This window comes from Microtus oregoni, unplaced genomic scaffold, assembly GCF_018167655.1.
Source record: "Microtus oregoni isolate MIOR12 unplaced genomic scaffold, Mior012 000032F_ref0000030, whole genome shotgun sequence".
In the NCBI taxonomy this organism is placed as follows: Eukaryota; Metazoa; Chordata; class Mammalia; order Rodentia; family Cricetidae; genus Microtus; species Microtus oregoni.
The window spans coordinates 20,410,915-20,532,810 of record NW_024543091.1 but is presented as its reverse complement, the minus strand read 5'-3'; the positions used below and the strand labels follow the sequence as shown (position 1 = coordinate 20,532,810).

The window sequence follows — 121,896 nt, the reverse complement described above, 5'->3', positions numbered from 1 at the left end:
ACTCTTGACTTGCAGGCTGCATTACCTCCATCCCCAAATCCAATCACTGGCTTCCAGCACTTGCCATTAGCTGCCTTCTTTAAATGGGCCAAATTTCAATTTGGGTTAAATCCAAATAGTACTTCTACATATTTTTGCGAACAGTAATTTTTTTTTAAGCTACTGAATTCAAGAATAGAAGCTATTTCTTGTTCAGAGACAAAAATACTTTCACCTGGCTCTGCTCTCAGGCTAATGCTGACTCCACTTGTGTCTGGAAGGCGCCACAGCAGCACCTGACGGCAGGCGACTGTCCACTCTGGACGGCAACCTCACCTCTGCTGGGCAAACAGAACTGCTTCATGGAATGTACCTCTACCACGAAGCCGAGTCAGCGTTCTTAGCCAATCTGCTCAAAGAAAATACTAACAGAACAGAAACAAGAAATCAAGTGATTCTGGGACTTCATCATGGATGCAACAGAACGGACAGGTTTATTGAACGCTGAGAAACAGCAGCCCAGAGACACAGGCAGTAGCTACCGCCTACAGTCAGAAGGAATTCCTGAGCAGTCACTGTGAGACCGTGGCCACAGGTCCTGCACACACGATCCTGACTGCTATGAAAGGCAGCAAGTGGGGTGGCTCCCAGAATGTGAGGACAGAGCGCATGTGCCTTGGAGAGAACTGAAAACGTTAATATAAAAAGTCAAACAGAACTAAGTCCTGGAAACTACATAGAAAACTTGAGTTATTACAACTAAAGCAGCCAATCAAGATGCCTGCTGAGGTTTTCTGGTAGAACAACAACAAAAATTAGTTGGTGCCCATATTGAGTAAGTCACTACCACTGACCAAACTAAACCCCAAACTGGAAATTGAAAAAGTGCATAACGAAATTAACTCTTGGATCAAGTATTTATGGAAAATTGGAAATGTCTGTCCGGTACAATTGAACTGTGGTCAGAGGAAGTATTAAAGTTTGTCTGATCCAGCTCTGGCCTGACGCTCCACATAGAACAGAATGTAGGCCTTCGCCTTCCCAACGGTCTCCTCGTCAGTCATGGTCACAGTACTGTCATTGAAATGGAACCAGCGGCCTTCATGAGTTGCATATGCTGTGTAATGTCCAGAACCAACCCTGTAAAGAAAAGGCAACAGATAAAGGAAACTACACAGTGAGACCCAGTCTCAATAATGATAAGAGATTACAGAAATCACTAATGGATCTTTACAACCATGCAGTATTAGAGGTTAATAAGGGCAGTAATCAAGGAATGAATCCTGGAGAACCTCTGGTTTGACATGGTCAGGTGAGTTCTTGTGTTTACCTCCATCTAAGCCCACAGACAAGGAATACACTGACACTGAGAACCAAAGAGCACATCAAAACTGACCAAAAATGAGTTTCTAGACTGCACAGCAGATGGCACCGCGGCAGTGCGGAAACGAGAGCTGCGGACAGCCTCGTAAGTGTGCATTGAAGGCTCTGGAAAACATGCAGACCTGATGCCAGAGTTCTTGTCTGAAAACCGGGGAAGTCAGTGTGCCTTGTCGTCTCCGCTATGACACGGTCACAAAGGGCTCTGCCGGGTGAGGAGAGCACCTGAGGACTGACAGCTGCCACAGAGACCCCTGGCAGAGTCTGGCTTCCCCACATACGGGGAAAGACACAGCTCTAGAGATGAGAACAAAATGGGAAGCATGAGACACACCCGGGGACCCCTGCACAAGGCTAACAGTGTCAGGAAGACACTGCAACCATAAAACAAGGACAGGGCAAAAGCACAACTGCCAAACACACAGACATGTGACTGCAGACTGGCAGTGCAGGCCGTGGTAGAGAGGGTCCCAGAGGGATTCCAGGAACAAAAATAGTAAGGTTGAATATAAAAATACTTCCATTAGTAAAGACACTACAAGTGTCCCTGTTACCTACTAATTCAGAATCCACCTGATTTTCTTTTTTTTAATATTTATTTATTTATTATGTATACAATATTCTGTGTGTATGCCTGCAGGCCAGAAGAAGGCACCAGACCCCATTATAGATGGTTGTGAGCCACCATGTGGTTGCTGGGAATTGAACTCAGGACCTTTGGAAGAGCAGGCAATGCTCTTAACCACTGAGCTATCTCTCCAGCCCCCCACCTGATTTTCTTATGTCTAAGAGAGGCCTACCAACTTAGACGCAACATTATAGAATGCGGTGGGACTCAGGCTCCCCCAGACTCCCCGCTGACAGATCAGTGGGAGAGTGTCCACACATAGAGGGAAAGGGTTTGTGATATGGGTGATGGCTTGCCCAAATACACTGATCCAAGTTTGAAAGCAAAGTAACTATTCTTTATCAGATTAGAAATCAGAAGGGTAAACCAAGCTTCCAGCACAGAGAAAAGAAAAAAAAAAAACAAAAAACTTATGCTGGGTGGTTGTGGTGCATGTCTTTAATCCCAACACTTGGGAAGCAGAGGCAGGCGGATCTCTGTGAGTTTGAGACCAGCCTGGTCTACAAGAGCTAGTTCCAGGGCAGGCTCCAAAACCACAGAGAAACCCTGTCTAGAAAAAACAAAAAGAAAAGAAAAGAAAAAACCTTATTCTACAAAACTAAAAATGAATCTTTAAATTAGATGACATGATTACTTAAATTTGAACTAGCATAAGGAGCCACTTTTCTCCCAATTCTGCCTTCATGCCTCACGGCTTCTTCTCAGGAGTGCTCCACAGTGGACACTTCGTCCAGTTAGTGATTCCGCACCCACTTTTAGGGAGTGCAGGGACACTCAGTGAGGCCATCCTGCGTGGCTTCTAAAGACTCCCAACTCCACGGAGCTGACAACTTACCCAGAGCCATGGTGCACCACCACAGCAGCGAGGTCATACAGGCAACTCTCCGGGCCACTATTCTCTGGCTACAGAACAAAGCAGAGGACACCAGGAGCTGAGTTAGCAGCAGTTGTCAAGGACAGCCCAGTGCCTGCTGTGAAGAATTCTCTCCAGGCTGCCTTACCTCTAGTAGGTAACACTTCATGTCCAGGCCTCTCAGCGGGAATTCTACGTATGTATCAACTTTGTTTCTTAAATACGCTGTCCAGTGGAACCTTTTCAAGTGCAAGCACAGCACCTGGTGACAGATGAGGACAGAGACTGAGGACCCTGAGCTTGCCTTTCAGACTGCCCAACTGTCGGCTCAGTATATCAGATGCCCAGTTTTCCTTCTAACCCCGATACTGCTCTCTTCCAGTGCACCTTATAAATGACCAGGTTTCAGCTCTGACTGCAAACCTCACAGACCAGCCCAGAACTGCTGACAGCTAATAATCTAACTCTCCTCCCAGGTATCTTCTCCATAAATGCACCCTAAGTAAAATACATCACTGACCTTGGGAAGTTTCTGAATCCAAAACTTTTTTGTGGACTTTTGTTTCTTTTTGCACTTGTGGCACATATACAACTCTGTCTCGTCAAGTTCCTCTAGGTCGGTGAAGCTTCGTAGACAATCTACAATCAGTGTTTTTGACAGCGTATTAAAATGAGGTGACTTAAGAGCAGCAGTGCAGCGTGTGGAAAGACTAACTTGAAGCAAAAGGACCCAAGTTTCCAGCTCATGGTTTTCAGCTATATAACTAAAAATCAGCCATCCCTGGGAACAAACTCGAGACCAGAAACTTTTGCTGGGAAGAAAGACCATGTTCAAAATACCTAGCTTTACATTTTGCAGAATTCATCTGTAAATCCTAATAAAGATGGAGTCCTAGTGAAATCAACACTTCAACAGCTATTTCCTCTCAGTGTGTGTCCCAAGCACATAGAATCAGATTTAAATCAAATGTTCCGATCTTAAAGCTACTCTACATCCCTATCATTCTGAGCCCCTAGATAAGGCATTAAAAGGTTTTAATTGTTTAATCTGGGGTTGGTAAACTATGGTCCTAAGCTAGATCATTCCAGCCACCCTGGCTCTGTTTGCATGTGGTCTGGCTGTTTTTATGCTGCAAAAGCAGATGCAAGGCCTCTATGCTCACTGGGCCTGTGCAGGGAACTTTCTGGACTCCTGCTGCAGTTAGTAACTTAGAAATCTGCAGAAGATACATGTTACTTAGTGGAAAAATACAATGTCTGTATACCCAATTCTCAGGGCAAGAAATTGACTCTGTCTTGTAGGGAGAAGCCAGAGTCTGTGCGCACAGCATCTGGTAGAGCCATGGGGTAGACACCTGTGCAGCTGTGGGCCACCACCAGGCCAGATATTTCCTCAATCTGTCTGTGACCCCTGGCTGCGGTGTTAATTTCTTTGCTTGTCTCTGTATTATAGACTGTATTCTTCTTGTTGTTGGTTTTTGTTTTGTTTGTTTTTTTTGTTTTGTTTTTTTGTTTTTCAAGACAGGGTTTCTCTGTAGCTTTGGAGCCTGTCCTGGAAACTAGCTCTTGTAGACCAGGCTGATCTTGATCTCACAGAGATTCGCCTGCCTATGCCTCCTGAGTGCTGGAATTAAAGGTGTGTGCCACCACCACCCAGCTTAGACGGTATTCTTAAAATACTGGATTAGTTTGGTAAAATGGGTAGCAAGCAGAAATCTAGATGGGCAAGGGAAGGCAATGATGTCACTATTCTCAAAAGTTAAAGGTCAGAATCATCCTTGGTCTCTAATGCCAGTAAGAGCCTCTTTGGAAAAACTGGACAGGGCAAAGTCTAGAAGGAACCTAGGTGTGGCCTGTATTTGATGGGCCACTGAGTCGTGAGGCCCATGCATCCGTGACTATGCTTTTGTTCCAAGATCCCAATACCTTCTAGATATATCTAGGCTCCCTCTCAACTTCCTCCTTTAAACCTTCCTCAGCTTGATCCCCTCCTATTATCCCAGTGATCCTCAGGGAAGACATACTGTTTCAGCTTTACCCTTCCTAGAGCAAGCCTCCCAGAATTTATAAATAATATAGGGTGCTGTATCATCATGGGCCTCTTAAGCACCACGCTCTGTAGCTATAGAGATCAGTGGCTGCACTATGACTCCCTTTAGACTGATCTCTATGGTGCTCTTGAGTTTTGAAGCTAACCATGGATGTTTTTAATCAACCAGCGTGTGCTGCAGCATGTAAAAAGCTGGCTGTGGCAGGGTTCAGGGACATGGGAGAAAGGATGTGGAATGAGGAAAGAAAATAATTTCCCGTATTCAGAATCACTGTCTAACACTCAAGACTAGATGAGGCCTCGTGATAAAAGCCACATATGAACAACTTCAGGGTGAAATCCCACCCTAGTAAAAATAAACAAGACAAGGACCCCATGTTTGCCACATGTATTCAACATGACCCTTAAAGTTTCAGCCAGAGCAAAGAGGCAAGAAAAACAGAAAACAATCTAAAGTGGAGAGGAAAATTAAACCCTGCAAATACGATGATTTTATATGTAGAAAATCCTACAAGACTAATAGAGAAGTTAAAGTACAGCGGCAGAAGACATTGCCAGGCTGTTCCCTCCTTCCAAAACCGCAGTCAATGCAGTTCCAACAGATTCCAGCAGGGGTTTGTGAGTAAAGTGCTGATGCTCACAGCAGCAGAGAAGAGGGGACCCCACCTGACTGCCTAGGGAGACCAGGAACAGTCCCAGTGTTCACACCTGACAGAGAGCAAAGGCAGGAGGGACAGAGTTTGGGACAAGCAGTACTGCTACATGTAGACAGCCATTTAATACCCAAATCTTTAAGATAAAACGGGGTGATAGGCTAAAGAGTGTTTGTGTTCTTCTAGGGGGTTTTGTTGTTGTTTGGTCAGTTTTCCCCAAATTCTAGACTTAACGTGTGTCTTTAAAAAAAAAAAAAAAAAATGTCTCCAGGACAGGCTCCAAAACCACAGAGAAACCCTGTCTCGAAAAACCAAAAAAAAAAAAAAAAGTGTCCGTATCTGCCTGTGTATACATGCACTAGTGTATACAGAGGCAGGAGTACCACCTAAGATGTTCTTCTCAGGAATGTCATCCACTTCTTTTGAAAAAGGTTGACTCTTTGGCCTGGAGCTCACTAAATTGACTGGCACCAAGTTCTAAAGACCCCCTCTGTCTTCCTCCCCAGTGTTGAGATTGCAGGCATGCCTGGCATTTTTATATGGCTTCTGGGTGCTGCCTGTGAAGCAAACCTTTTAGAGCCTTGTACTTTGTCAGCTAAACTGCTGTGCCAGCTCAGAACATACTTTTCTATACTAAGGAAGGCCACACACACACAGACACTTTAAGAGACTGCATACCTAGAGACATCTCTGTCCAAAGAAGTGAGTGCTGTCCCTGCGTGGGCCTGAAATGCACTGGTGTGTTCTGTGAGAGCCTGTATGTGAATCAACTGCATGGCCAGTGAGCCACTGACCGGCAGCACCTGCATCTTGGTAGAGCTTCCTTGCTGTCTGCTCACCTCCAGTTAAGGATGGGGAAGGTGCTGACAGGGCTCTATTGCATTTCTTTTTTTTTTAATATTTATTTATTTATTATGTATACAATATTCTGTCTATGTGTATGTCTGCAGGCCAGAAAAGGGCACCAGACCTCATTCCAGATGGTTGTGAGCCACCATGTGGTTGCCGGGAATTGAACTCAGGACCTTTGGAAGAGCAGGCAGTGCTCTTAACCACTGAGCCATCTCTCTAGCCCCCTCTATTGCATTTCTAGAGGGAAAGCCACACCACTTTTTGAAACTCAGGATTCTCACATTTGAGGGCCTATGTTTCACAACTGGCAGTTTTCCATATGAAACTGTCAGACAGCATCTCCATGGAGAGAAGGAAATAACACTGGTTTGTTTTACTCATTAGATCACCTTTTATGTACTCTGCAAAGTTAATTTATCAAACTAGCAGTTGAAAAGTATACAGGGTACACATTTTATTGCCTTTAAAAATTATGTAATTATAAATATGTTTCAAGGGGGGAAATCACAGTTTTATCTCTTCTTGGATCACACTTCCTGTTAGAAATAATTTTAATACTCATGAACCATACCTAATGGTGCAGGCTTTAACCTGGCTGCTTAAGAGACTAAGTATGACAAGAGGGTAAGAAGTTCAAGGCCTACTTGGGTTCGGCACTGTGAGGGAGTCGGTAACTTAATATTCCAATATAAAACATAGTTCAGTGGTGTGCTTGCCTACCTATGTGCAAGTGTCTGGATTCAACCTCTAGTCCCACGCATGAAAAATGAAGGCACGAACACTTCTTTACTATACAAAAATCTCATCGTTCTACATATACACGCATATACATACTCTCATCAACAATTTTTATAATACTCTGTGACTGTTCCTTTGGTGCAACTATTGATGTTAGGCTCTGTATTCACCACATCAAAACAAATCGTTCAGCCCTAACCTCCTGGAGGTCACTGGGGTTAAATCTATGCCAAGTTTTGTTAACAATTTCGGGCAACAAGCAGTGATTTAACAAAAGAGCTCTGGCCGAGCATCCACCAAGACAAACTGGGCACATGTTCTCAAGAGTCACCTCCCACCTGCTGCCTGAAATTGAAACTTGCAACTTGTTGTGATGTGCCCTGTGTGAATCACAGCCCTGGATGTGAAGGAACTGCTCTAGCAAGTTCTAGAGCCAGGTGACTCCTAGGGCTGTGCCTCAGGATGCTGCTGCTTCTGGAAACTGCCTGTTGTCTAACTTGGTTCTGCATACAATTTTGTACTAACAAGTGCAGTTTTAGCACTTTTAGGACATTCTTACCCAATTTCTATCTTGCCTCCATTTGATTTATTTAGCTTCTTGTAAGGAATGTCTGCCTACAGAAAACTTCTGAACAAAATTAGGGTTTAATTTTGTGCTATTACCATGCTGGGTATTCACACACATAGCATGGTTGAGGCTTTTATTTCTTTTCTAGGTCATTTGTTCCTTTTATGTAACTCAGGCTACCCTCAAACTCAAAATTCTCTTGCTCTAGCTACAAGTCATGGGATTATCAGGATTCTCGGCCATGCCCAGTGGTCTTGCATATTTTTGCTTGTTGAATACTTATGATATAGGGAGTCTTTTGTTGTGTTCAAAATTGATTTTTTTTCCCTCTTTTTTTTTATTTTGTGTGTATAGGTGTTTGTCTTCATGTACGTGTATCATGAATTTGCAGTACCCCAAGAAGCCAGAAGAGGGTACTGGATGGCCCATAGTTGTGAGCTACCATGTGGGTTCTGGGGATTGAATCCAGGTCCTCTGGAAAAGCAGCCAGAGATCTTAACCACTGGGCCATCTTTCCAGACTCTTCCTCCATATCCTATGTGACCACCTCACTAAGCTTTTCGGTCTCTGTGTTTAGGATTTAGTTATCGGGCTGGAGATGCAGCTCATGGTAGAGATCTTGCCTAGCATGCCCAAGACCCTAGGTTCAATTCTGAGTACCGAAGGATGAGCTCAGTGGTCGAGTGCATATGTAACGTGTAAGACATCTGGTTCTGTATGTGGGACTGAGAGTGAGCAAGTGAGCGAGCAAAAATGCTCAGAATGTCTTAGGTCTATAATCACTTCATCTGCAAATGGTGACAGTCCACTCTTTCCTCTTCTGTGGTTTGTTCAGGTCTGCTGGGTGGCTTCATCCCCGAGAAGAGGCTGAAACTTTTAGCAGGTTTCCCAGGTTGTTATGGCTTAAATGTGAAACACTCCACCATGAAACAATGATTTGAACACCTGGTCCCTAACTGACCATGGCACTGTTTGGGCAGGCTGTGCAACCTGGCAGGAAGAGGTGGGCTACTAGGGAATTGGCCTTGCAGGACCTGTGTGAGCTCTGTCCACAAGCTATTAGGTTACATATTAAGTTTTGCCACAGAAAGAAGCTGCCACTGCTTCTGTGCCCTGCCCACCAGAATGGACTGTGACCTCCTACACCATGAGTCAAAATAAAGCCCTTCTCCTCTGTGCTGCTACCACAGCAGTGAGCAAAGTTAAGACAGAAAAAAGTGTTACCAAGAAATGTTGTCTTTGTTGTGATAAATATGATCTCTTGATTTGTGGGCCTTTAGAACTGGTTTGTAGAAAGAATATACGAGCATAAGGTAGAGAAGCGCTAGAATTATTCTGGCAGATCAGAACACCAACAGAAATGCAGACGGTACAGTTCAAGGGCTCTGCTGGAAATGGGCACACAGGCTACAAACTGCAACATCTGCTTTTGTCCTACTACCCTGAGTGAAGCTGAATTATGTTGTGGACTAGCTTATTTGGTGGAGCACATTTCAAAACAGTGTAGTATACAGGCTGTATGTAGCACAGAGCTATGGCTCACTGCTTTGGCCAGATCTACAGTGATGGAGAGAAAACATAAGAACATGTGCAATTTGGTGACGGGGTATGTGTGCAGATTTGAAACTCTGAAGTAGATTGAACAAAGAGACTGTGCTGTTAGGAAGATTAGTGCCATTAAGGATAAATCTTATGATCTAGAGCCAGTGAGATGGCTCAGTGGGTAAAGGTGCCTGCTGCCAAGGCTAACACCTGAGTATGAATGCTAGGGACCCCATGGCAGAAGGAGAGAACAAATTCCTCCAAGTTGTCCTCTGACCTCCACACATACATAAATGTAATACACATTTGTGTCAGGACAATAGGATTGGTAACTCGAGGGCAGGACTTCACTGACAGAAGACTCCCGGGCATAAAATACAAATTCATTTGAAAGGAGAGGACTTGAATAGAGTCCTCTAGTAATCTCTGTGTAATAAAATTCAACATGGCTCTAGTCATCTAGAAAGTGCATTTAACTGATGAAAGTGGTTTAAAAGGGGGAGGTGATCATTTTGAGTTGACAATTTTATTCAGTGAGAAGACTTTAGTTTCATTCTTCTGTTATCTTCTGTATATGGATACAATTTTGCCATTATCAAAAAGGCTGTCTTTTATATTCTAAATTTTTTGCATCTTTGTCAAAAAGTAGTTACTGTATCAACATGGACTAATTTCTTAAGTTCTTCCACTTGTCTTTATATGTCAGTCATATACCTTTTTATTACTATTCAGCCTTTGGTACTGTGACCATTTCTAACGTGTTGAGAATTTATCAAATGCTTTCTCTACATTTTTGTGATGACTGCAGGGATACTGTCCTTCATTTTGTTACTATTGTGTATCACATTTATTGGTTTGAGTATGCTGATCCGTCCTTGCATCCCTAGGATGACTCCCACTTGGTTATGGCGTGGCTTTTTTTTTTTTTTTTCGAGACAGGGTTTCTCCTTAGCTTTTGGTTCCTGTCCTGGAAGTAGCTCTTGTAGACCCCGCTGGCCTTGAACTCAAAGAGATCCGCCTGCCTCTGCCTGGGATTAAAGTGCTGGGATTAAAGGCGTGTGCCACCACCGCCCAGCTTATAGTCTCCTTTCTTAATTTACAGTTTCACTCTGTTGTGACTTCTTTGTTTTGTCTGAGACAGGGTCTCATCCACATAGCCCAGGCAGGCCTCAGTGAATGTGAAAATGTGAAAGTTTCCTGACTTTCCTTGCTGGGATTACAGGCATGGACCACCACACTGAGACTTGTATTTCTGGCCTAGTACCTGATCTTTCCTAGAGAATGCTGCATGAACATGAATGTGTACTCTGCACTGCAGCAAATATCCTGTAAATGCTCCTCTGCTTCAGAGTATGGCTCCACTCAGAGGTCCCGTCAGTCTGAGGTTCCAGGGATCATTATCCTGGAGTATATTCTCCCTTTAGAAATAATATCTGCCTTAAATATTTGGTGGTTTCATCTGAGGTATATGTAACTGTTAAATCTTCTGAGTTGATCTATTCCTTAGGATATAAGGACGCATGTCTTTTTTCAGCTCTTTCTTTAGATCTACATGCATCTTTACCAGTGAAGTGTATTACTTGTAGGCAACGAAGTTAGAACTTGAAAACTGCTACATTGCAAAGTCAGCAAAAGTTCATATTCATCATAAAGGAGGTTACAAAGCTGTCCCCATTTCAACCATGTTTTGTAGTTGTACTTTGTAGGGTTTTTGGTTCTGTTTCTTTCATAGTATACACATGAATTCACCTTCCTGGGTATGTAAGCATTAAGAACCATTTAGAAAAAGAGTAAGTTACATTGGCAGTGGCAGTTTAGACCTCTAAGTGAAGCACCATGGCTTCAGGAAAATTGGGACATTCTAACTAGAGAAATTTACTGAGGGGGATACATTGGAGAATGAGCAAGTGTTTGAATGGATTCTTAAAAACAGTGGTGTGATATGTTTGTGAGTTAATTAGATTTTTAGATCTACTTTGTATGTTGTCTCTGGACTAACTTGACCCATTTCCATTTAAAATTACTACTGATAGGTAAATTTCCTTCAGTCATTGGTGGTTTTCTGCTTGTTTTGTGTCTTTTTGTTTCATCTTTCTCTTTTTAATTTGGTAGTTGTCTGTCATGCAAATGTGAGTTCATGATGTGTTTTTCATGATTCAGCTAACACTGTTGTTGGAATACAATTCTGACTCCATTTTGGTCTATTAGCTTCTGCTGTGAGAACTACTGTAAAGCTGAAGTGTTCCCCTCGTGACTTTCTCCTGCTGTCTTCACAAGTATTTTGAACTTCTAACACGTTCACTAGAACACACCTTTGGTATGGTCTTTTTTTCTGCTGAACTTGGCTGTTCTAAGCTTCTAGTACGTGTGGGAGTCTAGTGTCTCTTTGGAGACTTGAAAAGTTCTGAGTGCCTTTCACCTTTCCTTTGCTCGCAGGAAGCCCTCTTTATGGAGATTTAACACTGTTCACTGCCGAGGGCCCTTTAAGTCTCACACACTTTCTTGTACAGTGTTCACCCACCGTGTATGCAGGTCGAGCATGGGTGCCAGAGTGTGTGGCTTTGTCTGCAGTTCTGGAACTCCAGGACATGGCTGACTACTGTTCTGATCTGAGGGACAACTGTGGGTTACACAGCTTTCTAGCTGAGGTCCTAAAACTAAGGTCAGAGCTTCTCTGGTTCCTACATGGTAAATCCAAGTGATACCAGGCTGTGTTCTGGGTCTCAGGCTGGAACTTCTTCTGTTTTCCTGGGAGACAGCAATAACAACACTGGGGTTTGGGCACTAGCAGGTGTAAGTGGGACTCAGAAGAGCTGCTGCCTACTCTCTGAGGTGGGATGGTGGCCTAGCAGTGGCTGCTGAGCAGCCTGGATTCTAGGGTGGCAGTGAGTTGCTCCTGTGGTCTGCTGCAGAGGGGCTGCTGGCACTTTCCTGCCCCTCTCCCTTGCAGTGGAGGGCCCTGCAAGGACTGCTGAAATGCTACAGTTTGCTTTGTCCTCGTCTGCTGCCTTTCTGACTCTTGATGACAATTTCTAGAGTTCTCCTGCCCCCTCACACATCATTCCTCAAAATACACTTTTTCTAATGACTGTGGGGACATGTGGCCTTGAATCTCAGCCCTTGTAAGAACAGCCAGGGCTGCACAGTTTCCTTATGTACCCAATTGCATACAAGGCGCTTCTATATAGCCATCTGGATCTTGTCGCCTTAATTTTCAACTAGGTGTTTTTGTTTGATTACTTGATACTCATTAAGAAAAAAATTAGTTCAAAAATCTCCCACAGTAGATGGTCTTGCCCATTAAAAGCCAGCTTTGGGACTTACCTAGATATTGTATCCGTTGTTTTTGAAACTATTGTTTTAACTGACTAAACTCCAGTTAGTATTCTTCCCTTTGTTTGTAGCTATGTGTGGGATAAGCTAAATTCTGTTTCATTTGACTATAAAAAGTCAACATTAAAAAGATAAAAAGAGGTGGCCAGGTGTGGTGGTGCACACCTTTAATCCAGCACTTGGAAGGCAGGTCAATCCCTGTGAGTTTGAGGCCAGCCTAGTGTACCGAGCAAGTTCCAGAACAGATGGGGCTACACAGAAAAACCTTGACTTACGGGGGGGGGGGGGGTGCACGCGCAATAACAAAGAAAGATAAAAATAAGAGAAACCTAAGTATTTTACCCTTCGCTGACATACCATGTGTTCTTACTATCGGATCTGTACTCTAAGTACAACACGGTGTGAACTGCATACAGATAAAAGGCTGCAGCAACTGTGAGCTCTAACAGGAAAGCAACATTAAAATGCCCTTACCTCGTAATGAGCAAACCGGCCCACTTTCCTGGTTCTTAGAGCGCTTGCTTCTGAATTGACTTGGAATATCTAAGGAGAGATCTTAAAAGAAGAGAACTCAAGCTGTAAAAGACATTTGACTTCACTACAGATTTACTTAAAAAAAAAAAAAATATCAAAACACCCACCAAACCACGGCACCACATACTCTGGCCAGTATCCCTTACCTAGGAATGGATCAAACTTCCTTGACTCTGTCCCACAGATGAGGCAGTTGACCTCATTCTGGAGAATTCCTCCAAATATTGCTGTGACAACAGTTGAGGCTCCATTTCTAAAGAAGCACCACATGGAAAACAGCTCATAAAATCATTTGAATTTTTAAAGCATTAACACTGGGCAAACAAATCTCATGTATATGGGATAAAATGATGACTTCACCATCAGAATACACCCATAAGTGCTGCCTTATGTTTTAATCTTTCACTTTACAAAGGCTTTGCTGAGGATACAGAATGCTTCAAACTACTTGATGGCACATCCTCAACCTTAGGAGTAAAGGCATTAGTACAGCTTGAGGGACACCATCAGCAAGAAAAGGTGCTGTGTATCAGTGCCCCCTTGTAAACAGCACAGCAACTTCATACAAGAGTGTAAGTAAAAACACATCACCTTACCAACAAGGAGAAACTAAGCAACCTAATGCTGTGATGGTTACACCTCACACACCAGAAGTGTGTGAGGACAGAGCAACAGGAGGATCATCTGACTCCACGACGTGCTGGACGTGAAATCCTCACGCCAAACTGCACATCTAGCGTTCACCATTATTTTATCAGCAAAACTTCAGGCAGCACCTACCCATGCTGGTATTTTTTCCCAGTTTCAGACCCACCATGGGCTCAGGTGGAAGAAAGGGCACCTGGAGTAGCAAGTGTCCTGTATGTGTGCTCCATTCTGAGCACCTGTTAGTGAAGTGAATGCTCAGAGCTGCGTGTTTAATGCTGTTCCTGCTTTGCAAACCAGGATACTGAGACAGGATCAGGACCCAGCTTAGGCCATGAAGTTATTCTCCACACTAAGCCCTTTATTTAACCAAGATGCCATCAATGGATATTGAGGTGGCTCAGTGTCTGTTCTTATTAATAGTACTATAACGGCCAAGGGTCAATCTTCACACCTTTAATTCCAGCACTCATGAGACAGGAGCTGGCAGATCTCCAAGTGTTCAAAACCAACCTGATCTACATAGCAAGTACAATGACTGTACAGAGACCGTGTGTAGTAATAATAATATTACAAATACTTGTTTCTGAGCCCAGAAAGTACCACTTTGCCCATAGCAACCAGTTTCTCTTACACTGAACAGAAACTTTCTGCACCACACCAAGTAAACCTCTGCCATGATGTAGACAAAAACCTACCCAAGCAACTTCTCTGCTACATGCAAAAGAAATGGATTTTAAAAGCCTGAAGGCACATTAGGAACTACAGGACATTAAACTGTTCCAGGATTTCCATTTATACTTGTGCCATAACCAAAGAACACACAAATTCTATGGAAAATGAAGGGCTACAACTGACCCTGGCACATCAATGCACATATGCAAGGTTGCCTTTACGTGAAATGGACACTGCTTCATTTAAAAGCAGCGCATTAAAACTCACTGCCCATAACCATTTCCTGGGAGAAATCCAGTTTCAGCCTTATGACCGGCATGTGTTAAGATTAATAATTCCCAGGATGCTTTCTGCTCTGTTGTATTAGCACTAACAACTGTCAGGGCATTTCTATCTCATCATCACCCACTCCCAGCTTTAAGAAGCGCTTTTAGCAAGTATCCCTAGGTCTTGAAACATCTCCTCCCATGGACTGAAGGAAAGAAAGGGAAAGCTTTAGTGGTTGATGATATATTTTTCTTCTAACTTGCAATTACTATTCTTTAAATAGACTAATACTAAAATTGGTTCTGAACTATACAATGCAATTCCACTAGAAGACCCAGAGTTTCTAAGCTACTGAGGATACATAACACTCTCATTTCATACAAATTATCTTTGATAGAGCCTATTTCATTATATATATATATATATGCTGCAATATACAATTTTTTATTTAACATTATTTTTAACTTGGTGCTAGAAGAACAAACAGCTTAACTGGATCTTAGAGCTTCCCTTTCTACAGTGTGCTGACTCGAACTTCAGGGTCCTGGAGGAACCTGGCAATTCATCCCAGTCTGTTTTCTTTGACGCTGCAGGATTTGAGGGTGAGCGCCAACCACCAGAAAGTACCAGTCACCCCCACTTCTTTCTTTATGTAGGAGAGGGATTTATAAGACATCTTCCCACAGAAAGAATCCTAAACAGAGTACAAACAACTGAAAAGGGCTGAGCACGGTGCAGGACTCAGAAAGCAGGTACACTCTGTAAGTTCCAGGCTAATCAGGGCTACACAGTAGACAGCCCTTTCTTTAAAAAAAAAAAATGCAAATGCCTAGAATCCAGACTGAAATACTACTTTCCTTCTCAGCAAAATAACTGTTCTGATACCTGAGTATGTTTCAGGCTGTTAATATAAAGGAAGCAAGACAAAAGGTTTTGTTAATAGTAAGGGACAAGAAAAAGTTCTGCAAATTTACAAATTTCTCAGTTTCACTAAAGAAAAAAATGCTTTTAGCTAACATTACTGTGTGTGCATGGGAAAGAATCTAACTACTAACTTAGCCTGGAATTGGACTCATAATGATTATCCTCTCTCATAATCCAGTGTTCTAGGATTACAGATCTGGGTCCCTGATCTCAAGAGTATTACACGTGCACATTATTCAGTTTATCTGCTTGAAAACCTTTTAAATACTAATTAAATCTCACCAAAAATAATGAGAACCACAGCAAGACCTAAGTATAAATGCTTATTTAAACAAAAATGTAAAAGCACATAGCACGCGCACACACACGCACACACACACACACACACACACACACTAGCAGGCATCTCTGAGGGTTCTGAGAGCAAAAGTAAACTAAGTCTTACATGCAGCATTTGTTATTTGCAGACAGAGCAGAATTCTCCTGTAGAATTGCTGATCGGGAAACACCATTGAAGCCACCCTGAAGTTCCAAGTGTAGGTGATCCAAAAGGTAGCGCATGAATTCGTGGGCATCTTGCTGCTGATAACCCCTTGAAGTAAACAAAAAGAGTGTGTGGGAGGCCCCCCCATCAAACATGAATGACTGCAGCCCCAGGCTCGCAAGCATGCCTCCGATCCCCACTTCTGCCTCACCACTTCCACAAGTGACACAGACGTCTCTGAATTTCAAACAGAGCTAAATGGAGCTGTAGTGATTTCCACTGACCTCTCCACTTCAGCATAAATTAAGGAACTAATTAGGGGAGGGATGGTATGAGACTCACCTCAAGTCCTACAAGAGACAACACACAAATTTTCACCTCTTAAATGGACCCACCCTCCACGGGTTCTCTCCAGGAAGGACCTAAATCTTTAACTTAATCTAAGCTGAAAGCCATGACTAAGTTTCACTAAAAGAAGTAAGAAATTTAGAATACTTATATATGTTTTAAAACTCTTCAATCCAAGAATTAAAGTTATCTGGGCCTGGTAGGGAGAAAGCTCCGCCAGTCTCTGCAAGCATGAGGACCTGAGTGCAGTCCCCAGAACCATGTGAGAAACAGCATCTCACAACATGGGGGGGGGAGGGGGGGGCACGGATAAGAACCCCCTAGGGCTCCCTGGCCAAGTCAACCAGTCTAGCTCAAGCAGGCTGTCTCATCTCAAATAGAAAAAGGAAGGAAGGAGGAAGTTAATTTTTAAAAAGTTTAAATTTTTAAACTAATTTTAAAAATTAATTAGTTTTAAAAAGAAATAACCAAGCTGGAAGATGGCGACACATGCCTTTAATCCCAGTATGCAGAAGGCAGAGGCAAGGTGAATTCTCGGTAAGTGTGAGGCCAGCCTGGACTACAGAGAGAGTTCCAGGACCGAAACCCTGTCTCAAAAAATGAAGAACAACAACAACAACAAAAAGATCAGATATCAACCCTGGTCTCCACAAGTGTGTACACACAAAATGAGTTCAAGATATGTAATATTCTGTAACTTCCATCTTTTGGGCTAGAAGAGTATGTTCTTTTAAAATACATTGACTCACTGAACACAAGTGAGAGGAGACTTCATGGAATTCTTACACTAATCCACTAATCCAGGTCAATGACTAGTGAACAACAACGAAGAGATCCAAAAACAAACAAAACAATGATATATAAAATGTATTCTAAAACTATGACAGAAAAGTCTCCTATACACCTTTCACAGTTAAGGTCCTCCTTAAATGGTACATCTGTTCTGGTGACGTTTAAGGAGTCACTGAGACCAATTCTCTTTCAGTCATAGTTTCCCTTAAGTTATACTGTTGCCCTTTCCTAGAAATTATAAACTAAGGGCGGTCTTCCTAATTAATGGAACTTCAAAATCAGAAGTCACTTTATCCACTGTAGCTTGCCTTAAACATAAAATATAAAATTAGCAACTATCAACATATGTTCAAATACTTCTGAAGTTAGTATAATTCAAACTGTCAGTTAGCTAGGAGGTGGAAGTGTTCGCTTTGATCCCAGCACTCAGAAGGCATAAGCAGGAGGGTCTCTGTAAATCCAAGGTTAGCGTGGTCTACAGTCCCAAGAAAACCAGGGCTATACAGAAACCCTGTTTCAAAAAACAAAAATCAAACCATCAAGTGTATATCCAAAGCCGGTAGTTCATCTACATAAAAAGGACGGGCTTTAAACTAGTTCAACACAACATCCACTTGTTTGTATGACTGTAAGGTAAGATCAGTATTATCTGCAAGTCTACAAAAATTTCACTCTTCCCAAAATAACTTAAATTACTTTTTTTCCTAAAATATACATTCCAAGTCAATACCTTACAATAATTTCTGTTTTCACCAGGTGAACACATATTCCTTTACAAAACATCTGCCTGGTGTATGTTAAGGAATTCCCAATTATACTATGATTCTCTAATACCCTAAACATTCTCCTCAACTTATATGAGCTCACAATCAACTGTTCCAAAAAGGTAAATTGAGACTTTTTGTTTAAAATTTTGAAATTTAGCAAAATCAAAATCATTGTTTTTCTTTCTGATCCTGAATTTTAAAATGCATTTACACTCCATCCCTTAAGAAATACATGGATAAACCCAGCACTGGGAGGTAGAGGCAGGGAGACCTCAAGCTCAAGGACAGCCTATTCTACATAGTGAATTCCAGGACAGTCATGGTCACATAGTGATACCCTGTCTTAAATAAATGAAAAAAAAAGGAAGTAAAAATTTAAAAAAAAGAAATATGGCTGGGTGGTAATGGTGTATACATTTAATCCAAGCACTCGGGAAGCAAAGGCAGATCTCTGAGTTTGAGGCCAGCCTGGTCTACAGAGCAAATTCCAGGACACCCAGGGCTACACAGAGAGACCCTGTCCCAGAAAAGTAAAAGTAAATAAAAAGATTTATTTTATTCCGTGTATATGAATGGTCACATGCATGTCTGGACACCAAGTGAAATGTCTGGTGCCCACTGAAGTCGGAAGTAGTTGATGAATCCCCTGGAACTGAATTTACCAGCTGTGTGAGCCACCATGTAGGTGCTGGGAATAAAAGCCAGATCCTCCGCAAGAACAAGTGTTCTTTTTTTTTTTAATGTTTTTTTTTAAGATTTATTTATTTATTATGTATACAGTATTCTTAGTGGACTGCATGGATGCCTCCAGGCCAGAAGAGGACACCAAATCTTATTACAGATGGTTGTGAGCCACCATGTGGTTGCTGGGAACTGAATTCAGGACCTTTGGAAGAGCAAGCAGTGCTCTTAACCACTGAGCCATCTCTCCAGCCCCAAGAACAAGTGTTCTTAACCAATGACCATTCTCAAGTACTCAATAATTAATTTTATTTTAAAGACTTTCAGATAAGTCAATGAGTCTGTTAAGTAGTATTATTTAGCATCTTATTTTCTCGGTTGTTTCCCAGTTATACAATCCAGGCTTCAAAATCCTCTTTAGCTAATTAGATTTCTCTTGCTTTGTAACTGGGTAAATGACATGCACATTGTATGTTTCAGAGGTGTCACCAGTAATTGCTTGTGAACTAAGGAAGAAACAGGTTATAAAGACCCACATTTAGTCTCTGTGACAGACCAGGATTAAAAGACCAAAGAAAGTAACAGAGGTTTCCATAGTAATGAGGTTCTTTACAATTGTTAGACCTAAGAGTATCCTCTTCCTTGATGCATTCCGAAAGATTAACAGAAAATCTGTCAAAATGATGTGAGAAGGGGCTGGAGAGATGGCTCAGAGGTTAAGAGCATTTCCTGCTCTTCCAAAGGTCCTGAGTTCAATTCCCAGCAACCACATGGTGGCTCACAACCATCTGTAATGGGGTCTGGTGCCCTCTTCTGGCCTTCAGGCATACACACAGACAGAATATTGTATACATAAAAATAAATAAATAAAAACAAAAATGATGTGAGAAATCATACTGCAAATACTGGAAACTCCTAAAGGACCTCTAAGTGTCCGGAGACACACTGATGGGAGCACATCACCAGGCACAAAGGAGCAACAACTTGTGACACATGAAGATACACATCTTAAAGACAAATCACTGTTCTGATAAAGAATGGGGTGCTAGTCAGGTATGAGCGTAAACATTCTAAATAATGTGTTACTATATATTGGCACTGCCTAAACAAAGAATAATCAGTCAGAGGATAAGAGCAGCCAGGTGTGGTGTGGTGGGCACTTATAATCCTGAGGCAGGTGGATCACTAAATCCAGACATGCTGAGAAAATTGAGTATGACCTCATCTCACAGGAAACTGAGGCAGGAGGTTCAGGGCAACCTAATGAGACCCTGTCTCAAACTAAAAGACTGAGGATAGAGCACTTGCTTATGTGCAGGGCCCTAGGTTCAATCCCCAATACCACACGTGCACACAGGAGTAAGATAGCTGTGTGTGGTGGTGCACACCTCTAATCCCAGCACTCAGGAAGCGGAGGCAGGAGAAGGATTTCTCTGAGCTCAAGGCTAGCATGGTCTACAAGTCTGTTCCAGGACAACCAGGGCTACATGGAGAAACCTTGTCCAGAAAAAAAAAAAAAAAAAAAAAGGAAAGCATTAAGGCATGCCTCCGCAAAGTTGATTAGTCTAGGATAAACAGCCTCTAAAATACCTAAAACATATTAAGAGTTTTCTTTCTCTCTGGGTATGGGGGATGGAACAAAGTCTTACTGTGTGTAGGCCACCTCAAACCTGCAATCCTGACTCAGTCCTGAGAGCAAGGATGCAGATGTGTGTCATCACTCCTGTCCCATTAGCAGCTCTTGACTGAGTGACTTATGCTGTTTGCATACCTGATAGAATTTTACGTTCTATTCATATTTAAAGTATTTCAACATTCATAAAAGAATTATAAGTTATTCTTTTGGCCAAAACACTTGCAAAACTGAAGTATATTAAGCTATCTTTTGCCCAGTGTTGGCATTGTCTTATAAAACATGAAAACAATAGAAATGAATGTTTACAACAAATGCAGACATATGTATGTAACAGCACACTTCCTATCAGAAGAACTAATGCTGCTTAAAAAAGAACAACACAGTACTTTAAAGTCTTCTTTCACAAATTTATCTCAAAAGATTAAAAATTATAAATGATCTTTTATACTGTCCAGAAACCTAAAAATCACTAACATATAAGGTAAAATCATTCTTCTGTGGTAATATTTGTTTGTGCTCTAACAAATAAAGCTCGCCTGAAGATCAGAGTGCAGAGTTAAGTCACACCAGTTAGCCATAGAGGCCAGGCAGTGGTGGCACACACCTTTCAACACAGCACTGGGGAGGCAGAGGCAAATGACTCTCTGTGAGCTCAAGGCTACACTGGGCTACACAAAATTGATCCAGTGTAAAAGAGAAACAGAGCCAAGTGGTGGTGATTCACACCTTTAATCCTAGTATTTGGAACTCACATGCCTTTAATCCCAACACTAGGGAGGTGGAGGCAAGATAGGATATAGTTGGGCAGAGAGAGAATATAAGGCGGGAGGATATAGGAGCTCAAGGCATTCAGTCTGAGAACTTGTGGAGACAGGATACCCCATTCAGTCCAAAAGTTTCATAAAAGTAAGAATTCTAGTGGTTAGCTGCTCTGCGTCTCTATCTTTCAGCTTTCACCCCTTCATATTTGACTCCGGGTTTTTATTATTAAGACCAATTAGAATTCACACTACATTTTCCCATTCCTTATGTAAGTTATAACAAGAACTAAATTTTTTCAAAAAAAAAAAAGTTATGTTTTAGGAAGTTGAGGCAATCAGGTTGTTCATGGAAGCAGAAATGGCAAATAAATATGAGATGCAAGTGAATACCACACGGCCTGATTTAATTTCTAAAAAGACTTCCATGGAGTAAATAAGCTAGATCCTAAAGAAAAGTTTGGACCAAAGGGCAAACAGACAGCAAGAGCACAAGGTAAACCCATGCTGATGGAAGCAGGAGTGACAGAGGTAAGTGAAAGGCCATCTGAATCATAAGGGTCCAAACTCTGACCCAGCAAGTCTGCAGTCAGACAGTTATACATACGTGTACACAGGCTGTTCATCTCAGCAAAGCTACAGGAAAGGCATTATTTATATAATCACTTATTTTTAAAGTTAAGTACACTTAAGCATGTACAGAGATTATCACTGAAAGCACACTTGGCGATAAGGTAACTGCCTACTTCCAGAAAACAGGATAGTGAGGGATTGGAGTGAAAGAGAACACTCAGTGCCTATTGTAATCTTAATCTTTTAAATTTAGAACCATACATATTTTGCCTACTAAAACCTGAATGTATCTGTCTTTTAAGAAAAAACCGAACAAGGCTGGGCATACTAGGAAGTCGTACATATAGTAAGCAGATATGCACACTGGACTATGAGAAAATTTCCCTGCTAGGTAACTGGCTTTTGGTTCCAGTGGGGAAAAGTAGCCTTGATGTATACACAAAAGTTCCTGGCTGCATTCATGACTTTTGCCCACGCTCACTTCGTAGATGAAAGATGCTCCTACTTCTCTCCAATGTCATTCCAGAAGCCAGTTTTCCCAGGCTTTGCAAACAGAACAATAGTGTGGGTTATAAATAAACACAGTGGCAGCATATTGGAAGACTAGCTGTGCTTCCACATGCCCATGGTTTAAGAATCACACCTAGCCTTAAAGAAAGCCCTACCCGCAGAGCTCAGCAGACCGCCATCAGCATCCTCCCAGAACTCGCAGGACAGTCCCACCTCCAGGCTTTTAACTCAGTAAGGTGATGATCTCAAGATCTGTACATCTCTATCTTTCAACAAAGGGAAGTTCTTTGAGTACACAAAAATGGGGAATGATCTCAATTATTGCAGAACCAGAAGAAAGCCCAGCTGTAACTGGGAAAACATCAGAATTCTTATGTATCAGAAATCACCCCAGAGATTGAGTAAATTTCTCAACCTGGCTTTCTCTTCTGAAGTTTTCATTTATCAGTAGAAATACTAAAATCAGTAAATTCAACAGTTAAATTAAACCATGCTCACAGTTGGGCTATAGAACCCAGAGAGGGCAGTGATGAGGTGATGTTTGAAGAAAAGCAGATTGCACTGTATCAGAAAAGGGGTGTCAAACAGTCAAGATGAAAAGATGAAGGAAACCGCACCACCCTTCACTCAAGTCACATCTGCTAAGAACCAGCTCCTACACACTTCTAATTTGGTCAGACTATCAGGTAGATATAGAAGACCGAGCAAGCTGCTTCTCTACTTTGACTTCTCTAAACTTAGGGGAAACATGTCCTGACTTGGCTAAAATGCTTTGTTGCTTGGTTTTTAATAAGGATAAAGTAATTAGGGTTTTCCACATAGTAGACATTCAATAAATGGGAACCACAATGATATGTAAAGTTCAAGCCTGATGAGTGGCATCTGAGCTGTCATTGCTGCTTTTCCTGCCTAGAGTCGAGAGGAGACTTAACACCAGGGTCAACAGCAGTTAAATCAGACACTCAGAGGCTCAGCTCATTTGGTAAGCAGTGAATTACAAGGCTTTGAGTTTTATACCTTTTACACATTTCTTTATATTAAAAGGTACAAGATATATTGTTAAATTTCACTACAATGAGTGGTTTGTTTTTTTTGTTTTTGTTTTTGTTTTTTTTTTTTTTTTTTGTGGTTTTTCGAGACAGGGTTTCTCTGTGGTTTTGGAGCCTGTCCTGTAACTAGCTCTTGTAGACCAGGCTGGTCTCGAACTCACAGAGATCCGCCTGTCTCTGCCTCCCAAGTGCTGGGATTAAAGGCGTGCGCCACCACCGCCCAGCAATGAGTGGTTTTTAAACAAAGGATATATGCAAAGTACCAAATCATGACTTCTAAGAGCTATAAATTGCTTCAAAGAAATAGCCAAGTGTGACAAACACTGGCATACCATACATCAGTAATGATCCAGATTCTCCCAGGGATGACTAACCAAGAGAGGCAGGACAGCTACCAGAGAGAATGAACAGGTGGCTAAGTAGGATTGGCCCTGCTGTCTCCCAAAGTGTGACTCACAGTCAACCTGGACAGCACGGTACCTGAGTGGTATCAGAGATTGAACCTGTAGCCTCACACATATCAGGCTAGTGTTCTACCAACCAAGCCCCAACCCTCACTTCATTCTTTAAGCTGGGATGATAAGATAGCATGTGATGACAATTATTTCTCTGTGAGACTTGAAACAATCAGGGCTGGAGATATGTATGGCTCAGAGCACTGGCTGGTCTTCTAGAGGACCCAGGTTCAATTCCCAGCACCCATGACAGCTTACTCCAGTTCCAGGGGATTCAACACCTCAGAGAGACATACATGCAGGCAAAACAATGAATATAGAAATAAAATTTTTTAAAAAAGAAAGACTTGAAAGAATCGAGGGATGTTTGTGGTCTGCTACATTTTCCTAGCACACATGGACTACTTATGGGACTTTAAATGAGTGTTTACTCTATGCCATACGCTCGTCTAATAAAAGCGCTGCTAGAAGCACCTGTAGTAGCACCAGTTTTATAAGAGGCTGAGGAACAGCAGAATGGACACAGATGTCTTACGCACCCTTCAATACCTACCTGAAGTTAGGCATGATCTTCCAGACAACATAAAACAAGGACTCAGGACTAAATGCAGTCTGGCTGCCTTGCCATAAAGCACACAGTGTCTTCCTAAACTCTTCTACTAGAGACCTGGAAAAGGGGGGGAGATGATAGCTTTAGCATCCATGAAAGGTCATTATTTCAACACATATGTCTCAACTGTATAAATACAGTAAAACATGAGAGCTTTTCAAGGACTTAGTCTTCTAAACTCAGCCTAATACCTATGTAAGGGCATTTTTAAAACCCCATATGAATAGTAGTATTGTTGACTAATTTTAACTATATCTCTGAGTATATAAATGTACTATCATTTTGTTCACTCAATTTAAAGGAAACATACAAAACAGTAAAGCAGTGGTTAACTTGCAAGCAAATTACTTAAACACGTTCGCGTAAAAACGTAAACAAGCAACAGAATGTCCCCATCTCCTGCATGTTTCCTTCTTCCTTGAAGGGGCCTTCCAGATTGGACTCATTCATCTCTGCCTCAGACAGTACACGTGGTCCTAAGACTTGAGGCTTTAACTCTACACACTGACCCTTAAACCCAAATCTAGAAGAGACTTTGACGATTTTTGGTGTATGTGTCAGGATCTCACTATGTACTCCTGGCTATCTTGGACTTGCTACGTAGTCAAGGCTGCCCTCAGACTCAAACACCTCTGCTTCTGATGGGATTAAAGGTGTGCCCACCATGCCCGGCCTTTATGACTTTTTATTCAGGTTTTCCCATTTCTGACAGGAACTTCTTACTGGGCATCTTTTGGTCACTTCACAGTGACTATGTGCAAAGCTGCTCCAGGTCCTACTACTCCGTGTTCTCCTAGCTCTCCCCCCATAGCCATTCTTCACTTCTTTTAATTAATCAGATGAACTCCAAGAATAAAAACCTGGGAGTGTGCCACTTCTGGGGGAGTTTCCTCAGGAAAAAGAGTAGTCCTTAGCAACCCCTCCTTTTCCCCATAGCTAGGATACGTTCGTTCGTAATAGGAGTTCCCCACTATCTGGGACTATGTGGACAAAAGCCACTCCCCTGAATAAGAAGGAGCCTAATGACTTTGCAAAATAGTTCTTGACAGATAATCTCCTAAATTTACATGAGAAATAAAAACCATAGATACAAAAGTTACAGCTAATTCTGATTCTTCTGTGCAAGTAGTTAAACTGATAAACTCTGAATTCAGCTACTAGATCTGGCAGTATAGTCAACCACTCCTGGGTACTTGACTGAAGGTTTCTCTGACAGCAAACCATATACACTGGCCTACCTCCCAAGAGACACTGGAACAGCCGGAAGGTGCCCTCTTAGCCCTCCTTGCAGCTGGAGCAAAGTACATGGCCTGGGTTCTGCACATTTGAAGCAGGAGTTAGGTGACACAAAAAAGAAGAGACAGCACCAAATCCTCTTTGGAGGTGGCAGAAGTAACAAGCACCACCCCAAATCCAGGGGCAGGAGCAAGAGCTGCAACGTTCTTAGAGGGCAGTTCTGTGCATGACTGTGGCTGTGGTGCTAGCTTTGACCTGATTTTCGAAACATCCAGTAATGCAGACTCACCAACAGGTCTTCAGTAAATTCTCTTTTTGACTTAATCAGCCAGACAAATTCTAAATAACACCAATACACCGGGTACTGTTAGTGCTTCTCTTAACTTCTGCATACATGTATTTCCCCTTTATTCCCCCTGCTGTTTCCTTTGACACAACGCAAGTCCCCTAAATGCAGGCACTTTCCTATTCCTCCTATATGTTGTCCCCAAAGGAAGCTCCCTTTACACACTATATGACCCCTTCTCTATGATGGGGCTCTAGCTGCATTACACAATATTCTAACATTATCTCTCTCTCTCTCCTTTTCCCTCCCTCTCTCTTTGAGGCAGGGCAGTGCCTCATAAATGGCCTTTCAAAATTAGTAGGAAAGAAGTGTGTGTGGGAGTGAAACAGGCTGGCAGGAAAAACACTACACGCATGGGTAAGGTATATCTTATTCAGTAATGGTATGGAAAAGATACACTATTCTACTAGTGTAACATAGCAGATCTTCTGAACCCCAGATGGGCAAAGCTGCAGTGAATCTACATATAAAATGGTCCTTGATAACCACTTCTGTTTTTAACTCCTCCAGATTAACTCAAACTGGCTATTAATTTTATCATCCCAAACAGGCTTAACTAACATATCAGTAACGGATCCAAAGATTAAGATGGACTTGCAATACTTATTGATGTCTGCAAAGGCTCGAGTGCAGCACTAGCTATGCTTCCCATTATAAGCAGAAATTTAAGGAAACAAGATTATGAGCTAGATTAACACAATATTAGAAGAGTTTTATAAAATCTACTCATTAGCTCAAATAATCTAAAAATCACCCGAGAAATTCATGTTTGCGGCTCAAAGCCAGAAAGGACATTTCTGATAACTCACACGTTGTTGTCCCCTTGGCTCCGGGTGTGGTATGTTCGCCTTCCTGCTGTTTTCCCATTCCGTAATTCCACAGCAGGCAGCTCTTTGAAATAACAGCAGAACTGCTCAATGTTACTATTTTAAAGGGAAGTGAAGAAAATTATTTTAAAAAAAATGTAAAGGATGGTTAAAAAAAGGTTCTACAAAATCTACACAAGAATTTTCAAAATCTAATCTTTCACGTGCCTCATTATACAGCACTCGGGGCAGTTCTAGTTCACCGAGTTTCACTGCTGCCCCTCGCTCTAAGAAATAGCAGATGTGCAACTCCAAGGGAATGAACAAATGACTCAAAAGTAAATTTCCCTTTAAAAATCCCTTGTCCCTTCTTCCTTCCCCTCTCCTCCCTCTTCATTCCTTCTTCTTCACTCTTTTCAGGCATGCACCAGCACACCTAATATGTTTGCTGGGGAACTGCCATGGCCTGGTGTCTGCTTGGGGTGCTCCCTATCAACTGAGCTACACCCCCCATCTTCCACTTCTCTCTTTCAGGGTGCTTGTTTCCAGGTATTCAATAAAATAATTCTGAAAGACTCTAAATGCATTTCTAAGCCCCTCAACCCTAAGACAATTTTCTAAAACCTTACACTCACTCTCTCTTGGAAACCGGACAGTCGCATGCACACACACACACACACACACACACACACACACACACACATATATGCTGGACTGCTCGTCCTCCTGTGTCCTTGTGAATAATCTTCAAACATAACTCCATTCTGGGAATTGAGGCAAAGACAACCCACAGATGTTGACTCAGTTCCTGATGTATTGATTTAGTCACTGGACCAAGGTCAGGATGGACCACAGATGCTCTCCCTTATCACCTGACCACGCAGCTATTCTCCTATTCTCCTGCCCTGGAATAGACCAATCACTACTAGCAATCCTATGAATACGCCAATCCAGTAAGTTGATAAACAACCTACAGGTTCCCCCCTTGTGTCTGTGGCTTTTTGCTTTAAAAGATGGGCTGTAACAGCTCTTGGGGGTCCTTCATATCCCGAACCTGAAGGGCCCTGTCATGACAGAATAAAAATCCTCTTGCTTTTGCATCAATTGAGGCTGTGTGAGTGATGTCTGGAGCAACTCCTCCCTGATGTTTGGACATCTAATCCAACAATTCCACCAGAGAAAACAAACCATGGAAACAATCTCATTATTTAGATGTGCTGTATAATCATAAGGAAACATTAGCAGTAACTAATTTCTCTGAGGAAAACAGGTGAGAGGGAAGACAAACCTCTAAGATTCAGTGTGGCTCTGCTCTGACTGGGAAGATAACTGACTTCCCCTTGTCGCCTCAATAAAGTCTAAAAGTGTAAAATTTTAAAGCAGTTTCTTCCACTGAGATCAACCCTATTGGCCACTTTCTGTGATGTTCTCATGAAGACTTAACTAGTGGCTGAAAGAAGCTCTGAACCAGGTTCCCTGCAGCCTAGGGTCTACAGATTACAAGCCTATTTATTGGCCAGATACATCCCTCAGCCAGGGAAGTTTTATATTTTCAACTAAGTTTTTTTTGTTTGTTTTAAACTTGTCTTTTCCTTCTCTGGAAAAGGAGTTTGACTGGAGTTTGACTATGTTATCCAGGCTTGAGCTGGCAATCTCCCTTGCCTTAGCTTCCTGAGTGGCTGAGATGGTATGTATCTACCATTAACATCTGCCTTGAGTTTTACATGTTTAAAACCTATTTTTAAAAAAAAGCTAGGAAATAGTTGAGGGGAATAAAATAGGAGAGAAACATGTACACATGGCCTAAAATAGTTTCTATCTCATCTTTCAAACAGACATGTCCTGATCCCTCCTGTAGTCATTCAAAAAACAAACAGAAATAAGAGCTAACCATGATTTTCTAACCAAAAAAAAATGCTTGAAGGCATTTAGACAGATAACATTATTTACTCTTCCCTCCTACTGTGTGAAGTAGGAAACATTTTCTCAATTTTACTGATGAGGGAAAAAAAGCACAGGAAGTAGTGTTTGAGGCAGAAGACAGTCTCTGAACACTTGATCTATAGTGTCAAATATGTAAACTTCTGACTGTAGCATTCATTACCTGAGTGACTGAAGGATAGCATTCATGAAACATGTGTTGCCCAAATTCCGGAGGCCTGTGGCACAGATGGCAGTTGCACTTCCCTGTAACATGGAAGAAGAAGCCATAAGCACTGCCGAGGATGGTTCACTGTTTCAAACACCAACACTAAGCCAAGGTCTCTGCTTGAAACTCTAGTGCCATGCCTATCTGGAAGCACTCCTTTCCCTCTTCTGCCCAGTGAGTACCTCCAGACAGCCTCTCTAGGTAATGTGAGGGCATGGGTATTTTAGTATCTGTTTCTCAGAAAATACGCATCAACAAGTACCACAGATGCAAGAAAACGGGGAAATACATCTTAAGTTGATACATTTATTTACAAGATCCTACTAAAAATATAAATTGAAAATCACAAACATGCAAACCCTAACTTTTAACTGAAAAGCATACTCAAGTGACAGATGTGTTCCTAGCAATGAGTATGAACCATAAAACACAACCTGAAATTCTTAAAGACAGAGGCTTGGTTCTCTGCAGTTCTACAGATGCCCCCAAGATATATAGATACCAGGAGGTAAATCCTCCAGTCCAACCCAAACATCTCTGCCTGTAATTCAGATGGCTAAGACAGCACCTTTGCCATTTAAAACTTTAGGCATAGGTCCATTGACAGCAAAGGGTTAAATGCAAGGCAAAAATACTGCTGGGTCATTAAATATATAGTGACTCTGTTAATCTGAGTGGTTTCTAAAATGAGGATGAATATTTCCATGGTGAAATTACATTAATGAAGCCCTGAGGCAAACAAACAAAAACCCTACCAAAAAAAAAGTTCAGACCAATAGAATCTAGGGAACTGTACTCAAAAGAGTTTCATGTCAACTTAACACAAGCTAGAGTCATCAGAGACTGTAGATAAGCCTATAGGGCATTTTCTTAATTGGTGATTGATGCGGAAGGCCAAGTAATGTGGTCCTGGTTTCTATAAGAAAACAGCTGAGCAAGCCAGTAAACAGCACCCTCCATGGCCTCTGCATCAGCTCCTGTCTCCAGGGTCCTGCCCTGACTTCCTTCCATGACGAACTGTGATGTGGAAGTGTAAGCAGAACAAACCCTTTCCTCCTGTGGTTGCTTTGGTCATAGTGTTTCATCAGGACAATAGGAACCCTAAAACGGGAACATTACCAGAAGGAAGCAGGCTTTCAGCATCACAGAAGGTGCCTGAATAAGGACTAAGAGTGAACTGCTTGGACAGGGTGTGCAGGGTGTGATGAGCCACGCCTTTAATCCCAGCACTCCGAGGCAAAGGCAAGCTGGTATTTTAGTTCAAGGCCAGCCTGGTCTAGAAAGTTCCAGGCTGGCCAGGACTATATAGTGAAACCCTATCTCAAACAAACAAAAAAAAACTTGAACTGCTTGCAGAGTGGTAAACACCTTTAATCCCAACACTGGGGAAGCAGAGACAGGCAAAGCTCTAAGTGAGGCCAGCCTTGCCTACATAGAGTTCTAGGACAGCCAGGACTACATAGATCACCTCCAAAGGAGGGGAGGGGTGTTTTATAAGTGGCAAACATTTTTGCAAAACACTTCAAGACACATTAATAAAAATCTATAACAGGTCAAAGCACAGTTGTTAGAGCTCTAACAGTGATTAGACCTTAATTCTTGCATAGGAACAATTTTTCAATACTTACATTTACTTTTAATAACTTGCTGTTTAGTGATGAGTTTTCCAATAATTTTCTTTTTCTATGCCTGTCAGCTGTAAAAGCTGAGCTATTAAGATAAAAACAAACAGTTAAAAAGACACTAATGAATACATGATATGCAGCAAGCTAAAGGATAAACCCGAATTGCCCTCAACATCTAAGGTAGAGTCCAGCCCAGCTGCTTTGTGAGGTCATCAAGTGACCGACCAGTCAGGCCCACTAGTATCTGAAGTGATCTGAGACTTTTCACTCCCTGGAAATCTCCACTGCTCCTCCACAGCACGGGGAGAGCCGATGCTACTCCCAACAATGGTTAGGAGTTGAGGTCTGTAAGATATGCGTTCCTTCCTGACAAGAGACTATGAAGCTTCAAAATTCAGAAGATCTGTTGCTCGTGACAAAAGGAAAACCCTGATCTTACACAATGGATAGGAAACTTAACAGCTATTCTCAAACAATATGCTGTTTCTTTCTTTCTTTTTTCTTTCTTTCTTGATCTGGAAAAGATGTTGAACTTCAGTTTGCCTCTGTGGACTGCCTTCTGTCCGCTGTGAGGCATGAAGCAGCACAAGGACACAGGCATGGATAACCTCACTCATCTGATTTAGTTATATGGCAAAGGACATTTCAAAATAAATCCTTATACTACACTAGGAAAGTCTTTGCTTAAAATTCAGAGTTACTCCCATCCTCACAGTATCGCCTTAAAGTTACCAAGAGAACTATCTGAAGGAATAAAAATTACCACTCAACAGTCCAGGCTTTAAGTCTGCCAATTCTTTTCTAAAATTTGAATTATCAAAGATACACTTGTTTTTCTTTCCATAACTTCATGAACTACAATGTCTTTGGAACATAGGTCTGGTATCAGTTGCTTCAAGCACTTGGTGACAAGATATTAAACTATTCTTTTACCTGTTCTGGAAATGACACAAAACATGCTACTTAGTAAACATGACTAATATCTTTCAGGCTTAAACTACCTGAATAAAGCATTTGGCTTTTGAAAATACATTTTAAGATATATTTTATACTGTTATTCTCAAATAGTAGAATCCTCTAGACTAGCGGTTCTTAACCTGTGGGTCATAATCCCTTTCAGGGTTCAACAACCCTTTCAGAGGGGTCATATATCAGATATTTACATTAAGATTCATAACAGTAGTAAAATTAGTTATGAAGTAGCAATTAAAATAATTTTATGGTGGGGTCCCCACAACATGAGGAAGTGTATTAAAGGGGCACAGCATGAGGCAGATGAGAACCACTGCGCTAGAACTAAACTCTCCAACACAGAATGATCACTCCTCGCTATACATAGCTATTTAAACTTAATTAAAATTGAAAATCATTTCTCAGTGACTTAGAGGCTTCTCGGGGCTTCTGTTTCTTGTCACACATAGCCCCATGCTGCTCACCTCCAATGAAAAGAATTAAACGCACTTTGAAAAAGTAAGTAGTCAAAAGATGACACAAGTACCTAGACCCAAAATATTAACTATTTTGATTCTTCCCTTTCATCTTTATGGCAGTGAAATATGTGTAACTTTAGTTAACAAAGACACTATATAGTGTTGAAACAGAAGATATTTTTTCCTTTATTATTCTGAAATATTCTACTAGTTTACACTTATGAAATAGAGACACTCAGCTGATATGTTTTCACAATACTTTTAGTACACCAACTGCCAAAATAAATCAGATGGACACGACAATATAGGTGACTGTGAGGAGCCACCCAGGTTTCATTTGAGTCGGCTGTCATATCCTGCAGCTTCAAAGGCATTGCTATGTGGATTTCTATTTATCATTTCAGTTCTGGGTCCTGGGAGTTTTATCTGAATAAGCAATTTGGCTACAGCAAGACAAGTTTTCAAATAAATTCTTATATTTCCTTAGGTCACAAAGCTCTTTGTAATTTCAAGTTCTATGTACTTTTCTACCAAGAAGAAGAAGAAATTGAGGTCCTATGTTGTGGTTTATTTGTGTAGTGCACACTCAAGACACTCGAACCTAACTTCTCTTTAAATACTGAAATCTGTTTTTCAAAACAGATCTTCAGTATATTAACCATAAACTTTTTAATGCCAAATATTTCTACAATTATCTTAATGTCCTTTCATGCATCTTCCTTGCAACCACCAAATTCTTTCTTGTGAGTGAACTGAATAGCTTGTAGCTTTGTGGGTAGTTATTTAAAGACAGGCTCTTGGACCTTGGATATGGTTTACGGAAAGTACTGAATGAAATATGGGCAGAGTTTCAGAAATATAAACCCAAGGCTTTGTTTATCAACATTTCAACTGCATTCATATATCAAGCTGGTAACCGAGTGGTCCCTCCCCTTTCCAGGACCCACTACTCACTTTTCCAAGTTCTGTAAGTGTTCTCTCACTTTCTGCACCAGGCCCAGCTTGGTGTCATTGACCACAAAATCGTCACAGCGATAACTGCAAAGAAAATACTAATCAATGTGTTTAAGAAGCTTGAGGGAAGCACACGAGCAAGCACTGAGATGCCTGACTGCTACTAGCAGTCACAGGCTCTGCAGGCCACTGTGCCGAGCTAAGCTTAACAAGGATTTGGATTCCACATGGAATGTTTTTAAGAGCCTTCGCTTAAAGTCACGTAGGCAATGAACACTAGCATATTTTTTACGTTTTATTTAAAAAGCTCTACAGTGCTTCTTTTGAAATAAGCTGCTTCGTGGGCTACATTTTTTGTTAGTGGAGCTAAAAAGAAAGGGAAACAAATAGTGTCCATTTTCCCCTGGTAGCATTAAACCTCACAGCTTACAATGATACCTCTCAACCCAAATTAATGAGAAATTTGGGGGAGGAAAAGCCAAACTGAAAAGTAGAGAAAAGGTAATCAACTTGTAGGGATATCTGCAGACAAAAACTTAAAAAATCATATTAAACACTTAACTACTAGAAAAAGAATTCTGATGAATTGGAAAGATCTTCCAGTCCTAACCTGAATCTTTCAGTACAGTGATAAGGATTCAAGAAAAATTGTTTACGGTATTTTTAAAAATGGATAGTTTATGTGGCCTCAAGTCAGAAAGTAAATAATACAAGGAATTACATAGAATAAACCTAGATTTAGCATTAGCATTTAGTTTTTTCCTGGAGGTCAGTTTTAACAAAAACTACTTGTAGACTAAGACTATGGTTTTTTTTTAATTTTTTGCTTTGTTTTTAATATGCAGCTTTGTATAAAACCACTTATTAAGCACCAGAAAGTAATGAAAATAGCATTCTGAACAAACAAAATTTTGAAAGCTTAACAATTAATAAAAAAGTAGGTCATCTATAACAGAATCCCAAAATATGTCTCATATATATGAAATTAATTGGTAAGAAAGGGAAGTGATGGGAAAATAATTTAAGAAAACAATTACACACAAGCATATGGCATGGCAGCTATTCAAAGCAGTGAAAACTTAAGTGCATGTGTGTAAAGATTACTGAGCACACACCCTCACAAACTGACCACCCACACTTGTCAATCAGGATTTCTCTAAGACAGCCTACAAGTTCTCAGGATCAATTCCTAACTTTCCCACACTCAGAGCAAACTTTCACACCCTGGGACTATCATTCTTTCTAGACTCAAGATGACTTACAAGAAGAAAAGGTTTAATTATTCCTCTTCTCAGAATATGTATTAAGGTGACCTTATCTTTGAAAATCTGTGCTTCAAGCACTTGGTACCTCAGTGAACATTAAGCTTCCCTGAAGAATGAATTACATTTGTATTTCATGTTTCCATAAATGAATGCTTATCTTTTAGATAAAACAGCACAAAAGTGTTCAAAACAAAAATCACTCCAATTGCCAACATTCACTAGGAGATTCGGTCTAAGAGCATCTTCAGATCACAAGATGCTACCATATGTAATTGAGAAGTAAGCCTCTAACTGCTTCCTGAAGGTTGTTGCTTTGTTCAAAGAAACAAATGGTTTCAAATTAAGTAACTGGTTTGCTTTTTAAAGTATGGTTTTTGTTATGACAAGGATTCAGCCTAGGATATAAAATGACATTGGTTAAAGTAATATTTTTACATATTGAAATATACAGTTTTATAATCTTGCCTTGTTCTTAGCCAGCCTGGTTCAAGTAGGTCAAGTTGCTTCCTCTCTCTGAATGAGACACTCTGCTAAATTGTAGACGGAGCTGTGCTAACGTGGCTAAACACCAACAGAACTGGAATCACTTTCACAAAGTTTCATTAGTGTGTTTAACTTAACAACTGATGCAGTGTCAGACCTTTCCCTATTAGCCACGGCTTCAGTCTGTTGAACAGTATTCTGATTTCATCCTTAGGATGGAGGAAATGACAATGTACAGGCCAAGTGCTTGCATCATTTCTAGCCTTACACAGAACATCACCATCATGCCAACAGAGTCTGACATTCCAAGGAAACAATGGAGAAATGTAGTATGTTTACATCAGCATGTTGTGCAGATAGCACCAGTTACAGGAATACCTAAGTAAATTATGATTGATAAGCAAACTGAAATATCAAATATAATCATTTCCAAGATTAAGAATAGAGGGGCTGTGGAAATTTGCTGTTCAAGTGTGAGACCCTGAGTTCATAGACAGCATCTGCATAAAAATAGCATGGTAGTCCAGGCGGTGGTGGCGCACGCCTTTAAACCCAGCACTCAGAAGGCAGAGGTAGGCGGATCTCTGTGAGTTCGAGGCCAGCCTAGTCTACAAGAGCTAGTTCCAGGACAGGCTCCAAAGCCACGGAGAAACCCTGTCTCAAAAAACAAAAAAAAATTGCATGGTAGCATGAGACTATGATCCCAATACTGTGGACTGAGAGGGGTGGGCAGAGATAAGAGAATATTGAGGGCTTCCCTAGGCCAGGTACAGCAAGCTCTAAGTTCAAAAAACTAAGATGAAGAGCAACAAAGGAAGACTCCTAATACTGATGCACACAGAGGCAAGCTCAATCATAGATATGTGTGCATTTATGCATACACTAAACACACAAAAAGAATGGGGAGAAATTTGTTTTTTCAAAACAGGGATTCTCTGTGTAGCCTTGGCTGTCCTAGTAACAGCTTTGTAGACAAAGCTGGCCTTGAACTCAAGAGCTCTACCTGCCTCTACCTCCCAAGTGCTGGATTAAAGGTGTATGTCACTATGCTAAGCCTACTTAAAAATTTTTTCAGAATGGGGGGAATTTTAATATTCAGATAAAGATATACTATTGAGACATAAATCAAGTAGAGATTAGAAGAAAAATAAATATATTAAAGGTGGCTTATCACAAAGTAAAGAACAGTAATTACAATAAAAAAAAAACATAAAATGTATAAAAAACTTCTTGAGCCAGGCAGTGGTGGCGCATGCCTTTAATCCCAGCATTTGGAAGGTAGAGATAGGTGGATCTCTGTGAGTTCAAGTCAGCCTGGTCTACAGAGCACATTCTAGGACAGCCAGGGATGTTACACAAAGAAACCCTGCCTCAAAAAAAAAAGGGAGGGGGGGCTGGAGAGATGGCTCAGTGGTTAAGAGCATTGCCTGCTCTTCCAAAGGTCATGAGTTCAATCCCCAGCAACCACATGATGGCTCACAACCATCTGTAATGAGGTCTGGTGCCCTCTTCTGGCCTGCAGACATACATACAGATAGACTATTGTATACAAAATAAATAAATAAATATTTTTTAAAAAACTTTGAAATAATAAATTACACAAATAATTTTTCAGAAAATGGATTTTAACATAAAAAGTTGCCCTTAGGTAAAAAATAAATAACTGAAGAAATTAGCCTCAACCAATGACTTCAGAAATTAAGATGATTTTCAGAGGATGTGGAGCACCAATTAGTTATCCAATACCAAGTGATAAGCCCTGAGATCATATACATACTTAGCAATCCATATTTATGTATTTAGGAATACACATACATATGCACATATGTATGTATGTAACAATTAAAGAAAAAGAGGCCATGAATTTGAGAGAAAACAGAGACTGCACGGGACAAGTTGGAGGGAGAAAAGGGAAATGCAGAAAATGATAGATAGGAGTATAATTTCAAAAAATAAAGTTATTATTAAAAACCAGAAAGAGGGACTGGAGAGATGGCTCAGAGGTTAAGAGTACTGGTAATTCTTACAGAGGTCCTGAGTTCAATTCCCAGCAACCACTTGGTGCCTCCCAGGTACCTCTAATGAGATCTGGTGCCTTTTTCTGACATGCAGGTATGCAGGCAAGCAGAACACTGTATACAGAATACATAAATCTTTATTTAAAAAAAAAACAGTAAGAGGTACTGAGGCTGGGCATTAGTGGTGTATATCTTTAATCCCAGCCCTCGGAGGCAGAAGCAGGCAGACTGGATCAGAATGAGACCAGCATGATCTACATACTGAGTTCCACATCAGCCCAGTCAGGGTTACATAGCCATGGATGGATGGATGGATGGATGGATGGATGGATGGATGGATGCAGGGTAAGAGGTACTACTCAGTTGATACTTGGGTGTGCTGTGTCTCATATTATGCACAATTTTACATAAAAATACCTTCACTCATCAGCAACCTTAACAAAAAAATGATCTCAGGTAAGAGCTCTTAGCCTAGCAGTGCAGTGCCTCTCTGTGGTCCCAGCATTTCAAAGTGAGACAAATCAAAATCATGCTATCAACATTTTAAGATTTGTTTGCACGATTGTCACTTTCAGATAGATAAGAAAACTTTCTTTTTTTTTTTTGTTTTGTTTTGTTTTTCGAGACAGGGTTTCTCTGTGGCTTTGGAGCCTGTCCTGGAACTAGCTCTGTAGACCAGGCTGGTCTCGAACTCACAGAGATCCGCCTGCCTCTGCCTCCCGAGTGCTGGGATTAAAGGCGTGTGCCACCATCGCCCGGCGATAAGAAAACTTTCTATCAAGACAATGTTCTATCAGAAATCTGGATTTCTTAATACTGTTTCCCTTTTTAATTTGTTCCACCATGATATACTTACCGCAAATATCTGTGATCTCCAATCACCTGTGTATCATGGCAGCAGTGATTAAAAGTGTTTAGGATAAATACACAAATGTGACTCATCACAGTTTATAGAATTATCAAAATAAATAGAAGATATTGAGTTAATGACCACATATTTTCTGCCAACATTGGCTGTTTGAGTTGTGGAAGAGTTTACCAAGGCTTATCCTGATGTCAGTCAGACAAGGAATGTTGACACCCACCCACATCAAGAGGCTAAAGCAGGAGAAACATGATTTGGAGGCCAGCCTAAGCTACACATCAAGACACAATACTAATAATAAAGCATAGGCTTTAACTGTATCAGCATTGTGTAAACTTGCAGAACTTGAGAAAAATGTGAAGGGTGACTATGTTCATGCAGATACACTGAGGTGAGTTTTAGTTTGCAGTATGCCATTTGAGATAATACAAGTTATTACGAGAGTTCATGAATTACTTGAACAGATGTATCTAATTTAGAACATTTCAAACCTAATAAAATCAACTGCTCTCATGAGTCAGTTTTCCCATCAATATAAATGCAATTAAGAGAAAAAACTTGGCACCCCCTTATTTTAATAATATATGAAATAGTATGACTCTACAAGTTAATTTTTTTTATTTGACTTTCACTTACTCATTTACTGTGTTTCTGTATGAATGTATGTGACACCCATATAGTACAACAACAAGCAAACAGACTCTCTCTTCCCACCATGTAAGTCCTTGGGATCAAACTCAGGTGCCAGCCTTGGTAGTAAGGACCCTTACCCATTGAGCCATCCTGCTGACTCTGACTCTACTTCCCCTTTAATTGAAAATAGATTTTCAGGCCGGGCGGTGGTGGCGCACGCCTTTAATCCCAGCACTTGGGAGGCAGAGGCAGGCGGATCTCTGTGAGTTCGAGTCCAGCCTGGTCTACAAGAGCTAGCTCCAGGGCAGGCTCCAAAACTACAGAAAAACCCTGTCTCAGAGGGGAAAAAATAAATAAATAAAATAGATTTTCTTCTCACATATTATGAATGTTTCCCCCCTCTATAGCTTCCAGTTCTTTTCCACCGCCCCTCCCATTAGATCCGCTTCCTTTCTCCCTTTCAGTAGAAAACAGATTTCTGAAGGATAATAATAAAATATAATAAAGCAAAAACTATCACATTGGAATCAACAGAACAAACAAAAGGAAAAGAGCTCAAAGGAGAGCACAGAACTCAGAGGCCACATTTGCACGCTCTGGAGTCACAGAAAACACTAAACTGGACGCCATTTCATTCATATGCCAAAGACGTGTAGGGGAAAAAAGGATGGAGATATATATACACACACGCATATATTAAGAAGTATTTTTTAGGCGCAGGGGAAAAAAAAGTATTTTTTAAAAAAACAAAAATGAAAAACTCCTACACAACACTGTGAGAAAAGGACCCTCCAAAGACGCTGTTGAGTGCTTTTTCTATTGGCATCTACTGCTGGGCATTAAGAGCAGTCTGCCCATTGGAGGAAACTAAATTTTCATTTACAAGCCCTCTCACCCCAGTATAGCCATAACTATCCTATTTCTTTTGCTTAGGAAGAGTGTAGTTGGCTTTTGTTTTGGTTTGTTTTTACTCTTTGGGTGCCTATCACCCAGCTCCCAAATTTACATACGGAGACTTATTCTTACTTATGAATGCCTGGCTTTAGCTTGGGTTGTTTCTAGTCAGCTTTTCTAACTAAGTATCCTGTTTCTCTTTAAGTTTTACCTCTGAGTTTTTGCCTTTTTTTATTTAAAGTTTTATTTATTATTTATTAATATACAGTACTCTGCCTCCATGTATGCTTGCAGACCAGAAGAGGACACCAGATTTCGGCTGCTGAGAATTGAACTCAGAACCTTTGGAAGAGCAGGCTGTGCTCTTAACCTCTGAGCCATCTCTCCAGCACCAGTTTTTTTATTCTATGTATCTTTCTTTCCTTCTTACTCTGTGGCTGGCTGTGTGGCTGGCCCCTTGCATTCTCCTCTCCTTCTCCTTTTCTCACTACTCCTTCTTTTGCCTAGATTTCTCCTCCTATTTCTTCTTTCTGCATTCCATATGCCTGTGAATTTCATAATTTAACAGATGACTAGTACTTCACTGTGTAGGAATACCACATTTTTTTTATCCATTCTGTTGAGGGACAGTGATTCCAATTTCTGGCTATTATGAATGAAGCTGCAGTAAACACGGCCAAACAAGTGTCCCTGTGTTAGGATAAAACAACCTTCAAGTATATTTGCCCAAGAGTGGTATAGCTGGATCTTGAGATAGATAGATTCCCATACTGATTTCCAAATTAACTGTGCAAGTTTGCACTCCTACCAGCAAAGGAGGAGTTTTCCCCATCCTCCATATCTTCACTGGCATGAGCTGTCACTTTTGATAGTGATTTTAGCTATTCTGATAGGTGTAAAATATATAATCTCACAGTAGTTTTGGTTCGCATTTCCCTGATGACTAAGAGTGTTGAACATTTTTTAAGTGTTTTCCAGCTGTTTTGAGTTTCCTCTTTTGAGAATTCTATTTAGATCTGTACCCTATTTTTAAATCAGATTATATTTTCTTGATATCTAGTATTTTGAGTTCTTAATATATTTTTGATTTTAGCCTTATCAGATGTGTAGCTGTTAAAAGTCTTTTCCCATTCTGTAGTTTGCTGCTTTGTCTGAATGACGGTATCCTGTTCCATGGAGAAAATTTCTCAGTTTCATGAGGTCCCATTTGTTAATTGTTGGTCTTAGTGCCTGTGCTAATAGGGTTCTATTCAGAAAGTCTTCCAATGAGCTCAAGGCTATTTCCCACTTTGTCCTCTTTCAGGCTCAGAGTATCTGGTTTTATGTTGAGGTCTTTGATCGACTTGGGATTGAGTTTTGTGCAGGGTGACAGGTATGATTCTATTTAAATTCTTCTACATGCAGCCATCCAGTTTGACCAGCATCATTTGTTAAAGATGCTTTGTTTCCCAGTTTTCATTTCGGGCTTCTTTATAAAAAAAAAAAAATCAGGTGCCCACAGGTATTTATGACTGGGTTTTCAATTAGAGTCCATTGATCAATACGTCTGTTTTTGTACCAATACCGTGCTGTTTTTATTAATATAGTTCAGTAGAACAACTTAAAATCAGGGATGGTGAGACCTCCAGCAGTTCTTATATTATTCAAAATTGTTTTAGTTATCTTGGGTTTTTTGTGTTTCCATATGAAGTTGAAGAGTGTCCTTTCAAAATGTGTGAAGAACTATGTTGGAATTTGATGGGGATTGTACTGAATATGTATATTGTTTTTTGTAGATGACCATTTTAACTATATTAAGTTTACTGATCAACAAGAATGGGAGAGCTTTCCATCTTCTGATATCTTCTCCAATTTCTTTCTTCTTATGTCTTAAGGTTTTTGTCATACAAGACTTTTACTTGCTTGGTTAGAGTTACCCCAAGATATCACATGCAATGTATAAACATACATGCAGGCAAAACACAAACACACACACACACACAGAGAGAGAGAGAGAGAGAGAGAGAGAGAGAGAGAGAATTTTTTTTTAAGTATTTACAACTGCCCTGCATCTCAACACTCTTAATGTCACTAGTAAGAAAACTTATTAGGGGGCTGGAGAGATGGCTCAGAGGTTAAGAGCATTGCCTGCTCTCCCAAAGGTCCTGAGTTCAATTCCCAGCAACCATATGGTGGCTCACAACCATCTGTAATGGGGTCTGGTGCCCTCTTCTGGCCTGCACGCATACATGGAAGGAATGCTGTATACATAATAAATAAATAAATATTTAAAAAAAAGAACTCATTAGGATAATTTTTATGTATTTGATTTTTACGACACTACACTGAAGGCAAAGGGAGCATCAATAAATATTGGTTTTCCGTCTCCTTTTTTTTGGGGGGGGGGGTGCTTTTCAGTGTAGCCCTGGCTGTCCTGGAACTTACTCTGTATACCACGCTGGCCTTGAACTCAGAGATTTCCCCCTGCCTCTGCCTCTGCCTCCCAAGTGCTGGGATTAAAGGCATGCACCACCACCGCCACCACCTGGCAATGTTGGTTTTCTTCCTTTATTCCTCTCCAGCCTCCTACTTCTTGATTTAAATAATCTTGATTTATTATCTTCCCTGGCCCAAGAACAAAATTGCATGTGTGCATACTCCAGCACATGAAGATGCAAGTGCTACGCAGAGCTTAGCTGAAATGCACCAGAAAGCCCCTCTCCTGGGTTCTCCATGACTTGTGATAGGAGAAACTAGGACAGCACAAGGAAATCAAAATTCAGAAAATCTTAACATTTCCAGAAGCCACAGACTGTCTGTATCCCTAAACCAATTGTTAAGCTATCATATATATACTCACGTGATCTTTTCCTTAGCGGTTTTCAGTGACTCTTCAAGTAAATGTGAGCTCTACTTGTTAACACACTATCTTTTTTGTTTGTTTGTTTGTTTGTTTGGTTTTTTGTTTTTTGAGACAGGGTTTCTCTGTGGTTTTGGAGCCTGTCCTGGAACTAGCTCTTGTAGACCAGGCTGGTCTCGAACTCACATTGATCCGCAACACACTATCTTTTAGTGAGGAGAAAGGCTCATCATTTAGTAGAAAAGGGAAAACAACAACAAAAGCAAAACAAGAAAAATTAGGTAAATTGAATATTAAAATGAAAAATAACATTTACAAATCATATTTGGAGAGCTGGAAGGACAGCTCTTCCTGAGGAAGCAAATTCAGTTCCCAGCACCCATGGGAGATAGGCTCACAAACCACTTCTAACTCCAGCTCTAGGGGAATCCAATGCCGTCCCTCTTCTGATCTCCACAGGCATCTGCACACACGTGACATACACTCAGACACATACATATATGTATGAATTAAACCTGATTTTTTTTAAATTAGAGAACATATTTAATAACAGCAGTTTTATTAAAATGAGGGTTGGTTTTCAATACTTATAAAATACATTTTTTTTGCTTTTAAGATAAAATAATCTGACACTTCTTTGAAAATGAATGTTGGCTGACAAGTGGAATTAACTCACTAAGTATTTAACTATTAAAATATACTAATGAGTTTATTTTTAAGGCACAGTTATTTGCCATTATTTTGTTTTGTTTTCTGTTTTTTGAGACAGGGTTACTCTGTAGACCAGGCTGGTCTCGAACTCACAGAGTCCACCTGTGTCTGCCTCCTGAGTGCTGGGATTAAAGGTGTGCGCCACCACTGCCCAGCTCTATTTGCAATTATTTTAATTAACAAAGATTACTTTGAAATTGGTTTCTTTCTGGACCTTCTATCAGATTTCTTCCTTAAAGTTTTTTGAGTTTCATAAAATTAATTTAGTTAGTTTAAATTCAGATATGCTGAGACTAAATTATCCAGTACTAACCTAGCCACACGGGGCTACTTAAATTCTTCTTAGTAAAATAAATTAAAACAAAGTACTGAATTTCTCAATTATACTCATGACATATAACTTCCCAATTGCTACTAAACTGAATAACACACATGCCATACCCAGAACCAGAGACAATGTCCACCTCTGTCTTAACTTGAACGTTCTCCACACAGCATTTGCTTGTTCACCACTGCTGTTGGTGGTGTTTTGGAAGTTACTAATGCCATAAGGTTTCACATCAAATTCTTGATTAACTAAGTAAATATACCTAATGAAGCGATTCTTTATTCATCTGAAACAAGAAGGAACCATTACGCAAAGGAAGCAACTTTGTTAACCAATGGTGAAGGAGCAAACACTTCATAAAAAGCATGTTAAATACCACAAAGGAAAGTAGCTAGGATTCAGAAAGCACCTCTTTTTCATTCAAATGCATAATATTTTGATATTTACAAGTAGAACCAAACACTTTATTATAAATGACAGATACTGAAGAAAATGCAAGCTGACATTCTACTAAATATTTCAAACTTGAAGTTAAAATTTAAAAGAAAGTCTTTAGAAATCAAGAGTATATTTAAATTCTTTTATTAAATTCTACTGTCTTAGCCTCAAATTTCCAATTATGAAAATGAAGAGAGTACACTCAGATAAAATACCCGTCCTCTGCTAAAATCAGATAAGCACTGGCTTATTAAAGAAGTCTTTCATGATTTGAGGTCGCTTCTATTACAAAGTTTCTTTTTAAACTTCAAAACACAATTTTGAAGTAAATCTCTCCCTGCTTTCCATTCCTTAAAACACCAACAGCTTCTGTCTATGCTACGATCTCCATTACTCAGAAGGACGGCCTGAGCCCAGGAGTCCAGGCCAGCTTAGACAACACAGTGAAGAGACCCTGTCACCCCTCCCCATCCTTCAGGGAAAAGGAGGGAATCTGAGGCAGGAGAGGAGAAGCAATCCCAATACTCAGGAACAAAGCACGGGTTTGGGGCCAGCCTTGACCACAAAGCTAGACCCTACCTTCAAGGGGAGGGTAGGAGAGGGATGAGGGGGAGAAACCAGCCAACCTGGGCAGTGATGGCACATGCCTTTAATCCCCATCACTCAGGAAACAGAGGCAGGTGGATCTCTTTGAGTTCAAGGTTCACTGAGTGAGTTCCAGAATAGCCAGGGCTACACAGAGAAACTGTCTCAAAATACCAAAAAGGGGGGAGGGATCAAATCTTTATTTAAAGAGTTTATGTGACAATATTTTTTTATTTTTTAATAATAACATAAAAATAAAATTAATCTGAAATACAAGCAGTTTTAGACATGAATGGGTTCATATTTCATATTAGTTTGAAGGGATGCTTTTGGTAAAAAGACATTCTAGTAATTTTAATATTTTTTCGTAATCCATTCTCATTCGGCTACTGCTCACAAGGATTACAGCTGACTAAGTCAGATATCAACGAATTATTTGGTATTTTTAATCTATTGCCATCATATGTCTATTTACATAAAACTAATTTCAATTTGTGTTTCTTTTCAACTGCAATAACGTATACCACATATAATTCCATTTGTATCAGGAAGGGAACAGGATGATCAATAAACTGAAACAATAAACTGAAGATTGGTCTTTATATAAAAATTTTGGGAAGATTTTCACTACTGAAATCATCCTTTATCTGTTTCATGTCAGCTGGATTTTCTGAGGGAGTGGGCTTGTGCCAAACCACAACTTTTACCGTATATGCCTTCCCTTTGGAGGCTCTCTTCTATCAGAATTAGTGTATACGCTTTCTCTCCTCTGCTTATGTTAGGATTACCGTATATGCCTTCTCTCTGGAGGCTCCGCTAACATCAGAATTAAAAGGGGCCCCCTGCCTATCCACAGAAGGGAAAGTGTTTGCCTTCTGTCATGCACCTTCAGCCCTTTATGATGACCAAAGGACACAATATTGCAGATTTGATACATCCTTTCCCCTTTTAAAAGACAGCTAACCGGGGCTGGAAGTTAAGAGCATTGCCTGCTCTTCCAAAGGTCCTGAGTTCAATTCCCAGCAACCACATGGTGGTTCACAACCATCTGTAATGGGGTCTGGTGCCCTCTTCTGGCCTGCAGGCATACACACAGACAGAATATTGTATACATAATAAATAAATAAATATTAACCAAAAAAAAAAAGACTGCTAACCAAATCTTCTCCACCCCAGTACTAGAGACTGAACTAGGCTTTCCACACTTGGCAAGTGTTTCAGTACTGAGCTCCTGGCCCAGTCCTTCGTCATTCAAACATACACTGCTTAGACTGCATAAGACAAAGAGGAAAACAGAAAGATCTAAGAGGTGGCATCTGTAGTCTCCAAGGAGATTTATAAACGACTGACATGGAACAGGAAATGACTAGTGTCCTGGAAGCTAGAGTTCAGTAGAGATTATCCCCTGTAAATGGAGTTAGGAAAAAGGAATTTTCAGTGATAACTTTATATGCAAGGAAGGGGCAGAGCAAGACTCTTGGGAAAAGAAAACAAAGACAAAGACTGTAAGCAGGGGTTGGGAAAATGGTGCAGTTGGCAAAGAACATATTCCAAGGACCTGTGTTATCTCCAATACCCATGTAAAAGCTGGGATATCTGTAACCCCAGCCCTGGGGAAACAGACAGGAGACCCCTTGAACCTCTGGGCAGACAGCGTTGTCTAACGTAAATCCCAGAGATCCTGTCTCCAAACAACAAGGTTATGGCACGTAGACAATGACATCTGAACAACTATGGAATGACATGTAAGTGCACACACATGGATACACACAGGCAATAACAACTGTTAGCCTCAGAATACCTTATAACACCAACCATAAAGGAGTGGGGAGGGCTTCACAAAATTGGGTGTAGTGGCTCACACCTGTAATCCCAGCATTTGAGAGGATAAATCCTGGGCTCCTATTGACCAAGATCAAGGACAGCCTGCATATTTTAGCAAAACTTTGTCTCAAATTAATAAAAAATAAAAATAAAAAGAGACTGGGACAGAAATCAGTAGTGTTTGCTGAGCATGTGCAATCCTGAGCTAGGTTCAATCTGGGTAAGCTACTAGGGGAAGTGGAAGAAGAGCTGAAGTCAAAATGCTTAACAATCCAATATTCAAGTATTTTTACCTTTGAACATTATCATTCAGTCTAGCCATTGGAAACCTGATGTACAAGGAACTTCCTAAACAACATTGAGAAATGACACAATACCCCTACTCAGAGAAATCTGTTTCTTTCTAACAGTTAAAGTATGGGGGGAAAAAACTAATTCAAACCAAAGCTTCATGAACTCACATCAATCACCAATTCCTTTGGGGGATTTACATGTCAGTGTAATTTGCAGTGTGGTTCCCTGGCATTTTGTTCTCAAGCCTACAAATGCAGCTAATGTGACCCCTCCAGCTGCAGCTTCCTTCCTGCATTTCTGAAGCTCTGGGTATCTACACACTTACAGCTCTGTTCAACCGCACACAAAAGACTGGCGATTGGCCAAAAAGCTTCTGCCACTCCCGGGTGCATTCTCCACCAAGGTTCAAGATTTTCTAATTCAATTCGGCCATGAAATGATGCCTACTACCTTTGCATGCTACAGTAATGTAAAAGAAATTAAACTCCAATGTCAAGCTAACAAAAATGCAAAGCCAATAAAATATATAATAGATGTTCTTATAGAGGCCTATGAAAATAATTTCAACCCATTAAGCTGATCCTTGAAATTTCCTCAAAGATTTGCCATTTCCTCAGAATTTTACCAATAGCAAGAAAATCACCAGCAAGCTTTTTACAGCATACAGATCCAACTGTATTGACAAAGCTCCCTTTTGAGCATCCCATGCACACTGCTAACTGGAATCAAGAGTGAATGCTGTCAGCACCTTCACCACACTGGTTGATATGACCTATGACTGTGATGGGGAGATAAGACATTCAAGAATGACCTGAATTTCTGCTGTCACTAAAGCAGTGGTTATAAACACAGAATACATGATTCTATAAGCCAAGAAGCTGTGCCATTCTGATACATAAAAAGGGGCAGGGATTAGTGGAGGGCTAGGATATGACTTGGGTCTACCCCAAGTCTTCTATAAGGCCTGGCCAGGTTCAAGCATCAGCAGCAACCTGGCTAATGCTTAGTTGTGGTAGGAAGGAGTATTCCACACTGTCCTGGGTCTCAGAAAACACTATTACTGAATCTGCACCCATCTCTAAGCTTCTTCTCCCCACCGCTCTATCATTCAAGTACCAAAGAGTACTTGTTAAACCTTGAACAGACATGTTCAATAGTCAAATTTTAACTATGCTAAACCTGTAAAACATTAAAAGGCATGGAAAAGCACTAGTCTAATTTTCTTCCTTTTGCTGGACGTCTTCCTACAGTTAGTTACAGACAGCATGCCCTTCAACAGAAAGTGTGGGTCTCGGAGAAACCCCTGGAAACAAGTGTGGTGGTGACAGAAACTCAGCACTCAGGAGGCTGAGGGAAGAGCCAGCCTGGGTCACACAGCAAAATCCTGTCTCAAACCCCTCACCAAAAGCAAGTCAACAAACGAGGATATTTGGACTTTAAATATCCATTTCTGATCAATACTGCATTCATGTAACATTCAAGGAATATTTAGTAAATACAAATAAGACTAGAAGGGTCTTCTAAATGCCCCCCCCCAAAGTCAGCAACTCTGAGAATTGAAAGTAAAACAACTAAAAAACTGTTCATCATAATTTATGATCAGGTAAAAGAAACTGCTTCAGACACAAGTTAAAACTGCAAATTCCAGTTCCTCTGCATATACTGCATGGGAAGGAAATTGCTGAACATTACTTGCAGCCTGAATAACTCATTCCTAAGTAGCCACAAAAAACTGACATGACTTTACTACCATTTACATGAAATGCACATTATATTACAAGGATACAGCAAGGCTCCCAAATTATACTTTTTGGAGACAGGATCTAGCTTTGTAGCTCAGAATCTTGCTCAGCCTGAAGAATGCTAGGAATACTGGCATACACCACCTGGCATGGGTATCTCCAACCTCCTCTAAAAGTGTAAGATACTTTACAGGGGAAAACAGCCTGAAATGCTGAGTTGGTAACACTAAATTATTGACATTTATCTCTCAGGGAGTAGAAGAGAAGAGAACCACAATGAGATAAGGAAGACTATCAAAACAATCTTTCAAACAAAGAAACTTGACTTAGAAGAACACATTTGTTAAGACAATACCATCTCCAGAAAATATCAACTTACCAGTATGTGCTGTAGCTACTGCAATCCATACACACTGTATGCTGAGCTTTCTCTTGCTTTTCTGACCTCTTATGGTTGGGCAAGGTTATCTGTGCATCTTCATAATGTTTTTTTGCATGGCCGTTCACATACCTTACAAAGTCAAATGAAATTTTTATTTTAATTTAAATATTGCTTTTAAAAGTAGTAAAAGATGATGAAATTGTTAACCAAATTAAAATAAGAACTCTTGAAGAAATGAATCGTGGTGAATTATTTATTTAACTACTATTTGCATTACACTATTAACTTCTATGTTGATGCTTTCCCTCTAGCTTTTTCTTCTTCTTAAGATTTTTTTTAAAAAAAAAATCCTAACACCCAGCTTGAGTTATTATAAAAAAATAAGTAAATAAACTCTGTAGACAAAACTAATCAACCTCCTTTCACAGGGCCATATGCTGGAGTTGCACCTACAATGTGAAAGTCAGTAAGGCAGTTTCTGCTCTCCTGGATATGGGACCTTTCCTCTGAAGGCCTCATCAGTGATACTCATAGAAACACATTTGTTTAGAACAATCCAAACAAAACAACAAAAATCAACTTACGTTCAGAAAAACAAATTTCTCCATGTGAACAAACAGCCAACAGTTGGTTGTATTCCTACCAGTTTTATGGCTCTCTAGGAGTTTTGTTTGTGTTTGTTTCTTGATAACAGGGTTTCTCTGTGTACCCCTGGCTGCCCTAAAACTCATTCTGTAGATGAGGTTGGTCTCAAACTCACAGAAATCCATATTTCTCTGCCTCCCGAGTGCTGGGATTAAAGGTGTGCACCATCATCACTCAGTCAACTCAAGCTTAATAAACCATATTTTATTGTGTTTATTGATGGGGGAGGTTCCATGCCATGGTGCACAAGCAGAAACCAGAATATGATCCCTGAGAGAAGGTTCCCTTCTTACCAAGTGGATCTACCCAGGGGGGATCAGGCTTGGTGGCAAGTGCCTTTACCAACTAAGCCATCTCGCCAGCCCTCATAAATCATTGTATTACAGCAGAACTGTAACAAAGTAAACATCCATATGCATGCTGCACCCAAATGCATCTACAGTTTTCCTAGACTGTGGAATACTGTCCCTGACCTCTACTAGAAAACCCTTAGGACACAAAACATCCCAGTTCTTTGAAAACAACCAGTCTGCAGAAGACAGGAATTACTTAAAACCTCAAGTGGTGAAACAAATGTTGGATCACTGGCACCAAAATAAAAAGACTAAGCAAGCTGGCAGTTTTTACTGTAAGGTGCCACAGTTGCTCAGGGAGCTGCACTTACCTTGGGGTCGGAGAGTGGTAGTATGTAGTAGGCTCAAATACAGCCTTCTCTACATTCCAGGAAGGCTTATACCCTTAACCTCAATTCAGAATTCAATCATACTTTTTTTATACCTTTTCCCCCTAGACTTTAAAACCATAGATCCTCTGTCTCCAGAAGTAGATTTAGTTTTAAAGTAAAATAACAATTAAGGGTACATGATTAGAAACTAGCCTTTCAAAGTCAGGCCTTTCACACACTAGCCACAGAAGTCAGTAAGTAACCTTTCTGCACTTTGTTTTCTCACCTGTGCATGGAGGTTACAGTATATGTATCATATGGAGTATTGAGCAATTATATTAAATAATCCTGACTCAAAATGAGCGTGTGTGGTTACTTCATTAGCAGTTCCCTTATACATTTAACTACTGTTTACTCAGAATAATAAACCAATAACTTAGAGATTGGGCCCATGAAGCACTCCTGATAGCAGTGTGTTGCACGCTAGGAGCACTTGCTGTTTAACTGAAAAGGTAAACTCTGCTTGTGTGAGCTCAGTAACCTCCTTCATACGCTATCTTTCTAGCGCACACCATGAAGAACAGGAATGAAGAATGCTTTCACAACAACAATGAATGGCATAAGCACTACAGGGCTTTGGAAACTGATCCTCTCTACACAGTACACACAGAGATGATCTTCGGTTATAATACTGCGGTTTCCAAATGTCCTCTATATTTAAACTGTTCCTGTGTGACTGAAAATAAAGGAGACTGACATCTGTGCATGAAGATATCACAGTGAAGCCCGATATACTAACTAGAAATTTTGATAAAAGAAGTAAAATTAAATGTCCCTATATAGGTCAGTGATAAAAGTATAATTATTGAGGGATGACATTAAAATTAGCAATGTTTTGGCAATTTCTGAAACACACTAGTCAGAAGTTAACAGTATAAAGCTAGATTACATAAAAATAAGTACTTCCAAGGTGGGTGGTGGTGGCGCACACCTTTAATCCCAGCACTTGGAAGGCAGAGGCAGGTGGATCTCTGTGAGTTCGAGGCTACAGAGCGAGTTCCAGGACAGCCAGGACTACACACAGAGAAACCCTGTATCCAAAACTCAAAAAAAAAAAAAAATCTAAACTTGAAATTGCCTTTGATTACAAATAATCCACAATGCAGAGTCTAGAAAATTTCAACTTACTTTTCCAAAGTCCAGAGAACTGTTTGTTGCTTTCTATTTGTCAAGAACATTAATCTTTCCCTTTTTTTCCCCTCAAAATATCCTGCTCTTTCCACTGGCATACGACCGTCCACATGTAGACAGGGCACACTCTGCTCCATCTAGAGGAGTCGTATCTACTGTATTATCGTCCTCACCTCTCAGAGCTAGGAGAGGAGTACACCTCTTCAGTTCAGAACCTAAGTGCTTCTACTTATCTTTTAAAAAAAATTATCTGTACAAAGCATTTTCAGACTTCCCAGATCCTGGAGATTTTGAAACCACAGCAGTCACAATTAAGATACACAGCATTTTTCCAAAGGTACTCATAAGTGTTCATGGGAAAGATACAATTCCAGCACTCAATGAGAAAAATCAAGATATTTGAACAACAAAAATGTTTTCTTCATGCAATGAGGATTTAAAGTAACAATAGGGAAATATCCCAAATAAATACAACTTAAATCCCTATGATTTAGCTGATTGCAACTACTGAAAGATATTCAAAGTAGACCTTCCCCCTCCCCACGCACACCTTTTTCTCTCTTTCTTGGGAGGGGTGGTTAGTTGGATTTTGTTTGCTTTATTTTTTGGAAGATTTCTTTTTGTTTGTTTGTTTGGTTTTGGTTTTGGTTTTTCAAGACAGGGTTTCTTTTGGTAGTCCTGGCTGTCCTGGAACTAGCTCTGTAGACCAGGCTGGTCTCAAACTCAGAGATCAGCCTGCCTCTGCCTCCCAAATGCTGGGATTAAAGGTGTGCGCCACCACTGTCAGGCTCAAAAATCTCACCCTTTACTTTAGACTGTCTTAGAACTCACAGCAGTCCTCCTCCCATGTTGTTAGAATTACAGGCATGAGCTGTCATGCCCGCCTCTCAGACCAGATGATTTCTAAAGCTAATGGCAGGAGAAATGTCCTTGTGTTACAGTTAGAAATAGTTATTGAAATATCTAAGTAATGGCATTTTGTTTGCTTTTTTGAGACAGGGTTTCTCTGTAGCTTTGGAGCCTGTCCTGAAACTAGCCCTTGTAGCCCAGGCTGGCCTCGAACTCACAGAGATCCACCTGAGTAATGGCATTTTGAAGCCAACAATTGGAAAGACATACTTAGGACTGAAATGGGAGCTACTGAATCTACATGAAAGCAAAATGTTATTTCAGTTTGGTTTGATTTGTAAGCAGGGTCTTATGGAACTAAGGATAGCCTATAATACAGACTGATCATGACCAAGGATAATCTTAAGACTTTTGATCCTCCTGCCTCTACCTCATGAGAGCTGGAGCACAGAAATAACTACCACACTAAGTGTTGTGCAGTGCTGAGAACAGAACCCAGGGTTTCATTCATACCAACAAAGTGCTCTACTAACTGAGTCACATCCCGTCTCAGAGGCAAACTATTTAAGTGAAATATTTGGTATAACTCAGGCAGGAGTAAGTAATACACAGGCCACTTCCAAAGGTAATTCCATCATCTGTAAATATTTCATTCTTCTTAGGATTTTCTTCCCCAGAAAAATCTATCTGGAATTTGATTCAAGTAAATAAAGAAAGTAGACAGGGCAGATAACAAGTGGAACAAGACTGGCTTCATGCTGATTACGCTGACCTAATGAAAACACGGGAATCAAGTAACTACTTTGAAGTGGGCTTAAATCTTACCCTACTAACAAGATTTTAAAAAAATCATTTGCTAAACTTTTGCCTCAAGATTTAAGTGTCCTTATTTGATTTTCTCAAACAAACATTACTAGTAGGTTGTCTAAATCACCAAATATTAATTCTGCATGAAAGCATAAAATCCTCCTAGATTTTCCCTTTCTGTATCAGATAACAAAGTGTTCAACCTGAGAGCACCACAAAATGGCATGCTATGATTGACAAAAGTATTAAATACACTTTAATATAAAGCTTTCAGGCAAATTTTTAAGGCAAGTAGGGTAATAAATAATAAATATGTTACGTACCTTCCACAGTGGACACTTGAACAAGTCAAGCAGACCCAAGGGCTTTTGTTGGACCTGCACACTAATAAAAAGAAAAACACAACACAGCATTTGGATTGTGTTATTTCCCATTGTTTCCCAATTCCTAGTGGTATCCTGTGATTATAAATGACACCGCTGCGCAGGTGTTTTGAGGTCAGGAATCACACCTGAGGAGTGAGCTTACACAGATGACTGTCTACCTAAAATTGTATCAAAAAGAATTTAAATGAACACCCATGATGTTGTACATTTTAACTGATTCAACTAAAATGGCCTAGCCACAAATTGAACATACGTACACATGTTCCCTTTATTACTTATTCTCTTTTGCAGTATCACAAAAGGTTAATAGGCTGGTTTCCCATTAAAAGCATCTGGTACTTTTTTTCTTTTTAAGTCTCTTTTAATCACATATCTTTGCCATTTAGAACATATACAGCTATAAATAGCAACTCTTCCTTTATTTAGTTAAGAGGAATAACCTTAAGTCACAGTTAAGACTAATCCTAGTTCTCTAAAAGTATTTTGCAGAAAGCATGACAAAAGAAATGTTCTTGATGATGGTGTATGTAAGACAATTATTTTCATTGAAGTGTTACAGCTATGAAGTTAGAATTTTAAATTTAAAGTTTAAGTTTAAAAGTGTTACAGGTTTTTTTTTTTTTTTTTTTTTTTTTTTTTTTTTTTTTTGGTTTTTTCGAGACAGGGTTTCTCTGTGGTTTTTGGAGCCTGTCCTGGAACTAGCTCTGTAAACCAGGCTGGTCTCGAACTCACAGAGATCCGCCTGCCTCTGCCTCCCGAGTGCTGGGATTAAAGGCGTGCGCCACCACCGCCCGGCTAAAAGTGTTACAGTTTTGAAGTGTTGATTATACTTTTTTGATGGGCTGTTATGATTCAGCAATAGGACATTTGCCTAACATGCTGAGTCCTGTGTTTGATTCCCAGCAACTCATTCCAAAAACATGTTTTTCATTTCCTCATTCAATTACCCAAAAGTCCAACATGTAGTAATAAAAATTTAACTCTCAATCACTTTAAGAATGGAACAGGTCATAACATGAAAGCTTACTTCATGTTAAGATCTTACCAGTTGGACAGTGGTGGTGCACGCCTTTAATTCCAATACTCAAAGCCCGAGGCAGGCAGATCTCTGTGAGTTTGAGGACAGCCTGGTTTACAAATCAAGTTCCAGGACAGTCAGGGCTACACAGAGAGACCCTGTCTCATAAAGAAAAAATTCATAAAGGTGAGCCCTAGATACTTAGATTGCAGTTTTGGCTCTCCCATCATGACCAGAGATGAGGAGAACACCATGAATGTCTTCACTGTGAGATGGAGAGCAGAGAGTAACTAACATTTGTAAAGTGGGCTAGAACTAGGGGAAATGCACTCACATCACCTCCTTCATAATTAAACCTTCCAATTTTACTTTCTACCTCATCTTCTTAAAAGGCTTACACAAGGACTGGAGAGATGGCTCAGCAGGTAAGAGTACCCACTGCTCCTGCAGAGGACTCAGTTCCCAGCACCCACATGGCATCTCATAGTGATCTGTAACTAGTTTTAGGGGATCCAACACTCTCTTCTGGCTTCCAAGAGCACCAGGCATGCATATGGGTGCACAACAAACATATTACATAAACATAAATAAACCTTTTCTGATGATTTTCTTATTTATTAAAATAATACAAATATTTTATACAGCATGAAAACACAAAATTTCATAAAGCAATAGTTGTATTTGTTTCATGGGTCTGCCAACCTCTTTTTAAAAGAGAAATTATTGTTAACCTAATGTCCTATTGCTGAATCATAACAGCCCATCAAAAAAAAGTATAATCAACACTTCAAAACTGTAACACTGCCGGGCGGTGGTGGCGCACGCCTTTAATCCCAGCACTCGGGAGGCAGAGGCAGGCGGATCTCTGTGAGTTCGAGGCCAGCCTGGTCTACAAGAGCTAGTTCCAGGACAGGAACCAAAAGCTACGGAGAAACCCTGACTCGAAAAATCAAAAAAAAAAAAAAAAAAACTGTAACACTTTTAAACTTAAACTTTAAATTTAACCAAAGAATAAGTGCTACTATAGTATCATTTTTGAAGCCCAATGATTTTCAGATGTTTTTCCTACCTTCCATCATCTGAGGCAAGCATTCTACCTCACTGCCTATAAGTAACAGCACCTCACTACAGCAGGAGGGCTGTGGAGGGGGTGAGAAGTACTTAAAATCGCTATTCAAACTACCACAAACACTGATGCAACTGGGAAACACAGAGCTTTACCCCCATACACAATCTTAAACCTGAAACATTCTAAAAATTTTAGTAACCCTAACAATACCCTTCTTCAAAATAAAGTTCATTTATAGTGATCTAATGCTTCTATAGCACCCACTGTTATTATGGTGCAAGAAACTATTACAACTTTCATGACTATCACCTCATTTAACCCTTTACAATCCCAGAAGGTAGGAACTATACTCAAAAAAGAGGCATGAGGAAGTTACACATTTTGTTAATTTGTGGAGCTAGCAGGAACTCGGGTTCATACGGTACTGAGAAGTAGGTCTAAAACATGCTATTTTTCCATGTCTTGCTACTTAGTTATTCACTCATGCTGGCCCCAAATTCTCAATCCTCTTGACTCATCTTCCAAAGTATCTGACTTATAGGCTTAAGTCACCACAGTAGGAAAGCCATGTTTTTGGGTTGCTGACCCTTATTTTGTGTTTGTAGACAGTATCTCATTGTGCTGTCCAAATTAGTCTAGAACCCCTCCCTGGGCTTATTCTCCTGCTCAGCCTCCAGAGTAGCTGGAACTGTGCCAAAGTATCACATCATTTGGCTTCACTTCTGTTTTTAAAAGACACCTTAACTATATGGGGCTTAACTTCTGGGGCTGGGGAGATGGCTCAGTGGTTAAGAGAGCACTGGCTGTTTGTTCTTCCAGAGGTCCCAAGTTCTATCCCCAGCACCCACATGGTTGCTCATAACTCTCTGTAACTTCCCATTTCCTGCTGAAAAACACCAATGCACATAAAATAAAAATAATTTTAAAGGCTACATGCTTCTGTGTCTGCACCTGCAAAGAAATCATTTTAAAGTCTGGACAGACAGACAGTAATGTTAGAAACAGTTATATAATATAGGCAGTGGCACACGCCTTTCATCCCATCATTGGGGAAGCAGAGGCAGATGGATCTCTGTGCTTGAGACCAGTCTAGTCTACAGAGGGAGCTCAAGAATAGCTAAGGCTATACAAAAAACCCTGTCTCAAAAAACCCCATCCCCCCCAAAAAAAACAGTGTGGGGAATAGAGACATAGGAACCTGCTCTCACTCTCAACTATACTGTCTGCAGTATTTCAAAATTACATTTCTTCTCTCATAAATTTAATGTTCTAAATTTAAAAATATTGACACTCTAAATTTACACTAGCAGACATAATTTTTAAACATTAGTAGTAAATAAAAACCTGAATATTTTAACTATGGATTTGTGAAAATATAATCAAAGTATTTAATATTGAAGCATGTGCACACATTCCATATAAAATCCAAAGTAAAAGTACTGTCCTCTTAAAATTTAAGGATAAGGAGCATCATTCATTGATGTGGGAGGGTCTTCTGTTTTGTGTTGATTTCATTGGTTAATAAAGAAACTGCCTTGGCCCTTTGATAGGACAGAAAATTAGGTAGGCGGAGTAAACAGAACAGAATGCTGGGAGGAAGTGAGGCAATCGCCATGCCTCTCCTCTCTGGAGAGAGGCGATGAAGCTCTGACCCAAGATGGACTGTAGGCCAGAATCTTCCCGGTAAGCCACTACCTCGTCATGCTACACACATTAATAGAAATGGGTTAATCAAGATGTAAGAATTAGCCGATAAGAAGCTAGAACTAACAGGCCAGGCAGTGTTTAAAAGAATACAATTTGTGTGTTGTTATTTCGGGTGTAAAGCTAGCTGGGTGGCGGGACGCAGCCTGCAGCGCCTCACTACAATTCATCATAAAGGGTCGATAAATATAAGTAGAATTATGATGCAGACTAACCCACTTTCCTGGAAATTAAAAGCCAGGCATGTAATGCTCTATAGCTATTACGTTTCCAGAGAACAAAACATGAAGTTCTTAGAGCACCAGGAGGCAGCCAGGGCCAGAATAGTGAGCCAGGGAGGACTGGAGAGGACTGAGTGGAGACCAATCCAGGGAGAAGAACAAGCACACAGATATGCCAGGCAAAAATTCAAGGGAAGACTGCAGAACCAAGCACTCAGGGCCAAGGCGAGAAAGACAGGAAGCACTGCTCAGTCTTCTCCTTGAAAACCTTCCCCATGCTTCTCCTTTTACCTTTGTCCTTTTCTTCTTCCGGGCTGGCAATCAGTCTCTCTTGAATTATTAGATAAGTAAATTACCCATTAGTAAAGTCGCTTAAGCATTTGTTATAACAGTTTTCCCTTTCTGATTAATTATTCTGTAGTTGTTCCCATTAAGAGTTCTCGCCTTTCATTCCCTGATTCTGGGACTGCCCTGGGCACCTAAAAATGACAAAGTGATTCCATGCAAATCCAGTCTTAAGAAATTCATCACTTCCCCTTGCTATTGTTTGGAATGCTAGCTCAAGAGGAGACTGGCCACCATGTGAGAAGTCTTACTACTGAAAGAGACATACTGTAAGCCTACACTGAAGGAGTCAGAGGAAATGACATTATGGGAGCACAGAGGAGCAATCATTTTCCCAGAAACACGTCAGTTAAGATGTTCTGACTTCAGATACTCTGCCTGATGAAAACCTAGACAAGTGTCTTCTGACTCATGACTGTAAGCAAAGCACACAGCTTTTTAGAATTACAAGGATACAGTGATGGATGACCACCCAGCAAGCAGTATCTTCCATTTGCCAATCAGGTCAACAGCATTACTGGCACTATTAGTTAAGTGAGAAAGGGAGCTTTAAGGAATTCCACCAACAGGAATTGAAGCTGTCCAACAAAGGCATGAGAAGGAAGTGAAGGTTAAGGCATTGCAGTCTATCTTGAACTAACTTGCTTTCCATTGGGGATCTTTCTGTACTGAACCGTATTATACTCAAAAGCTCAATGTCACAGTGTTCCCAGCCCTGAGTGTGATTAATTCTTAGTAAGTATAAACATTACTGATGTAGGATTCCCCTCTATATGCCATGTTTTATTGCCATTGGTTAATAAAGAAGCTGCTTTCAGCCAATGGCTTAACAGAATATAGCCAGGCTGGAATGAATAATTATATATATATATATATATATATATATATATATATATATATATATAGAGAGAGAGAGAGAGAGAGAGAGAGAGAGAGACAGAGAGAGAGAGAGAGAGAGACAGAGAGAGAGAGAGAGAAAGACAGAGAGACAGAGAGACAGAGAAGATGGAGTCAGAAGCCATGTAGCCACCACAGGAGACAGACCACCTCTGCCAGAGACTGCTGAAACTTTGCTGATAGGCTACAACCTCATGATGATGCACATTTTTTTTTGTTTTTGTTTTTCGAGACAGGTTGGCCTCAAACTCACAGAGATCACCTGCCTCTGCCTCCTGAGTGCTGGAATTAAAGGCGTGCACCACCACCGCCAGGCTGGTGATGCACAGATTAATGGGCATGGGTTCGTTTAGGATAAAGTGCTAGATAGCAATCCACTTAAGCTATTGGCCCAACAGTATTGCAATTAATATAGTTTCTGTGTGTGATTATTTCTGGTCTGGACAGCCGGGAAATGAACAAACAGCCTCTACCAACACATCACTCCTAATGTCTCCCTATATTACATTAAAAAAAAAAAACCCAAGTGCTGTGTAACAATCCTTCTGTACACTGTCAATATGTACTGCTCTCATTGGTTAATAAAGAAGCTGACTGGCCAACAGCTGAACAGGATATGGTTAGGCGACCCAAAATGAGAATGCTGGGAGAAGGGCAAAGTCTGAGGAGTCGCAGGGAGAAGCAGGGAGAAGCAAGGTGGACATGCCATACTGAGAAAAGGTGCCAAGTCACATGGCAGAGAGTAGATAAGAAATTTTCTCTTAGAATTCTTAGCAGAAAACATAGTGATCAGAACTTCTGCTTGCGTTGATTGAATTGGGCCTTAATCAATGACCCCCAACCCTAACAAAAGAACCCTTCCTTTCTGGAACAGACCAATTACCTTTACAGGAATTTAACTATTTCTTTGTAGACTCCAAGCAAACAGACTAGAGTCTTGTATCTAATGATCCAAGCATTGATTTTAGAGCTGACAAAAAAATAATTTTTAATCCTGCTGCTTTAACACAACAACAGTTGGTTTCAGAGCCTGCTTGTTTACCACCAGATGGGACATGGCTATGGGACAAGCCAGGCGGTGATGGCACATGCCTTTAATCCGAGCACTCAGGAGGCAGCAGGTAGATAGAGCTCTGTGAGTTCATGATCTACAAAATGAATTTTAGGACAGTCAGAGCTACACAGAAAAACCCTGTCCTGCCTAAAACAAACAAACCAAAAAAAAAAAAAACCACCCTAAAAACATATTTTCAGATATATTTCAGAAGAATCTCTAATATATAGTCAGCACTGGCCAGCAAAAGTCTCTCAGAAATCCCTATGCCTGACTTAAATAGTCAAAGCTACATTAAATGAAATAAAATAACCTGACTTTAGTAAGTTTATTTCAAAATTGTTAAAATTATCTTAGTATTAGAATAATTAAAATCAGCCATGTCTATTGTAATATTTAGGAAATAAAATATATCTAGAAGCACATCATGAAAGACAACAAAAAAAGGTTCAAACACCTTAGTAAGATGGTAATCAGCTCAAACATTTAAGTAAGTACTTGGCTGAAGAGATGGCTCAGCTAGTGAGAGCACTTGCTGTTCTTGCAGAGGACTAGGTTTGGTTCCCAGCATCCGCATGGTGGTTCATAACCATCCCTATTCTCCAGTTCCAAGAAATCCAATATCCTCTTCTGACCTCGATGGGCACCAGACATATATGTGGTGTACATACATGCAGGCAAAACATTCATACATATAAATAAATACAAAATAAAAAATGTAAGAACATTTAAAAGACTGGAGAAAAACAAACACCAAAACTACTAAAATATAGCAAACTCAGAGGCATTTGGGACTGATACTAGATCTTGGTTAACCAATATAATTCAGTGAAATATACCTTGGTATCTATTCAGTTTTTTAAGTGTATGAGCAACATGTGGGTCTCTATGATTTTTTTAAAGATTTTTTTAAGGATTTATTTATTATGTATATACTGTTTTGCCTGTATATGTCCCTGCAGGCCAGAAGAGGGCACCAGATCTCATTAAGGGTGTTTGTGAGCCACCATGTGGGTGCTGGGAATTGAACTCAGGACCTCTGGAAGAGCAGTCAGTGCTCTTAACCTCTGAGCCATCTCTCCAGCCCAATTTTTAAAGATATGTGTGAGCCTGTGTGTGCACACATGCACAAGTACTCCACATGTGTGAGGGCGCCCACAGTGGCCAGAAGGGGTTCACACAGTCTAGAGCTGAATTTACAGGTGCTTGTGTACTCCCTAACATTATTGCTGGAAAACAAATTCCAGTTCTTTGGAAGAGCAGCAAGCACTCTTCACCACCAGCCCCTCCATCTCATTTTTTATATAGGGTCTCCATTGAACCTGCAGCAATTTGGTTAAGGTAAGCCACGGCCAATGAGCACCATGGACTTGTTCTGCCTCAGGCCCACACCAGACCCCAATTCTGGGACTACAGATCAGCACTGCCACAACAGACTTTTATGTGGGTGCTGAGGTGCTGAACTCAAGAGCCTCATGGTTGTGTGACATGCACTTTAACTCCTGGGCCATTTCTCCAGCCTGAAGTCTCCTCTTAAGGCACTGTCAGAACACATATCAGTATAGCAACAAAATGAAAATGTCGACATTCAGATAGAAAATATAATAAAGTATGTTTTTCCTTCCTGTCCGAGACAGGGTCTTCCAGTGGGCCTCTTAACTCAATTCTGCTGTATCAGCCTCCGTACGTGCTCAAACTGGAAGCATGTGCAACCACACCTAGCTTCTTCATATGATCTGCCCTATACTTCAACATCTGTTAGGGGCTACAAGTTAGTCCATTTCAAAATGTTTTAAATTTCTAACTTTTATTTTAGCAAAGGAGTGAATACACGTGATTTTAATTCACAAAGATTTAAGATATGGTTAACCTGTCTAGATCAGTTCTTCCTCAGGCACCTTATCACCCGAGTCTCCTTCCAGCCTTTATTACATGTCAGGGCATACACAAAAAACTGTAAGACTGTATGGTTCATACACATAAACCGAAGCCTTCTCAGAGGTAGAGGTAATCTGCTGTGGGAGCTCAGTGGCTCCTAAGCTGAGATCATTTACCTCAGCATATACATAACCCACTCGAGTCAGCTGTGGTGGGGAGCTGAACTACCCATCTTTCATATGGGTAACTAGCAAAGCAGCAGGCTTCTCTCCTGTTTCACTGCATGAGTCAGAATGAGATTAGAAGTCATCCATCACCTCAGAGGGCTGGGTGAAATCTTTCTTTCTAGCCTACGCAGAACTGTCTTGTCCTAAAGAAGCACCAGGTAACAGTCAACACAGAGGAACCGAATGTAAATTAAAAGGAAGAAATCTCAGAAAGAGCTGGCTCTCAGCAGTCTGGGGTAACAGCACTTGCAAGAACATGCCTTAGCAACAGTCCACTGCTCAGTATGAACCTTGACCCAAACCTATGAGAAATTACTGCCTAACTAAGAAAGTTCCCAAGAAAAGTTCCAACTGATATCAAGGTTTTCCAGTCAGAAAAAATAACTTTATTTAATGAAGTACTTCACTTCAACAGCCTTGATTGACTATTTTAGCCAAACCACAGGAGATGAAAATAACAAGGCAGGCAAATATCCATATATTATTATAAAGTCACTTACACATTACTGATCACACAATCAAAATTTTAAATGTTTATTCATCCTCAAAGGAGCCAAATATTAATAATAATAACACGTTTACAAAGCTGTTAGTTGTAGCATCATTGTTAACTGCAAAATAGTCTAAAACAACCTACAGTCTCATACATGGAAGACCAGCTAAATTTCACCACGACACACCCACAAAGGGAATACACTAGAAAACGATAAATCAGCAGACAGATGGACGGACGGACGGATGGATGGATGGATGGATGGGAGAGAAATTGAGAGAAAAAGAATGTAGGGAATGAGGCCCAGGAAATGACTCCGTGCGTAAAGTGCTTTCTCTGAAAGCCTGAGAATCTGAGTTTAGAACTAGAACCCACATTTTAAAAAGCTGAGCATGCCAGGTAGTGGTGGCGCACTTTTAATCTGAGCACTCATGAGGCAGAGGCAGGCAGATCTCTGAGTTCAAGACCAGCATGTTCTACAGAGTGAGTTCCAGGACGGTCAGGGGTGTTACACAGAGAAACCCTGTCTCAAAAAAAAAAAAAAAAAAAGGAGAAAAGGAGGAGAGGAGAAGCAGCAGCAGAATGGCATGGTGAATTTTGCTTGTAATCTCAGCACTGGGGAGGTGGAGGAAGAAACAGGAAGGTCCCTGGAGCTCACTGGCCAGTCAGTCCAGTCCAATCACTGAGCTCCAAGTTCAGAGAAAGATCATGTCTCAAAGAACAAGGTGGTAGGCTGCCAAAATTGGTGAGCAAGTAAAAGCACTTGCATGGCAAACCTGATGAACTGAATTCAATCCCTGAAATGCACAATGGAAGGAGAAAATTGACCCCCCCAAAAAATTATTCTAAGACCTATACAAACAATAATAACTATATTAATTAATTAATTAAAATATAAGGTGGGAAGTGTTAAAGGAAAACACTTGACATTGACCTCTGGCCTCCACACACACATGCACATCACATAAAGCAAACCAAAAAGGGAAGAAAAAATTCCTACAACATGGAGTGATATACAAGATATAACATTAAATTATAAAAAGCAAGGCACTGAAGCCATATCTAGTTTGCTAGCTCTTGTGGAGGAAGAAGGTAAGAATTCCTATGTACCTGTGTACTTGATAAAAAGCAACAAAAAGGACAAATTAGAAATTAAACTGGCGCCCAGAAGTGTTGACTGAGGTTTCTATCCTGCCTGGTCCCATAGCCATTTGTTGACTAAAGTTTCTGTCCCACCAGGTCCCACATCCATTTAGTCCCAAATAAACACACAGAGGCCTACATTAATTATAAACTGACTGGCCTATTAGCTCAGGCTTCTTATTAACTCTTATATTAGCCCATAATTCTTTTCTGTGTCCACCACATAGCTTGGTACACCTTTATTGGTGAGTCAGACAACAGCAGACTGAGTCTTTCCTCTTCCCAGAATTCTCCTGTTCTCATTGTCCTGCCTCTACTTCCTGCCTGGTCACCCCACCTATACTTCCTGCCTGGCTACTGGCCAATCAGTATTTTATTAAACAAGTACAGAAAACAAATCTTTACAGGGTAAAACCATTGTCCCACAGCAAAGAAGGTAAGGGGGAGTGGGTGGAAGGGACTGTGCAGTGACAATTCTTACTTAGAACAGCTTTTTAGGGAGAAGTTTTATCCTTTCAAACAATGTTAATGGTCTATTTACTCAAAATCTGACCTAAAAGCAGCAAGGATCGGGTGGAAAATCTAAAATAAAAATCAAATACACACAAGTGAGCAAAGCTGCACTTCAAATAAGTATATGGAAGGGGAAAGGTGACCAGCTCTAACTTTGAACACACTGCTTTATATATTGTTCATGTATAGACACAACAAACTGTGCAACCACTGAACTCTAATTACCAGAGTACCTTTTGTAATGGTACCAGTAGAATAAAGCAAGTGAGTACACATGCTACCAATGATGGGAGCCAGCATATCCAGCAACCATGGTTTTGAAAAAAAATCATGGCTGTCAATGGGAACCCATGCTCAGATAAATAGAAACATACACACCAACAGTGGTAGACGCACCTATTCATTCATACCTATTATTTAGATCTTTCTGCTGGGGTATCTTAGTTTACAACATTTTCCCAACCAAAACAAATGAGGGCTACTTGGAGAAATGACAGATTCCAAGGCTGGGGTAGGCTGGGTACAAGATGTGCATGGAACATCTTGTAATGTCAGAAAGAAAAGACCCCAAAGGCCCAAAGTACACATTAAAAATAAAAAGAAGAGCCAGGAAGTGGTTGCACACACCTTTAATCCCAGCCTCAGGAGGCAGAGGCAGGCAGATCTCTGAGTTTGAGGCCAGCCTGATATACAGAGTTCCAGGACAGCCAGGGCTACACAGAGGGAAACTGCCTCAAAAGTCCAAAAAACAAACAACTAAAAGAATAACCAACTAAAGTAGCAGATCAGCCTCTTGCCTTCTCCCCTAATTAAAACCCTACTCACCTGAAAATAAATACAACCTTCAAGATAATGAGAACTCATGAGGCCACAAAGGGGACAAAAGAGTCTCTAAGTCAAGAAGAAATCTCAATAGAGTCTAATAATCCCAAGGAGGCTGCTAAAGCTTCACACCAAGAGAGTGAAGATGTGAACAGGGGCTCAGCACACTAGGATTGCTTGGATAGAGAGAGTAAGGTTGGAGCTAAGGAGTCTGTGAGCAGTCAAGGACAACTGAGTCAGGAGAGACATCCTGTATGCAAAGGCAAAACACTAGACAGACCCCAGGAAAGACAGAAATCAATAGTCCTCTCTATACAGAATGCTGAGTCTGCTTCCAGGAAAGAAGGTGACTTGCTTCCTGTCCCTTAGGGAAGCTCATGTAGATGGTCCATCCATTGACAGAGTCGTACAACGCTACTCTTACATAAAAAGACAAGGGTAAAACAGATCTTTAAAGAAAATCTCGGGGCTGGAGAGATGGCTCAGAGGTTAAGAGCACTGACTGCTCTTCCGGAGGTCCTGAGTTCAATTCCCAGCAACCACATGGTGGCTCACAACCATCTGTACTGAGATCTGGCGCCCTCCTCTGGCGTGCGGGCATACATCGAGGCAGAATGTTGTATACATAATAAATAAATAAATCTTTAAAAAAAAAAAAGAAGAAAATCTCCAATCCAAAAGAATTATGTTATTATTAATGGAATGTGATGTGTCACAGCTCAGGTGTGTTTGTCTATAGGTTCCAAGGATCATATTCTGGTCATCAGACTTTCATGGCCAGTTGCTTTTAACTACTGAGGCATCTCACTGGCCACCATTTTTAAAAAGACAAAGGGTAGAGCTGGGGTGGCTCAGCGGGAAGAGCAGCTATTGTTCTTACCAAAGCAGCTCGTTGTTGTCTACAACTCCAGTTACATCTAGGATATCTGATGCCCTTTCTGACACCCAAGGGCACCAGGTACACTTCTTACTAAGTAGGTAGCTGACAACAGAGTCTCTAGTATGCACAAGGCCATAAGTTTGATCTCCAACACCAGGAAAAAAAGAGAAAGGGAACCCCCCCCTCCCAAAATAAAATCATTTAGGGAACACAGAAAACCATCAAAACAAACTCTGAGCCCTAGAAGGATAAAGATACTACAAAATGGAAACAGGATTTTCTAAAAGGAATGGTCAGGGAATAAGAAAGGACTCTTAAAAAAGAAAAAGATTTATTTACTTATTATGTACACAGTGTTCTGCCTGCATGTGTGCCAGAACGCCAGAAGAGGGCACCAGATCTCATTCTAGATGGTTGTGAGTCACCATGTGGATGCTGGGAATTGAACTCAGGACCTCTGGAAGAGCAATCAATGCTCTTACCTTCTGAACCATCTCTCCAGCCCAAGAAAAGACTCTTGAAAATTAAAAAGTATTATCAAAATTCAACAGAAACAGTAGAAGAAAAAATATTAAGTAAACATCCAGAACCACCCCCCCCCCCAAAAAAAAAAACCCTAAGAAAATTAGAAGCTCTATCTAATTTACCTAGTGTTCAGTTAATAGGGTTCCAGAAAGACAAAAAACTAACAGGACTAAGTTTCAGTAAAGAAAAGAATCACATTTAAAACACACACATTGTCTCTCTCTCTCTCTGTCTGTTTCTCTCTCTCTCTCTCTCTCTCTCTCTCTCTCACACACACACACACACACACACACACACTCACACACATACACAATGCAACACTTTTAACTTAAGGGTATGAAATTTGAAGCCTCCTGAGTGCCAGCAAGATGGTTCAAAGGGTGAAAGCACTTGTGCAAGCCTGGGAACCCACGTTCCACCCCTGGAATCTACATAAATGTGAATGAGGAAAACCAATTCCACAAAGGTGTCCTCTAACCTCCACACACAGGCACCTCCCACATATCATACATGCACACACAGTAATAACAAAATCTTTTAAAGTCTCTTTAGTATTTAACAGAAATGAAAGAGAAGTATCCAGAGACGTAACATTCTGAACTTTCAGAGCACTTAGGCAAAAAATAAAAGGATGTATTTGAACCATGTAACTAAAAAGGAATCAGATTTCCAACAGCAACAAAGTAAACTTAAAAATAAAGAAAGGAACAATGCCTTTCAACTAGAGAATTCTTCTCTAATAATCCACATGTAGCAAAGTATTCACTTTAAAGATAGGACGAAAATGCCAGACTTGCAAATTGTCAAAAACTAACCACCCATGGGAAGAGACCTAAGTAACATACTGAAGGGAAAAAAAAAGGGAATAAACCAAGAAAGAATCTGGACCTGGCAACAGGAGACTTAACATAAAGAGAACAAAGGGAACCACAGCAAAGCTACCCAGTGACCCTAGAATCCAATTATCCCAGATGGGAGCACAGGACAGAAGGTTCTGGATAGGTCTCAGGAAAGGGGCAATTAGCTAGCCTGCTACAGAGGCAGTGACACAGTATCATCCACCACCCTTGGCCGAGTTATAAGAACATTTGGAAGAAAACATGTCTACAGTTAAAAATTTTTAAAACAGACAATGACTAAAGAAAAATAAAGTATTGAAAAAGAAAGAAAAATTAGTCACTACATTAACCAAAACTTGTTATCTAATTACGTTAAGAAGTGAAGATAGGTAAACAATAAAAACAGCATAGTAAACAATAAAGTTCTCATTTACTACAGAAAGGGGGCCAAGAATAAGGCCTCACATCGATAAATAGCTGTGAGTTCTGACAAGTACTCGGGTAACAGAACACGTGCACTGAGCAGAGCTGGAAGATGGCTGCAAACAGCAGGCCTGAGAACAGAGAAAGAAACTGCTTTTCTAATTCAAAATCCTTTGATTTACTAATCAACAACTGTGTATGTGTGCATTATTTTCTGAAAACAATTATTTTAAAAGGGTATAAGAGTCATATCAATTCATGAACTTGCCCAAATCATATTTTAATTTTAAAACTGTCCAAAATGGGGTAGACTGCCTGCCCAGTGTGTACAAGAGCCTGGATCAGATCCCAAGCACTGTACCAAGGGTATGGGGGGAAGGCTTAAATCTATTACAAAGCATAAAATCTCAAATATCAGTTCATCATTTAGAACCAAGCCACTTACTCACTTCCTATTACTTTTGCACTAATTTATCCTTTTCTACTATAGCAAATATAATTTCAAAGCTGGCCAAAATTTGTCATCTATATGCTAACAAACCCAGATACCTACAGAGCTAGGAAAGAGAGGGCATCTGGTCCTGCTGACTTCCACATCGAGGTAAACTGATCCAGAAGGCCTACTGCCCAAATGGCTCAAGTATTTTACTCTATTTTTTAAAGGGACTTCTAAAATCAGTTTTCAACACCATATAGAACAAAACAATTTGTATGAAACCACATTCTCAAAACTGTAACATATTAAACAAATTGTTATCATTCCTTCTATCACAATTCAGAGCTATTCAGACCTATTCTGGGGGGTAAAATCTGTAAGACTGTATCTACTCTGCCAGTCTTCAGCTTAAATCCTGTGTGTGTCTCCACCTAAGTGGGAACCAGTAATGGAGAGTGGGGATTGAAACCATTAAAGCCACAGCAGATTACTAAATCAAGAGTCCAAATTGGACACGTTCCTATCTGGGAAGCCAGACTCAAATAGCTACATAAAAATTACTAAGAGTTTAAAATTGTTTCAAAAATAACTTCCCCTAAGAAGCTGATTATATATAGAGAATGAAAACAAAAGCCATGAATCACTTAAGAAAATCTGGCATAAATATCTATTTCTATGTATTTAATATAGCAAGATCTGATACAAAAATTCTATGCCTCTGCCAACAATCTAAGCAAGAAAATAGTTAAATAGTAATGATACTTTAAGAGAAATGAATCAAGTCAGTGTAAGCACTGTACAATTATTATTTCAAAACAACATAAAATACACAGATTGTAAGAAAAAAACATATATTTAGGAAGCACTCCTTCCTATAAGTATGCAAAATAATTATGGTATTTACAGACCCATTTTAAAAATATTTTATGTGTGTAGGTGTTTTTGCCTGCATGTATGTCAGTGTACCACATGCATTTAAGTATCCTCAGAGGCCAGAAGGTATTGAAGCCCTTGGAACTAAAAGATGGTTGTGAGCCACATGTGGGTTTTAGGAATGGAACCCAGGCCTCTGGAAGAACGGTGAGTGCTCTTAGCCTCTGACCCAGCCCCTGAAATTTACAGACCTTTTAGTATGAGTCTTTCTTCAGAGAACAACCTGCATTTTACATTTCTTTGTAGTTTCTTTTGGTTTTGTAACAAAGATTATTGTGAAAGGACAAAGTGGGAAAAATTTCCCATACTTACATTTACTGATAGGCTGGGAAATTTTATTATTTTAAAAGTAATGAGACCATTTATAAAGAAATAGAAAAAAATACAAATTGGGCATATATTTATTTGAATGATCCCAAATAAGACTCACAACATTCCAATTTATATAAAGATTTGTATTTTTTATTATGTACATGTGTCTATGCCCTTAGGAAGTCAGATGTCCTCAGAGTCCAGAAGAGGGCATTAGATCCCTGGGGCCGGAGTTGCAGGCTGTTTTGAGTCCTGCAATGTGGGCTGAAAACAGGTTGGTCCTCTGAGCCACCTCTCCAGTCCCCCAATATTCTATTAAACAATCACATGCAAACTCTTCAAGTATTAACTAATTTTTGTTTTTTTTTTTTTTTTTTTTTTTTTTTGGTTTTTTCGAGACAGGGTTTCTCTGTAGTTTTGGAGCCTGTCCTGGAACTCCCTATGTAGACCAGGCTGGCCTCGAACTCACAGAGATCCACCTGCCTCTGCCTCCCGAGTGCTGGGATTAAAGGCGTGCGCCACCACCGCCCGGCATTAACTAATTTTTGAAATAGCTATTATTACTTAACAAAAACCAAAAGTTGGATTTTGTTTGTTTTTTAAGACAAGAGTTTCTCTGTGTAGCTTTAGAGTTTCTCTTTAAAGCCTGTCCTGGAACTCACTCTGTTAATCAGGCTGGCCTCCAAGTCACAGAAATCCACCTGCCTCTGCCTCCCAAGTTCTGGGATTAACCACAGTCCAGCCAGAAGTTGGATTTATTTATATTTTCCAGTTTTTGAAGACAGGGTTTCTCTGTGTAGCTTTGGAGACTGTCCTGGAACTCACTGTAGACCAGGCTGGCCTTGAATTCAGAGATCTGCCTGCCTCTGCCTCCCAACAGGTGGGATTAGTGTCCCGCCACTGCCCCACTTGGATTTTTTTCTTAATATAATGATTGATATCATTTCAAATCTGACCATCTTCCAAAATATATACTTATTAAATACTTTTAAGACCTAAAAAAACTACTTTTAAATGAGAGTCTAAAACAACCAAACAAAATTCCTGAAAAATCAATAAATGAAAACAATGAATGTAAGCCCTTAGGACTAACTTCTCATAACAAATGTCGAACGTGGATAGCTACTTTACACACATCAGGTGAGGCTTGATCTGTTAGTTGTATTATAATTTCCTTTTTTAAAAAATTGCTGATGAGGGCTGGAGAGATGGCTCAGTGGTTAAGAGCATTGCCTGCTCTTCCAAAGGTCCTGAGTTCAATTCCCAGCAACCACATGGTGGCTCACAACCATCTGTAAAGAGGTCTGGCGCCCTCTTCTGGCCTTCAGAATATTGTATACATAATAAATAAATAAATATTTTTAAAAAATTGCTGATGATTAGCCAGGCGTGGTGGAGCACACCTTTAATCCCAGCACTAGGGAGGCAGAGGCAGGTGGATCTCTGTGAGTTCTAGACCAACCTGGTCTACAGAGCAAATGCCAGGACAGCTCCAAACCTACACCTTGCCTCGAAATACCAAAAAACAAAAGACCGCTGATGTATGTTAGCAGCCAGAATAACCCACATGAAGACTTAATTTGAATTACATCAAATTTTAACTAAATTGAAATTTTATGACGTGAAAATGAAATTTAAAATTCTTTTATCAATAATATGGTTGATCTATGGTCTCCATGTAATATAGGTTTTTTTTTTAAGTCTCTGTTCATTTCATGTATTTTAGGTATTTTGCCTGTGCATCATGTACATGCCTGGTGCCTGGGAGGTCAAAAGAGGGGGGTCACATTCCCTGGAAAGAGTTACAGAGAGTTGTAAGATGCCAGGTGGGTGCTGGAATAAAACCCAGGTCCTCTGGAAGAGCAGCCAGTGCTCTTAACCACAGAGCCATCTCTCCTGCTCCCTATATAGACTTAGTATATTGAAACATCTTTGTAACATGTCTATGACCACTGGGAAACATTTCATCAGGGAAATTTGTTTCTTTGAAAATGTACTTTGCTCTTCAATACCTATCAAAGTATTAACATTCCAGCCGGGTATGATGGGTCATACCTGTAATTCTAGCTACTTGGGAGACTGAGGCAGGAGTACTGTCACAGATCAGGGCCAGATTGAAATACTATCTCAAAAATCAATAAATAAGTCAAAAAGGAAACTTCAGGTATCAGCAAGAATGCTAAACAGTATACGATCTTACAATTAGTTCTAGTAAACCTACAAGAATATAGCAGTCTCTTCTTGAGGAGAAGACAGTAAAAGAACATTCTCAAAAGTAAGTCTTGAGGGCAGGTCAAAGATAAACAAGGAAGCAGATTTTGACAAGAAAGGCTATCTTCAACCCAGCTGGAACAAAGAAAAAAAAAAAAACAAGATACAGTATCTACTCAAGAATGGAAAACCCATCATTGATAGCTACTCCATCCTAAAGCAGATAAAATCCAGTTGGCTATATTATCTTTTTAAATGTTTTATCTTAAAAAACAAACACCCAATTCCCTTCGCAAAGAACCTTGTAAAATTAAATTAGCTACAATTTATTGTGCAGAATCCAGCTGAGGCAGCCACTTAAGTGCAAATTCAATTTTGGAATGTCCACGTTCAGTTTCAACAGCAGTTTTCAAAATCTGAAACTGCCTCCTGAGCTCACCTGGTTTTTATGCATCTGTGTGTGTATGCGCACACAGAGAGAGAGGGAGAGAGAGAGACAGAGACAGAGACAGGCTTCTCAGTGTAGCTCCCAAAGGGGAAAATCTGTCTTAAGACCTGTAATTTAAAGACTGTAATTAACTTTTATAGGAAATACACCTGGAAAATCTTCGACTATAACTAAAAGTAATCAACATATTGCCTAAAATCAGATTTCTGATAACCTCTGAACTACCAGAAGCAAAGGCAAAATTCCACAGCTTCAGAAATCTCTCTCTGTTTCTACAGGGCACAACACCCCACCACCCAAAATCTCCGGTATGAGAAATAAAAAGAAACCAGCAGGAGGAAGGGAACTGAACTGAAACACATTTTTAAACACCCAGAAGCTTACTGCATTTTTTTCCCGCCCCTATATTGAGGGAGCTGTTATGTCTGTGTGATGCATTTCAGCCCACAAAAGAGAGCTGAACAGAGTGAAGCTGATTTTCAAAGCCATTTTCTTCCTGTTTATACAGCCAATTTTTTATGACCATTTGCTAGTACTTTAATCAATAAATTGGATCATGGAAGTGAAATATCAAATTTTAAAATGAGTGACTTTTAAGATGAAGAATTTAAGCAAGGCAGTGGTGGTGCATGCCTATAAGCCCAGCACTCCAGAGGCAGAGGCAGGTGGATCTCTGTGAGTTCAAGGCCAGCCTGGTCGACAGAGCGAATTCCAGGACAAGCACCAAAGCTACACAGAGAAACCCTGTCTCGAAAAAAGAAAAGTGGAATTTAAAACATACTCATATCAAAACTCCTAGGAACTCATTTCAAGCATGTCTCCAGCCAGAGCCCTTTAAGTCCCTTAAGTTACTAAGCATTAAGTTTCTAAATGACAAAGTGAAGACCTCACTCACACAGACAAGTTAAAAGTCTGCAAGGTGGTTGAGTTTAAGTTTTGCGCTACCTTTAATACCCCCAGCACCTGAAGCAACTCCTAACCTTTGTCTTCGTTTCACAATCTACACATCAGGGAAAACTACAAGGATGGGTAGTTAATTAAATTAGTCAGGACTAAATACCAGCAAGCTGCTTTGAAGTTACTTTATGTTGTTCTCAGTTCTCCTCCTACTCAGAAAAGCTAATAGGTGCGAAAACACCTGGAATTACTATAGATAATAACATCTACAGACTCATAGTAGTTAAAAACATGGTTTATATTTATAAGTTTCTAAGTAAGAAGTTCATTCAACGATTGCCACAGATTTCAAGATAAGACTGCAATGAACAGTGTTCTGGCCAATTCCTTTTGAGGCCCAATGGTATCTATTCTTACCCACATTCCCAAAACAGACTGTTATATAAAAATCTCAGAGCATCTTGAGAGGTCTTGGCACAAGACAAATCCAGGTAAGATGAACAAGCTGTTACTGTAGTTGATACTATTCTCAGCATTCTCAACTGTCAATCAAGGTAAGATTCATCACAAGCACACCCTCCCAGTACCAGCCCCCACTGAGAATCTATCAAAGTACTTCCTCCTCAGCCATCTGTCCAGGAAAGTGCTATGAAAACACCTAGAGCATTTGTGCTCCTGTCTGAAAAGGATGTGAATAAAGCAAACACTGACAGACTGTACAACACATATTCTCCACTGCAAAGCTGTCAACCAAATCCCTTCTCAAGCCCGGGCTGAACAAACACATTTACAGAGGTTTGAAAGTACAGCTTAACTAAAGACTGTTTTTTTTTCAACAGAGATGTATGTTGAAGAAGTGCTCAAAAAGGAAAGAAAAAATGTTAAGGGAAAATCCAAATATAAACGATTACCTGAGAGAAGAGGACTCAAATTTTAAAATAAGAATTTAAATTACTCACTTAGCCACTAACTATTCATTTTTTGCTAACTGTTCTACAAATACTATAAAGTTGTTAGCATCTCTTAATCTAGTTTGAAAGAGCACAAACAAATCTTTCATATTCCAGCACAGAAATAAACTGCATAAATTCCAATGAGGAAGCCTGCAATATGGTTCAGCAGGTAAAAGGCACATGCCACCAAGCCTTATGACCTTAGAGATCACTAAAGAGAGAAACAACTCTTGAAAGTTATTTTCTAATCTCCAGTGCTTCAAACACACACACACACACACACACTAAATTTCAATGAGGAAAAAGTAGAATGTTGTAAAATCTTACTATTAATGATATCAATGTAAAGAATGATTATAATTATTTTGAGGGTAAATGAATTCCAGGAAAACAAAAAGTTCTAATTCCTCGCCTAGCCCATCCTTTACCTCTGCTTAGGCCATGCAGAATGTTAATATATTCAGTATATTGCTTAGAAAATAACATTTGATCACAACAGAACCTTTCAGCTTCAGCCTTGTCAAACACACGGAGCACGTGGTGGGTTCCAGGGCTTTCACATCCACTACCAATCCTTTAGACGTTGTGGGAACAGGCTGGGCCTGCTTAAGGTTCTGGGGCTGGAGTAGGGAAGAACACTATCAACGTGATAACTAAGACAATTAGACTTAGGCCTTACAAACAGTACTGAAAGATAGTTCGAATTCGCTGGACGTGGAGGTGCACACCTTTAATCCCAGAACTTGGGAGGCAGAGGCAGGTGGATCTCTGTGAGTTCAAGGCCAGCCTGGTCTATAGAGTCAGTTCCAGGACAGACAAAGATAAACAGAGAAACCTCTCGGAAAACCAAAACAAAACAAAAACTAACATTTACATCTGCCGATGTATATGCCCACACTGTCAGAAGACTACAAATTCTTATGTTAACAAGGTCTTAAATGGCCAATTGGTTACAATCTAGCTCAGTTTACTGGCTAACATATTAGGAAGGGAAGGCTACAAAAAGCATTCTGGGAAGTAAATGTACTTCATCTACATTTATTCTCAACATGAAGTTAGAGATCATTTCATATCTACATGAAAAACTTCATCAAGCAAGCATTTTCTGAATATATCACTGAAGACATCTAGTAAACACACCACAAGATGCTACTTAAAAGTAATGCATTCAACCTCATGAACTAAATAACATCCTATTTAGAAAATTCAGTTCAAGGGACAAACTAGTCATATTTAAAAGTAGGCTGAGAGAAAAGAGGATACAAAATAACCCATTACTCCACCAAGATGGCTTCTTACCTTTATCACAAACTGATCAAGCCATTACAAATTTATTACCATGAACAAAAAACTAGTCAGCACCTCACCCTACTAAAAGGACCTTTAAAAAAATAAAATAAAGGTTTATTTTCAATAACCTTTGCAAACAAAACTGCAGACCAAGCCAATCGCTCCTTTTTCTCTACTAGAGTGATACAAAGTGATACTGCGCTGGAAATTTAGAGCTGCCACATAACTTTTAGAAAAACAGCTCCAAAGCAAACAGTACTTTGAAAACCTAAAGTTCAGGTACTTGGCTTTCCTTAGTTTTAAAACAATTGTGTTTAGGGTATTTTTTAAAGCACTTTGTGTTTTTGTTTTGGGTTTTTTTGTTTGTTGGTTTTGGGTTTTTTTTTTGTTTTTTGTTTTGTTTGTTTTGTTTTTTGAGACAGGGTTTCTCTGTGTAGTCCTGGTTTTCCTGGAACTAGCTCTGTAGACTAGGCTGGACTCAGAACTAGCCGGCCTCTGCCTCCCTGCTAGGATTAAAGGTATGCACTGCCACCACCACCTAGCAAGTACTTCATGTTTCAGCCCTGTCTTTTGTCACTGGTTGAACAGGAATGCCCAAGCCTCTAGCTTCTGAAAATAACATCTGGTATGGACACATAACACAGGCTTGAGGGACTGGCCCAGTTTTGATTTAAACTTTAGTAATTTAAAACCAGAATGCCCTTAGCCACATTAGGCATAAATCAGGTTTTACCTTATTAGGAGATTTGCTATTTTCAACATTTATCTTCAACCACTAAATGGATTTATCTTCTAACACCAGAGAATTTCCTGACTTTCCAACTAGGTTAAACTAACCTCTTTTGAGCACAAGGGACCACCAGACCCCACGTACTTGAAACTTCAGTCTCTACAAATAGATCCCTATTGCCAGCTTCATGAATTTATCTAATTTTGTAACACCAAGTTTGATAAGAACAGGTGTCCCTAACCATTTTACTTACGAGATCTCAAAGTAGGCTCTTGAACCTTAAGATCTCAGGGGTCCCTTTTCAAGGGATCCAGAAGGTCAAAGGTATTTTCATGGATACTGGACGACAGAAAAAAAGGAAGAGATGTTGCTATATTACTTCGAATGTTTCCTTTCGATCTCTCAAGATCACAAAGTGAAGTGTTCTCTATAATACATGAGGTGTGATAGCTCAAGAGACTCCATACAGAAGCAGATGTGAGAGTTCAGCTGTCTTCCAGTAAGATAAAGTTGCAAAAACATAAATGCTTAAGAAACTACTCTTCCCATTCAATTTTTGTTCTGAGAAAGTTTTGCATAAACTTTCATTTGTTAAGTATTAGGTCTGTTATTGTTACTTGTAATTAAACCAGTAAATATTTACAGTTCTAAGTCGATTTCTAATATGGTGATATTAATAGATAAAAACCACAAAATAATCGGGGTTCTGAAAAATGTTGAGACCATAAAGGGATCTTGCAAACAAAAGTTGTTTGAAGTATTGGAGCATACAGTTACATACCACAGTGCCTTCCATGGCTAAGAAGCTCAGCTTAGTTCTTTAGTATCACTACTCCTTAACCCCTAATCTTACCTCCTTGTAACACAATTCATCATAAAGCTAATCTGTATGGTTCCATTTAGTGGCTTTAGACCTTTAATTTTCAGAGTCCTATTTATAAAAATGCTCGAGTCTGTGATGTCATAAATTACATAGCATCAGTTCCTCAAGCTTCTCTGTCTCTGTGTGTCTCTGTGTGTGTCTCTCTGTGTGTGTCTCTCTCTGTCTCTGTCTCTCTCTCTCTCACACACACACACACACAGACACAAAATCTTGCTCATCCTAACAAAGACTTGAGAAGTAATGGCAAAGCACTGCCCTTTTTCCAGATGACATAATGAAACTGACACTCAAGGCCACAGAAGTGCTGGTCCAAGGAGATACTGCCCACTAGAGTCCAGGCTGTTGATCTTTTGCAATCGGCTTGGCTGTATCACTGGGGTATAACTACAAGCTCCCAAGGAAAATAAGGCACGGGCATTACTTTTATTGTCCAGGTGCCAAAACAGGAATTTTCTCCCTCCTCAGTAAGAGTTTAATCAGACTCGACACCAGTCAGAGCTACCTTTCTAATCGCCTACTGAAAGCAAATAAATTCTGGAGTGTTGACGAAAAAAACTCAGGACACATAACACTCCAAGAAAATGAGTTAGTTAAGGGAATCACAGATTTGCCAATCATTTAATTACTGAAACTACAGGCAAGCAAGAACAAGATTACTCCTTTAACACTTGGCTATACCAATGAAGGGGTGCCAAAAGGTTAAAATGGAAGGCCCACATGAAATGGGGTTGGACAGAAGAAAACACCCACAGAGTTGTGAAACTAGCTTTATTGGTCCTACAAATGCAAGTGATTAGACCCACCCTTCCAAAGCAGGGTCAGAGGCTGTAGCTGTAAAGATGCCACCCTCTGCCCGGGACAGAGATCACCCTTCCATTACTAATTCTTTCCTGTTGTCAGCACGAACCTCCCAGTTGTGCTTCATTTCAGTGCGCTGAATTCCTCGGGAGAGGCCTGCTTTGCAGCAACTCTTTTCCCCAGTCAAATGGACTCCCTGACTGACAGAGGCAAGACTGACTCACGACAGGATATCTGCCACTTGCATAATTCTTGTCTTTTTTTAGACGCATGTGCACAATGAAGCCATTTCTAAGTTTGATGTGATCTTACATAGGAGGAAAAAGAATCAGGTTATTCTGACACAGCCACCTCTGAATCCCTGTAGCTGACCACAGATGAACAAGAGGAAGTGCCCCATTCCTTGTGAGGTGTATGCTTTTCTTAGTGGTTGTGTGCATGTGTGCGTGTGTGTGAAATCTCTCGAGTAAAACTCAGCTATAACTAATTAGCTAACACACCACCAGTCCACGTGTGATACACTTTTGTTATGTTCCAAGCTCAAGACTCACTGTTAAAAATGCATTTACAGATAAGAATCCATTTACACAAGTTCCTGCGTTCCCACAAAGAACTGCAATACTGGCCCACATGGTAGCACATGCTATAATCCCAGCACTCTAAGGGCTGAGACAGAAAAATTACGAATTCTAGGTCGCCCCAGGCCATAATAGAGACCCAGCCTTGCAAACCAAAGGAACTGCTACTACTGCCCGGTGAAACCAATCAACTGGTTAATTTTTAAAGTCTTCATGCAGGAAAAAGACACCTGACTTTTACAAAGGTAAGCAAGTCACCAAGTCTTGGAGCTCCGGAAAACTACAGTTACTTCTATTTCTAATCCTAGAAGACAGCTTTCTTTGTGCCACCCCGCATGTTTTGCTTCAAAGACAATCACATATCGAAGAAGTAACCTGTCAAAAGTATTAAAGCAGTCTAACTCCCGAGCTCCAGGCCAACCCAGAAGAAACCACTCACTCAGCTGAACCACCGTCTTCGGGCACTGAAAACAAACTTGATTCCTGATGTTCACTATCCACATTTTAAACTACAGCTCACGCTGCCAGGGGCGGTCTTAAAGCTCATAAACAAAGACCAGCGAAGGCACCAGGGCCCTACCAGGAAGTAATCAAAGCGGGGTGGCCGGTCCGACCTTAAGTCCCGGCAGACAATGAGAGGGCACCGGGGCTTCCGAGGAGCCAGAAGGAGTTAACACTTAAGCAACCCAAAATCGTAGCATGAACCTGAGTGTTTTACAGCACACACAACCGTGTGCTCGTTCCCAACACACTCCTGACCAACACGAAAGTCCGTCCCGGAACAATCTTCGAAAGGCAAAAAACTCGAGCTGCCCCTTCCCCAGCAGCTACTGGCTGCCTTCTCCCCTGAGCTTTCGGAGCCCTCAGCCGGTTCTCAAACTTCACCCTCCCAAGCTGAGGCAAGATTCAGAGATCAGCCGCCCCCAGCGCGGTCGACTCAGGGAGTGCGGGGGGGGGGGGGGGGAGGTAGACAGGAGCCTGTGGGAACGGGGGGGAGGGCGGGGGAGACGCAGCCCGAAGGGGCCCGCGCGCCCGGCAGTCCAGACAAAGCTGCGCCCACAGAGCGGCGCTTTTCCTGTCCGGCCCACGGGGGACCGCGAACCAGGACCCGCCACACGCGGGACCAGCCCTTATGTTCGCGGAGGCTCGGGGTGCGGGCCGCCGCGTCATCCCCACCGCTGCGCGCTCGCCTCGGGCCCCCGCGGGCCTTTCCTCTGCCGGCCCGGCCGTCGGGCCGCGCGAAACAAAGGAGCCGCCGCCGCGCCCGCCGCGCCGCGCCGCGTCCCCTCAACCCCGCGCGCCCGGCCCGCTCCCCGCAGCCTCCCCCGAGGCCGCGAGCCACCCGCCCGCGGCCCTTCGACGGCAAGGCCCGGACCAGAGCCGGGACCTCGGGTGCGCGGCCGGCCAGCCCCGGGGCCGCACTCACCGCTGCAGCACCAGGACGACGGGGAGCCGTTGGGGAACTTGGCTGAGTCCGGGGCGATGCAGACGCTGGAGCTGAGGTGCGGACACTCCATGGCGACGAGGACGGCGGCGGGGACGGCCGAAGCTGTGGGGCGGAGGGACTTCGGAGGCTCCGTCTGGGGTCGCTCCTAGCCCGGCGCTGGGCAGACGGTGGCTGCTTCGTCCCGAGCCTTTGCGTCAAAGAAAGCAAGGGCTTCCGGGCGCCGGGTTTTGCCACCCGCCGTATCCCGGCGCCCCGCTCCGGAGAATGAAAATCCGGACTCCTGGTTCTGCCGCCGCCCGGCTACAGCAAGCTTCCGCCTTCTCCGAGCGGCCCCGCCCACCAGACTGGTCACGCCCCCAAGGCAGGGCCCGCCCCGCCTCCGTATTAGCCGGTGGGCGGGGCCTTGGCTCTCACCGTTCGCGGGAGGATTGTCCCACCGGGCTGTAAAGTGACTTTCCCGACTGCACCGAGCTACTGGCGGCAGCTTCCTGGGACCCCAGCAAGTGTGGGTTCTCCGCCTGGGAAGACCAGTCGGGACCGCTGCGTCTACTGCAGTGAATCTGGGAGGCTTAGAAAGAGAAGATGTAGCCATACTGCAAAGTGCAGAAAATGAACAACCCTCCAACCGACAAGCATTGAAGCCCCATTTTACACAGGAAGAAACAGACGAGGGTGCTTGTGGAGTGGCCCTCGGTGGCCCAGCCGACTGCAGGGAGCCCAGAACAGTTTTGACTATTCGTGTAACAGGTTGCGGTTCAGAACCATTCTGGGTTCCTAACTGTAGTCTGAGCGCGTCACCTGGCTGCTGCCTGGCTGGGCCCGCAGGACTGCCGGTGTACCTGGGTGTAGCACTGCTATTATGACTCACTGTTATCTCGTGTCCATTGTGAGACTTCTCATACCTGTCCCTCTCGAAGTTGAGAGAAGTAACAATCTGGTTTGCTGTACAAGGTCCGGGTTACCAGGTGATTTAAAAAAAAAAAAAGGCAGTGTAATATTCGTTAGATTCCCACCACTGTCTCCCAGACAGTCACTTTGCATACCATACCTTGTTTAAGCTTCAAAACACCCTCCCACGCTGCTGCTACGGCCCCCCGTTTTTACTGCCAGTGAAAAGGAGAGTAAGACCTACTCTGGGAGGATTAGACCCCAGCTCCAGATCTCTCTTTAGAAAGATAGAGAGGACAAGCTTCTTTAGGGAGAAAGCCTGTGACTTTTTTTTTTTTTTTTTTGAGAATGTCTGGGGCTCTCAGAAACTTAGCCTCTAAAGTTGGGGGGTTGGTTTTTTGTTTTGTTTTACCTGGTGAAGGAGCCTCGTGACAGAAGGCAAGCAAGGGAGAAGGAAGACCGATGAAGCAATTCTTCAAGCAGGAAAAACAAAGGTCAGGAAATGATTAACCGGCTGGGCCAGACAGTGGTTATTTAGCTCAGGGCATCTCGCCGAAGAACATGCCTCTAGGACCCCCAAAGCCACTTGGTACTTGCTACTCCACACTGCAGCCTTCTGCCTGATGGTGTCCATTCCTCTAGGGCATTCTGCCCACTGAGGTATTTCAAATTCCTCAGTCAATGCTCCTTTGCCATTTTCCCAAGCTGAATAAATATTACTGTTAAAAGCAAGGCTCGGGCCGGCTTTGACAATGAGGAGTTATGGAAAGTGAGGTGCCTACTGTATGTTCAGAGGTTAGCTCCGCTGGCTACTTGATGGTGAACCTGAGCTAGTCCTCTCACGTCTTTTTCCTCTCCTATCCTCTGGAAAAACAGTACTTAACTGTTGTGAACTCCTACCCCGTAGTAATCAGCAGAAAAGGTTTCCTTTTCTTTTTTTAAACTTCAGGTGGAGGCTGCTTCCTTGGGAAGAGAGAGGAGAATAAACAAAATCTGACCCCTATTCAATCTCCTCCACCTGTTTATCTGAAAAGTCTGGCTCTAGTAATGCTCTCCGTGTCCTTCTGGGCACTCGCCCTCATACAGCATCCACAGCCCCTCATTTAGTATGGAGCATGCGCCTTTCCCATGCTGCCTTTCATACCAGCATGTCATGCCATGTTCTTTTCAACCTGGGAGAAATTGTTTGCTAATCCCCTAGACCTCAGTTTTAACATCACTTCCTACCTCCTACCAGAGGCCTTTCCTGACCCTGCCCCAGCCGCAGGTTACCTCCCAGGGTGTCATGCCCTTGACTGCCCCTACAGTGCCTTTTAAAAACACACTCCTTGTATGTAATTATTTGTTTAATGTCTGTCTTCCCCTTGGAGGTCCATAAGAGTAGCAAACAAGTCTGTCTGGTTTCCTGCTTTATTTCTAACAAAATATGTAGAGCCTCGAGCGTATCCAATACATAAGTTTCTGTGGGTGAATGGAAGGGATGGGCCTGCAAGATCCGTGGGCCCGATCAATTACGAATCTCAGAAAATGATAACTAAATTAGCATTCAGTTCTGTTTATAATTTTCAAAGGAATGTGAAAAGTAGCTTATAAGGTGTAAACTGCTTAAGAAACAATGTTAGAATTTTTATTAGTGTTTCTCTCAATCAGAATTTTTTTTTAAAAAAATTACTCTTGGAGCTGAAGTCCTAATTTAGTCACCCCTGATAACAGTTGTCCCTCAGAGGACAGATTCTAACAGGTAATTCAAAGAAACTGGGGAGAGGAGCTTTCACCAATATCCTAAAACCGGATTTTCCTGTGCAAATTATCACAGAAAACTGAAATAAAACCACAGTGAGTAAATGTGTTAAATTAGGGGAGACCACAGGGCACACTGAGAAATCTGCCTTTTCAAGCCACTGGGGTCGGCAGCTGCTTTTAATACAATGTTTGCTTCTTCTTGGCTGGCATCCCTTTGGCACTCGCGAAGAACACCAAAGGCTTGCATGCCAACACCCCCAAAGGTGATGTGCCAGTCTCCAGTTCCCCTCATAACCCCCCACCCCGGCTCTGCTATGCTTGGCAGCTGCCAGGATGTACTACCCAGCTGCCTGAAAAGGTGCATGCGAAGCGGGGTTTCAGTTTAAAACCCACCAGAAAGACAGGCCTGTTTTTAAAGTGTGCATGTTGTACTGGGGAACCCTGCACAATTTCAATAGGCTGTCTTTATAAAGACTGTGTATATGCATTGGGAAGAGAGGAAATGGAGGGGGATCTAGCTTCATGGGAACTATGGTCAGGGAGCAGTCTGAGACCTCCCTAAAAACATTAGATTTATGACATCTTGAATGTATGGCCCTCACTTACCAAGTATCAAGATTGATTGGGTCCTGGGGAAAACTAGGTTTAACTATCCCTGCTCAGGCAAGGCTCCCTGGAAATACACAACACACTGGTTTAATTATTTACTCTAGTAATCTTTGTAGAAGCAAAGCCTCCTTGGAAAAGCAAAGTCAGACCACTGGAGACTAGGAAGTAGCGTCGAGCTGGGAGAGGGCAGCGTGTGAGAACTCTTCCAGCACAGAGCCGTTATTGGACGTCCTTGCTTGTCTATCTGTAACCCCCTTCTGAAAGCACAGACCTTGCCAGTCCTTGTGTGTTGCCCGATTCTTAATTCTTGGAATACAGCCGACCCTCGGGACACAACAGGCCTTCCCTACCTGTTCAATGACTGACTACAGGAAGAGTAATGAGAACAGCCTGTATCAGATAAGAGTCTGCCGTGTTCAGACCACTTCCCCAAATAGAGTGGGCTGGCTGGCTCTGGTTAGCCTACCCTCACTTCACCGGTAGGGAATACTGGTGGGGTCACTGTCTCCACCTCTTTCCATTCATCCTTTCTGCTCAGAATTCTTCCCTGGCTTCCACATCTTCAGGAGCCAAGTCCTAACTCTTGCTGACAGCATCACCTGTCCTCTCTCTGGTCCTTAAGATCTTTTTAATTTTTTTTTCAATTATTGTTCCAGCAGTTCCAAAAATAGCCCCTCATTATACAAAATGTGTTTCCTCACTCCTGTGTCCTCCCCCACCTCATCCTCTTCCACCTGCCACCTCCCCCTCCTTCCCTGTGGGGCCCAGAGCCTTCCCAGGACAGCCTTCCATCACTTACCCAAGCCACCTTTCCAGCTCTTCTCCCACTCCCACCGCCGCCATTCTGTCCCCGCAGCTTGTCACATGGCACTGTTATTTTCTGTTCACAGTTCAGTCTCCTGAGGGAGCAAGTATGTTTATTTTCGTCTGTGGAGTCTCCGCACCGAGTTAGCAATAGCAGATATTAAAGCTGACTGTATCTGCTGATGGGATGCTGATAGTTGTCCCCTTGGAGAGTGATCACATCAACAGTTATACGGAATGTGTAGCTAGTCAGAGAAAGGGCCTGGACCCACTCAGAACAGAAACCTACGTTTATTGAATCCCCACGCAAGAGCCAGAAACTACGCGGAGAGTTCTCATTTCGTCTTGAATGTCTGAAGTACACATTACTATCTCCACTGTTGTCAAGAAAAAGACAACTTAAAGGTTAGATAATTGCACAAATTTACACCATAAATGTGCAATTATCGAAGAAGACCGCTGCCTCACCCCTCTCGCAGATGATGGCTTAAATGATTTTTGCAGTACTGTTTGAGGAACCTGACGTTGCCTCTGAGGAGAAGCCACCAAGGGAGGTTTGTGAGTAGCTGGAGGATCATTCATCCTCAGAGCCAGCGTCGTCACCGTCTTCCGTCCACCTCACAACAGTTTCTACAGCCATTTGTTTTAGACAGAATCTCACGAGGTGAGCCAGGCTGACCTTGAACTCTGGCTTCTCTGGCCTCAAAGTCGCCCCAACCCCAAGCTGGGATAATCTCTTTTTCTTTATCTCTGAGAGCTCCTTTTATGAAGCAGATGAGACTTTTTTTCTTCCCAAAGACCCACTTTGCAGATAAAAGTGCTGACTGAGAAAGCAGAGCAGTGGGACTCCAGCACCCAACAGTCTTTTCTTTTGTAAAATTAGTGTCTTGAGCTTAGGGCTCGCCCAAGGCCCCTCCCCCCACTGTGACGGCACGCAGCCACTAGGGCACTCACTTTTCCGGCAGGCTCACCCTTGTCCACTCAGTAAGTGCTAAGTTTTCACTCCAGACCTGCCCCCTCCCTGTTCACATCTACTTCAGTTTTCTCCCATGCTGATCCAAGTATGATCAGCTTTTAATCTATGGAATTTAAGCAGAAATCACAGCCAGCAGCTGTACCTGGCACTGTGGACAGCCGCTCACGACACAAATACTTCATTGTCCAGTGAAGCCTATCAGGTGGGGGTGGGACACGAGGATACCTTAGGTTAGGCCCTGAAAGGACTCTGGGTTAAGGAGCCCTGGGAAGGCAGGGCTGTGTGGGCTACCGCCATCACTCTGACAATGCAAAGACGAAGGCGCACTGTGGTGCCGCTCACCTCCCCTCCCCCAGCCCAAGCACTAATTGCCTGACTGTGTATGAGAGCCCCTGTGTTTCAAAGTGCCATCTAGGCTGGGAACTTTGAGCTTCTGACTGTGAACTGGTGGGTAGTGTAGGTGTGGAAGTCTGTTTCCTGCAGCCCTTGTCAGGAGGATTGTGTGGGAGGGTGGGGGACAGTGGCCTGAAATCACTGGTTTCGCTATAGCTGGCACAGAAGGTTAAATTTTTATTTTTGTTCCTTATTGGAGATCTTATTATTTTTGCTTTATTTTGTATGGGTATTTTTCCCGAGTGTATTTATACACCATGTGTATGCAGTGCTTTTGCAAGCCAGGAGTTAGATGCTTAGGACTGGAGTTGCTTGTGAGTGCTAGGTATCGAACCTGGGTCACCCAGAAGAGTAGCCAGCGCTCTTAACCACTGAGCCATCTCTCTAGCAGTTTTTGCGACAGTCTCAAACTTATTACGTAGCCGAGAATGACCTTGAATTTATGACCCTCCTGCCTCCACCTCCAGACCTCCAGAATACCAAGCCCGATTTTATAGGGTTTTTTCCCTCGTCTTTTAAAGGGTTCTGGACCAGATCATTAAACAAACATCTCTGTTGCCCTAAGCTCTGTGATATAAAAGTGAGGATTGCACAGTGCTATCTGCAAACAGGAGGGTAGTTATGAGGCTAGCAAACAGGCGATTGCAACAGCCTGTGATAAGTGCTGGGAGGGGAAGTACAGGATGTTGCTAAGCCACAAACAAGGGACAACTAACTCAGTCTGATGTGTGGGGGAGGGGGACGTGACAAGTAAGGCTTCCTGGAGGAAACAGCATGTGACCCTAGATACTCAGGTAAAATGTGCAAGGTTGGAAGAAGGAAGAGGGTGTAGTGCCCAGGGTAGAGAGGGAAGAGTGTCTGTCTGCAAAGCTTCGAGAGACTTCTCTGCAAAGGTAGAGAGAAGCTGGAGTCCACCAGTTTTGCTGGAGAGTCAGGTACCCCAGGATGGAAGGCTGAACCAGGAGGCCGGCAACAGAGGCAGAGGAGCCAGAGAACAGTCTAGGCCCCTGGGGACTCTGGTATCATTCTAGGTGGCACTTTCTCTTGGTTCTGGGAGCTGCAAAAGGGAACAAAAAGATACAGGAAGATGAAAGAAAAGAGCAATAATTAAATACCTATAAGATGTTCGAGTGCATTAGCCATCTGGGAAATGCAAATTAAACCTCAGCATGGGAAGCAAAGTTGAAGGTCCAATTAAGAGCCACTCCGCCACACCCTGCCTTGACCCTGAGGGCTCAGAGCCCACCGAGAGGGAAGAAAATCCTAGGTAGAGAGAACCCTCCCTATTTCTGCCTCCCCGTCTTTCTCTCTAGCCTAAGTCAGATTCAGAAGTTCATCAGAACAATCAGCTAACCTGAAAATGAACATCTCAATTATCCAGAGCACAGATGTCATGATTCTATACCATTCAGTGACATCCACAACGGACCAGAAACATGCTGTGGGGTCCAGCAGGCTGTGGTCCCACCTGCTGTGGGATTCCATGGCCTCCTTCTCTTGATCTTCCATCTATGAGATGGGAATAATGACAGCCGCTTCTAAAATGAGGACATCCTTCCTCTGCTTCCTTTACCCAAATATGTAATGTTTGGACAGAGAAAATGGAATCACAGTTCCAATCAGAACTGCTTTTCTGAAAGTGTGAGCATCCGTGATTTACCCCTTTGAGTAGCCACACCACTAATACTGCTCTACAGTCACTGGCCTGCTTGTAAATATTTTCTGGCAGCAGGGGAGAACCTCCCAAAGAACAATGGTGGAAAAGCAGGAAGGGCCTTAGAGCCCTTTGGCCATTCTCAGTTCCCTGTTGAGTAACTGGAGTTTCCAGGCTAGAGAAGGAGCTCAGAAACAGCAAGGCTTCATGGGAGATAGCTAAGCACCCTTTGGGCAGGGCCCTTAGAGATCTAACACTTAGGCCCAGCATTGTGGTGTTCTCTGGGCAGCTCTTGGTGTCATGTCAACCCTTGCTTGCTGGGTTCTGCACAGACCCACACTATAGAAGAGTTTAGTGCACTTGCCTTGACCTTTTTCTGTGTGCAGAATGAACATACTACTTCTACTGGGAAGCAAGATAGCTGCTTAGGTAAAAAAAAAAAATCAATTCAATAAAAATTATGCTAGGCATTTAAAAAAAAGAGGAAAAAAGACTTAAGACCTCTCTCAGCACTTGGAATGAATAGCACTGAGTATACAGTTGGTGCCTAATGTGCACTTATTTCTAATAGAGGGGAAAGCACAGAACACATCCCTTAGGCTCAAAGCAATGAGCCTGCTGAAGGCAGTGGTAGCCCAGGAAACACAGCCTGGCACTAGGAGGCACTCAGGGAATTACATTACTCTGGCAAATGTACTGTCACGTTGAAAAGCTTACTATAAAGCTGGTCCCAGAAGACCAGAAGTAGGGCCAAGAAGAAATATAACAGCTGTTGGCTCAGCAGAGGAAGCCTTGGTGGGAAAAGAAGAGAGGAAAGGAAGGAAAATGACTTTTCACTAGATACCTGTTGGTTCCTTCTTGGAGAGATGACTCAGCAGGTAAAGCTTGCCACGCTGCTGCTGCTGCGGTCTGAGCTTAATCCCTAGGACCCACATGGTAGGAGTAGGAGAGCCCCAACTCCTGCAAGTTATCCTCTGACCTCCACACACACCGAATAGTTTACTAATTAAAGCCTCATGTCATTCCTCACCCAGCAATATTTCCCTGCAATGGGGTGGGGGGAGCTAATTTTTAGAAATTTTGAATTCTATATTGAAAAATACCTTGAGCTCTTTAGGAGCTGAGGCCTCTAACAGCATAAATTGGGCTGGGAAAATCACAAACAGGGATGCGTTTCCCGGCAGTGCAGTATTCCCGTGCTCTAACAACAAGCCCTAGCTGAATGCCCAATATTTACAACCCTGTTTATGAAGTTATTAATGGTAGAAATGTTTGTGTTTGACAACCTGATATTATTAACTTGGCTGGGCCATTGGTCTCCTTTTCTTATAACTGAAACAGAAAACTGTGAATTGAAGACAACTGTTTCACAAGTCCATCAAGCTTTTAGTGCAATTAGGGAAAATTTTGTCTACATTTTCTTAAAAAGAGAGAGAGAGAGTGAGAAAGAGGGAGAGCTGGGCATGGTGATGTACAGCTGCAATCCCAGAACTTGTGAGGTAGAGGTAGGAGGATTGCAAGGCCAGATTGGGCTATGGAACAAGATCCCACCCCAAACACCCTACCCATCTTCATGCCCCACCCCCCACAAAAGAATGTTATAGAAGTGAGCCTGCCTTTCTGAGGACTGAGGACATCTTGACTCTTTGATTGGACTGAAAACCCAGAATAATGCTTTTCCTTTCCATTGCTACTGCCTATCACCCAGTGCTGCAACAGGCCCCTCATGTTTCCTATAGTCCTCCATCAGGCCACACCCCTCTGGCCTCATGCTCAGTCCGTGCCCACTTAGGCATTCCCAACACCTGTACTGAGGCTCTTCCTCATGTGGCCTCTGAGGCTGTCCACAGAAGGAAAGAGACACATCCTGGCTTCTCATCTCCAGGTCTCACCGCCAGCTCATGGCTTGTGCACTATCAAAAGGTCCCAAAAGCTTCTGCTCTTCCAAGAAGCAAGCCTAGGCCCTTCCCTGGTATAGAGCCTTCCCTGCACCTGATCCCCACCAATGGGGCCAGCCTCTCTTCCCTCCACACCTCAGGGGCCTGATGGCTGAGCAGACCTGAAGGTCATTCCTCTGCTTCCTCCACCGGTTCTAGAGAAGTTCTCCCATATACACAGGTCTAGGCGCAAAGCCCATCTTCCGGAAAACTTCCTGCCACCCATCTCACTCATGTTTCTCCTTCCCTCCCTCTTCCCTTTCTCTCTTCTTCCCATCTTTCCTCCCCACCCCCACTCCTCCTTCAACTCTTTTTTTCCTCCATCTCCTTTCTCTTCTATGCATCACTTTCCCGTGATCCTCTGCTTCTGTAGTCATGAGGCTTGTAGTTAGACATCATTCCATGGCAGGTCACAGTAGTCCCGTGAGACTGCAATGGTGTTAGAAGGTCCCCATTGCCTGGTGACCCTGTAGCTTCTCCAAGGGTGAACTGCAGCATCTCAGCGTGTTTGTGGTGCTGCTGATGTAAACACACCTGGACTCTGACACATGTAACGATGTTCAGTAAACGCCTGATACTAAATGACTGTTGTCAGTTTATGTATTTATTTTATTAGGCTTCTTACTGGTGTTTTGGAGTATACTTCTTCTTATAAAAAATGTTTACTGTAGAATACGTTGCGCCGGCAGCAACCTCTCACACATCTGGAGGTTACCACACCTCAGGATTGCATCATCATCTCCTGTGTTTGATGTAATCTTGTGTTTTGTTCATAATGGTCCTAGCAGCAACAGGCTCCATACCATATAGCTAGGTGTGGAGCAGGCTATACAATCTAGGTTTGTGCAATTTCTCTCTTTGATGTATGTATAACAATGAAATCATCAAATAACTCGTTTCTTAGATCATGCCCCCACAGCACAGGACTGTCTGAGGTAGCCCTTGTTCCCATCTCTTTTGGCATTCTGCGTGCTCACGCCACCTCCTTGTTAGACACTGCACCCGGGAGTGCACCAGCTTCTCAGCCTTCACTAGTGCCTATGCATATTGTCCTAGAGTCTCTGTTGAGGGACTGGCCTGTAGGCAAGTCTATAGGGATTGTCTTCATTATTAATTAAGTGATGTAGGAGGACCCAGCCCACGGTGCATGGTACCACTCACTGGGTGGGAGGTCCTGGGAGTCAAGCAGGAGCCTAGGAACCAGCCAGGAAACAGTGTTTCTCTACGGTTTCAGCCTCAAGTTCTTGCTTTGGTGCCTGCCCTGGATTCCCTCACTGATGGACTGTTACCTGGAAATAGAAGCCAGATAAATCCATTCCTTCCCTAAGTTGCTTTATTTGTTTGTTTGTTTGTTTTCAAGACAGGGTTTCTCTGTGTAGCCCTGGCTGTCACTCTGTAGACTAGGCTGGCCTCGAACTCAGAGTTCTGCTTGCCCCTGCCTCCTGAGTGCTGGGATTAAAGGCATGCACCATCACCACCTGGCTCCCAAAGTGTTTTCTCACAGCAACAAAATGCAACTAGAATGGTTATTATAATGCTGGCCCTGCAGTTTACCACTGAAGTAGGTTCTTAGTAAATGTTTGTCATTCAAGTTTAGCAGCTTGATGGACAGAGCTGGGTCTATGTGTCCCCTTCCCTCATGGTAACAATGTAACCTTGGATAAGTGACTTACTATCTCAGAGCCTTTGAGATCCCAAACCTATAAAATGGAGGGTTACAACCATCTCTCCCCCATGAGGTGTTAAAGAATGTATGTGATCACGTGGAAACATGTAACATTCCGACACTCATACAGTAGGCTCCTGACAAACATGAGTCACCAGCTTCATCACACATGTTTTAGAGCTTTATCTTTTGCCCTAGCCTCTTTAGAATGGGTCATTTGGAGAAAAGATTGCCAGTGTATTCACACTGGAAGATAAAGTTGTGGGCAAGGCATAGGTTAGTGCTAGCCCAGCATGCACAAGGCCCTGGGTTTGCTCCCCACATACACACACACACACACACACACACACACACACATACACACACACACACACAGATAGAGATAGATAGATAGATAGATAACCACGATATAACAAAGACTAAAGGATTCTGAAGAGGTGGGTGCCACCATGTTGGGGGTTTCAGACCTGGAAGTGGTGGAGCCTTTCTTCCTAACTAACTAGGAAGATAACGCCTGAGGAGCCAGATTCGTGCTTGCTAGAGCCCTCCCCCGTCATGGCTCACCGCCATGCTGTAGAAGGAGCCTCAGCTTGCTGAGAGCCTGAAACTTGAAGCACAAATAAATGATTTTTTTTTTCCTCACAGGAACTTGGCTAATGGTGTCTCTGGCTCTGGAGGTGAGGGGGACAAAGGCACAGGGAGCAGGGTTGTAAAGAGCAGGGAGCAACTCCTCTTGTGGGGTACTCCATGCCAAAAACCTAATGCCCTCACCTTGGCTTCCAAGAACAGCGTTTTGGGAAGTGGGGAGAGGCAATGAGGAGGGGAAAACCCAGGGGAATCATAACACTGACTTCTATTGGTAGCCGTGCACTCAGGGCATATAACCTCGTGGGCACTTTGGTCTTTTCAGTCTCTTGAGACTGTGGGCTTTTCTAGGAGCTTGGTTCCTTTGAGCAAATGTTTTCCCTTGCTTCTACACGCCATCTTTGCCAGGCTATCCTACATCTAGGTCTTGGTGAGGGGCCGGTGTTGTGGGACTGACTCAGAGGCCAGAGTGGTCACCCTGGGAAAAGTTCAATGGACTGTAATGGCGTTCTCCAGGACTATGATCTTGTCCCTTGAGGGGCTTTTGGAGACTGCGCATTTCAATCCACCCTGTTACCAATAAGGAAACTGAGACCTAAAGTGCTGGAGCCGGGAGGCCAGCCCAGGGCGATTCATTCTACACCAGCATTTCGATCCCGTTGTCACGTCTCTTTCAGTAATATAAAGCAGGTGGCGCTATGCAAATAAAGCCAGATTTGACTAGAAAGTGTGAGTCCTGCTTGCCCAACTTCAGATTGGAGTCCTACCCTCTCTGGCCTGGCCTGTACCTTCTTGCTGGGGGGAGGGTCCCCAGAAGGAAGACTTGTGCAAACAGTGTCCAGATTTACACGCTGATAGAATCTTTGGGTGGAGTTGGGGCAGGTCCAAGGTGTGAGGGCTGACTTGATCAGCCTGCTCTTTTGGGCTCTGGCCAGGTGTGTAGACATCTCTTCCTCCTTCCCCAGAGCTCACTGGCCTCCTCCAGACCAAAGGAGGCTGATGCGCACTGAAACGCCCCTGGGAGGCAGCACCCGGCACCTGGCCAGGAAAGGCCACCGCCTGAGTGGAAACTGGAAGGTAAGGCAGAGACTCAAGTGCAGAGGAAGTCAATGCGCCTCGCACAGGTGCTGCCGAGCTCGTGGCAGGGGAGGGTGGGAGGAATGGCGAAATTCCCAAGAGGAAATCCATTCACTTAGTCATGAGATCTCGAACTGAGCACTCAACTGTACCAGGGAACAGCCCCAAGGAAATCACCCAAGGAAGGGTGCGGGCTTCGTGCAGGTGACCTAGGAAGAGGAAAGCTCAAGTCGGGTGGATTCTCAGCTAAGTGGAAAGTAAGGTTCAAGGACAGCAGACAGAATGAGGTCTTGAAAACTTGGTCAGCGATTGCTGAAGAAGGGTCTCTGAACAGATGAGGCGTTTTTGTTTGCTTGTTTGTTTTGCTTTTTTTTTTTTTTTATCTCACAGAAAGGGGTTAAGGAAAGATGAAATTTGAGAGCTACCCAGGCACTCTAATGGCCAAACTATCTGCACACAAAACACCGGCCACAATTCACTTGCCTGGCAAACACTACCTGGCTGCTCTTGTTTCCCCAGACTCCTCAGCCTCCTGAGCTCCCTGCTCTTCCTCCCCTCCCCCACCCCAAGTCTCTTGCCCCCTGCTTTTTTTTTTTTTTTTTTTTTTTTTTTTTTTTTTTTTTTTGGTTTTTCGAGACAGGGTTTCTCTGTGGTTTTGGAGCCTGTCCTGGAACTAGCTCTTGTAGTCCAGGCTGGTCTCGAACTCACAAAGATCCACCTGCCTCTGCCTCCCGAGTGCTGGGATTAAAGGCGTGCGCCACCACCGCCCGGCGTTGCCCCCTGCTTTTATCTGCCAGGTCAGGGCGCCCTCCTTCCTATGCACTGACAAAGTTGAAACACTAAGAAGGGGGGAAGGTGTAACACCGCTTCTAATATAGCTTTGCACCCAGTGCTAAATGTGTGATAAGCACTTAAGAAATGTTGGATGGAAGAATAAATATCACCATTATGCAGCAGAGAAGCATATCTTTAAAGAGAAATGTCATGATCTCAACTTTGTAAAAAGACACCGTTTAAGATGTTTTAAAGTCTGCCAAGAAACGCTAACGGTCCTTGGTTGCTGGGATTGTGAGACGGTTCCCTTTCTTTTCTCTATCCACCCCACCCCTAAATTTTGTAGATTGTAGAATGATTTTTTTTTAAAAAAGAGCAATATTTTGTTTGTTTTATTTATTTATGTGTACGTGCATAATGGAGGGTGGAGCACACTTGCCCGGCCCCGTGTGAAAGCCTGGGGTCAAACTCAGGTGTTGTCCTCTATCACCTTCCCCGTCCTTAGTCTATTTACTGGTCTGTGCACCTGCCAGGCTCCTCTGCATGTCTACCAGATGGGGATGCAGGTGCCCTTAGAGACCAGAAAAGAGCGTTAGGTCCCCATGAACTAGAGTTAAAGGTGGCTGAAAACTGCCTGATATGGCTGCCGGGAACCAAACTTGGGTCCTCTGCAAGAGCAGCAAGTGTTCTTAACGACTGAGCCATCTCTCCAGGCCCCTCTACCTTGTTATTTACAGACAGGGTCTGCCACTAACCCTCGAGCTCACTATTTTGGTTCGATTGACTGGCCCTTGAGTTCCTGGAATCTGCTTGTCCCAAACACTGAGGTTACAAATGCACATAGCCACAGCCGGCTTTTACAGGGGTGAGAATCGGAACGAAGGTCCTCAGGCTTGTCCATCCAGCACTCCACTTGCCGAGCCACCTCCCTAGTGCTACAGCATTTTACGTGATGAAAATATGTACGATTCAGCACCACTCCATTCTACTTCCAATAAGAAAACTGTAAGAATTAAGACTTATAATCTAATTTTAAGTCTTGTTACATATGCGGTATAAATCATGAAGACTTAGAAAAGATAGCTTGACTTTCATAATGCAAAGAAATAAAGTAAATTTACCCTCGCATTATGCAGCTATATTTGACAATTTCCATAATCATTAGACAACTGGGCACGAATGACAATTTTCATTAAACTCTTCGGTTGGTAGTAAGTCATTCCTCACAGGCTGTGGGAGATTGGTGCCAGAAACCCTCCAATACAAAACTCCATACAGGCCAAAATCCCTTATGGAATATGCCATAGAATTTGCATATGACCTACACGATTCTCTTGGACATTCGGATTATTTATGATGGCTAAAACAATATAAATGCTCTGTCCAAGGCTGTTGCACAGTGGCATAACGACAAGAAAAGCCTGTACATGTGCAGTCCAGACAGGATGCTTTTCACACTGCCAAAGCTTGCTACCCTGCCCAGGAGGTTAATGCTGAACCTGACCAAACTGTGAACTTGCTCAACCGCCCCAGTCTTTTTTTCTTTTTCTTTGAGACAAGGTTTCTCTGTGTAGACTTGGCTGTCCTGAAACTCGCTCTGTACACCAGGCTGGCCTCAAACTCAGAGACCTGCCTATCTCTGCCACCTGAGTGTTGGGATTAAAAGCATGCGCCACTGCTGCCCAGCTCCCCTGTGTAATTGATTAATTAAAAATGCTGAGGATCCCTGGATTTCCAGCAGCTGCAGCGGCAGAAACACTGCCGAGCAGCAGCAGGCAGCGGGCCATGAGACCAGGCAAGGAGCTGTGTGGTGGGTGAGAGACCTCAATGGGGCAGCCAGTCCCATGAGGAGAGATGGATGGGCATGCCACGAGACCACACTGCAGGTCTTTGAAGGTGGCTGGTCCTGGGCAGGGAGACATGCATCTGGCAAGAGACAGACAGATAGGCACGCCATGCAGAGTGAGGTTGGATATTTATTTAGTGGGTTATGGAGGGGGATGGGAGAAGAGGAGAAGAGTAGAGAGGCAGAGAGAGAGAGAGAGACAGACAGACAGACAGACAGACAGACAGACAGAAGGGGGAAGGGAAGAAGTGGGGAGAGGGAGACAGAACAGGAAGAGACTCAGGCTGCAAGCGGGAAGGAAGATCTGCCTGCCTCAATGGAATGGGAGATAATGGGCATGGCTTGTCTCTTAAAGGAACAGAACAGATCATTACACCCTGCCTTTTTTTTAATCAGACTGCCTATATAACTAAACTATTTAAAAAGAATAAGTTATTGATTTAATTATATATATATATATATATATATATATATATATATATATTTGGGGGGATTGCTGGTGGAGGTCAGGAAGCAACATCAGATCCCCTCTAGTTAGAATTATAGGTGGTCATGAGTTGCCCAGCATGGCTGTTGGGAACTAAACTGATCTTCTGGATCTAAACCGCTCTAAACCACTGAGTCATTTCTCCAGCCCCCTCACTTTTTTTTTAGACAGTGCCTCACTATGTTGCTCTGGCTGTCCTGGAACTCACCATGTAGGACCAGACAGGCCTCTAACTCACAGAGATAAGCATGCTTCTGCCTCCTGGGATTCTAAAGGAGTGAGTCAACATGTCCAACTCAGTTTAAAAAATTCAGCATGCAAATTTCCTTACTACACTTCACACACACTTTTGGTTAGTCCTCCCCACTCCCTCATTTGCCTGTCTTCGCACTTGTACCTTGTGACCCCAGATTCACCTTCCTACTTTTCTGTCATCTTACCCATCACCCTCCCCAGCCCTCTTCCTTCAAGTGGCCCCCTTTTAGGTTTCTGACCTGTACACACAGTCAGTTCCCATAACTATATACATATAAAAATTAAAAGGTAAGAAGGCTGGCCTGTAGCTTAGTGAAGAATGCTTGCTGAACACACATGAAGCCCTAGGTTCAATCCCCAATTCTCAAAACAAGCCCCCAAGTCAAAACAAAAAATCCTACGTTTGCGGCTAGAGAAATGGCTCAGCAGTTAAAAGCATATACTGCCCTTGCTTAGGACCCCACTTTCATTCCCGGCTTCCATGACAGGTGGCTCACAACCTCCTAAAACTCCAGTTCCAAAGATATCCAATTTCTCACATATACATACATAATTAAAAATAATATAAAAATCTTAAGTAAAGCCGGGCGGTGGTGGCGCACGCCTTTAATCCCAGCACTTGGGAGGCAGAGGCAGGTGGATCTCTGGGAGTTTGAGGCCAGCCTGGTCTACAAGAGCTAGTTCCGGGTCAGGCACCAAAGCTACAGAGAAACCCTGTCTCGAAAAACTAAAAAAAAAAAAAAAAATCTTAAGTAAAAAGTTATGTGCATGTGTGTAGGTCTGATCATATGTATGTATGCTTACCATATGTGTACAAATGCCTTCCATGTCTAGAAGAAGATAAGGAATAGCCTGGAACTAGAGTTATAGGAAGTTTTGAGCCTCTCCATATGGGTGCTAGGAACCAAGCTCAGGTCATCTGCAAGACCAGTGAGTGCTCTTAACCACTGAGCCAACTCGCTAGGCCCCTAAATAAGATCTTTTTTGTGTGTGTGATCCATCCCTCCCCCCTTTTTTTAAATATTTATTATTTATTATGTATACAATAGTCTATCTGTGTGTATGCAGAAGGCCAGAAGAGAGCACCAGACCTTATTACAGATGGTTGTGAGCCACCATGTGGTTTCTGGGAATTGAACTCAGGACCTTTGGAAGAGCAGGAAATGCTCTTAACCACTGAGCCATCTCTCCAGCCCCATACCCCCTTTTTTAAGAATTAGAGGGTAGGGCTGGAGAGATGGCTCAGTGGTTAAGAGCATTGCCTGCTCTTCCAAAGGTCCTGAGTTCAATTCCCAGCAACCACATGGTGGCTCACAACCATCTGTAATGAGGTCTGGTGCCCTCTTCTGGCCTGCAGACATACACACAGACAGAATATTGTATACATAATAAATAAATAAATAAATATTTAAAAAAAAAGAATTAGAGGGTAAAAGCTGTATATGAGAGAGAACATATAGTTTAAGACCAATTAAAAAACCTTCAGTTGCCGGGCGGTGGTGGCACAAGCCTTTAATCCCAGCACTCGGGAGGCAGAGGCAGGCGGATCTCTCTGGGAGTTCGAGGCCAGCCTGGTCTACAAGAGCTAGTTCTGGGACGGACACCAAAAAGCTACGGAGAAACCCTGTCTCAAAAAAACCAAAAAAAAAAAAACAACAACAAAAAAAACCCCTCAGTTTATTGACCATTTGCTACCTCTGTGCTAAACAGTAGGATTCAGTAATCCATATTCTCCCATCAACAATAAACTCACTCCTTTCTTGCACATGTTCACGCATTTGGACTCATATATACAGTTGGGTAGCTTCCACAGTAAGGACAGAACATGGTTCTCTTTTTTGTTTGGTTGGAGCCAGGCAGTGGTGGCGCACGCGTTTAATCCCAGCACTCGGGAGGCAGAGGCAGGCGGATCTCTGGGAGTTCGAGGCCAGTCTGGTCTACAAGAGCTAGTTCCAGGACAGGAACCAAAAAGCTACGGAGAAACCCTGTCTCGAAAATCAACAACAACAACAACAACAAAAAACCTTTTTTGTTTGGTTGGTTTTTTGTAAGCTCACAGAGATCTACCTACTTCTGCCTCTGCCTCTTGAGTACTAAGACTTAAAGGCAAGCACCAATTCCTAGCCACCCCCTTTCCTTGTCACTCCCCTCCCCCTGCAATTCCCTTCCTCTGTCACCCCCCACACTTGTGCACCCCTGCTAACATTCTTTACTCTTAAGAATCTTCTCCCGAGTCACGTGTGGTGGTGCATGCCTTTAATCAAGAGGCAGAGACTGGCAAGTTTCTGTGAGTTCAAGGTCAGCATGATCTACACAGTGAGTTCCCGGACAGCCAGGGCTACATAGTGAGATTCTGTATCAAAAAAACCAACCAAACAGAAATCCCCTCTGTTCCCACCCTAGCACCACAGATGTGTGCTCTGGCACTCAAACTGTACATTCTAGATATAATTAAAACAAACAAATCCACAGGTCCCAAAAGGATAGGTCGAATCTGTGCATGTGATACTCATGGGTAAGGAGGGTTCATGATATTTGAAACAGGCAAACTCAGCTGTGTCCAGAGGCAGGAGAGGGAGGCAGGGAGGATATGGTCATCTTGACCTTGGAGAGGCTCTAAGGATGCCTAGTTGTCAGACAACAGAGCCTATGCATCATGTAGGAGGCCCTTCTGTATTTGTGTTGCTTTCATTGGTTGAATAAAGAAACTGCCTTGGCCTTTTGATAGGGCAGTACCTAGATAGGCAGGAAGACAGAACTGAAGTCTGGGAGGAAGGAGGCAGACAGGGAGAGCTGCCATGGAGTTGCCAGAGTCAGACATACTGAATCTTTCCCAGTAAGCCGTGACCTTGTGGTGACATACAGATTATTAGAAATGGGTTAAATCAAGATGTGAGAGTTAGCCAATAAGAGGCTAGAACTAATGGGTCAGGCAGTAATTTAATTAATACAATTTCTGTGTGGTTATTTCTGGGTTAAGCTAGCCGGGCCGTAGGACGTGTTTCACAGAGGAGCTTTTGGCCTCAACAGTGGTGTTTATACTCAATACTCTCATTCTCTTCCCCTGTCTGGTAAATCTTCTACATAGGAGAAGATGTCACCAATCAAGATGTATTTGGGAGCCTGGGAGATGTTGCAGCAGGTAAGAGCTTGCTATATAAGCTTATGAACTCTCATTGGAAAGTTGGTTCAGAGGTGCATAGCATTTAGCTATGCCCTCTCCCTTAGCCCTTTATAACAGGCTGGTAGCCAAAGACAGTACAATCTTTTTACCTACAGTCTATCCAAGAGAGGACATTGGGTGGAATGTGTGTACCAATGATGGGTAAGGTTAAAAGATTTAAAAGAACAACCTAAGACAGACACAATCATCCGTCCTGTAGCAGAAGCACAGGCTTCATTAAAACAAATAAAAAGATAGGATCTGTGGGAGCCCATAGAAGTGGCTGCACTCCATCTTGACTTAGGGTTAGAGAGTTCAAGCTTGTTTTGCTCCTTTAAGTTCCAACAACAGACCTAAGGTGAAGCATCTTGCCTAGATAACAGGATGTTTGGCCAAAGGTGAGCTACTGGATATTTTGCTCCTCAATGTTTTGAACTCCTGTTTGCTCCTTGTTTCAGGATAAAAAAAGGTCTTTTTGACCCTCCTTTTGGCTTAGGGTATAAAAGGGCTATGAAAAATAAACTGGAGGCTGCAGTAGTCACCGACAGTCCCCCCAAATCTATCCTGTTTATTTCTTTTGTATTTCTGTTATTTCTACCTGCAATTTCTCAATCCACATGCCTCCTTCCAAGCAAGAATGAGCAAGCCAGGAGGGATCCAGCAGCAGACATCCTTGCCCGGACACAGGCTACGACAGCCCAGGTAAACCTTCTACATAGGAGAAGATGTCACTGATCAAGATGTATCTGGGAGCCTGGGAGATGTTGCAGCAGGTAAGAGCTTGCAATACAAGTTGGATGACCTGAGCTTCTGGAATACACATGATGGAAGGAGAGAACCGACTTAAGCTGTCATCTGATAGCTACAGGTTCAGTGCTGTGGCACGTGACCTTCCTGCCCCTGACGATGATGATGCAGAAAATAAAAATTCAAGATCTTTTTGGGGCAGCTGGGTTGCTGCAAACCCCAAAATCCAGAAGGCTAAGGCAAGATGTTCATGAACTTAAGGCCAGCCTGAGCTATATAGTGAGACCCTGTCTCAAAAGACAAGAAAGAGAAAAAGAGAAAGGAAAAAGATCCATTCCTTCAACAGAACCATGGCCTTTGAGAGGACTAAAGCCGTTCACCAACCAAATACACAGTGTACACATCCTGTGTACAGAGCATAGAGGTCTGATACACACACACACAATTCCAGTCTCTCCTCTGCCAGCTGCAGACAGTCGACCAGAAAGCAGATAAGGACATGACCTACAAAGACTCGGTTACAGGCACTGGGTCACACATGTAAGTAAGTGTCGGGGTCAGGAGGAGGAAGGCAGTGAGCTAGGGAGAGATGTTCAAACTCGTTCCCTGGGCTATGGGAAGCCTCTGTCCCTGCACTGCCTGTAGCATCATAGCTGACAGTTCCAGGCTTCCTGCCTCCAGTGTCTGTGACAGCAGTAGCTATTCTGGTTTCCATCTCCCTGTTTATAAAAATAAAGTGCTTGAGAAATGTCTCCCAAGTGTCCTCCATGTACTGGATGCTTCGTCATGGTGTTTTCCCGGTGCAGAGGCTCTACTGGCCCAGTTCTTTCTGTCTACCTCTCAGAGCTCCTCAGGGCACTCGGCGTCCCCTGGGCTCGCCCTCTAGAGGGCGTCTGTGGCGCTGCAGGGGCCGGGCTCTTCGGGGAGAATTGATGCTGCAGACCAAGTCAACATAGTCACGTGGTAAAGCCAACTTTAATTACCACTTTCCCTTAGTGAAAATCAAGGATCAAGAACACGTTCTCACAGTCCTTCCCACGCTCGCAGGGCATGGCTTCACGAACGGTGCAGTTGTAGCTTGAAGAGCCACTGGGTTATTTTAAAATTGGATTCTATTTTATACTCCCTACCACTCAGTTTCTTTTAGGTCCCAGGAGACCCATTTGTTGATCCAGTAATCATCTTGAAGAGCTGACAAGTGGAGGTTATAAAGTATAACATATGTCTGTAGTTATTTTATTTTATTTTTTTTTTTAGTTTTTCAAGGCAGGGTTTCTCTTTGTAGCTTTGGATACCGTCCTGAAACTCGCTCTGTAGACCAGGCTGACCTCGAACTCACAGAGGTCCGCCTGCCTCTGCCTCCCGAATGCTGGGATTAAAGGCGTGCGCCACCACCGCCCGGTCTCTAGTTATTTTATTAAAACAATTTTTTTGTGTTGTTAGATAATATCTGCAACGCGATAGAGCACTGCAAAGTCACTAAGGGTTTTGGCTGTACACAGTGTCCATAGTGCCAATCACAATCCCAGAAGTTGGAAATAGCCCAGATGTCATCACTGACGAGTGGCTATACCAATCAGTGAGATGGCTCAGTGAGGAAAGGACCTTGCTGCCAAGCCTGAGCACCCAAGCTCCATCCTGACCCCTGGGGCTATCCTCTCCTGACCTCTACAGGCACACAGTGACTCCAGTACCCACCTCCTTCCTCAAACAGATTTTCTCCACACAATGGAGCATTGCATAGCCCTAGAAAAGAACGAAGAACGAATACAGTCTAAAATATAAATGGGCCTTGAGGACATGCTAAGTGAAGGCTGTAGGCTATATTGTTATTTTTCTATGTAATATGGAGAAGAGGCAAGTTCATAGAGATGTAAAGCAAGGTTAGTGGTAGCCAGGGGCTAGGAGTAGCGTGGGACAGGAAATGGTTCTTCATGAATATGGGGGTCTCCTTTGGAGTGAAGCAATGCGGGTATGGATTGTAACGCAGGGATCTCTGATACTCTCTTCTCAGTTCACACTTTTTGCTTCAGATTTATTTTCATTTTATGTGTACAAGTGTTTTGCCTGCATGTATGCATGTGCACCATGTGTGTGCAGTGCTCATGGAGGCCAGAGAGGGTGTTAATCCTTGCTGGATTAACACGAGTTACAGACAGTTGTGAGCCACCATATGGGTGTTGGGAATTGAACTGGGGTCCTCTGAAAGAGTAGTCAGTGCTCTTAACTGCTGAGCCATCTCTCCAGACCCCAGCCTGGACTGCTTTGGCCACATGTTCCCATCTGCTGAGAGAGTACACAATAGAGAGGCCATGTAAGTGTGCAGTATGTGGGTGGTGGGGTGGCTGGTGGTGGCGGTGGGTCGAGCCCATTGGGAAATAGTTCTACTCCCCGACAACCCACAGGACTATGTGCTGGTGAGGATAATTTCAGTGATCTATCTGACTTCTGGAAAGTTCTTCATCAAGCTTTGTAGCTAGAGATCAGGACAGTGATTTTTTTTTTATTTTACTTTTTATTTTGTTAGTTATTTTGGCTTGCCCTGAAGGGTTTTTAATTCCAGTAAAAAGGCTTAACCTTGAACATAAAACACACTTTAGATTTGCGCTTGGGAATCTCTCAAGCGAAGATCTCCCTTGTTGGATCCTCCGAGGAGCCTCTGTGCTTGTCACATCCTGCGCTTGTGGGGTGTTTTGCAACAGCATAAACATCACGGCAGAACAGGAAGTAGGCTTTTAATCTTTGGTCTGAAATCAAGTGTTTCAGAAAATGAGAAGGCTCCAGCTGGAGGAAGGCTTAATGTGACACAAGTCGCAACAGGAAGCTAGGTGACTCGGCTTCGCCGCTCCTGTCACGACGCTTGGGCAGGCTCATCCATTCGCCCATCCGGTAAGCACCTGTTCTGCGCGTGGCCTCAGTCACCACCCACAACAGCTAGTAGTTGGGCTTTTGCATTTCTTGCTAAGATGGCAGCTCTGAAAGTGTGATGGGGGGGGGGGGGGCTGCAGGGTCTCTGAGGCCCTTCCAAGGAGTCTCTGGGGTTAAGACTGTTCTCATAATAGCCCTCCCTCTCACCCGGTTGGTGTGCTGTGGAGTTTTCAGGAGGCTGCATGACACATGCGCACTTACCCGAAGGGGCTATTAAGATATTCCTCCTCTTCAATTACAGATCTGGGGGAAGCTGCCTCTTCCCCGTGTACCCCAGCCAGACCACATATGGAAACCCTGGTGCGCAGATTCCAGCTGCCTTCTAGAGAGCTAGATCATTGAGGTTATTTTAAGATATTTATTTTATTTTTAGTTATGTGTGTGCGTGCGTGTGTGTGCATGCATGCGATTGCATGTGCCTGAGGAGACCAGAGGCATCACAATCCTCTGGAGCTGGAGTTACTGGCAGTTTTAAATTGCTGGGAACAGAATCCAGGTCCTCTGTAAAAGCAGTATGTACTCTTAACTGCTGAGCTGTCTCTCTCTCTAACCCCAGACAATAGAGATTTATGAAATATATGACAGCATTCCTTTCCCTAAACTTAGTGTAGAATTTCTTTTCATAAAATATGTTGTGAATATGTTTTTATATCAGCTGGTTTTTTTCCAGTTCTCTTTGTGTGTATGCGAGTTCATTCACGTGTGTGCAAGTGTGCATCTACAGCTGTTATTCCTCAGGCACCATCGCTTTTAAAAAAATGTAAAGTACATTTATTTATTAGACTGAAAGGAACATACAGTGCCATTGAGCTGAGCCAAAAGGCCCGAGAGAATCAATGCATGCATTTGTTTCTTTATTTTGATTTACTGTATGTGTCTCTGTGTATGTGTCTTCACAGGCCGTCGCATGTGTATGGAGGTGAGAGGACAAACTGAGGAGTTGGTTCTCTCTCCCCACCGTGTGTGTCCTGGGAAACAAACTAAGTCATCAGTTAGAGGGGGAAGCACCCCTACCCGTGAGCCATCTTGCAGGCTCTCTAGTTATGTTTGTGTGTGTGTGTGTATGATGTGTGTAGGAAGTGCAGGCATGCAAGTGTGTCATAATACACATGTGGAGGTCCGAGAACAACTTTCGAAAATCAGCTCTCTCTTTCCATGATGGATTCCAGAGATTGAACTCAAGTCATCAGACTTGTGTGGCAAGCACTTTTACCTGCTAAGCCGCCTCACTGCCCCCCACTCCCCACCGCAGTCTTTTTACAACAGGGTCTCCCCCTGGTCTGGAACTTGCAGCATAGCCTAGGCTGCCTGGCCAGCAAGCTCCAGGAGTCTGCTAGCTTCTGCTTCCTTAGCACTAGGATTACAGACTTACTCCACTTTATTCTGCCATACTTGACTTTTTAAAATGTGAGTTGTGAAGATCGAACGCTTCACTGACTGAGCCATCTCAGAAGCCCTCCATTTTTAATTCCTAAGATGTTGTCAATATGTTAAAGTTTTCAAAGCTCGTCGGTTTGAGTTGCGCTCACCTACCCCTAACAAACCAGAGTCACTTCTGCCAAAGTTACATCATCAAGACAAAAGAGTGTATCCCCAGATAGGGCAGAGGGCTGTTTCTTCCCAAAGAGCAGTGTCAGTGTCCACGCTAAGTCCCCTGGCTTTAACCTGCACAGGGAAAGTGACTTTCAAAGGTCCAGTGTCCTTTCAGTTCCCTTTTCTGTTCCAGGGCCATTTCCTGTCTGGAAGCCAGCCTCCTCGGCTCTCTTAAGGAAATGTTTGGTTGGTTGTGTTTGTTAGAATACAGTGCTGCCCGAATGGAGACTCACAAATAAAAGTCAGAACAGATCTGCAAACTTGCTGCGACTGTGTGATTGCATTTTTTAACAAATAGAGCAAAAGATCTTTGGACCTCTTTTTTTTTTTTCAGGTGTGGTCTTAGTGTGCAGCTCAGGCTGTGCTTGAACTTGTGATTTTTTTTTTTAAATCTCAGCCTCACACTTTTATCTCAGCACACGCTTTTAGTTCCAGCACTCAGAAGGCAGAGGCAGACGGATCTCTGTGAGTTCAAGGACAGCCTGGTCTTCATAGCAAGTTCCAGGACAGCCAGGGCTGCATAGTCCAAACTTCTATCTCAAAAATACTAAGCAACCAAACAAAAACAATGAAATTAGTAAAGTCACTGATAAAGTTCACTGATGTGAAAGACGCCATTGACATACAACTCTCTAACCCAGAACAACTAAATTAGGCAATGGATATTTCAACACTAAAAGGAATTAAATTTGATGACTCAGCCCCAGTGTGCTCTGAAGCAGCCGTCTAGATAGAGGCCATCAACCACACCTCAGCTGAACTCCAGTGGAACCGACCGTCCTCTGTGTCTGAAGGGAAGAGGGCACAGTGCCAGGACCACCTCGTATGCTGGGTGTTTCCCTTTCTGCACCTCAGTCTGTGTGCCCCTGCCGACTCCGCTGCCTGTGTCAAGAGCTGGCTTTGGAGGGAGACCGTGCACCTCTGAGAGAGAGATGACGAGCCCCAGCAGGTCTTCACAGGATAAAGACGTGTAACTGTCAGAAGCAGGAGACAGTCAATGATCTGAAATGGACTGTCCGATGTGGGACACATAAGTCACAGTTGTGTCCTGAAAAATACCCGAGAGCGGCCTAACCCAGAGAGGTGCATATTGACAACCTCGGGGTGCAGAAAGGGAAGGAGCAAGAAAAATCAACCGCTGTGATTAGTTGTTAAAATCTGTGCCACAGATGTTATACCAACTTCACAGAAGGGGAAATTGAGGCCCAGAAGGCAGTATAATACTATGACCTTTGGAGGAAATCTGATTTATTTATTTTTGAGATAGGAGTCTCATATACCCTAGGCTAGCCTTGCTACGTAGCCACAGATGACCTTTGAACTTTTGGGTCTCCTGGTTCCACTTCCTGGGTGCTAGGATTACTGGTGTGTATACTACATACTGTATGTATGCAGTTCCAGGAAGTGAACCGGGTCTTCCTGTGTGTTAGGCAAGCACTCTGCCAACTGAACTGCAGCCTCAGGTGCAGATCTGAGCCCTGTCACTGGCAGCAGCCTCTAGTGTTGGCATAATTTGGGGTAACTGTTTATCCTCCTGACCCTCTGACGCCTCACCTGTGAATTGGACATCACAACGCCCACTTCGCAGTCTGTGAAGATTAACTACAAATAAAACCACGTCCAGAACAAGCTTCTGGCACACAGGAGCAGGCACAGGCTGGATGTGACTTCCTCTCCCTGGCTCTAACCCTGGCTACAGGTCATCCAGCTCAGCCTCGTTCTCTCATCCCAGGACTCCTTGGGTCACTCTGTCCAGGAATCAGCAGCCTGAAATCCTCCTGCTTTTGGGGAGACCACAGACCCCCTAATCCTTACCACATAAAAAGGTGACCTTCGTGGTCCTGTCCAGTCCTAACCCCTTGCATAAGCTTCACCCTCCCCAGGATGTGTCTCCGAGAAGCCCTGACTCAGCGTCGCCTCCTGCTGGCCGCGTTTCCCCAGGCAGGCCTGCCATCACACTTTAGTACCAATGTGCTGTGTGCTGCTGTCCTGGTCTGGGGCTCCTGTTTAGAATCCCAGGAGGCCAGGCTGGGTGGGCCTCATTCAGGGGACTTTTTCTTGATTCCCCATGAAGGATGTCCCAGTTTTCCTTGTACCCTTCAGCAATTTCTCTTGTCTCTCCTCCACTAGTTCGGCCTTGTTACTTCAGGGCAATTCCTCAGGGGATTCCCTGCTTTGCGTAGATCAGCTGTGTTGGGTAGGAGAGGAGGAGAGAAACTTCTGGACTCCACACCCTCCTACCCAGCTTTCAGAAGGAAGAATGGACTGATACGTGGAGCTTTTTGGGTTCCTTCTCTTCAGTTTCTCCATTGGTCCCACCTCAGAGGCAAGAGGAATGTTGGGACATTTTAAGGGCAGAAACTCTTTGTTTTTTTCTTTCTTTTGTAAACGGAACAATTGACTGGTGTTTAACACACATACACATAAACACACACACACACACACACACACACACACACAGACAAGACTGTGGCTGTGAGAAACCAACATGGGCCCACAGAACAAGAGCTACAAGAGTTAGCTGGGCCGTGGTGTGCACGTCTTTAATCCCAGCACTTGGGAGGTAGAGGCAGGTGGATCTCTGTGAGTTTGAGGCCAGTAACCTGGTCTACAGAGTGAATTCCAGGATGGGTAGGGTTAGACAGAGAAACCCTGTCTCAAAACAAAACAGCAAATAACTTATAGGGATTAAGAAGGGAAACCCCAGTCTCCCAGAAGGGGCCCTGCACTGTGAGCTCCTCCTCTTAGACCTGGGAGAACTCACTGGGCTGCCACTGAGGAGCCTTGGCCCTTACGTGAAGAGCTGTTCAGTCCTCTGCTTGTTTGATAGGACTTGGTGCTGTTCAATTAGACTTGATTTATTTAACAACTGAGGTCAGGTGATGGGTAAAGCTGTTGATGGCCAACTCCCCAGAAAACAGGTTCCTTAGTAACATAACTCCAAAAATAGAACCTAATTAACCAGTATTTAGATTGGGGCAAGAAACTGGGCCTGTACAATTGCATGGGCCTGCAATCCCAGTTACTCAGGAGGACATCAAGTTCAAGGCCATCTTGGCCTATGAAGTAACTTCAATACCAGCTCGGATAACTTATTGAGATCCTGTTTCACAATCAAAACTCAAAGGGCTCTATAGGAAATGGGGAGATGGCCTGTTGGGTTAACATGAAGGTTTGATTTCAATGCTCAGTGTCCATGTACAAAAGCTGGGGCTGAGTCGCGCTTCTGTAATCCTAGCACCACGTAGGTAGAGACAGGAAGATCCGTGGACTTGCCGGCCAGCTAGTACAGCTGGATTTGTGAGTCCCATGGTCAGGGAGCGACCCTGTCTCAAAAACGTAAGTCAGAGAGCAATTGAGGAAGACACCCAATGCTGGCTTTCGGTCATAGGCATAACACATCTGTGCACCAGCACCAATTCATATACGTTCACAGAGTTTCAAAGGGGTTGGGAAGAGAGGGCCAGCACGACAGCTCAGGGGATCAAGGCCCTTGTTGCCAAGCCCTGAATTCAATTCCGGAGACTCACAAAGCAGAAGGAGAGCATCGATCCCCACACTGTCTCTGAATTCCACAAGTACACTATATGACAGGAGCGTGCCCAAATACATACGTACATATAAGATAAATAAGTGAATGTTTTAAAATGGTTTTAAGGGGCCATGGACATAGTTCACTAGTAGATTGCCTGTCTCCTAGCATGTGCAAACCCTATCTTCCGTTCTTGGTAGTGGTGGGAAGAAAAGATTAAAAGATTAAAAAAATAAACTGGGGCAGCAGCTGAAACGAGAGAGCACTGTGGGAATCTGGTTAGTACTGAGTGTTCCAGCTCCCCGCCGCTCATGCTGAGACCTCCAAGCATCAGAGGAGAGGGAGAAGTCATACCAGACAGGCCAGGACACAGGCAGCTGCTCCCAGGGAAGCTGGGCGACCTAAATGTGTGTGTATGTGTGTGCGTGTGCCCACCTGTGAGTTGGTGTGTGTGCTTGTGTGTGCCTGTGCATCTGTGTGTATGTGTTTGTGTGCCTGTGCTCCTGTGTGTGTGCTGGTGTGTACCTATGTGTGCGTGTTGTGTGTGCTTGTGTGTAGGTGTGTGTGCATTGTGCGCCTGTGCAATCTGCATGTATGTGTGTGTGCCTGTGTTTCTGTGTGAGTGCTGGTATGTACCTGTGTGTGTGTGTTTCCGTGTGTGTGCACGCAGCCATGGAACTGGAACAGGAAATCAAGGGGGGGGCAAATCAAGGAGAGAAAATAAACAGTAGTTAAAATTGCCACCTTAAACACTCTCTTTACTGGAAAATTTTTAATTTTGACATCCTGGTTGGTTTTTAATATACTGAAGAAAACAATCATCTATTTTCAGTGAGCAGTTTTCATCCAAAGATGGTAAGGAAGAGAAAAAGATATCAAGGTGAGCTGGAAAAAAAAAATAAGTCACGCTGGAAAATTACAGGAGAGACATGTCAGCCAGACCTTCCAGAGAGACAAAATAAGATGAGGAGGGAAAGCCCAGAAGAACTGAGGAATGTTTACATTCCTACAACCACAAATGTGATGTGAGCTCAGAGCCTGGGGGGAGTTTAGCAAAACAGAGCTGAGTTCCAAGTGGAGGGTGCGCTAAGTAATAGCCCCCTCCTGGTTGCCCTGGCAATCAAACATCTGCTTAGCGGTAATGAAATCATATCAGGATGAGACTCACAGAAGGTTCCTAGGCCTGTGGCCCAGACACTGGCCTCGTGAGTGGAGGAAACAGATTAGATAGCCGGGAATGCCTGCAGCCAAGCCCATCACTCTGATACCACTGCTTGGCAGGAAAGCCGGGGACCTCAGGCCTGGAGGTCCCAGCTTAGGTTCTTGAAGCCTGGAGGGGGTAGGCATCAGGGGCTTGTACTCAGGAGAGGGTTAGAGAGGGCAGAGGTGGAGGCCATTCCTGAGCTGGGTAATTGATTCCTGAGTACATCATGGAGACGTCAGGGGAAGGCACAATGAACAGGTGACCCAGGTCCACAAGGGAGAGCAGACACAGATACTCACCAGTTCCACTGAGGCCGAGCAGAGGAAATAAAACCCTGCAAGAATTATTTTCTTTTCTTTTTTTTTAAGATTTATTTATTTATTATATATACAGTGTTCTATCTGCATGTATGCCACTGGACCAGAAGAATGCACCAGATCTCATTACAGATGGTTGTGAGCCACCATGTGGTTGTTGAGAATTTAACTCAGGACCTCTGGAAGAGCAGGCAGTGCTCTTAACCTCTGAGCCATCTCTCCAGCCCAAGAATTCTTTTCTCCTACACCATTCTTTTTTGTGTTTTGTTTTTGTAAAACATAGGACATATGTGTGTACACAGAAGCTTAACAGATATGCACATGAGCAAAAGAAAAAAACTAACGACACTCCTTCTCATAGCTGTGAATCGCCATCAGCAGCACATCACTGTTTATGGTACATCTTCTCAGACTTGTTTGTATGTGTGCATGCGTGTGCATATGTGTGTCCTTGTGCGTGCATCTGCCTTAGAGACTGGAGGGCAACCTGGAGTGCTGTTCCTCAGGTTCTGCCTTCTCTCTTTTACTTTTTGGCCTGGAATTAACCAAGTAGGCTAGGCTGAATGGCTGTGCAGTGTGAGCCGCAAGGATCTGCCTCCACAGCTCTGGCACTATAAGTGAATTGCCCACCAAACACCACACCTAGGTTTTTTGTTTCTCCTACACGGGGCCTGGAGATCAAACCTGGGTCCTCATGCGTTGCAGACACACAGACATGTAAGGTGGTGAAAACAAAGGAGAGTTTGAGCTGGGATGCAAGTCTACTGAGGGTCGGAAGAGCCGGGGTGGAAGAGCACTTCCTGTGGTCTATACGGTCAGAACAGGTTGCTTGGGGATTGCACCATTGATATATGTTACATAACAGGACCTTGGTTGTCACTTGGATGCTAATGAGGACTCTTTGGAGCCCGAGGAAGCGAAGGAATCTGGCAGAGTCTTGCCCTACCCATTTGTGTGCCAGGTACTCAGGCCTGGGACAGAATGGGGGGGGGGGAGGCAAAAAATCAGCTTTAGAACTGGGCAGTCTCAAGTCTGAAGACAAACGTTCCCTCTTCTCTCACGGCAGTTAGAGGGTCTGGGCTCAGGTCCTGTTTTATCTCAATGCACCAAAGTCAGTCATTTCTCTTTCCTGAAGCCTCATAGTCCCTCAGTTACAAATCCAGCCCACAGCGGCAGAGGGTGAAGCCATTCTAGAACTCGGGAGAGATGGTAGTTAAAGGACACTGTGAATATTCAAAATGCCACCGAATCCTATATCTCAAAATGCCTGACCTTACATTACGTGAATTTCATCACATTTGGAAAACCAAACCACCCCAAGAGTTGTCTTGTGGATTAATCCAGTCTAGTGGGTTTGTCTGAATCATCACTCTGATGTGGGCCAATGTGAAATTAGTCTCATTCCCCCTGCGGCATTAACTCTTCGTGGTCTGGCTTGTGCTCAGCGAACAACATGATTCCTTTTAAGGTTTTTGAGGCTTGCAGTTCTGTTGGTTGTGAAGATCCCACATGTTGTGCAGTTGGTAATGTCATTGTCCTAACTCTTCTTGGTCTGGGCTCCTCAGCAGACAGTAAGCCTGTGCTGGGCTGCTTGGGTGTAGGAGCACAGGGTGTGGGATTTCGGGGAGGTAAATGATGCTGATGGCAGAGAAGGTGCATTACTTGTTCACAGTAACTTCCCTGGGGCTTTTACTGCCTGGGTTATCGCCGCCTGGCTCCTGGCCAGGGCCTCATCCCTCTAATGCTGGAGAGAGGGCTGAGTCCTTGTGGGTGTTGTACAGGTTTCCTCAAGCAGAGATCGTCCTGGACCTGCTTTGAGGGACCCAGATATGTTGGTGTTGAGAGTTATGTGCATGTGTGGGAACCAGGCAGCCCCAAGTTTCTCACCCCACACCCTATCACCCAGCTAATATTTAAGCTTTCTTTTTGGATCCTTCCTCATGTCTTCCCTGTTCCTAGTCTTCAAAGGGTAAAGCTGTTCTGAGTTCTAATTCAAAGTGTGCTTTTTGCACTTGCGAGTGGTTAGGAGCCACACAGAAATCTCTCCTCCTGGCTAGCTTTTCATTGACTCTTGCTGCTCCTAGCACCTTTATTCAGTGGACAGAGACTTGTGGTTTACGGCTCCCTCGACCCTTGTCCATTGTCTCTTGTGGTTGTTACAGGATTGATGTTCTAGAACAGTCCTTTAGAAAAAAGAATGGTGAGGGACTGGAGAGATGGCCGTTAAGAGCAGTTGCTGCTCTTCTAGAGGTCCTGAGTTCAGTTCCCAGCACCCACATCAGGCAGCTCACACCGCTTGTAACTCCAGCTCCAAGGGAATTGATATCTCCTCTTCTGAACTCGATATGGCACCCTCATACATAAGGTACACATACACCCTGCAAACATACAGACACATGAAAAAAATCTTTCTAGAAAATGGAGGGCACAGGGGGATTCTCCCCCACTAATCTAGCCCTTGTCACCCATCAGGCCCTAAGATGCCAGCACTTTGGGCGGTCTGATTCTTCTGGAGGGATCTGTCACAGGAGATGGATCGAAGAGGTAGTCCTTGGCAGACAGCAGCAGGAAAGGTACAAAGGCTGGTCTCAAGTACTCTGGCCTTCTCCCAGCAACAGCTAAGAGATAGAAGACACTGAAGTCATGGTGTGGGTGGGGTGTCCACCATGTCTGCAAGGACACCCCTCCTCACTTTTGGTGGAAAGACCTCCTCTCTGGGCCTCCAAGGAGTTCCCCATTCCCACTCTGGTCTGTCTAGTGTTACGACAAGGGCCTGTGAGATGTCAGGAGTGGACGGGCAGAACATTCACTTAGCTCTGTGTCCTCTCTTCCCTGTGGCCACCTATGTGGGTCACTGGATGTTGCGTCCACATGTGAATTGGTGCTCTCATTGACAAAGCACCATCTTAAAAAGACGCTTTTCTGGTTGGGTTTAGTTAGTTGCTTAGCACCTGAGCTGTGAGCTCTCTGAAGGATGCTTTATTTTGAAAAAAAAAAAAAAGTTAACAGTTGGCACAATGCTGGGTGCAAAGCAGACACCTGACAGACATGAAAGGCAGGGGACTCCTTCACATAGGCTGAGCCTGAACAGGAAGGTGGTAGCTGGCTCTTGAGAACATTCCCTGTCTGACTTTGCCTGAGGTAAGGCCCCTTGGTCTCACCCTGTCTTTTCTTCAAGACTTGTGTGAGTCTGTGATGCTGTGGTCTGCTCTTAGTCATACTGGCTGCTGATTCAGGGGACTCGGCACCTCTCACCTGCTCACTTGGTACTTGACGGTGATTCCTTTCTTCCCTTCTTGATTCCCATTACCAGACTCCCTAACTGGACCTGCCATGGCTTCCCCATCACAGACTACCATTTGATGACCCACAGATTGTATTAGTAAGTCATGGGATAGGCCTAATATTTGGTTCAAAACTCAACCACTGGATCCCTGTGAACTAATATGCTGTGATGGAGAAAGAAATGAACATGGGCAGACCTGGTTCAAATCCCGGCTCAGCTTCTACGTAGCTATATGCTCATGTCTATGTCACTGAGCTTTGAACCTCAACTTTTCACCTGCGAAGGCAACAGTTGTGAATTATGGAGGAGGATAAATAATGGGACGCATGCAATCTCTGTGTATGTGCCTCACACGTGGAAGACATACGTGATCCCATTGCTAGTTTCTTTCTTCTGCATAGACCTCATCTAAGAAGTAGCACCCACGTATCTTTAAAGCGCATGCTTGCTAGTCAAACTGTAACCGGGCAAAGTCAACAAGCTGCTAGAAAGCTCATCTTTCCAAGAAGAAGCAGGGTCCTAGGGTACAGGGACAGCCTCCGCTGTCACATTTCCCTGGAATAGAGGATTCTCATTCCCGGTCCAAAGTCCAAAGGCTACCAGAGTTCACAGACCACCCACGCTTGAGTTTGAAAACCAGTCTCAGAGGTCCTAGTGAGTGACCCTCAAGGCTTTGAGATGACTCACAGCCCCAGAGGGACAGCAACACCTAAGAGAGGCACCTCTGCAAGAACCAGGAAGAGATGGCCAGGCAACCCTGGGGCTCTGTTAGGGTGGAGTCTACAATGGTGTCCTGAAGCTCTCCGCAGACTCAGTGGAACCAAGGGAAGCCAGTCCCTGTGCAGGCTCCTTCAGGGAGGTGAAGGGACTGGAATTTTGAGAGGCAACCTGAACAGAACGAGCAGAGAAAGCACCTTCTAGGAAATGAGGATCCAAGACCAACAGCATCAGCACCAAATCCAGGTTCACTAGGAATGTGGATGAATGGGCCTCATCTAAGGCCTCACGAATGAGAAACTGGGCCTGGGGCCTGGTGCTGGTGGGTCCAATGAGGTCCCGGGTGATTCCTGTTCACCCTTCATGTTGAGACTCCTGGCATGAGAGATGCTTTTGCTTATTTAACTGGGTCTTCCTTCCTGATTTGAATGGGAGATGGTGTAGTACAGGCATGGCTACAGCTTTCTTTCTTTCCTCCTCCTCTTCTTCTTCCTCCTCCTCCTTCTTCTTCCTCCTTCTTCTTCCTCCTCCTTCTTCTTCCTCCTCCTCCTGCTTCTCCTCCCTTCTTCTTTCTCAAAATAGGGTTTCTCTGTTTAACAGCCCTGGTTGTCCTGGAACTAGCTCTGTAGTCCAGGCTGACCTTGTACTCACAGAGATTACCTGTCTTTGCCTCCCAAGTGCTAGGATTAAAGGCATGTTCCACCAAGCCCAACTGGCTATAGTTTTCTTAGACAGAAAGATCTGGATTCTGGTTCTGACTGTGCCCCTCAGTGACTGTGGGGCTAAGGACAAGCCGGCAATCTCTCAAGGCATAAGAAATCTCCCTTGCAGGGTTGTGGTTAGGTGTCGAGAGAGGAAAGCCTTTTACTGGGTGACTGACACCTATAGGTGCATTGTGTCATCATGGTTACTTCCGTGCCTGTGAAGGAGCTGAGAAAGAACCAAGAGACTGTTGGGGACAGTCCTCCCCTACAAGTGGGGATCACTTTGCTTTAGGGCATTCCACAGGCTGCTCCGAACACTCCTCCATGCCATGGGTATATCCCCAGTAGGCTAGGAAGACGAAAAGATAACATTTCTGTTCCAGATAGGAAGAGAAACACATCCCTCTGCCATCTGGAGGCACAGTGTGAGACCCCCAGTGAGACACAAGCTCCACGTTTCCCACCCCTTCCTCTTGTCCTTTCACTCCAAGTCTCTTAAGCACACAGTCGCATCAGCCAAATATTCGCTGAGTGTCTCCTGAATGGATCGGCTCTATTTGCTTTATAATGCCCTACTGTTGTGTAGTACAAACTGCCTGCTGAGCAGGCCTCAAGCACCCCCACTTTCAGCTAGCGGAAGAGGTCGTGGCAGGCTTGGCCATAGTCCCCATGTGACTGACACATCCAAATTTTTGGAAATCAGGCATGGGGGTGGTTATATCAGAGTAAATTGGTGGGAGAGTTAGTAGGTAGGCTTCCTGGATTTACAGGCACAGGTTCTTGTTACATAGTTTAGGCTGACCTCAAACTTGAGATCTTCCTACCTCAGCCTCCCCGGGACTGGGGTTAAAGGTGTATGTCACTGTGTCCGGTTACAGGCGCTCACTTCTCTACCTTCTAAAATCATAGTTTGCCCTTTCAGATTGGCTAGCTGACCCTTGACCTCTGCCATACAAATAGAGCAAATTAGAATTGCCCCTCCCCCGCCACCCTATAGGATGAAGTCCCACAGCCTTGTCAGGCATTCACAGTCTTTTGACACTGGGCCCCACCGATGTGTCTGGTTTTACTTCCCGAGCCTGCTGCAGCTTCCTCTGTCACCGACCTGCTCATTCACAATTCACAGCAAATACCCCAAGGCTCCTTCTCTGTAGTCTGCGTGGTGGATTGTGACTCCTCAGTCTGGAACCTGCTCAACTGTGGTAGTGTGAAGAAAACGGGCCTGCCAGCACTCGGTGGCTTCCTGAAGACTTTTCTCACTCTGGAATGAATTTCCTGTCCTCCTTCTCCTACCCCAGATTCCTATTCTCCTTTAGGACTTGGCTTCACTTTCTTCTTTGAGTTTTCTGTTTTAAAATAATCTCAGATTTAAAGTTGCAAAATAGCACAAAGAACCCCAAGATACCTCTCACCTAGATTCCCTAAGAATTGTTATTATTGCTACTATATTATTCTGTTTTTGAGATACGCTTTTACCACATAGTTCTGACTCGCCTATAAATTGCCATGTAGCCTTGCCTGGCCTCCATCTCCTCCCCTCCCTGCCCCTGCCTCCCAAGTATTTCTATTACAAACACCACTATACCTGGCCAACGCTGATGGTTCTCCATGTTTGACTTAACATTGTGTCCGTCTATCTACATCTCTAGAAATATAAATTCAATTTTTCCTGAGCTGTTTATGTGATTTCCAGACTTTCCTCTCTATTAACTCAGTGTATTTTTTTCTAAAACCAAGGACGTTTCTTTTCCTTTCTTTATGTGTATGCTTGTACACGCATGCATGTGTAGATGTACTTGTGTGTACATATGTGTGGAAACCAAAAATCAACTCCAAGAGTGGTTTCTCAGGAGATATTCACTTAAATTTTTTTTTCAGATTTATGTACTTTTTATATGTGTATATGTTTGCTTGCTTGTATTGAATGCGTACCACATGTGTGTGCCTGGTGCTTGTGCTATATGTGTTCCACATGTGTGTGTCTGGTGCTTGAGGAGATCAGAAGACAGGGTTGGATGCCCTGGAACTGGAATTACAGATGGTGTGAGCTGCCACGCGGTGCAGGGAACTGAACTCAGGTCCTCCGTGTGAGAGCAGCAGGAGCTCTTAACTACCCAGCCAAGTCTCCTTGATTCTCTGAGACAGGCTTTCTCATTGAGGCTCGGGGCTCACAAGTTTGGCTCCTCTGCCTGAATTATCAGGTCCTGGGGTCTGCTTGTTTCTGCCTCCTCAGCAGAGGCTCCAGAACTTGAACTCAGGTCAGTCCAGAACTTGAACTGGGTTAGCTGTGCTCATAGCCTTTTCCCCCCTCCAAGAACATGTTCATATATAATTACAGATAACTGTCTAAACTAGAAAATTAACTTTGATGTCACCTAGATACAGATCTTACTAGACTTCATAAACTGTCCTAATAAAGTCCTTGCTAGCAAAAGAAAGCCGTAGGCCGTGCGTCACAGTTAGCAGCCATGTGTGTTTTATGTCCTTTAATGTGGAACAGTGCCTTGGCCTTTATTTTCTTGTTTTTCCTGACAACCAACATTTCAAAAATGGTCTGAACTAGTTGTTTTATAGGAAGCCTCATCTGGGGTTTGTTTGATGTTTCCTTACAAGTTCATGTTGTAGCAATTTGGCAGGAGTGTCCCGGGATGAGGCTATGTTCATCTGGTACATCATAGTCCTGGGAGGCATTTGATGCCCATATGTTTCATCTCTGGTGATGTTAATGCTGGATGCTGGGCTGATTTGTTGACATATCTGAGTCTGTGTTCCTCCTTCTCCCCGCTCCCCAGGCCCACAGAAACTCATCTCAATTCATTCTGGCATCCTCGTGTGGGAGGGATTTGAGGAGGTGAGGAACCAACACTGACTGGACCCTTCCTATGCCAGGTTCTGTGGTTTCTCATTTAAGTTTTATGGCAGCCCTATAATTTAGTGGTTGCTAGGCTCATTTTACAGGTATGTTCAGTGAAGGTGAGTAATTTGCCTTAAGGGCCCTTGACTGGCTGGTAATAGCCAGAGTGAAACCCAAGCCTGACTGCTAATTCTCCTGACACTAACGTCCTGGAGCCACACCACCTAAACAGCACTTATTGCTTTGAATGGTTGTTTAAAAAAATCAACGTTCCCCTCACCCCATGCACACAAAAAAATCCTGGTGGTGGTGGGGGCAGGAGTAGCACAAGTCTTTAATCCCAGTACTAGGGAGGCAGATACTGGCATATCTCGGTGAGTTTGAGGCCAGCCTGGCCTACAGAGCTAGTTCCAAGACAGCCAAGGCTATACAGAAACCCTGTCTCGAAAAACCAAAAACAAATAAGCAAACAAACCAAGAAAAAAAAACTACCATCAAGACAGACCATCAAGAACCTTAGTACCCTCTTATATGAACAAGGAAGTTTCCCATTCAGCCATCCCGTCTGCAAATGCGTACATAGCAGCTTGCGGTGATCAGACGTTGTGACTGAAACTGTAAACACAGAGTTGGTGTTGGTGTGGCTGTAGATATCAGAAGATCTTACTAAACAAAGGGGGTTAGGCAAGGAGGAGGTGACTGACAGCTGAGTCTACCCAAGGCTGGGTAACTTAAATGATTAAAGATCGCACGACTGAGGTTTGAGTTCTTAGAGACTCAAGAAAAAAAGAAAACAGAGACATTTGTTTCTGCCATTTTCCCTTTCTCCCCCTCCTCCTTCTTTGAGGTTTGAGATTCTCTTAGCTTTCTGTTTGGGGCTGAAAATGTTGGCTTTAGTTTGTTGCTATTGTTGTTGTTATTTGATTTGTGTTTGTTTAAGATTGAGATGGGGTCTCACTATGTAGCCTTTTCTGGCCTGAAATCCACTGTGTAGACCAGACTGGCTTCAAACTCAGGGATCTGCCTGCATTGGCCTCCCGAGTGCTGGGATTAAATTGTGTGCCACTATCACACATTTTATTTTATTTATTTTGATGCTTATCACCATTTATTCCAAAAGGAAGCTTCTCTGAGAAGGGCTGAGAGATGCAGTAACTTATAGGTATAGCCACAAGTCATCAGGACTGGGCTTAATGCCGCCATTACACATTTTTTTTTTTTTTTGGTTTTTTTCTAGACAGGGTTTCTCTGTGGCTTTGGAGCCTGTCTTGGAACTAGCTCTTGTAGACCAGGCTGGTCTCGAACTCACAGAGATCCGCCTGCCTCTGCCTCCCGAGTGCTGGGATTAAAGGCGTGCACCACCACCGCCTGGCTGCCATCACACATTTTAATGTCTAGTTTGGGACTAGATATCCTCAAAGAAAACAGAGACATTTGTTTCTGCCATTTTCCCTTTCTCCCCCTCCTCCTTCTCTGAACTTTTGTTTTTTTATGTGTTTGGGTGTGTTGTCTTCATGTTTGTCTGTGCACCATATCATGCAGGGCCCATGAAAGCCAGAGGGTGTTGGATTCCCTGGAATTGGAGTTACAGATAGTTGTGAGCCACCACACAGGTGCTGGGAATGGAACCATGGTCTCCTGGAAGACGAACTGCTCCTGATTCTTGAGTCGTCCCTCCATCCCCACCTCCAGCCCCACCATTGTCCCTTTCTATGAACAAACAGAAGGTTGTTAAATTCTCCCTGCTGACCTCCCCTTCCACTTCACTGATAATAGCATACTGTGTGGCAAGAAGAAGGGACCTTCACACCGAGCCCAGGAAATCTAGATCCATACCCTAGTCACCCAGACAACCTTGGACTTAACCTTTCCCAAAGCGTTCAGTTATTGGGAGGGCAAGAGTGTGCATAGAATTGCTACTTTCCTTTAAGAGAGAGGAGAAATGGCTGCAGAGTAGTCAACTGACAATTTTGGTCAAATTTCCTGTCTACTAACTTACCAGATACTTAGACTCTGAAATCTTTGTTTGTTTTGTTTTTCAAGACAGGGCTTCTCAAGACAGGCTTTGGAGCCTGTCCTAGAACTAACTCTATACACCAGGTTGGCCCCAAACTCATAGAGATCCGCCTGCCTCTGCCTCCTGAGTTCTGGGATTAAAGATGTGGGCCACCACCACTCAGCTATTAGACACTAAATTCTTAGAAATTTTTGGTTTATGTAAACATAAGCTTTTCCTTTGTTCTTCCTTGTAGTTACCATGTCAAGCTCTGCCTCATCTTTCTGTGAAGCCATAGAATCTCTATCCTTCTGTCTTTTGTCTCCTTCTGACATAAGGTCTCCTTTTCATGTGTTTACAGAATCTTTCTCAGGAGATGTTTAAAAATATCTAATAACTGGTTCCAACGTGTGTACTGGCCAAATGGGTTTGTAGAGGCTGCTGGGTCGGGCGCTTACCACGTCTTTGCTGGATCAGGAAATGCCCTGGAGGGTTGCAAGAGAAGGCCAGGGAGGCTGGGAGAGGACCAGGCCTGCCTGTGTATCACCAGAAAGGGTTCCTTTTTCTTGTTTGTTTTAAGGAGAGGAGATACGTGTGTGGTAGCAAAGAGTGAAAGGAATTCTTAACTACTTTTTGCTTCTAGTGGCTGACTTGTGGAAGAAAAAAGCATGGTAATGTTCAAGAAGTCCTTCACAGATGTGTGCACATGCCTATGTATGCATGTATAAACGTGTGTGCACACACATGCGGGTGTGCACACTCATGTGCCTCACTGAAGGATGAATATGTGACTTTGTGCTGCCAGGCAAGTGTTCTACCCCTGAGCTCAACTCTCTTGATTTGGAAGAAGGTCTTACTGAATTGCCCAGTTGGCCTTGAACTTAGTTTGTAGCCCAGGCAGGCCCTGACTTTGAGATCCTTCTTCTTTTATAGCAGGGTTACAGTCTTGGGCACCAGCCTGCTTCCTTGTCGACCTCGATCTTTTGCAGAGATGCAAAGATGCCCAAGCTATTCAATTTGTAGTTATTATTTCCAAGCTTGAAGGCCCTGTTTGCTTTCTGAGGCGCTTGTGGTTGCTCAGTTTCTCCTGTCTTCAGTTTTGATAGCAGAGGTCAGAAGGTCTTCCTGTGTGGGGCAGTTCTATTTCAGGGCGGGACTGTGGTTTTCTTCTGTGCACATGGGTCATCCCTGGTGTCCCTAGCCTTGGTCTTGTTCTCAAAGCTGCCACTACTGCATGAACTCATTCAGCTTAGTGCTGGCTCCACTTTTTCTTTTTAGCAACAAATACCAAAAAGTGCTTAGTTACACTCTCTTTGGCCAAAGGACTCATCCCAGGAGATCACAGACGGATGGAGGATTTCTGGGAGTCACTTTCAGGATCTGTAGATGGGTGTAAGAGCCTGGATGTGCTCCCAAGTGGAGTTCCGTGCGTGTCTCCAGTTCCCAAGGAGTTAGATCCTCTCTCGTGGCTTATGGCTTATGTAATTACACTTCCTTGCCCTGCGGAGTCTCTGTGTAGTGGGAGAAAATCAGTATTGTAGGCCTGAACCTTGGTGTCGTCTGGGTAGTAAGTGATCTTTTCACTCCAAGCTCCCTTTGCAGCTGCTGTCTTTCTAGAGAACCTGACCCCAAAGTCAGGAAATATTGATTTAGCGTCCAACATAGTATTATTCCTTCCTCAGGCTGGACTCCAGCCTTGCTCTCTATGCAGAACACGGGCAGTGTCAGTATGACCACAGCACAATTTCCTCAGTTCTGCCCCACAGTAGATCATTTGAACTACCTTAGGCTTTAACTGCTACGTTAAGCACAGTTATATGCATCTCTGTATATATCTTTGCTTTACACGCACACACACACACACACACACACACACACACACACACACACACACAGAGGTTGTGTTTATTTTAGACAGGGTCTCAGGGTGTAAGGTATCCCAATCTAGGTAGACCGCTGAGGATGACCTTGAACTTCTGGTCTTCCTGCCTCTACCTTCTGAGTGTGGGATTACAGGCATGTGCCGTGTGTGCCACCACGTGCACTTTAATCAGAGCTTCATGCATGCCAGGAAAGCGCTCTGCCCACTGATCTCCAGCCCCAGTTTTATAAAATACTTACAGACAAATTCTATTTTTTTTTATGCATTTCCTTCTCTAAAGGGAATCCAAAGGTCACAAGGCCTGAACAATTTTGTCATTTGACGAGGTGATGTAGAAGGCGTTTTTGTTCTGGATTTAGAAACATCTCGCTTGCTTTTATCTTGTTCAGACTGCTATAACCTCAACAGCCTGGAGGGCATTAAGCAAGGAGAGCTGGCTCCTGGCAGCTGCCCTTCCATCCAGGGCTGCTCTTTGAGGAGCTGGTCATGGACACTCTCCTGGCCTCTGTGGAAATGGTTTCCCCAGCTGAAGAGTGAGGGGAGGGATCAGTTCTGACAACATCAGGCAAACTTAAGATCTGTAGGAGGTTGATTGGGTACCAGTATTTGAACAGTTCACTATCAAAGCGCTGGGCAGACGTTATGGAAAGTGTTGGTTCTGCACAGGAAGGAGGGACATAGACTGCCACCTGCTGGTGTGAAGTGTTAGCGTCCCGGTGATTGGGGATCATTCTTCTGGCCCAAGGTGAAGCCTCTGTATCAGAGAGAAAGCGTCCCCTCTTCCAGGCTGGCCCCAGAAAGGGAAGTCTTAAGATCATGTTTTCCTTTTGCCGATCAAACTGTGGAGGATGGGAGACAGCGGCTCTCTAAAGGCTGTTTGTAGAAGGAAGTGTGTTAGGTTTTGGAGACTGTGGAGATATTGGCAAGATGTATCTCCGCGAAAGCAGGGGACCTCCATCGGTTGTTCACTGGATCCTTCAGAGAGGCTGGCAGTCCCCAGTTCTTTGTCCACGGACACTCACGGAACATCGCGCCTGTGCCAGCCACACACTTTGGCAAATATTATTGAGCGAGCTAGGCAGGATTCCTGCCTTTCTTACTGTCTAGCGGGGAATTTGGCAGAAAGACGAATTCCTTTTTAAACTGTTGTGCTTTCGTTTCTCTAGTTAGTTGAAGACAAAGTGGCATCTAAGAGGAAATTAAAAACGATGTGGAACATAACATCTCGCCTCTCGAGCACTACAGCGGGTTTATTTTAATACCTTCTGGTCCTGGGACTCTGGAATGAGCATTTTTACAGAGCTACAATCAGAGTACATATGTTATCCCTGAGCTTGGGATAGTTCTCTCATCATAAACATCTCTCAGCGTTGCTAATCTCCCTAATTACCCCGATCGCTCCGGGAGAGACGAATGTGAGGCTGTCATCAGAATCTATGCAGCAATTCTCTTAAGCCTAGAACTGCGGGGGTTTTCGTTTACTATAATAGCTATTGCTGATGTTAATGTTTTAGTGCTGACTTTACATTGCCCTATTTCTCCGGGATCATAATACAGTACTGCCTGTGTGCTCTCATATTGCTTCCCAACAGAAGCATCGAGAATTTACACACCGACATTACCCCAGTGAATTTGTCTGTTGCAGGGCGGGGGTATGTAAGACTGTTGCTTTGAAGCATTGCTGAGAGTTAATATCTGAACTTGGGCTCCCAATTTTTCTTCAATCTAGCTTTCTTTTGGCTAGCACTATGCTGGTTCTTTTTTTTTTAATTATTCATGCACTATTTACAATTTGCTCAGGAATAAAATGTCTGCTTATGCTGTGGTTAAAGAAGTCAATGAGTTACTGTCAGATGTCTTTCCGTCATAGATAAAAGAGCATCTGAAAACTGTGTTCCCAACACCCTGAGAGTCAGAAGGTCATTTATTACTCATTCAATTGACACCTCCTTCTGGAATCCTCTCAAGGAAGTACTCTCATTCCAGGCTCTAGAGTACAAGTCCAGTCTGCTACCCAGAACCACTAAGTGAGAAAACCGACTCCAAAATCACCCTTGGCCTGATCAAACCACCAGTGAACAGGACATGACTTCTCAGTGCGTACGAGCAGGAGTTGGACACCAGCCCAGGTAATAAACGTGCAAATGAAGATCATGTGATCGAATAGTTCATTCCTTTCCAGGCAGTTCTGCAGAAGGGGGAGTGTGTCCTTGAGTGGCTCAACTGGAAGGGCCTCTCCCGGGAGAAAAGCAGCTGGAGCTCTACAGCTGCTTAGATAAGGGTTAGCGCTACAGCCTCCATCAATCTCAGTGCGAACAATCGGGGTTATCTCCTGACTGCCTTCTCTCCATATCCCTCCTATTCTGAGCCCACCTGCAGGTTCCTCCAAGCCTGGATGATACAGAACAAGCTCAGAACTGGGGGTCAATTTTCTTTGCTTGTGTCCTCCCCCTAACAAAACTTCTGAACCTTTTCGCTTGGAGAGCCCAAAGTACTGCAGCAATAGTGTCCTTTTAGTTGCTATGATATTTTGCCAGTACATAAGTCTCTGCATGCACACACACACACACACACATACACACACACACACGGGGAGGGGGGGGAGACAGAAAGGAAGAGAGAGAGAGAGAGAGAGAGAG

At 42.9% G+C, this 121,896-nt stretch overlaps 1 protein-coding gene and 1 long non-coding RNA gene across 3 annotated transcripts in view; one reads left to right on the top strand and one right to left on the bottom strand.

Annotated features, from left to right (window-relative positions):
• Window positions 1–449: 449 nt before the first annotated feature.
• Window positions 450–78,933, bottom strand: Usp3 (ubiquitin specific peptidase 3). Of its 2 annotated transcripts, XM_041679469.1 has the most exons (15): window positions 78,620–78,933; window positions 52,611–52,671; window positions 48,129–48,260; window positions 32,831–32,914; window positions 30,450–30,531; window positions 28,777–28,859; window positions 26,676–26,789; window positions 24,228–24,341; window positions 16,067–16,213; window positions 13,257–13,363; window positions 13,051–13,131; window positions 3,361–3,479; window positions 2,989–3,102; window positions 2,823–2,890; window positions 450–1,119 (listed from the first exon to the last, which is right to left on the bottom strand). In XM_041679469.1, the coding sequence occupies exons 1-15, from the start codon at window positions 78,708–78,710 to the stop codon at window positions 954–956; spliced, it is 1,563 nt and encodes a 520-aa protein (XP_041535403.1). In that variant the 5' UTR covers window positions 78,711–78,933; the 3' UTR covers window positions 450–953. The 2 variants fall into 2 exon arrangements, with proteins under 2 accessions (XP_041535403.1, XP_041535404.1); XM_041679470.1 differs by lacking the exon at window positions 52,611–52,671.
• A 22,128-nt stretch (window positions 78,934–101,061) lies between these two features.
• LOC121465934 overlaps window positions 101,062–121,896 on the top strand; it is a 26,277-nt gene continuing 5,442 nt past the window's right edge. The window contains exons 1-2 of the long non-coding RNA XR_005976698.1: window positions 101,062–101,133; window positions 121,244–121,386. This is a non-coding gene — a long non-coding RNA (uncharacterized LOC121465934). The remainder of the gene's footprint in view (window positions 101,134–121,243; window positions 121,387–121,896) is intronic.

Coding starts and splice junctions, on each gene's coding strand:
- Usp3 (XM_041679469.1), bottom strand. CDS start 78,710: ATGGAGTGTCCGCACCTCAGCTCCAGCGTCTGCATCGCCCCGGACTCA. Junction 48,261..52,610: donor TCAAGTGTCCACTGTGGAAG/GTACGTAACATA, acceptor TGACTTTGTAAG/GTATGTGAACGGCCATGCAA. Junction 13,132..13,256: donor GAAGTTTGATCCATTCCTAG/GTAAGGGATACT, acceptor TCTTCTTTTAAG/ATCTCTCCTTAGATATTCCA.